Raw genomic sequence first — 144179 nt, 5'->3', positions numbered from 1 at the left:
CTTAACATTTTGTTAATAAATTCAGCAGGCTTACGCATCATGTATGTGAGACCAAACTTTGCGTTTCTTAAATTTAAGCAGATGGAGTGCTGTATCTGGGGCCATAATATTACATATTTTGTCCCACTGAAATGCTAATTTTACATTACAGCATTGATTTTGAGTTGGATGCAGATGTAAATTTACTGTCATCAACAACAGTAACATCTATAAAAATGTAATACCTAATTTATGTGACTAAATTATTCTAACAGTGTGATTGAGTTGGAACTCCTTTCATCAGCTTCTTATTGATTCAAATGTGTCATCTCTTGGAATTTCTGAAGGCAAACAAAATCAGTTATATTTTCTTAAACTCAAACAAAAATATTTTAGCCAATTTTTTTTTGTTTGTTTTTTTTTGTTTGTTTTTGGATTTACGCATTTCTATTTAATCTAAAAAAAATAGTGTATTTTGTATTTGCCCTTATGAAATTTTTTATGTATTTATTTATTAATTTTTATAGTTTTAACAATGGTATTTGTAACAAGACCATAGTAAGCAAGCACATGGAAGCATGGCTCATGGTAACATGATTTCTATAAAACAAATTATGGCATTTTTGCAGTTACAAACAGTAGGCCTACCCTAAACACATGTAAAAACAATAAATACAGTATCCACTTACTTCACCTGTCTATTTGACGCTGCTAAACCAGATACTTCAGATGCATCGCTAGACTTCAAAATCAGTTGAACCGTGGTAGGCTACAAATGCATACCAGCCCGTATAATGGAGTCTAGATAAACATTTTAATACAAACAGGAACTTGACAATAGATTTGATTAACATGACTGATAAACGCCCCCCTTTTGTAACCTAACGCCCACCCCACTAATTTGCTGTCAGCGCCCCCTGGCATCCTTTGAACACCCCCCGGGCCCCCGTTGAGAACCCCTGGCTTAAGCAAGCTAGGAGGTGAGTATTTTTCTAGTCTGTTTTTACTCTCTTCTGTTCCTCCCTAAATACTTGTCAATCACGGCACCATGGTCACTCCAGGGGCAGTATACATCAGTTTCTTTAAAGACCTCAGAAGAGTTTCCATGGCAAGGAGATTAGACTGTTAAGCGGAAGGCACATTTTGAAGTTTCCCTTATTTCCTTGTATTTTTAAATGGTCTCCACTGCTGGGGAATTTGTGAAGTAATTTTGTTGTGTATTGGCATAGGATTAAGGTTGTCAAGATCCAGAAAGTCACAATTAAGCCTAATTGTGTATTTTTTATTTTTAAAGAGCCTGGTCAGAATGGTCTGGTTGGCTGGTTTTTATGGAATATTCTGGATTCAATACAAGTAAAGCTCAATCAACAGCATTTGTGGCATAAAGCTGATAACCAAAAAATTTATTTTCTTTTCCTTTAAAAAATAAAAAATCTGGATTGCAGTGAGGCACTTACAATGAAAGTGAATGGGGCCGATATGTAAACGTTAAAATACTCACCGTTTCAAAAGTATAGCCAAAAAATGTTAACAATATGCATTTTAACATGATTGAAGTGTGATAAAAACTTGCTAACTACTAAAACCTTACTAAACTTTTCTGTGTAGTTTTTCTTTTATTTTTCAACTTCGTTGGCAATACGGATGCAGTAACAGTAACCCAAAAAAAGACAGTAAAACGACGATTCAAACAACTTTACAGCTCAAATAATACACAGTATTAGTAAAATAATACATTAATAATATACAAGTATAAACACAAGAATTAATGTAAGTGCTTTTATAAAATTATAAGCTTCACATTCCTGCCAGTAAACGCATTAAAAATTGGCCCTATTCACTTGCATTGTAAGTGCCTCAAGTGCCTCACTTGTAAACTCAAGTTTTGCTTTTTTGTTAAGGAGGGACGAGCGATATTATTTTTTGTAGTTATCAACATTATGCTAGAAATTTTGTTGATTGAGTTTAACTTCTATTGAACCCTACTATTGAACACAAAAACCCTTTCTTTAGAGGGTTTTTTGAACACTTATTGTTCAGGCCAGGAGACCAGCTAATCCAGCTAAAACCATTTTAGACCAGTTTAAGCCCTGGAGTGGTAGTGGCATAGTGGGCTAAAGTACAGAACTGGTAAACAGAAGGGTGCTAGTTCAATCCCAACAGCCACCACCATTGTGTCCTTGAGCAAGGCACTTAACTCCAGGGGGACTGTCATAATAAGTGCATTGTAATTTGCTTTGGATAAAAGCATCTGCCAAATGCATAAATGTAAGCTGTTTTTTTATCCATCAAAGATTTTTCAAAGACACTAAATTGATATGTCACCTTTCAGATTAGGCATCATCCCTTCTGCTAGTTTACTCCTGTGTCCTGTCTCTTTGGACACAGGTGTTTGTTTTTAGATTGTTTGTGTTTAAGAAACACCCCAAGCTACCCTTGGACACCTGCTCAGGTCAAAAAGGCAGCCAAGTGTGTTTAATAGACAAATAAAGGATCCTGAATAATCTGAGTCATAGCAGTTCGTGATCTCTGCTCTAGCAAACCTCAGTTATTCATAAAACATGGCAGGTTTCCCTATGGCTCCTATATGTGGCTCTTTTAATCACTGCGATTACTTGCTCACTTTATCTTAGAATTAAAATTCATGTGTCATACCATAGCAAGGAAAGGAATTAATCTGATTTCATTGTGAATTGCTTTATTGGCACATATCTGCTGAATCTAATCAGATTAACTAAACATTTACACCATCTCCTTTATACGAAATGTTGTCCTGATTTTCCTCTACACCATCGTTCAAAACCTCTCCTGGATGGTAATTTTATAGTTTGTTAATAAACTGCTAGTTCTCATTTTTCTTGAGATACATTTTAAATGAGTTCATTTCCATTTTCCTTTTCTAAAATTAAATAAGTATTTGGAGAGAGAAAGACAAAGCAAGATAATTGATAATTGTGGATTTTGTTCTTGAGATTAATTTATAACGGATTCAAAGTGACAACTTTACTATTTTAAAATTAAAGAATATGGAAAGAAAAGGACAAAGTAAGATTTTGATTATTTATAACATCTCACAATATTACAGCACTTTCTCACAATGTTCCAGTGCAGGAGTAAGAACCTTAAACCCCAACACAAAGAACTCAATGATTCTTGAGATAAGGGACAAAACATGTTAAAAAAGTCCTCTTTATGTTAGAAATCAAGAAATTCATAATAATAAAATACTGAAAAAGTTAAATATAAAAGGAAATGTGTACATTCATTACTTACAGTACTGTGCAAATGTCTTAGGCACATAAGATGCTTCACAAAAACATTTGTCTTAAGATGGTTATTTATATCTTCAGCTTTAGTGTGTCAAAGGAAATAGACTCCCAAACATTTCTTTTGCAAATAGAATAGAATAGAAGAACAGGGAGCCCTGCAACAGATGGCATGGTCCCCACAGAGCCCCCAACTGAATATTGAGTCAGTCTGGAAGTACAAGAAGAGACAGAAGCAATTGAGACTGTGAAGAACTGTGGCGAATTCTCCAAGAAGCTTGGAACATCCTATCTGCCAATAACCAAGAAAAACTGTGTCCTGGTGTACCTAGGAGAATTGGTGCTGTTTTAAAGGCCACAGGTGGTTACACCGAATATTGATTTAGCTTTTTTATGTTTACTGGACTTTGTATGACATTAAGTGATAAATGAAAACTATTTATGGCATTATTTTTGAAGACATCCTCACTATGCATCATTTTTCCCAAGTGCTTATAACTTTTGCACAGTACTGTATATTTTTTAATTATTTCATTAATAATTTCCTCAGCAAGAGGTCACAATTTTAAACTACCAAACAAAGTGTTTAAAAATTAAACAAATTAATAAATATAAATATCAAATGAAAGATAGGGATCTGTAAGATATCAAACAATGCATAAAGTAAACTTTTAATGATATTTTCCATAAAAAAAAAAAAACTGCCTATCAAAGTTCTGTCCACATATTAGGTCAACATAAATCAGACAATGTCATGGTCAGCTATAACTCTGAGTACCCCTTTCCCACTTCCTGCTCATGATGCAACAGTAGGACACGTGGTCTGGTAAGTTTGATATTTTCCATATTTTAAACAAATAATGTTTAAGTCTCTGCAGTCACAGCTTCAGCATGTCAACACATCCCATTGTGACAACACACTCTCATGGTGAAATTGTCAGGATTCGCATGACTTTTCTAAATTTGGCTAATTAGTATGATATCATGCGACTGCACTCGTTTGAATTCCTACGACTTTCACTACAGCCAATGACGTCACTGGACATCGTTTCCATCTAATACGCGACAATTGCTTGCTTCTGTCACACACAACAGCTTCCTATCATGTTTACACTATTGATTGATTAAGATTAGATAAGGGGTTTGGTTAAGGGCATGATATTAATAAGTATGTCGTTAACACCTCGTGCGTGGAAATCGCGCTTACTTCCGCATTAGATATCCGGGAATTTGCACTTGATGGAGTCGTACGAGTTTATGTGAACAACACCGTGCAGACCATATGAAATAGCCAACTCATAAATTATATACGAATTTTCATGAGATCGGGTTGTATTGTGATAATTTCTGTTAAGAACTGTGGAATAATTTTGGCATTTTTAGTTTAGTTTAATTTAGTTTAAAGAGGCAGCTTCAACTAAGAGAAAAAAAAAACAAAATGGCTCAATAGTACAACACATGGTTGAGATATTCAGTTTTATGGTAAAATATTAAATTTTGTCAACTCCGTCAGAATTTTCAGAATAGTGTGAAGAAAAAAAAATATAGAACATATTTTAACATTACAACTTAATTAAGTAAGATATAAGTTATGACGTGAATAAATGTAAATTTTCTGGAAAGTATAGTGTTTTTATAAAAATCTGTTCCCATACATGGTTCATTAAATGAGACCTTTGTCTTCAAATACATCCATTTCAAATTAATTTAGTATTAAAAATAAAAACTAAGATTTAAAATCTGTTTTGTCCTTATCTCAAGAATCAGTGAACTATTTAAGCATAAAAGGTATCCTTTGGTAGTTAGTTCCTTTGGTTGTTCTAAATCGAACTATTAATATCATTAAGAGCCTTGAAGGAACTTTTTTTTCAGCATGAATGTCACTATGCTTCGCTTTGACCAACTGCAATGAACACCTGCCAATAAATTAACTTAGAAACACTTCATAGCAAGAATTTTCTTGCTCCTGCATTCAGTCTTTAACTGACTCTTCTATGCAACTACAGATTTGGAGCTGAGGGATTTGGAGGAGGGGGACAAAAAAGAGAGACTGGATTAAAGACATGGAAAGCTGGAGAGAAGCGCAGAGTGTATAATATAGTATGATCTAAATGAGGCTTAATATAAATAGAGGACCAGGCAAAGAGTGGCGATACAAAAGAGATTTCTAAATAAACCAGAGAGGTATTTTCAGAGTGTTGGTGGCGCTGAAAAATCCACCAATGAGCCACGAGTATTATTTCAAGTGTAGTAATGAGAACAGTCTGTGTTTGGTCTCTTTTCTGTAGTCTACGTCACTTAAAGACAAGTCTCTCAGGTCACATACCCACATTTGCACATTTCATGAGATAGACAGATGTTCTTAAGAGCAATTGAGATGCATATCAGAACAGAGGAAGAGAGTATGAACATTTCAAAAGGAAGTCGTAACGAATCCAATCTAATGAAATCTTGAAGAGCTTAGCATGAGTCATAAAACACTCACAAATACAAACACAGAACACATTCAAATGTATTCTGGAGATACAACACACACACACACACACACACACACACACACACACACACACACACACACACACACACACACAGAAAGACAGAACTAGCCATGCCTAGTACATACAACAAACTATTCTAGTGGAACTGTGCCATGATTATGGGTGAAATTGTTCCTTCTTTCTTTCTTCTCCTTGAAACATAACTGAACGTGAGCCACAGAGCTCACCGAGTTCACAGAGCACACAACCCCTCTGTGTCTCATAGATAGAGTACAAACACTCTTTTAATTGCATACTTTAATTGCTACTGTTGTTCTGAACATTCCCTAATAGAGTAGAGCAATTTAAAGTGATTAATTGAATACAAAGCTAATCACACATGGTCAAGTCAATTCTTGTGTAAAGTGAAGCAGGCAAATGTGTCACTACTGACTTCTATTGGTTGAAAGTGAAAGTGAAAACTGTGGGAGTTATTTTAAAGGAATGGTTCACCCAAAAATGAAAATTCTCTCATCATTTACTCACCCTCATGCCATGCTAGGTGTGTATGACTTTCTTTCTTCTGCAGAACGCAAACAAAGATTTTTTGAAGGATATCTCATCTCTGTAGGTCTATACAATGCAAGTGAATGGTGACCAGAAATGTGAAGCTCCAAAAGCATATAAAGGCATCTTAAGTCTTCAGAAGCAATATAATAGGTGTGGGTGAGAAACAGGTCACAATTTCAGTCCTTTTTTCCGATAAATCTTTGCTTTCACTTACACATTCTTCTTTTGTTCTATGGAGATTCAATTTGTTTGTAAATATCGCCACCTACTGGTCGTGGCTGGTCAAAGGTGGACATTTATAATAAAAAGGACTTAAATTTATTGATCTGTTTCTCACCCACACCTATCATATTGCTTCTGAAGATACAGATTTAACCACTGGAGTCGTATGAATTACTTTTATGCTGCCTCTACTTTTTGGAGCTTTACTGTTCCCAGTTGGAACAGTGCAGGCTTCAAGACGGTGATTCTTAGACTCTGCATGTGGTTGCCAGGTCCTCAATCCCAGTCATTATGAATCAATGAGCAATTCTCTTTTTCTAGTTTTTACCATCAACCTTTTGGCCACCACAGTACATTTTAAAAGTATATATATATAAAAAACAACAACTCTCAAGCATTTTTTTGTAATTGCCCAACTGGGAGTGAAAAGTGCAAAACTGGCAACACTGTGTCTGGTTCATGTACAGAGCTCTGCACTTGCGTCAAGCGAGAGGAAGTGTGTAAAAGAGCTTCTCTCATGAACGTGGGACACTGCATATGTTACAATTTACGGTAAAGTGAATAAGTAATATTTTGGTCTGTTTCTCACCTGAACAATCGTATAGCTACAGAAGACATGGATTAAACCACTCAAGTCGTGTAGATTACTTTTATATTACATCTATGTCCTTTGTCACTTTCTGATTAATTTTTTTTTTATTATTGAAACAGTTAACATATAAAAGCAAAACATATATTCACAGAATTAACATATAACCCCCACTATTACCCCTCCTCCTCCCAATCCCCAACACACATCCCTGCTGTCACACATGAGTACACACACACAAAATATATATATAAACTCAGCAAAAAAATAAATGTCCTCACACTTTCAACTGCTTTTATTTTCAGCAAACTTCACATGTGTAAATATTTGTATGAACATAAAAAGATTCAACAACAAAGACATAAACAGAACAAGTTTCACAGACATGTGACTAACAGAAATGGAATAATGTGACCCTGAACAAAGGGGGGGTCAAAATCAAAAGTAACAGTCAGTATCTGGTGTGGCCACCACCTGCATTAAGTACTGCAGTGCATCTCCTCCTCATGGACTGCACCAGATTTGCCAGTTCTCGCTGTGAGATGTTACCCCACTCATCCACCAAGGTACTTGCAAGTTCCTGGACATTTCTGGGGGAATGGCCCTAGACCTCACCCTCTGATCCAACAGGTCCCAGACGTGCTCAATGGGATTGAGATCCGGGCTCTTTGCTGGCCAGGGCAGAACACTGACATTCCTGTCTTGCAGAAAATCACACACAGAACGAGCAGTATGGCTGGTGGCATTGTCATGCTGGAGGGTCATGTCAGGATGAGCCTGCAGGAAGGGTACCACATGAGGGAAGAGGATGTCTTCCCTGTAACGCACAGCGTTGAGATTGCCTGCAATGAAAACAAGCTCAGTCCGATGATGCTGTGACACACCCCAGACCATGATGGACCCCCCACCTCCAAATCGATCCCACTCCAGAGTACAGGCCTCGGTGTAACGCTCATTCCTTCAACGATAAACGCAAGTTCGACCATCTCCCCTGGTGAGGCAAAACCACGACTCATTAGTGAAGAGCACTTTTTGACAGTCCTGTCTGGTCCAGCGAAGGTGGGTTTGTGCCCATAGGCGACGTTGTTGCCGGTGATGTCTGGTAATGACTTGCTTTACAACAGGCCTACAAGCCCTCAGTCCAGCCTCTCTCAGCCTTTTGCGGACAGTCTGGGCACTGATGGAGGGATTGTGCATTCCTGGTGTAACTTGGGCAGTTGCTGTTGCCATCCTGTACCTGTCCCGCAGGTGTGATATTCGGATGTACCGATCCTGTGCAGGTGTTGTTACACGTGGTCTGCCACTGCGAGGACAATCAGTTGTCCTTCCTGTCTCCCTGTAGCGCTGTCTTAGGCATCTCACAGTACAGTACAAATTGCAATTTATTGCCCTGGCCACATCTGCAGTCCTCATGCCTCCATGAAGCATGCCTAAGGCACGTTCACACAGATGAGCCGGGACCCTGGGCATCTTTATTTTGGTGTTTTTCAGAGTCAGTAGAAAGGATCTTTAGTGTCCTAAGTTTTTATAACTGTGACCTTAATTGCCTACCGTCTGTAAGTTGTTAGTGTCTTAACGACCGTTCCTCAGGTGCATGTTCATTAATTGTTTATGGTTCATTGAACAAGCATGGAAAACATTGTTTAAACTCTTTACAATAAAGATCTGTAAAGTTATTTGGATTTTTACAAAATGATCTTTAAAATACAGTGTCCTGAAAAAGGGACGTATCTTTTTTTGATGAGTTGATATATATATATATATATATAAAATAAACACACACATTTAAAACTATCCTTCTCTCTCCACTGTCCCTCCCCGAGAGCCCTCCAAGAACGCCAAATAGCTGCCCCATTTCCCATCAAACGTATCCAAGTTCCCCAGCCTTTTAGATGACACTTCCTCCAAAGTTCCTAGAAATTCTTGGATCTTCTATCTTCTGATTGGCATCACCAGCATGTGGGTGTGCCTTTAAGACCAAGCCTATACAATTTAGAGGGGGTCCATTTAATAGATGTAAAATCTTGAATTGCATAAGGTGCACCCTTGCATCTCTAGATGCAGACTTGACATTTTTTAGAATCCTAGCCCACACTATCCAGTACCAAGTTTAAATCTTTTTCCCATAATCTCTTGATAGATGTTAAAGCTCCTTCCCCAGACTCTGAATTAGCAGGGAGTAATAAACTGATGCCTCATGACCTTTTCCAAAAACAGTAATCACTACTCCCAGAGTATCTGCCACTTTAGGGGTGTGTATGCCACTCCCAAAATAGTATAGAGCAGGTGGCGCAGCTGTAAATACCTAAATCTGGGAATCCCAAAATGTTGAACCAAATTTTCAAAGGATCTCAACACTCCACTCTCATATAGGTCACCGAGCGTATTAACCTCCCTCACAATCAACTCTGTCCAGCAGAGAGACTGACTTATTAATACATAATTTTGGGTTCAGCCATATACTCGTGGCAACATTTAAATAAATGTCCGAATTAAACACTCTGGACACTTTTGTCCATACTCAGTGCAAATGCGAGATAACGGGGTGTAATTTAACTTCTCTGATTAGTTTGATAGAAAAGCTTTGCATTGGTGAAATATGGGCAAGAACTTCCTGTTCAATTCAAAACCAGGGAGGGGCTCTCTCAGGTGGAAGCGACCAATGAGCCAAATGTCTGAGACTAAATGCATAATAATAAAACAAAATCTTGTGTAGGCCTAGCCCACCTTTGTCAATCGGCCTATGCAACTTACTGAAATATAATCTGGGACGTTTACCATTCCAAATGAAGGACTTCGCTATGCTATCAAATTACTTGAAATAAGAGAGGGGGACATCTATAGAGAAAGACTGTAGCAGGTAGTTGAATTTTGGAATACAATTCATTTTAATAACATTAACGTTCCCAATCATAGATAAATGTAATGAAGCCCACCTGCCCACCTCGCTCGAAAACCTTTTTATTAATGGGTCGAAATTAATTATAATCTAAATCACACAAATTTGCTGGGAATAAAATACCCAAATACTTAATGCCCTGTTTTGGCCTCTGGAAGGTGCCCGGCTGAAAAGCCGTTACCAGTCAGTACGCTGACAGAGACAAAGCTTCGGATTTAGACCAATTAACTCTGTATCCTGAGAACTTAGAAAAGGAATTAATAATTCTGTGGAGGCAAGGCATAGATCTAGTAGGGTCAGAGACAAATAATAAAATATCATCTGCGTAAAGCAAAAGCTTATGCGCCACACCTCCTGCCACCACCCCTGGAAAATCATCCTCCTTTTTTATCGCAGCTGCTAACGGTTCCAGAGCAATACAGAACAATAATGGGGAAAGAGGGCAACCCTGCCGGGTGCCCATATCCAGAGTAAAATAATCTGAAATTAACAGTCAGTAAAGTGTCTATAAACTTAATCCAACCAATAAAAGTATTCCCGAACTCATACATTTCCAAAACCTTAAAAAGCTAATCCAATTCTACCATATCAAAGGCCTTTTCGGCGTCAAGTGAGATGGCACTGACCGGAGTCTGATCATCCGCCACTGACCACAAGATATTGATGAAACGCCTAATGTTATCAGAAGAGCTACGGCCCGAATAAACCCCATCTGATCTATATGTCATTTTTTTAAATGATAAATTAGCCACAATTTTTGACAATATTTTAGCAGCTTGCAACATCCCTTCAAGATCTATAAAAAAGCCCTAATCATCAACGTTAGGTGCGTAAATATTAGCCAAAAAAAGACTTTGCCCCTGAATTTCTGCTAAAACAATAATGACTCTTCCTAATTTATCTTTAATCTGTTTGGGACATTTGAATTGTAGATTCTTACTTATCAGTGTAATGATTCCCTTGCTCTTACTTGAGCCAGCACTAAAGAAAACATGTCCACCCCATATCTTCCCAAATTTTTCAGCTTCCTTCGGGGAAAGATGCATTTCTTGAAGAAACACTATATCATATTTCTTATGCTTAAAAAGAGAAATAACCTTCCTTCTTTTTATGGGGTGCCCCAACCCATTCACATTCCACGTGGAGAGAGACAATCCACTAATATTAACATTTGACATATGATAAAAAAAAAAAAATAGATTGTGTGTCAAAAACAAAATTATAAAGACCAAATTCCAACATTAGTGCAACAATCAAACCCCGAACTTCCCCCAGAACTAAACAAACAGAAAAAAGAATAACGCAACTGGCGTCCATTCCTTTAAACACTTAACAGCCCATGTACGCCTACGAGAGCCCCTGCGACAACTTTGCCATCGGATTGCTCAAGTCTGGTGTTTCTATACAAATTTTGTCAGACAGAATTACAAAACAAAAGATAATCTATAACACAAACTCCAGCCAATAGGTGGAATAAACACAAAGAATGTGTAAATTTATCCCGAAAGTGTGTTACTCCACAAAACAAACTCCAGCTGCTAGGCGGAACCAGCATGAAAAAAGAAAGAAAAAGGTGCTCAGTGTCCTCGGACAGTCAAACAAATGTTCAGTGAGCCAGCCCATTCGGCTGCTACATAAGTGCAACAAATAACCTAATCACTCCAATATTTTGCAAGAAATACTCCATAAAACAATCTCCAGCCAATAGGATGCATAAGCAAAAAGCGCAAGCAGATTCATCCACAAAACTGTCCCGAAGGAGTATTACTCCACAAAACAAACTCCAGCCGCTAGGTGGAACCAGCACAAAAAGAAACAAAAAAGCCGCTCAGTTTCCTTGAATAGTCATGTGAATGTTCAGTGAGTCGGTCTACTTGGCTGCAATGTGAGTACTACAAAATAACTTACTCACTCCATTGACTTTATGAAGGACATCACTTGCTGTGGGCATGTGAATGTTTTACGGCAATCCTTAGCATCTATTCTCAATTTGGCCGGGAACATCAGTGCAAAAGTGACCTTCCGTTGATGTAAGAGTTTCTTGCATTCCTTGAATCGATCATGTTTCTCTCTTGTAGAATTTGCAAAGTCTTGGAACAAAAAAATGCTGTGGTTCTTCCAAAAAAGCCTTCCTTTACTCCTCGCCTCGCGTAACACAAAATCTTTATCGGATGATCTCAGAAATTTGGCCAGAATTGATCGGGGCCTGTCTCCCTCAGCGGATTGCCTAGCCAGAACCCTGTGAGCTCACTCGATTTCCAGCTTATGGCCTATTATGTCAAGCAGATTCGGAAAGAGCCCGTCCAGGAATTTCACCATATCCTGGCCCTCTTCAGCCTCAGGAATTCCGACGATTCGGATGTCGGAATGTCCTCCAACTTCTCCCAGACGCGCTCCTATCGCTAGCGGATTAGCAGATAATTCCCTCTCCGATGACTCCAGATAATCAATCCGTTTCTCGACATCCCCCACTCTTGTAACCACCTCAGAGAATTTCATCTCCATGACAGTGATCGATCGACGTATTATAGCAAGACCCTCCAAGTCAGCAACGACCTTCGTCAGCATTGCCGACATGTTTAACATCTCTCGCCGAATATCTCCAAATCAGCTCCCTGGCCTGGGGCCGTCAGCTTGAGCACGTAAGTGTCTTTTAATGTCTCCAGAGCCTGAGGATTTTGAATTCTTTGACTGCAACAGTTTCTTCTTTTACTAGAACAGTTATGGAACAGAGTGTATCGAATCTCACCGGTTTATGTCATCAATAGTGTTAAAACTAGCAAAGTGTGCAGAGCTTGCCGTTCACACGTCCGAACCTCGCATGGCGTCACGTGACTCTCCATGTCCTTTGTCACTTAAAAGTTTTTGACCCCATTTTACGGACAAAAACAACTCATGCAGTGCATCTTGCAAAATATCTTTGTTTGTGTTTCATAGAAGAATGAAAGTCATACAAGTTTGAGATGGCATAAGTAAATGATGAGAGAAATATTATTTTTGGAGAACTATCCTTTTAATTGAGAGACTACATAGAATATTTGCACTTGACCAAATGCACTGCTACCTTGCAGGGTCATTAAATTAAACTGCAAAAAGCTAAAAGGTGATTACAAATAGTGGAAAATTTTAACCACACATTTTATTCTAAATTCTTAAAATATATATATATATTTTAGGTTATTTGTCAGCTACTCAAATACATAATATCATTGTTTTAATTAATACATGTTTTAATGGATAGAAAACATATACAGGGAAACTAGAGCTACTATTTAAAGTGGGACATTTGATTTTTAAAAGACTGGCTATGAGAAGTTAGCATGTGAGCACTGCAGAATTAACATCTTAGATACAGGGCTCTTAGAACTACCAAGGGTAATATGCCACATTCATTCAAATTTAATCATCACTTTCTTGCTAGAAGAATAGATGCTTTGTTTCCATCTCCTTGGTTACATTTTCTGTTTTGTGGCTTTCCTCTTTATGTGCTGTGGGATTAGAGTTTTCATAGATTACATATTTGACCAAAATTAGGCCGGCAAAGTGTAAAAGAAAACCAATTCAGACTCAAGTTAGAACTCACTGGGATGAAGTATGACTTCATCAAAACAAAATGACAAACTTTCTCTATAGTGTCTTTGAGAAATGGTATTGGAACTTATTCTGTCTTTCCTTTGAATTACTCTTCCTTGTAAGCACAGTAAAAAGGGATAAAGATTTTTAAAATTATTTTTATAAAATATTGAAATTACTCATGAAGCTAAACATTTCAATGTCATTTAAAATAGTGGTCATTATTATACACCTGCAGGCTCGGTGAGTGGTGTATTTGCTCAAACATGTGAGTTGGGTCCTGGTCAGATTTCAGGGTATTAGATGACAGAGGACCTATGTAAGGGCAAAAAACAAACAAAAAAAAAAAAGATAGCATGAAATGCATGCATGCAACAGAGTCACCATATATCCAAAGATGTATTTTGACTGATAAATATTAGAAATCTAAAAGTACATTGCTTTACTGTAAAAGTTACGAACTTCACAGGGTTTAACCCAAAATTCTTTCCATCTTTATCTGAATAGTAAAAAACAGCAACATGCAAACTGTAATAATTACCATTCAGGCAAAACAAAATTAGATTAGTGTTTGGGAAACACAGTATAGGTAAAGATAATGTACAGCAAGAGACAGAACACTAACACAGCAATGTAGGAAATCTGAGTGCCCAGATGAGCGGTCAGTTAACGTGTTGCTATGGAACAAAATGCCTTTGGTTTGGGTATGGTGGTTGTTGGTGTAGAAAGACTAACTAAATTGTGCCCAAGACAAAAAATGACCAAAACGGCAATTGCAAGTGGGGTGGCCAATGGGGTGGTCAGGCTTTGGTCCATGGTGGCCACGGCCACCCCTGGCCTCCCCTTAGCTCCGCCCCTGTGTGCTTTACAAATGCCACTGGGATCCAAACTCAGGTAGTCTGCCAGTGAGCTGAACCCAGTCAGGCCTCCCATAGCTGCATAAGGAACAGCTCTGCCCACTGGATAACCCCGTGCCATGCGCTCTTCCCTGGTTTCAACCAGCGTCACATGGGCAAATCCAGGCTGACCACATCCACAGGTAAATGGACTTCGATAACCTTTGCAGTGAGTGCCTGCACATGGGAACAGACAATGTTAATGTATGCTTACTTGACTTGTGCTTTAATATATAAATATATTTGCTTTAACATATTTGCTTGACCAGGCTAATAGGGGATGCAAAACTCACATTTCTTGGATCGGTGGTTTGTAGCTTCACTGTGCTCACTGGTTGTGCACTTGCATTGGCAGCGCACAGGCTTAGAGCCATTGCTATGAAATATGAGAATGAAATATGAACATATAATAATCTATTTGTACATGTGTACGTGTGTGTACTTGTTCGTGTATATGTATGACTGGGTATGCACACCTGTGTGTACAAAAGCAAGGTGTCTCTGATCCAATGAGTTTGCAGTCTATCTGTCCCAGGATACCGTCAAAACTGACAGAGTCGGTTCTGTATTCTTCGTGGCACCATTTCCTTGTATTTCTTTTATTCATCCTCTGAAAACAGTCTACCTCAATCATCTTCCCCTACAATCCTTTTCAAAGAATTTAAAGGGATTGTTCAATCAAAAATTAAATCTCTCATTATTTACTCACCCTCATGCCATCCCAGATGTGCATGACTTAATTTATTTTTCAGAACATAATTTAAGATATTTAGAAGAATGCAAGTGAATGTTGGCCAGAACTTTGAAGCTCCAAAAAGCATATAAAGGCAGCATAAAAGTAATCCATAAGACACCAGTGGTTAAATTCATGTCTTCAGAAGCGATATGATAGGTGCATTGTATAGACCAACAGAGCTGAGATATTCTTCTAAAAATATTTGTTTTTGTTCTGCAGAAGAAAGAAAGTCATACACATTTGCGATGGCATGAGGGTGAGTAAATGATGAGAAAATTTACATTTTTGGGTGAACTATCACTTTAAAGAGAGTTACAACATCTCTGCAAAACTTACTTGGAAATTGAGTAGATGACCATCTTATACAATGGGATGTACAAACAATTGGGCTTTTGCCTCAAATGTACCAAACAAACAAAAAATGAACAGATTAAAAAAAAAGTAAATATCAACTCAAATCAACCCACCTTCTGTATTCTAAATAGGCCCCCACTGCATTGTTTGTGTGTTTGTCGAAGTGTATGCTTTCCATTCCTCTGTGACTGTAAGCCTATTTTTGTTGTTTTGCCTTTTGTTAAAAACTACTGTGCTACTTTGCTACTACACTGACGCTACACAAGCTTGTTTATGTGTTTAAGCAAGGGCTTCAGCTGCTTCCAGCAAAGATTAATCGTCAGTGAATGTGGCCTTTGTTTAAAGATTTTTTTTTTTTCCTGCAGTAGACTAATACAAGTTTAATACTGGTGGTCTCTCAAATGCTCTCATGCAACCATTTTATTGGAGTCCCGAACTTTCAAACGCGGTTAAAATGTATGGACTACATTTCCCATGCTGCCCGTGCCTTTCGAAAAGCACGTGAGTATGTACGTGACATGACGTCTTACGCAAACTAACAATATCTAGTTTGAAAAGACGCTGGATGATTATCCCTCTCCTATTTCAAGATGTTTTAGCTAAGAAAGATTTAGTGATGTACGTTTTACAGAGACGACTGTCTTGAAGTTACGAAATTGTTTGAATATAATTTCAAAATTATTGTTTTTATGAGGTAGTTCGCCAGGGCAGTCACGCAAAACGTGAAATGGAGATGTCAAGAGTGTGGAGTCCACGAATCTGGTCACCCTGATAAAAACTATTTAAGGTAATTTCTTTATCAGCCTCTAATATGTTGTTTTATTATAACAGATAAAGTGCGATCATTAGCTGTGTTACTGTATGCGGTTTCATCCTGCTGTTCCAGCTGTGCAGTGTGTTTGACATTCGGCCCATGCGAAATAGCCGCACAATCAGTGTTCATGGTTTCCTTTATACAATTCCTGTTGATGTAACTCAGTATCATGACAGAGTTGTGTTAACATTAGCATTTAAATGGAGTTAAAGAATAACTTTCTGACATTGCATAAATCATGATCATGATCTGCTTTCAAGATTTCCAAACAAAGCATATATCTGGCCTCCAGATGCTGCGATTCAGACTGCATGTTCAGTTTCGTGTCTCTATACTTTGATGGTGTTAAATGATTGTGCAACCCCGATAACACGTGGTGGAGCAGTTATTGTGAATCCACTGTACTTTGATCACTCTTTCTTAATACAGTCACAAGCTTGATCATCTCGTCAGTGAGCAGAAATGCAGAATTTTTGGTTTGCCAATATTGTGATTCTCTAGTTTTTGTGACGTAGACAGAGCACTGAGGTCAGGCTTGAAAGTGGACAAATATCTCTTCCCTGCATTTTTAATCCATTTCAGCCCTTTGTCATTGAGTGATTTATGATTGGGTGGAGAATAGTAATGTGACCATAGAGAAAGACAGTGATGACAGGGACACAAAGATAAAATTCCAGCATGCTTTGACCTAACAAAGGGTTTCACTTCCTTTTCACTATAGTGTGGTGTATTATTTACAAAAACCTAAATGTGAAACCATGTAAAGTTACACTGCAAGTGCATTAAAATCTACAGAATAAAAGCAGGGTGGTGGAAATCATTGTTGGTACAGCCAGCGCCACACTAGCAGACTCCTAACAACTCGATTTCGGCGAGGGTGTCGCACACGGTAAATGTTCTGCACTTATATAGCGCATTTTTTAACCTTAGCTCCAAAGCGCTATACACTGTGACTCATTCACCCATTCACGCACACACTCGCACACCAATGACGGCAGAGCTGCCATGCAAGGCGCTAGCCTGCCATTAGGAGCAACTTGGGGTTCAGTGTCGTGCCCAAGGACACTTCGGCATGTGGGCCAGGAATTGAACCGCCAACCCGCTCACCACCTGAGCCACAGCCGCCCCTTACATGCAGACTGTTTTGCCGAGTTCTCGCTCTCTTCAGTCGAAGGTATGACAAACTTGCCGATTAAGAATGGTGGAGTGGTGACAAACATACAACTCACTGCAACTCTCTCTCTCTGATTCCCTGTCACATTGAGCTTGCTGAAATAACATCAGGAGTACCACATGAGCATAAAACATTTCAGTTTAGTGATTTAGGGTGATTTCAGACCTGTTGTGTGCTTGATTTGTTCCGAAACAGGGGCTAAAATAGTTACAATGTTGCATTTTCTTCATGGTTCGGTATGCTTTCACAAGGTTATATTTTAAAACAGATCAAAACTGTAAACATTTCCATTTGTGGTTATTTTTATCTGTCATTAGTTGCTTATGCATGATTTCTGTATTGAAATAATCTCAATTGTCTCTTGTACCACTGCTCACCGGAAGAATGATTTAGAGTTTAAAAAAGTACTTAAATATTTATCTTTTTCACACCAGAAGACATTAATTTAACCGTTGGCGTTGTATGGATGAAGTTTATGCTGACTGGCTGTGATTTTTAAAGCTGCAAAAGAGAAATCTCCTTTCACTTGCATTTTAAGGACCTATTGAGCTAAGATATTTTTCTAATTTTCTTCAAAAATGTTCTGGTGAAAAAAGAAAATCATGCACACCTGGGATATCATGAGGGTGAGTAAATAATGAGAGAATTTTCATTTTTGGGTGAACTATCCCTTTAAGTCGCTCAATTACAAAGGTGTCTTCCTCAAGAGGGCACTTACCGCCTGTAAAAGCAGAATCTTCCATTGGGCCGCATACAAAAGTCAGGATGTTTTTTTGACTAAACCTTAGAAACATTTATACATGGGGGCCTGGGTAGCTCAGTAGACACTGACTACCATGCCTGGAGTCGCAAGTTTGAATCCAGGGTGTGCTGAGTGACTCCAGTCGGGCTTCATAAGCAACCAATTGGCCCAGTTGCTGGGGTGGGTAGAGTCACGTTGGGTTAACCACATCGTGGTCGCCATAATGTGGTTCTCACTTTCGGTGGGGCGTGTGGTGAGTTGTGCGGTGAGTTGTGCGTGGATGCTGCGGAGAATAGCGTGAAGCCTCCACACGTGCTAGGTCTCCACGGTAACTCAACAAGCCACGTGATAAAATGTGCGGATTGACAGTCTCAGACGCGAAGGCAACTGAGATTTATCCTCCGCCACCCGGATTGAGGCGAGTCACTACGCCACCACGAGGACTTAGAGCAAGCATCCACGCACAACTCACCACACGCCCCACCGAATGGCACTGGGGAATTAAGCATTCCAAATTGGGGAGAAAAGGGGAGAAAAAAAGAAGAAACATTTGTACATGAAAAGTATACTTGTTTAAATCTATTAGTTTAAAGGATTTGACCTAAGGTACAAATGGAAATTCGCCTGTGTAATCTTCAGAGAATGATTTAAAAAAAGCCCTTATACAGTAATCACAAATGACTGTGATTGGTGCATCCTGAAAAGCACTGAGAAAAGTAACAGGTGCCACGTGACAAGGCCTTTTATGTGCCACTTAAGAAGACGTCGGACAATAATTTACACATGAATAATGTTGCTGAGAATAATATTTAATAATCATTCAAATGAAAATAAAAACATTTAAGTATTTTATAAGTAGTCAAATTGGCCAAATGTTGGTCGGGATATTTTTGATTTCTGAAAGTTGATAGGGTCATGTCTCTATCATCCCTAACTAAATTTACGCATATACACTTTACGAGAACGCATACCTTGCCTCTGCGACAGATTTTTTCAAGCAAGCTTGATGTGCTTTTTCAGTTTTTAAAGCCTTTAACGCTTCGTCTACATTCGCCTGGCCAGCGATTATATTAATGAAGCTCTCACCTGAAAATCACTGGAAAAATTGGCTAGTGTGGCACCGGCTTTAGTGAAGACTGATAAATGTACCTAAAAGCAAGAGAACTTATTCACGTTAGCGCCATCTTTGTTTTTTAATGGGAATGACAACAAGGTTGTGAAGGATAGACGTACAGTCTCTTCAGTGGGCTGTACTGCAGTTTAAAGTGTTTTTGGGTTGTTCCGCGGACAAAACATTGATAAAATATCTGTCCAAGAACGTTCAGTTTACAATGAACTCCAGACAACATGAGTTGTGGAAAATCAGATGTGATCTAGGAGCGTTATACAGCTTTATATCGTTTGTGCCATTGAAGAGATGGTAAGTCTATCCCTCACAGCCTCATTGTCATTCCAATTAAGAATCAAAGATGGTGCTAGCGTGAATAAGGTCTATATGGTTACTGTTGGAGTGTTTGATGAACAACCTGGCAGCTGTTGGAAAGAAGCTTCCAAATGATGGCTAATCTCACATATATTTGCTTGTTCTTTGTGTATGGTATTTTACAGGAGGTCCTTGTAGCAGTAGACTGACTACAGACTCCCACCTTTGTGATTTCCCATGCAAAACGGCTAAACAAATGCCTGAAGTCAGGATCCCTAATGCCGCAACATCTCCCTAGTCCTAACTATAACTTTCTCTCCACTTTTCCATTTTTCAAGACATCAAATTCCCATTCTTGAACCTGCCGAACTCTTCTAATCCTGTCCCCATCCCTTCCCTGTAACCCGTCAGCATTGAAATGCTGGGTTGTTTGCCTCGTAGGAGTATGTCTCACAGACTGAGTATATTGCTGGTGCTCTTTGGCTTGGCCTGGTGTCTGCTGCTGCTTCACTACACCGTCACACAACCACGCCGCCAGAGCAGCGCAGAACTCCGCCAACAGATCCTTGAACTCAGCCATCGCTATGTGAAAGTACTCAGCGAGGAGAACCAGAACCCCTCAGGGCCCCATGGCACCTCCATGGCAGGATATGGTGAGGATTTATTGATTGAAATGAAGCTATGTAATATACACTTCTTTTTATGTTTGACAGAGGATGTTTGTTGAAGGGTCACTTAATCAACCAACTCTATATAATTCAAACTGAGCAATTTAAACAACTTGCGTAAGTTTCTGTTATTCGTGTTTAAGACCCCATGAAATGGCTTGACTAGCGAAAATTTCTTTCCTGTATTGATGTTTAAAAGGATATAAAAATTAGGTTTGTGTGGGACATACTGTATCTAAGGGCTCTTCATTTTTCCACTAGCCAATAAACTTTAGTTGTTGTCAATCTTATGAACCATGATTTGCTGCTTGATATTTCCTGAGACTTTATAGCCCGAGACGTACCACTTGTATTAAAAATAATGAGAGAAATTGGAATGCCCAATATAGAAGATGTAGAAAAGGAAGTCCCGCCTTTAAATTAAAAGAGCCAGTCACCTTTAAGATACAGACATCGCCTGCCAGTTCATTCGAGAACACTCATGTGCATTATTTTTCAGGCTGGACCAGCCCGAAAAAAATAAAAAAATAAAAATAAATACTTTTTTTTGCATAATCTGAGCTAAAAACAAAAAAACAAAACAAAATTTATGATACCATTGTTGTCAGAGTTTACTGCTGATTTGAAATATTTAATTTTATCGTAATCTTGACCAATCGTTTTGGAGATTTTAGTCTCACCCCATTCAAGTAGATAGGAGCTGTGCTTTATGCCTAATATTTCTTTACAATCTCTTCCTTTGCTGTAGCTGATTTGAAGAGGACAATTGCTGTATTGTTGGATGATATTCTCAATCGTTTGGTGAAGTTGGAGGGGAAAGTGGAGGCTGCTGTGAATGCATCGATGCACAATATCTCCCGTCCTCTCCTTGCTGCAGGAGTCACTGTTTCCAGGCCCACCAAACACAACATGCCAGCCCACCGGCCAGATGTACACCAGCGAATTAACCCTCTTCAGTTCCATCCACAATCACCTGATCTACCACATAGACCGCACTCTTTAAAATAGCAAATGGTGGCCATGGACATTTTATATGCCACCACATCAAAGACTGCAATATACACAGACAGATATATTTTTAGACTTAAACAGCATTTAGACATCGTTTTTGCTTTGTGCACATGAGCTCCAGCTTGATTGTTTTGTCTTTAATTCATGGATCACAAAATATTTTATCATTACAGTATGCGTGTTTTGGAAGATTAGAACTGAGAGAGTGGGACATGAGTGTTTTTTTTTATTTATATCAGAATGAGTGTTTCATAATGTATCTGCAAAAGGCTCTACAATCAAAGGTATAATCTCCACAGCTACTGTAGCTAGCAGTTTGTAGTGCCCTTAGATGGATTCCTGAGCAAAGGTTTACATGTGAGGTTAATTGTTCACATTGGTAATTCCACACATTGCTGTGCTTTAGCAATTGAACAGTGGAGGAAGTTAGCAAATCTACAGAATATTTATGTACTCAGTCAATAGTTGGTTGATGTCTGTATTACAGATTGATTGTTAATTTAAGAATGGGGGAATATACCTCAGTTGCTTTCAGTTCATAGAAATGAATCCCAACTAAGCTGAATGCAGCAATCAGATTTCCAGAAAGAATTGTGTCGCAGGCGTCATGACTGAAGTCAATAAATATAATAAAACATGTACCAGTGAGATCTTTAAGAGTTCTGTCATTTCATTGTAAGCAAGAAACGGGTTAAACCCCATAATACAGACTTTGTTTATCCTCACAAAAAAGTACTCTGGTGGTACCATGATGCAGTGATGTATGGTAATACTGTACCATGGTACACTGATAGACACAATGATAATGAATGCGTACCTTGTTCACTTACCATGGTAATTCTGTTGTCACTGTAAGTGAGGGTTCGCTTGGGGCCCCCATATGCACAGAAACGGCCTTGTCTCTCATCCTTTACTAACCCTCATGCCATCACAGATGTGTATGACTTTCTTCCGCAGAACACAAATTAAGATTTTTAGGTCCATACAAAGCAAGTGAATGGATATTAAATCTTTGAAGCTTGAAAAGCACATAAAGGCAGCATAAAAGTAATCCATATAATTTGAGCGGTTAAATCCATGTCTTCAGAAGAGATATAAGTGTGGGTGAGAAACAGATTCATATTTTAGTCCTTTTTTACAATCATTCTCCACCTTAATTTTCACATTCTTCTGTTTGGTGATTTGCATTCTTCATGCATATTGCCACCTACTGGGTATGGAGGAGATATAGAATAAAAATGACTTCAATATTTATCTGTTTCTCGCCCACACCTATCAAAAGGTGGATTACTGTCATAACACGCTAGTTGACCGTTACGCTCTCTCCTATGGTAAAAATGTGGAGATTGTTATCGGAGTATAAAAGATCTCTAGTAATGGTCAACTAGTATGCTAACTGACACCTACCTGTCACAAAATTGACTGTGACTTCTCTTATAAAACAGCAATAGACCTATTCACGCTTGCAACATCTTTGATTTTTAATGGGAATGACAATGAGGCTGTGAGGGATAGACTTACCATCTCTTCAAGTTTGTAGTAAACTCCACACATAGTTCTCTCCAAAAGGATTGTTTTGTTCTTATTTAGTTCTATCTATCTGTCTGTCTGTGTGTCTGTCTGTCTGTCTATTTATCATCTACTGTGTCTGTCTGTCTATCTATCTACTGTGTCTGTCTGTCCATCCATCCATCTATCTATCTACTGTATCTGTCTGTCTGTCCGTCTATCTATCTATCTATCTACTGTGTCTGTCCATCCAACCATCCATCTATCTATCTATCTATCGTATCTGTCTGTCCATCCATCTATCTGGCTGTCTGTCCATCTATCTCTCTATCTATCTACTGTATCTGTCTGTCCATCCATCCATCTATCTGTCTGTCCATCTATTTATCTATCTATCTACTGTGTCTGTCCATCCATCCATCTATCTATCTACTGTGTCTGTCTGTCCATCCATCCATCTACTGTGTCTGTCTGTCCGTCCATCCATCTATCTACTGTGTCTGTCTGTCCATCTGTTTGTCTGTCTGTCCATCTATCTATCTACTGTATCTGTCTGTCCATCCATCTATCTGTCCATCCATCCATCTACAGTGCATCCAGAAAGTATTCACAGTGCTTCACTTTTTCCACATTTTGTTATGTTACAGCCTTATTCCAAAATGCATTAAATTCATTATTTTCCTCAAAATTCTACAAACAACACCCCATAGTGACAATGTGAAAGAAGTTTGTTTGAAATCTTTGCAAATTTATTAAAAATAAAAAACGAATAAAATCACATGTACATAAGTATTCACAGCCTTTGCCATGACACTCAAAATTGAGCTCAGGTGCATCCTGTTTCCACTGATCATCCTTGAGATGTTTCTACAACTTGATTGGAGTCCACCTGTGGTAAATTCAGTTGATTGGACATGATTTGGAAAGGTACACACCTGTCTATATAAGGTCCCACAGTTAATGATGCATGTTAGAGCACAAACCAAGCCATGAAGTCCAAGGAATTGTCTGTAGACCGCCGAGACAGGATTGTATTGAGGCACAGATCTGGGGAAGGGTACAGAAAAATGTCTGCAGCATTGAAGGTCCCAATGAGCACAGTGGCCTCCATCATCTGTAAATGGAAGAAGTTTGGAACCACCAGGACTCTTCCTAGAGCTGGCCGCCTGGCCAAACTGAGCAATTGGGGGAGAAGGGTCTTAGTCAGGGAGGTGACCAAGAACCTGATGGTCACTCTGACAGAGCTCCAGCATTTCTCTGTGGAGAGAGGAGAACCTTCCAGAAGAACAACCATCTCTGCAGCACTCCACCAATCAGCCCTGTATGGTAGAGTGGCCAGACGGAAGCCACTCCTCAGTAAACGGCACATGACAGCCCACCTGGAGTTTGCCAAAAGGCACCTGAAGGACTCTCAGACCATGAGAAACAAAGATTGAACTCTTTGGCCTGAATGGCAAGCATCATGTCTGGAGGAAACCAGGCACCACTCATCATCTGGCCAATACCATCCCTACAATAAAGCATGGTGGTGGTGGCAGCATCATGCTATGGGGATGTTTTTCAGTGGCAGGAACTGGGAGACTAGTGCAGCAATGTACAGATACATCCTTGATGAAAACCTGCTCTGGACCTCAGACTGGGGCGAAGGGTCGTTGTCCTGTTGGAAGATGAACCTAAGCACACAGCTAGGATAACAAAGGAGTGGCTCCGGGACAACTCCGTGAATGTCCTTGAGTGGCCCAGCCAGAGCCCAGACTTGAACCCGATTGAACATCTCTGGAGAGATCTGAAAATGGCTGTGCACCGACGCTCCCCATCCAACCTGATGGAGCTTGAGAGGTCCTGCAAAGAAGAATGGGAGAAACTGCCCAAAAATAGGTGTGCCATGCTTGTAGCATCATACTCAAAGACTTGAGGCTGTAATTGGTGCCAAAGGTGCTTCAACAAAGTATTGAGCAAAGGCTGTGAATACCCCCGTTTTTTATTTTTAATAAATTTGCAAAGATTTCAAACAAACTTCTTTCACGTTGTCATTATGGGGTATTGTTTTTAGAATTGAGGAAAATAATGAATTAAATCCATTTTGGAATAAGGCTGTAACATAACAAAATGTGGAAAAAGTGAAGCGCTGTGAATACTTTCCGCATGCACTGTATCTACTGTGTCTGTCTGTCCGTCTGTCACGTTCAGGCGGAAGTGATGTATTTGCGTAAGTCGCCTCCCGTCCTTCACCACGCGCTTGTGCTGGTCAGCCATTTTCTGCACTTACATCAGAAGCGGAAGTCTTTGACGAAGACGATCTTCATTTTCACGCTTTTGCGAATTTCAAATATTTAAAAATGAGTGATGTCGAGGACACACGTTTCGAGGGGAGGGTATGTATTGTTTACGTGCATAAAATGAGCACTTCACATAAAATATTCTTCCTCTCTCTTTGCAGTAATGCTCGGTTTTAGTGAACAGCTAACAGATCTTTCCTTTTGTTTGTTTTCTACTTTACAAAATAAAAACTCCTCGGTTAATTATTCGCAGAACATGTAAGTTATAGTAAAGCTAGAGAGATCCTGTTTAACTGATTTAGTTTAAATAACGCTTTTTTATGTGTATCCAAACTGAAGCCCTTTTACGTGCTGAATATCAAACAGTTTTAACCTCAATTTTCTTTAACTAAGATGCAGAGCAGTATGTATTGATATAAATATGTCACATACAGCAAATCATTTCCTTTTGATAATTGCATTCCTACTCGCCCAAATACCGGTAGTAGTGCAACCAAATGCTTTTGTTGGAGCCAAATTTTGATTTGGGCATTCCTTTACACTAAGTTGTTAATGCATTGTTTATATCTCTAATAGGGTCAAATATAGACTCCAAAATCACACAATAGTAACTTGAGTACTTTTGGTTTCTCTTTCCTGCTTTCTACAGTATTCCTTAACTTTCCTTTATCCTGTGTCTAAATGTTATATAACCAGACAAACATATGTGTATCAAAAGGAGTAGTGAAATCTGAATAGTTCCAATTTTTTTTTTCTTTTCTAAATTTCCCTTGATCTTAATTGCTCTGAATGTTCTTTTTTCATTAAGGTTATTGGTCGTGAAGGATTTGAAGAGTTAAGGCCAAGAATGTGGAAGAATATTCAAGATAAAAGAAGGCTTTTGAAAATGTTTACAGAGCAGACGGTTAAGTGGGATGGGGAAAAAAAGAACGGAAGATCGGTCAGATAGAAGCACGCTCGTGTTATGTGTCTAAGCAGAAAAAAGAAAAGAGATTTCAGATTGGGGTGAAGAAATGAAAAGGAGAGGAAAAATGAAAACTGAACAAATGAAGACCGAAGAATAAAATGCCTGAGAGAAAGGAATAGCGTATACTGAAAACAGAAGAATGAATGAGTCCGTAGGCTAAGTAAATGCCAAATTTGTGTTCCAAGTGTCTTTACAATCTCTTCTTGATGATAATTTGCATGTTTGTAGTTGTACTATGGTGATTCGGTTAATAAAAAAAAAAGAAGAGCTTAGCAAAGACCTCTGATGTCTTTGTAACTTTTGTAACTGTATTAATAATGTTATTAACTGATCTTTTTCCATAATTTGAGTAATTCTAACACTTTCCTCCACAGCCTTAATAAAGTGAATGCTTGGATTTGTGTTATTGTGAGATATAGTGTGAGTGTGTAAGTTTGCCTGCTTTATAAACATTTGTCTTGTAAATGTTCTAATGCATTGCTGTGACATTAGGAATCCCGCTCGCCGTCCAAATCAGAGCGGGGCAGTCCTGCCCGTGCTAAGTCGAAGAGCAGGTCCGGCTCTCCCAGTCCTTCCCGAGCATCCAAGCATTCAGATTCAAGATCCCGTTCCAAGTCCAGGTCAGTTCATGCATAGATTAAACACCAAATGACAACGACTCAAAATTTGAATGTTGGGGCTTGTTCAGCTGTCTCTTATCTCTGTCTCTACTCTGTCTTTTCCAGGTCTCACTCTCGCCGGCATTCAAACCGGCGTTACAGTCGTTCGCGTTCTCACTCCCATCGGAAAAAGTCACGTTCTCGCTCCTACAGTCCTGAGTCCCGCCGCAGGAGGAGCCAGAGCACATCACCTGTGTCGAACCGCCGCAAACACAACGGCAGAAGGGTGAGTATCAAGGGTTTGAGGTCACAGATGCTGTTAAATCAGTGTAATTCAGAGTTATGTGGTCACAGCTGGACAGTTTTTGTAAATTTAGAGATTCTATAATGTTATGGTTTAAAACACACTAGCCAGTTTCTGAGTTCAACTCTAAACTTGGAATGCAAACAAATTATTTTTAGTTAAGTAAATTTAAATTTTGTCATTTACTCACCCCCATGTTGTTCCAAACGAGCATGACTGTCTTTAATAACCCCTTTCACTCCCTCTTATTACATCAACAGAGCTCATACAGCCATGACTCCAAAAAAGACTCTCACAGTCATGGTGATGTCAGGGTATGTGGACCTTTCTTAACCTTTTTTACAATTACCTTTGGACCAAGTAGGTCTACATGTTGCCCTTCTAAGTGTTAAGAGGTCCATGTGGTGTCTTTTTTTGCTTTTTAAAATTTGGTTTGTTCTCCTTAAGTGAATAAATAGGCCTTTCAGTCGGCTCATGTAATGACCGTATTTATATTGTGATGACTTAGGAAAGTTACAAATGTTTTATTGGACGGAAAGCATCAAGCTTATATAAAAAGTATTGTCACTCCTTTCTTTAAAACATCTTCAACCGGGGTTATTAAATACTGTCACACAGTTACCCAGAGAAATTCCAGGGATTTAAGCAGTCATGTTGATTTAGTGATGAAGTATTTCCTGAAAAGTCACTTGTGCATCCATCTCTGTTGGCGGGGTGTAACAACAAACATTGGACAACACAATCTGGTTATCACATACAAAAGGAATGTCGAGCTGCTTTCCATCATGTTCAGTAATTATTTAATATCATTGCATGTGAATATTTTGTGTGGTCTATATGGCTGCCCCCGACCGAAGTTTTTCCCAGTTGACTAATAGTCGTTAGTTTAAGCCATTAGTCGACTAGTTGTAGCACATTTATTATATATATATATTTATTGTTATTTATTTTTTTGGGGGGGGGGACGCCCAATTCCCAACACACTTTTAAGTCCTCATGGTTGCTTAGTAATTCGCCTCAATCCAGGTGGTGGAGGATGAATCCCAGCTGCCTTCGTGTCTGAGACCGTCAACCCGCGCTTATTACGTAGCTTGTTGAGCGCGTTGCCACGGAGACATAGCGAGAACGAACCACATTATTGCGAACACGAGAAGTTACCCCATGTGACTCTACCCTCCCTAGCAACTGGGCCAATTTGGTTTGAGTTCCAGGGCTGAGAAAGAATGTTATAAGTAACATTGCTAACACTGTTCTACATTAGAGAAATACTAAACCGTAATAATGAGCCTTTAAAATATAAATTTTACAAGCCCGCACGAAGCGAGCCACAGTGACACCAGCAAAAGCGGTAATGATTCTGAATGTGTCGGAAAAACCAGCAAGGAGACTGTCTGAACATGTTAATTTATAGAGAGAAATGCACATTAGGGTTGTGCCGACAGACGATGATCTCGAAGATCGACGATGGTCAGAGTTATGCCAATAGCTGATGTCAAGATGATATTTGGCTAATTTTCCCATTAATGTATTATATTATTATTAGGCTATTATTATTATCAAATTAATATTACAAATAATTTGCCCATAGAGACTCAGACACGTGCTTGAAGAAACACACTTTATTATATTATTAAGAAAAGATGACAGAAAAGCCATCTATGCGCATGTATGACATGCTGTTTGTACGGAGGCCTACAGTCTCGTGGAACACGTGCATGTAAAAGGTTTTCACTCTCTTTGTTTTTGTCTTCTGAATTTTTTTTTTATCTCAGCTCAGGAGGTGCTTTGAGTTCAGTTCACTTTATTTCCACAGAGCAGTTCATTGTGACCACAACTCTGCAGCCTATACATCTGTGATTAAAACATAAAATAATACAAAAACACATTCACCTCGAACCATGATTATTTCAGTTTTTTTTTTTTTACATTTATAATTGTTTTTGTCTTCATTTGTGTAAGTAATTTTCCGCCTGCATGTTTAGACGGATACTTGCCTGACGGTAAATAGAAAGGTGGTTACTTATATCTTTTTTTTTTTTTTTTTTAATCACTTCGTTATTTTAATTGCTTTTTTATTTTGTTTGGAGTGCAATTTGAATTTAGAAATGTATTTGATTGTGGGGCTGGGTAGCTCAGCAAGTAAAGACGCAGACTACCACACCTGGAGTCACAAGTTCGAATCCAGGGCGTGCTGAGTGACTCCAGTCAGGTTTCCTAAGCAACCAATTGGCACGGTTGCTAGGGTGGGTAGTGTCATGTTGGGTTAACCTCCTTGTGGTCACTGTAATGTGGTTCTTGCTCTCGGTGGGGTGCTAGGTCTCCGCAGTAACATACTCAACAAGCCACATGATAAGGTGCGTGGATTGAAGGTTTCAGACGCGGAGGCAACTGAGATTCGTCCTCCGCCACCCGGATTGAGGCGAGTTACCACACCACCACGAGGACTTAGAGCGCATTGGGAATTGGGCATTCCAAACTGAGGAGGAAAAAAAAATGTATTTGATTTCACTAAAGCAAGAATATTCACCCTCAGCCCGGGGGTTGCTGATGTAATTGGATATTGTATGAGATATATATATTGTGAAGGAGGGAACAAAACTAATTATTCACACACATGATGTATTTTCCTGGACAACCATTTTTCAAAACGTTGAACACACATTTTAATTGCACTTAATTTTTTTCCAGTTTCATTTGAATTTTAGTTAAAATAAATAAAAAATAAAGTTTAAAGTTTTAAATCAAGGTGTCTTGCTTTATTGTGTAGGCTTTTTTTTTTTTTTAATTTGGAATGCCCAATTCCCACTACTTAGTGGGTCCTTGTGGTAGAGCAGTTAAGCGCATCAATCCAGGTGGCGGAGGACAAGTCTCGGTTGCCTCCGCTTCTGAGACAGTCAGTCCGCGCATCTTATTAAGTGGCTCGTTGTGCATGACACCGCAGAGACTCCCAGTATGTGGAGGCTCATGCTTCTCTCCACGATCCACGCACAACTTACCACGTGCCCCATTGAGAGCGAGAACCACTAATCGCGACCACGAGGAGGTTACCCCATGTAACTCTACCCTCTCTAGCAACCGGGCCAAGTTGGTTGCTTAGAAAACCTGGATGGAGTCACTCAGCACACCCTGGATTTGAACTCGCGACTCCAGGGGTGGTAGTTAGCGTCAGTACTCGCTGAGCTACCTAGGACCCCCTGTTGTGTAGGCTTAATCCTAAACCTGCTTAACAAATATTACCCCATAGTACCACCTAGCATCCAGCCAGCGGTAATACGGTTTGAATGTGACCAACCGACCAATCAAAACTTGGTCGACCAAGACTCTTCTCATAGACTAACGTTTGGTGACTATTAGGGGGCAGCCCTAGCGGTCTAAGACTTGAATGTGCTTAGTGAGACACAACTTGCAGTGCAGGTCAGAACAGTGTGAAGAATTGCAGCACCCTTGGAGTTGAGATACTTGTTTTTTTGTTTTTTTTTTCCTGTGAATGATTGTTCTACCTCTGTTCTGGCTGCAAAAATTATGTAGTTTTGCTAAAGATTTGTTCACTTTCCATAAATTAGTTGTTTATGTAAATATATGTATTGATTAATATGTAAAATATTGATTTTAACAATATGTTGGTATGGAACAAAGAAAGAAGTAACAATGTTATAATCTTAAAATAAATCTTATAAGATATGTTAAGCCTTTATTGAAGAGTTTTTTTAGTCAGAGCTATGTAGACATCAACATCAGTGACTGGAGGGTCAATGTTGCATTTGGGTACTGTTCAATTATATGATGTTGCTGAATTGTGTCTCTATCACTGTACTCCCTCTTACAGGCCAATCCAGACCCTAACACATGTCTGGGCGTGTTTGGTCTGAGTCTGTACACAACAGAGCGAGACCTGAGAGAGGTCTTCTCACGTTACGGTCCTTTGGCTGGCGTCAATGTTGTCTACGACCAGCGTACGGGGCGCTCTCGCGGTTTTGCCTTTGTTTACTTTGAGCGCATCGATGATGCCAAAGAGGTAGGTCCCCAACAGGAAATCATTCTTAAATGACCTGCCAAGACAAGATCAGAGGCTAAGCAGAGGCAAGTGGTTCTCTTTATTGTAGCTTGAGGACTACTTGGGATTTTCTTTTTGTAACAAATTTGTTAACACTACAGCTATGTTTCAAAACCAAGTGAGCTCCCTTGCAATCTACTGCCTTCATGGGTAGCTGCCTTCTAAGGCCACATCCACTAATCCGGATTTTGGTTGGAAACTCAGTTTTTTCCATTTTATTATGCCATTGTTACCTGGAGTGCATTCTTTGGCTTCGTACTCATTTTGCAAAAATGAATGTATGAATGAAGTGATATATTTTTTGCTGTTTTCAACTAAAAGCCCAGGGATGTGATTCTTTTGGAATTCTGTTTTTTTTTCCTAACATAAAAATGTGACCCACGTGAATTGTGTAAATCCGTTAAAAAAATAAAAGGGAGGGAGAATTGTTTATATTTCAGGGGTTAATATCTTTTCGATGATACCCTGTCTTCTGCATGCTCAATAAGCACTTCTCTTTTTTGGATGATGCAACTGCTATTTCTGCTTCATGCACATACTTTGAGTGCGGGAGACGGAGGCTAGGGATTTTTGCTGTCAGAACTTCATTTAAGACAGGTTTATTTTAATTAATCAAGAGAAATAAAATGGTTGGATTAAAAAAGGGTTTGAACCCTTGTCACCGTTGCTGACAGATTAAAGATCGCTATTGTTATGGCCAGTTCCAGTGTTACTGAAATGTAACTTCACATATGAAGTACTCATTGCCAGTATATTGAGCAATTTATGAGTATTCATAAAACCATGCAGATAAACTCCAGACATTAGAAAATGTTCAGTCTAGACATGTTTTTCAAGAACTTCTAAAAACATGTGCTATGAAATTTTCACATTAATGTGTTATTTTCACAACCAGTGTCACACTTGTTTAACTGTTAGTACATGTTGAGGGAAAAGCATCCAAAAAGCTTTAAAACTTGCATATTTTAACTTCAGCTACTCTTGTTGGCAGGAGTAGCTCCAGCACGTGCAGTGCAAAATGTAACAGGACTTCCCGTTTACTGATGACACACTGCAACAGATGCTACCATTGTAGACAGCTTCATTGATTATAATAGGCTATATTTGCTTTTGACGTGACACTTGTGTCTGGTGTAGATAGTGTGTAATACAGTTTTGTTTGAAAATACATTTATTTCGCTACGTTTATGCCTCATCCACAAGAGAATGCCATTTATCTCCACCGAAAACCTTTCGAAAACTCTCTCCATTACTGCATAGTTTGGACAAAGATGACTTTAGAAAACTATGGATAAGTGTGGACGTGACCTTGGGCAGCAACACCGCAAGCCATGCAAAATAGCACTACTCATGTGAAACGCATGAGAAGGCTTATCTCACAATTGATTCCAATAGAGTTATGCATGCTGCTAAGTTAAAAAACAATACTCTCAAAGAATAAAAATGTGTAGCACAAATATTGGGTAAAACAGTACTTTTTTTTTTTTTTTAATTGGATAAAATTTTCATCAAGCTGGACGCAAAGTATTATATTATTGCCTTCTTCGTGAAAGATACATGTAATTTAGTCTTATAAAGCTGTTCAAGTAGGCAGCTCCTTAGTTTGACCAAGAACACTACTTGTATGGCACACATGACCGTTGAAGCATTATGACTTGTGAGTGCAGTTGTAGGTGTGTCCTGTTCAAAAAGACCATTTGCCCCTCACTACAGGCTATGGAGCGAGCTAATGGTATGGAGCTGGATGGCAGATGCATCAGAGTGGACTATTCCATCACTAAACGTCCACACACCCCCACGCCAGGCATCTACATGGGCCGGCCCACACAGTGAGTATTTAGCTGGCACCTCCATACAAACAGTTCATCGTCATTAAAGCAATATTCCGGGTTCAATACAAGTTAATCTCAATCGACAGCATTTGTGGTGTAATATTTATTACCACAAAAATTAATTTTGACTTGCCCCTCCTTTTCTTTAAAAAAGCAAAAATCTTGATTACAGTGAGGCACTTACAGTGGAAGTGGGGGCCAATTTTTAAACGTATATCCACAAGACAAACAATATGTGAAATCATTATTTTAGTGTGATAAAATCACTTACTAACCTTTTCTGTGTAAAGTTTTAGCCAATTTTACAACTTCGTTGCCATGATGATATAATGTCAGCAACTCCTAAAATGACTGTAAAAATTACAATTTAAACAACTTTACAGCTCAAATAATAATTCGTTTTAACATGTAAGTGCTTTTATAAAATTATAAGCTTAAAGTTTCTGCTTTTAAACCCTCCAAAAATTGGCCACATTCACTTCCATTGGACAGTAAGTGCCTCATTGTAACCCAGATATTTGCTGCTTTTTTTTTTTTTTCTTAAAAAAAGGAGAGATGAGTCAAAATTATTGTGGTAATCAACATTGCCAAAAATGCTGTTGATTGAGCTTAACTTGTATTGAACCCGGAACATTCCTTTAATAAACGTGACTGGCAATAAGTTTGTTAGTTTCGGTAGATGCTGTGTTTCATAACACTTTAATGTGATTGTGATGTAGTAACGGAGGTGGTAGCAGCAGTGGTGGGCGAAGACGAGACTCGTATGATCGTGGCTATGATAAATATGACCGCTATGATGAGTATGACTATAGATACAGGTAACATGGAATATATATTTTGACTGTCATGTTTTACATTTTTATTGTTTTAATGTGACTGTCCTTGTGATTTCTGACCAGTTCTTCTTTTTTCCAGCAGGAGGCGCTCTCCATCTCCCTATTACAGCCGATACAGGTCTCGCTCAAGATCTCGCTCATACAGCCCACGTGAGTGTGGATTTAAATGCCTTCAACCTAAGTTTTCCACATATGCCCAAATGCATGCATGCTTGATAAATGACAGCTTCTATATTACTCAAGAACTTGTGAAAAGAAGTTACTTGATTCACAGATTAGCTCAAAGAATCACGTGTAACATGTGATGGACATTTTTATTGCAAACTCATGCTAAGGAATGCCAACTTTTATTTTTTGCAGGACGATACTAAGAAGATCCTGACTGCGTCTTGACATGAAGTACATTCACTGTACAAGAGGAAAAATAAGCACCTGTGTATTGGTCAGAAGAAGAGCAGTTCTAACTTGACAAAGGATTTGTGTAATAGCTGTCTTAATTTTTAGACTTTCTAGTCATTTTAAAGTCTGTAGAGATCATAGATTGCGTCATCATGGAAATTTGTGTGCAGAACTTTTTTTTTTTAATATATATATATATATATATATATATATATATATATAGTGTGTTCTTACAGTCTGATATGAATGTGCATATGCCTGTTTTCTTCATAAATACTGAACATCCTTTGGTAGGTCTGTACGTTGTGTTAAGTGTGTGTGTGCGTCTATGTCTGTAAATTCAATGTACTTGAGAAAGCAGACTTAAAATTGCTTTTGTTTTCTGTATCAAGATATTTTATTTTCAGGAGTAATTGGTATTGCTTTATTTCTTTTTGAAGGAATAAAGAACACAAAATAGGCCTAAGTTGTGTTTTCCTTCTTGACAAGGCATGCTTTGATGTGCTGTTCAAGTCTCTGAATGTTCTACAAAGCAGTGAATAGCTTGCTGTTTTTTTTAGTTGTGATGAACTGTACAGAAATTAGCTCAAATTACTTTTATACCCTAAATATGTTGTGTGCTGAATTTAAGGACCGTAGAAAACAGATAAAATTAAGTCCAGACATAAACTTCTCTAAGAATGGATGTTGCAATGGCAAATTCTTGTGTAGGTAATTTATATATGCTGAATAACTGGGAAAATATAAGTGTATTAAAACAGCTTATAAGAATATGATTTTGAACCAAACAATAGAGCTTAATTTGATTGTTCAATATATGAAATAACATGCATGGCTCAAATTGACTTAGTATTACAGAAATCCAGTAAGATAAATCCACACAACTGTTTTCAAAAAATCTTTATCTTTTTTTTTTTTTGGCAAGATTGCATACACACCAGAAACACAATCCTTGTAATATAATGGTGTCAACAATTTGATCATAAAGTCATTTAAAAAGTATTTGCATTTTGTTTTTTTAAACTCCACATAACTACAATTTTCTTTTACCAAGTGACTAAGTTTAAAAGTTGTTTTCTGTTACACAATAATAATAAAAAACTGCATGTAAGCATGTTCTGCTGGGGTTTTTTTATTGCGCTCTATAAGATTAAAACAATTATCTCATAAGATTTAACATTCCACTCAAGTCAACAGCTTAAGTAGTTTTTGAAATAGCTTGCAATTGAGCTAAAGCGCCTACGAAATACAGCTGCCTTTGTCAACCATATACATACACCAACAGCTCTAACAAGAGCTGGCGTCAGTATTTAGTTGAATTTTATGGTTGACGTGAGATCAAATAGAAACTAACATAGCTGATTATTTGAATATGAGGAGATCCTGGTGTAACAGACGAGCTGTCTGCACATTTGGCAGTAACACTTTATAGCAACTTTTATTAGTAACATTAACATACATTGTTACATTAAATAGTAGTAGATCATTAGTTAATAGACATTTATTAGAAATGTCATGAAACTTTGACTTAAACGTTTAAATGAACTACTGCTCTCATAAACCTTAAATGTTTGTGAATTCAATGTGCCTATTTTTAATCAATCAGTGTTTTAAAACTGATCCAGATTCAACTACTAGAACAATAATGCCATTTAACAAATGAAGTACTCTGGAGCAGAGTAAAGAGCATGGAGCACTTGGCTATGATGGAGTGTCGGCCATATTGTTTTCACCTATCCAGGCATTTCAGATCAGTGAACTGGAAGAGCGAGGAAGTTCTGAGACGTGGCCATTGTTTAGATTCCACTCCCTGGTTTAGCCAGGAAGTAACATTGGGCCATCACTTAACTGCCTTAACTTTTAAATGTAGAATAGTCTTTTTTAACAAATGTGCTAATTTGACTTTTTATTTTGTATCAACAATTCTGTCGTAGGCTCTATATGGACTTGAAAGAGTATGTACTCAAATATAATTTAAAATGCTTAAACCTAAACAAACTATGTTACCATCTTCTATTTTTGTCATTTATGGGCAATACTCTCAACTTAGTCCAACTGACCACTACAGAACAGACTTTGTTAAGACTTAAAATGCTAAATGAGTCACAATCTGACTGCCTCTCTCATTTAAAACTGAATTAATTCATTTTGTTACTTCTCATTCAAAGATAAAGATTGCATTATTGGTTGTCTTTCATGCATACTCAACAAAAGGATTTATCAGTGTCACTATATTGCCTTGATGAATAAAGATGTCTGATTCCTTTTTGATGAAATCATAGTATCTTCCTAGCAGACATTTATTAAATAATGGTCCTGTATAATATAATATGTGATGTTTAGTGTTTTATTCTTTCCTTGTGACCTGGTGCATTGAGTTTAAAAATCAAGGATAATGATTATCAGGCAAGGCTTACCATATATATATATATATATATATATATATATATATATATATATGGACACTTTATCACACATCAGTGGACACCTCATACATCTATCTGCACACATAATAAGCTAAATGTTTTATAGCCGAAAACTGCCTCACATTCTGTACAATATCTTAAAATATCTCAAAACATTTTTATTCCTAAATTCCCAATCTATCACAATGCCATTTATATCATATAAATGACTGTAGGGGGCATTAAAACACATTATTTACACGATCACAATCTGTAGAAATGTACCACATCTTTATATTAAAGATTAAAATGGTACATGGTCCTGTCTTTCAGCACACATGTTCTCTGACCACCTATAACGACACATCCAAATCAGTTCACACTTGAACCAGCTAAATGCATTCCCATCAAGATATAGTCTCTAGTCAATAGCCAGCAAATTCCATTTTCAGGGAGCGAGTATAATCCCATGCAGTGCGAACCATGGATCATTTGAAAAATGTGGGAATAGATAAAAAAAAAAAAAAAAAAAAAGGAACCATCCATTTGTCCATTGGCAGCCCCACCCATCAAAACACAACAACAACAAACAAAAAAAGCATGTTTTTTAATTAAACTTGCATGCTATGAACCTATATTTTATATGGATTTAAATTAAACATTTTCAATACTCACAATGGCATATTGCACAAACTACTATTTTTACAATTTATAAGTAATGGTGGATGTTCATAACTTCTCACACCTAGGTTACTGTATTCGTGTAAGTACAAAAAAATAAAAAATAAACATTTGATTTAGATAAGAGTGTGACAAAGATCTCGCTACTTTCAGCAAATGTTTAAATGACTTTTTTTACGCAAGTTTGTCCATTAAGAACAGAAGGAACATGGTCTTTGGACGTAATAGGCTGCTCTCATAGAGGCCCTCCAAACCAAGCATTTATAAACCATTTATATTATCTTAAATCTGTTAATATTTACGGTCATCTTTTTGTTTAGTTTAAATATAGCCCATGATACAGTTTGCAATGCTTTGGTTTCTGAGGCCCTAAAAGTCAGGTTCTCCTGTCCACATAGTTACACAAGGAGGTCTGAGGGGGGTCCTGTATGTTACATAACCTGTTTTTGTTCTTAGATGATTGTGAGACCAATATTTAATCTCAGTAAAAGAGAATAGAGAATATTGTGAAAAGATTTATATATAGGCCTAGGTCTAAGAATAACTTTGTATGTACATTTATTTATGTATTTATTTTTATGGATTTTAGTCATTTTTATTAGACTGCTATGACCATTCTACTTATGTACACAAGTGAATCTCATCTAGCGTTTTCAGCTTTTCATAATTGCCTAATATTTTGCTAAACTTTGGGGAAAACTGCTCATAACTTTTAAACTTCCACCCTTACATGACATTTCTTAGAGTCTATTAATACTAGTAATTACAAATCATCTTAAATGTTCACAGTCAAGCTTTCAAAATCAAATTAGTGTACTTAAACACTAAAGTTAACAAGGATCAAGTGAATGAATAGCTGTATAATGTATGTGCATTCTAAACCATAATGACTGAATATACCATATATTCTTTAGGATGATGTAAGCCACTTAAAGAACACTTGTTGTTAAGCTTATTTGAACACTTTATAAAGCAACTAAATATATGGTCAGGTGTTTGGCATGAACACAGGAAGCTGTGTAGGGGGAAAAAACTGGAAGATGTGGATCACAACCGCCATTTTCTGTAGAAATGCACTGTGCTTCATACAGCCAAGAACATGAACAAACGAATAAACTGTCGAACAAATATATATCCTTTAAACAAAATTACGAGGGCGCGAATTTTGCGTTTTCTGTCGGTTTTATTACTCATTTGAGTGCAGTATTTACATAAAACAAAGCAGCTTGCTTTACACAAAACTTCCACAGAAGTGTCTGAAAGCAGTTTATTCGCCTAAACATGGCGATAACTGCACAGAATGTTCCGTGCATTCGCTCAGCAGGGAACATGGGGAGAAAACACGCAAAAATGTCCATCTGAAACGGTGTAAAATACTTTTCGACTTACACAATGCTTAAATCCAATGTTCTTCAATGGAAGCGCAGGCAATGAGTATTGCTCCCCGTAGCCGTTTATTGGCATATAATATATAGGCTGTTAAAATGCATTTATATTATTTTGGGGTGACTCTAATTCGACTTAAAAAAAATGCCACATTGTCCAAGTGCTTGCAAGGAAAGGTCGTAGATATCTCGACCTCAACCCTCGCATTACATAAACAACGTTCTCCTATAGAAAACGTCTCCCGTTTTTAATAACCCGCGTATATAAGCAACACCTCACAAACTGTGCAAACATATAGCACGTGTGTAAAGGTTTTAACGATACTATAAAGTGATTGTCTATTATCACAACGCATTTAAAAGTATAAGAAAAGCACGGTGCAAAAGCGTGCCCTGGGGGACAATGGTATTAAAATGAGCTTCTGATCTGACCAATGAATGAGAGGAGGCACGTCTGTGCAAGACAAAAGAACAGGGAACCTAAAGCCATTGCATTAAATAAGACTTTACGATCATCGAACCAGTCATGTTGAATAATGCCACATTTGTTAACAATTACGTTTTACATTTATGCGAACTTACTCGAAATACCTCATGAATACGTAGTCCTCCTCCTCCGCATTTTCCTTTCTTTGCAAAAAAGTTTACCTTACAAAAACGGAAACGAAAACAAAGTGTATGATGGAAGAGATACGTTCGTCCGATTTCTAATTTTAAAACGGCAGACCTTTCGCGCCTGGGTTTGCACCTAAGAACAGTAGATGAAAACCAATGAATGAACAGTAAATGCAGCAGACAGCGAGAGTAGTAAACAAGAAAGGAGCTGCGCTTTCATTGGACTCCTGTTCGACCAATAGGAGCGCATCATGTGCGTGCCATTCTACAGTAGTATTTCTGTTGTGCCAGTCTGCCTGACTTTCCCACAATAACGCATTTGGAGAAGTCAGCTGTTATACTTCTTTCATTTTTAGGTGCCACGTTATGTTCACCTGTCTGGCATAAAAATTATACATATTTTTAAGTATGAAAAGATTAATTAATATTTGAGAATCTTCACACAAAGCGATTCGGACTGCTTTTTTCACTGCTGTTACAGGAAAAAAAAATATTCTACTCTGATTCGGTGTTTGTGACTGGATGTGCAAATAATCTAAAATAAATATTGATACAAATAAATGTGGCTTGTTGAAATAAACCATATTTTTTCTGGTCTTGCTTGTGCTATTAAATGTTTTATTTTTTTTTTCTTTTTGCAACAATATAATTTCAAAATCATAAGAACCTATGATACATGGAGAAGATTAAAGGAATATGGTGGGTTCAATGCAAGCCTAATCTCAATCGACTGCATTTGTGGCATATTGCCAAACACACACACACACACACACACACACACACACACACACACACACACACACAAAATTATTTAGACTTGTTCTTCCTTTTCTTAAAAAAAAATAAAACAAAAATACAAATAATTACAGTAATCGAGGTTACAGTGAAGCACTTGCAGTTGAAGTGAATGGGGCCAATTTTTGGAGGGTTAAAAGGCAGAAATGTGAAGCTTACAATTTAATAAAAACACTTACATTAATTCTTCTGTTAAAACTGGTGTATTATTTCAGCTGTGAAATTGTATAAATCACCCTTTTTTATGGATTACAGGGTTTACAGCATTACGTCGTCATGGCAACGAAGTTGCAAAATTGGAAATAACTTCAGACAGAAAAGGTTAGTTAGAAATGTTATCACACTAAAATCATGTTAAAACGCATATTGTTTACGTCTTTTGGTCATACTTTTGAAACGGTATTTTAACGTTTACGAATTGGCCCCATTCATTTCCATTGTGATTGCCTTACTGTAACCACGTTTATTTTTAATTTTTTTAATTTTATTTTTTATTTTTTTAAGAAAAGGAGGTAAAAGGTTAAATAATCTTTGTGCCAATCAACGTTTGATGTCGACTGATCCTAACCCGGAATATTCCTTTAAAAAATTTTGATAAATTCGTTGTCAGTAATGCCTCAAAGTACGTATCCAACCCGAGACTTTAGTGTAATTTAACCACAACCCAAACATGGACTTTATCCTTTAGACAGATAGATGGATAGATAGATGAAATCTCGTAAAAGACATTCAACACGACCTGTGTGTGTGACAGAAAGAGCCAGGGGAGAAAAAGACGCAAAAGGGCGTGGGCCCAGTGTTAATGTCTTCGCTAAACGTGGACGGACGATCGATATAAAGGCCTCACATTCACACATTACGCAACTCTTGTAAAGCAGTGTGTTTTTATCAGCAAAAATGAAATAAATGTGGCAAGCTATTGATTATAGGAAGTCTACAGGGTATACTGAATGAACCCATGCACAGGCCTATGCTCTTCTCTCCGCTCTGCCAGAATGAGGCCCGCCCTAAACACCCGCCATTACGACTTTTCTATGTTCCACACACAGCCCTCCCCTTTCTTTAGGCACCGGAAGTGTACAATTCGCTTTGTTCAATCTGGCTAGGTCACGTCACACTAGGGGAGCCACAGTGGTCAAATACTGTAGGCATTCATTTATCTTCGCTAAATGATTATGAGGATCCTGTTTTAGCGTACACATATAGGCCTACTACACACGTAGGTCTGTTAATATCGACATGTGTGGGACTTTTCTTTATAAAAATGGAGGAGATTCAGGAGAACATTGGAGATATTGCCTTTTAATTTAAACCACGTTGGTTAGTTGCATATTGCATTAAAGATTTTCCATACAGATATTGCAGTTTTTCATGCAATGCATGGAAAAAAAATCAACTACAATAAGGTCCAATGTAGTGGATTATGTAGTTGCATGAATGGCAGATTCTCTTCCTCGTCCGCTGTATGGAAGCCCACCGTAAGTGTGGATCCGTAAAGCCCCCGCGCTCGCGCTAGCTTCGAGCGCTGTGAGCGGGCGTGCGTGCGTGCAACGCCTCTTTACACCTTCACCCACAACCAATAAGAGAGCAGAACGGCATTAGAAGAGAAAAGTCCACCAACCGTAATATCACTGAACGGAACAGCTAGTTTTGCACGGGATCTGTGCATGCACATAGAGGTTTTACCCCATCCATCTTTCTCTCTCTCCATCTGTGGCTGTCCCCACCCCAGTCATCCCTACCCTATGCCATCCCCCCCAGTCCGACACTTAATTGAGCAACCAGGACACCTCACGTGCAGGACTGATTTGCAGTTCGAACACGTGGCTCATTCAAAAAGACAGAAGAACTAAGTTTTTTTTTTTTCGTTTCCCGTTCTTTCGATGCTATTAAGAGGCGGTGCCTACATAAACGCGTGTGACAATTTAGTCGCACCGCCTAGGAATAATAATAATAAAAAAAAAAACTTTCTCTTTTCTATTCCCATCCCTCGCCTCACGGAGGTGACGGAATAAATAATTAAGATCGTTTGAAGCAAGAGGAAACGCGAGTGCGCGCGACCTCGTCCATCAAATATCTCAGTAGCTTGGAGTGATTGGGAGAACACTCCCAGACCTTCCGCTGAGCGACAGTGCGGTTCTCTCTCCAAACACTGCCCATCCGAGCGACGCAATAAAGGGCTGCCCCTCTGCAACACGGTCGCTCTTTTTCCGTATACATCAAAATGAATAAGCTCTACATCGGGAACGTGAGCGAGCAAGCGAGCGCGCTGGACTTGGAAAGTATCTTTGAGCAGTGGAAGATACCTTTCAGTGCACCCTTTCTCGTTAAAAGTGGCTACGCGTTTGTGGATTGCCCCGACGAAAAGGTAGCGATGAGGGCCATTGACACTCTTTCAGGTGAGAATGGAGACTTTTATGCGTATGTGGTTTTGTACAACCTCCAAATGAATTAAAATGCACGAGCGGTGAGCACGCGTTCAGATATTAAAAGCCTGTGCAAAGGAGTGTGTTATTCTGAGCAAGCTTAGCTTATGTGGACTCTTCACTTTCAGTTTTATAAACCACGGGCTTTCTTGCCGAATTACTGAACGGTAACTGTCTATCAAAGTTGCAGCGTTGCTTGTCTGTGCAGGGAAATAATGTGTTTAACAACTTGGATATGATGTCCATTGTGCGGGTTGTTGCACATTGTATTTATATGAATTTAGATTGTCTAGGGGTTTCGTTTAGCCTTTTTAACGTATCTCAAAATACTTGGACCACTTTCTGGGACTACAGTGCTACACGGAATTTCTTGCTTTGTAAACTTTGCCACTGTAAAATTGTTGCACTTTTTTATCGCTGCAATTACTAGGTCTGATGCACCTGGTGGTTGGGTTGCATTTGGTGGCTTGTAGGCCTTTCGACTACTCTCTCTCCTCTCCACCCCCCCGCAACATTTATCACAAAGAGACCATATAAGTCAGTGGGAATTTTCGAGATTTTCTTAAACAAGTATAAAAGTCTGGCTGCCCATGGATGAGGCATTTTTGCAAGCGTGGAGGCACTTTTGTTCTCCATGTGTAACCTCTGGGAATCTGTATGTATGATATTTTATTTTTTTATAAAATGAAATTTAAATTAAAAAAAAAGTGTGTTTTGCGTTTGAATGACGTACGTTTATGTTTAGTTTCTGTCTAGTATTTTTTTTTTTTATTTGCCCTTTCGGTCATTGTAAATCTTTTGTCAAATAATTGGGAATTTTTGCTTGATAACAGCATCTGACTTAGTGAAACAATTAATATATTTTTCAGGGAAAGTGGAACTCCACGGAAAAGTCTTAGAAGTGGAGCACTCTGTCCCTAAACGACAAAGGTAAGATTCATTGTGAATTTCGCTATTTAATCAAAAGATATTCACGAGTCCAGCTTATATATGTAGGCCTGTGTGTGTGTGTGTGTGTGTATAATAGGGGTGTGTGTGTGTGTATATAATATGTGTGTGTGTGTGTATCTGAAGATTTCGACCAGTAGGCCTTATTTTAAAATGTAGTTCTTGTTTTTATTTTCTAATGATTTTTTTATTTTTAGTTAATATAATTAAGCAAACTATATATTCAGTTACTGCAAGCGAAATGCTAGATCGGGATGATGACGGAGTGTTGATGTATGTGGTTTTAAATGTACATTTGCTGGCTTGTTTAGGTAGCAAAAAGATATGTACGCTGCTGATTGAACCTCCATCCTAGCGTGCGGAATCTAGGTTTTTGTCAAATCTCGGAGGACTTTGATTTGCACAGTTCACACACTACTGGGCTTCTGGGCCTTTTTCAAAACAAGAAACGCTGCAAAGTGAGAACGCAAATGTTGTAAATGTGCCCGCTCGTTAAACATGAATATGCATCTGTGGAGCCATGCTTGCAGTGGCGTCCATTTAAGAAGAAACTTCTATTCAGTCAGTGCTTCCGCCCACTCTTTCCCCTCCTCGCGCTGCTCATGCACGAGATGGACTCCTCAGCGCGCGTGGACTGCAAGGGTAGAGGTCTTGTTACGAAAACTGGTTTGCGGGTTCACAGAAACTCCAACGACTAGACGTGGTCAACACACAAAGAACTGTTTCACTAACCAACCGTGTGAATTGGCGTTTTGTAAAACAATTGTAACAATTAAGTTGAATTAACTACTTAAGACATAATTAATTTTCTCTCTTTTCAATTTATTTAGAGCACTACATTAATTCCTCGTCAATCCTTTTTTTTTTTTTTTTTTTTTTTTGGCTATCATTTTATAATAAGTCTCTCAATCGAAAATTATTTTTGTTTGCACGTAGTCACCCTACGCGTACTAACGAGATACCAGTTAAAAATCGTTTGTTACGATTACATTTACGCTTATCTTATTTGGTTACATTAGTGTTATTTTTTTTCGTCATGATTAAATCACAAAAAAACGTTGATGGGTCTTACAATTTAGTTATCTGGTCTTTTCAATTATTAACTGAAGGAACAGGTGATGATTGAAATGTTTTTAGTTTTTTACATGTAAAGTGTTTGTTGGCAACCGAATACAGTGTGTACAAAAATAGATTAAAATCAGAATAAATGAATTTATCTGCTTTTAGTGTGTAAATGGACAGTGTAATTTAAGTATAATTAGTGTGAAATGTAGATCTTCCTCCGCTAGTTCAGTGTGTGCACTGCACATGTGCTATCCATGTTGAAAGAAACAGGTCAAAGGTCATGCATGGTGGTTTGAACCGTGAGCCAATGAGAACCAAGTACAGTAAAATGCATGCTGGGAGGGATCTTTCATTCTGTCATATGAGGCTCGGCTAATGCCCTGCCCACTGCACACAAAAAAATAACACACAATTGGCTGAGGTTTGGCACTTTAGCTTTTATTTCATGAGGGTGTATGAATACAAGGTGTGGTGTGCATACTATGGAGACGTTTCCTTAGAGTTTTAGTGTGGTCAGGGTGGCAGGGTGTGTTTTGAGATCATACTGACACTAGATTTAATATTATATATAAATACCTGTCATATCTGTTTGTTACCTAATCATTGCTTTAAATGCTGAATTGTAATGTCTGTAGCATAGTCCTATTCTTTCATGCACAAATTAAAAAAAAAAAAAAAAAAAACCTCGATGGCTGTGGCACCGTTATTCAACCAGAGGTGTGTGTGTACACTGTGAGTGCAGTCTGCATGGATGGCCCATTGGCCTTTGGAAGTTTAGTTCCATAAGCCATTTTTTCTGCTTGTTTCGCATTGAGTACTAGCATTGCTGTTTTCTCTCAGAACCTGCACACTGTGGTGTGTGTGTGTGTGTGTGTGTGTGAGAGAGAGAGAGAGAGAGGGAGAGGGAGAGAGCGTGCATGCACACATGTGGCTTAAAGGGGGGCCCAACTGGAAAAGAGTGTGGGAAAAGGGTCTTCAGCAACAACCGATTCTGTGTGGATAAAGTTTGAACCCATGTGTGGTCAGCCTGTAATTTGACAAGTTTTAAATATCCTTTGGAGTTCTGTTAATTTCTTTGCTGTAATTAATAAACCTATGACTAATAAAAACATTGATAATTTTTTTTTTTTTTTTTTTTTTATCTAGAAAGTGAGTTATGAGGCACAGAAATGTATTAAGCTAGATTTCAAGCTGCAGGGAAAAGCTAGGTATTTAATAGTCTATTTTTTTTTTTTTTTTTTTTGCAAAATAACAAAAACAAAAAATTCTAAAATGAGTTGAATGTGTTCTTGTGTATTCCACTTAAATACACTAATTTGGTGTTAAAAAGAGCATGGATGTTTGTTATAAACCAATAAAACAAAATGCGAGTCCAGTTCTGCCCTTTCAAATTAGAGGAATTTTTTGCAGTGTATTCTTGCGTAATGTTTAGCTACCATTTTTCATCTGTGGTAATGCATTCTACGGTCATTAATTTTCTAGGTTGTTTCTGTTTGTGGATGGATGTAATATTGGGTTTGGCTGATGTAACTTGAGTTGTACGTTCATTTCCGTGTTGAAATGTGTTGCTTTTTTGTCCTTTTTGCCATTCATGTTAAATATGAAATGTGTGAACTGTTCAAGTGACAATAGGAATATCTTGATTCAGGGCAAGTTGTGAACTAAAAAACTATCACAGAGTCAGGGGCTTGTAAATTCTGTGATGTAATGTTTCCTCATTCTTCCAGAAGTGTTTGTGGTGGGAAGTCTTCTCCCACTCCCCAACTCGTGCAGAGAGAGACAGTTATGTTGTGTGTCCATTGGATTTTAAAGTAAATGAAGATGCCCTCTACTTCCTTTACATCACAACTGGACCCCCACTCCTTTTTACCCATTCTTGTCTGTAGGCTAGCCCGTAACCATAGGAACCAGGCTCCACCCCCTAGGGCAGAGAGAGTTTCTGTTACCCTGAAATGGGGCACCAGCACCCCACCCCCGTCCTAACCACACACACACACACTCCCCTCTTGTTCCTATAGGTTAATCTGCTGTAGGAGAACATTCCATATTGCATTCCCACTGGAATGCAGACCAAGACTGGAAAAGCACACCAATCCTACCAAATTCCTCAAAATAAATGGGAAGTTTTTAATTCGTTCATCAAATCTGGAATGTGGTACGCCTGTACTTTAGACTAACGTATATTTAAACAAATATAATTAATTTTGTATTAAATGACATTCATTTCTATATAAATCTGCTTCTATCCCTTGCCCCAGCACATGCAGGTTTATGTTCGGCCAAGGTTTTATTTATATATATATATATATATATATAAATAAAACCTTGGCCGAAAAAAAAAATTATATATATATATATATATATAATAATTTTTTTTTTAACTGGTCTCACGTATGTCTCTATTCGTGAAGCTGAGTGCTACTAGGTTTGTTAACACTTTGCCTTCTGTATAGTAGATTTTTGGTCTGTGTGTGTAGACTAAGGATTTTAGATTAAATGTAGAATGTGTGTATTGCTGTTTGGTTATTTATGTAATTCTGCAAGAGCTTGGTCACCACGGTGGATTGTTGCACAATGGACAGCTTATTCTGAGCTTGAAGTTGTAATATCTCTATCAATCCATAATTTGAACAAGGCTGAAAATTATTCATTTTCAAATAGACAGTTTTAGTGTTTCCCCACATGAAATGTTCCCTATTTAAAATTGGCATTAGCACTGAGCTACCTGTGGTATTTTGCCTGACTGGTCAGAGTTTACGGAATCAAATTTGGAATGCGGTGACAAACAGCAGACAAACGCTTACATGTGGCACAGCGTGCTGGGGAAAGCTTGTCCAGTGACTTCAAACATCTCCAGAAATCATACAGAGATGTTCAATGCAAGTTCTGATACGAGCTGATAATCCCTGAGATGACTACTACTCATTGTTCTCTAGAAGGGGGTGAGGGCTACACATTCTCTTCATGAGTGCAAATATCCCATCTGGCGCTTAAAGCATGCACCAACTTTTCTCAGAATTGTATCTCCAGGCTGTACCCTATATAGATTTATAAAGCTAAAATAAGAAATGTATTCTCATAAGTTGTGTCCTAAAGAAAAAGGAATAAATATAATATGAATAAAATATATAATCTTTGAGAAACAAATGTCTCAATCATATACTCAATGTCAAAGCAAAACAACAGACCTGGATTTATTCCTGGCTCGAACTACAAGTGAAAAAACTTGGTCAAAATAATGGTGGCGGTATAAATGGAACCAACACAGCTTCTTATTTTTGTTAATTTCCCAATATGAATGCATAGACCTATGTTCCATTGGTTAGTGAGACAATGTGTTGTGGCTGTTAAGTTTGACAGTTTTCAGTACTTAAGAAAACAGTTGCCACAAAGACTTGCTTAATCGGTGAGGAGATATTTACATGGCAGTGGAGTAGTGCTTTGATGATCTATTCATTTATATTTGTACACTCAGAAAAATAAGCTGATAGGAAATCAAGACTATGCACATAGTTTTTTTGGGGTTTTTTTCTTGATAATGACTGGATCAATTTTGCAGCATTCTGATTCATAAAAATTGTTTTAGAAATGTTCAGTTGTTTAGAACTTTTACCAGTGACTTGGTTGCAGACATTTTTTAAAAATCTGTTTGACAGTATAAAGTTGCATTAAAGCAAGATCATCCATCTGTGTTGTTTTTTATTTTATTCATTTTTCTTATTTTATTTTTTTCACTGTCATCAAATAACTTGTATACAACAAGCAGACTTTTTGGGGGTGTTTACTGCCTCTTTAGAGAGGTGAGTGCTGACATTTAGTGTAATTTGCTCTAGTTACAGGCTAACTAATCTGGATCAACCAGTGATGCTATAAAGCACTCAGAACTGTTGATGTGTGCTGACTGCTTGAAACACGTCTGCGTGTAGACTTGGCATCGATTATGCTATTATGTGGTGTATCTTTTTTTTTTTTTTTTTTTTTTTTTTTAACACCAGCCTGTTATGGGTACCATATTTAGGCCCAAATCTATGTGCATATGCATTAGATATGAAAGAGTCGTGTGTGTGTGTGTGTGTGTGTGTGTACCTGTTCAGGTAGAGGCATGTTTGTGTTCCCATGTCCTCTGTACATTCTGTTCTTGTCAATGCCAGAGTAAATACTCAAGTACACTGAGTGTGAACTTTGCAGTTGTGTAAAGTCAAGTGGGCAGTTATAGATCTTTCATAATCACTGTGCCGAAACGTACACATTCATGTAATGTTAACCTACATTACAGCAAGTAATTAGGCGGTCCAAAAGGGGAATGCACCAATAAAACTCATTGGGACTCGTTCATAAAACGCATACCTAGGGAATTTGTCTAAATCGTTTGTAAAGGCATTCTTGCATAAAATTGTTGCACTGAATACACATTTTCATGAAAAAGGCCCATTAATTTTTCAGTGCAAAATGGCTTATTTACAGGCTCCGTATTAATCTGAAAATGAATCTAGTAATGCTGTGTGTAATCTTAAGCAAAACTGCAAATTGTGCCTACTCAGACTTGTTGCACTTAGGTGTTCTTGTTGATGTAATGATGTAAACATTAAATGCTGTGCCATGAAGGTCTGTTCCTCCAACAGCATCTATACAGTAAATAAACAAATCTAACCATACATCAGAAAAAATCTGTTAAAGTTGGGTTTGTTGATATAGAAATTCAGAATGTTCGGTGAACAGCGGAGGTCTTTTAAGAAATATAATGCTTTGAGACGTGCTGAGAGGTAAAGTGGATTGTATTGGTGGAGTTTTAAAAGGAAAATACTAATGGAAAGCTTTTGGAATTGCCTGTATTTTTCTATCCATTTAAACAGGTTATTTATTTGTTTATTCTGTTTCTTTAACTTGCTTTGATATTTACTGCCTGATATGTACACTAATATGTATTTGGACTTTCACCCTGGGCTGCACTGTACCTGAATACCACCTCCACATCTATATTTATAAGCATGATGTACAGCCTTTCTTTATCAATTATCCTAATTACTTGATTTATTAACTCTAAATTGGACTAAAGAGCCTGGTCTTGCTTTGTCAAACATGGGTGGTATTGGAGGTCTGGTCTGTTTTATGTCCACAGCAAATTCCAAGTTTGTGTTTGCGCTAGTTTATGAACTCCCAGTATTTTTCATTGGGTCACAAAATCGTTAGCCGCCCCCTTTTTGTTGCTTGTGACCAAGGGATTGTTGATTGCTTGTGTGTTTGCAGATTAGCGAAACATTAAAGGGCAATATTAGCAAAGACAGTGCTGTGAAAGTATTCACCCCTTCCTGATTTCTTCTATTTTGGGTATTTTTCATACTAAATTGTTTTAATTCTTCAAACGAGAACATAAAACAAAGATGACACAAAACAGTTTTCAAATATGTACATTGGTGGCCAAAGTTTTGGAATAATGTACAGATTTTGGAAGGAAATTGGTAGGTTAATTCACCAAAGTGTCATTCAACTGATCTCAAAGGATAGTCAGGACATTACTGATGTAAAAAAAACAAACAAAAAAAACCACCATCACTATTTAAAGTCATTTTTGATCAAATCTAGACAGTCCCCATTTCCAGCAGCCAACACTTCAACAGCTTATCTTTGAGTAATCATGCTAAATTGCTAATTTGGTACTAGAAAATCACTTGCCATTATATCAAACACAGCTGAAAGCTATTTGGTTAATTTAATGAAGCTCAACATTGTCTTTGTGTTTGTTTTTGAGTTGCCACAGTATGCAATTGGATGGCATGTCTTAAGGTCAATATTAGGTAAAAAATGACAAACGAAACGGCTTTCTCTAAACTCGTCAGTCAATCATTGTTTTGAGGAATGAAGGCTACACAATGCTTGAAATTGCCAAAAAAAACCTGAAGATTTCATACAAAGGTGTACACTACAGTCTTCAAAGACAAAGAACAACTGGCTCTAACAAGGACAGAAAGAGTTGTGGAAGGCCCAGATGTACAACTAAACGAGGATAAGTATGTCAGAGGCTCTAGTTTGAGAAATGGACACCTCACGTGTCCTCCGCTGACAGCTTCATTGAATTCTACCCTCTCAACACCAGTTTCTTGAACAACAGTAAAGAGAAGACTCGGGGTGCAGGCCTTATGGGAAGAATTACAATGAAAAAGCCACTTTTGAAACAATAACAAAAAGAAAAGTTTAGAGTGGGCAAAGAAACGCAGACATTTGGACAACAGATAACTGGAAAAGCATGTTATGGATCTTAACCCCATTGAGCTTTTGTGGGATCAGGTAGACTGTAAGGTGTGTGAGAATTGCCCGACTAGACAGCCACATCCATGGCAAGTGCTACAGGAAGTGTGGGGAGAAATGCAACCAAAGGATCTGGACAGACTGACAGCTAGAATGCCAAGGATCTGTAAAGCTGTCATTGCTGCACGTGGAGGATTTTTTGATGAGAACTCTTTGTAGTTTAAGAAGTTCTGAACATTTTTTTTTTTTTCCAAATTGTAATTTTTCATGTTATTAATGTCCTGACTATACATTGTGATCAGTTGAATGCCACTTTGGTGAATAAAAGTACCAATTTCTTTCCATAAGAGCAAAATCTGTATATTATTCCAAATGTATGTAATGTACGTATGTATGTATGTACACTATATTGCCAAAAGTATTCACTCATCTGCCTTTAGACGCATATGAACTTAAGTGACATCCCATTCTTAATCTATAGGGTTTAATATGACGTCGGCCCAGCCTTTGCAGCTATAACAGCTTCAACTCTTCTGGGAAGGCTTTCCACAAGGTTTAGGAGTGTGTTTATGGGAATTTTTGACCATTCTTCCAGAAGCGCATTTGTGAGGTCAGACACTGATGTTGGACGAGAAGGCCTGGCTCGCAGTCTTCGCTCTAATTTATCCCAAAGGTGCTCTATCGGGTTGAGGTCAGGACTCTGTGCAGGCCAGTCAAGTTCTTCCACACCAAACTCGCTCATCCATGTCTTTATGAACCTTGCTTTGTGCACTGGTGCGCAGTCATGTTGGAATAGGAAGGGGCCATCCCCAAACTGTTCCCACAAAGTTGGGAGCATGGAATTGTCCAAAATCCCTTGGTATGCTGAAGCATTCAGAGTTCTTTTCACTGGAACTAAGGGGCCAAGCCCAGCTCCTGAAAAACAACCCCACATCATAATCCCCCCTCCACCAAACATCACAGTTGGCACAATGCAGTCAGACAAGTACCGTTCTCCTGGCAACCGCCAAACCCAGACTCGTCCATCAGATTGCCAGATGGAGAAGCGTGATTCGTCACTCCAGAGAACGCGTCTCCACTGCTCTAGAGTCCAGTGGCGGCGTGCTTTACACCACTGCATCCGACGCTTTGCATTGCACTTGGTGATGTATGGCTTGGATGCAACTGCTCGGCCATGGAAACCCATTCCATGAAGCTCTCTACGCACTGTTCTTGAGCTAATCTGAAGGCCACATGAACTTTGGAGGTCTGTAGCGATTGACTCTGCAGAAAGTTGGCGACCTCTGCGCACTATGCGCCTCAGCATCCGCTGACCCCGCTCTGTCATTTTACGTGGCCTACCACTTCATGGCTGAGTTGCTGTCGTTCCCAATCGCTTCCACTTTGTTATAATACCACTGACAGTTGACTGTGGAATCTTTAGTAGTGAGGAATTTTCACGACTGGACTTGTTGCACAGGTGGCATCCTATCACAGTACCACGCTGGAATTCACTGAGCTCCTGAGAGCGGCCCATTCTTTCACAAATGTTTGTAGAAGCAGTCTGCATGCCTAGGTGCTTCATTTTACACACCTGTGGCCATGGAAGTGATTGGAACACCTGAATTCAATTATTTGGATGGGTGAGCGAATACTTTTGGCAATATAGTGTGTGTATATATGTATATGTATGTGAACCAAAAAAGTTAACACCTGTCCCACCCATGTGAAAAACTAACTGACTCCTTAATAGCTGGTTGTGCCATCTTTAGCAGCAACAACTGCAACCAAATGCTTCTGTCAGTATTTCACAATATTGTGGTGGAATTTTAGCCCACTCTTCTTCGCAGAACTGCTTTAGTTCAGCCACATTGGAGGGTTTCTAGTATGAACGGCCGTTAAGGTCCTTCCACAGCATCTCAATCGGGTTCAAATCAGGACTATGAGTAGGCCACTCAAACTATAATTTTAGAGGTGAAATTACTCCTATGCTTTGGAACATTGTCTTGCTGCATAAGGTAGTTTCGCTTGAGCTTTCACTTGAGAACTGATGACTGAATGTTTTCCTTTAGGATTTTCTGGTAGAGAGCAGAATTTATATTTCCCTCAGTTACTACAAGTCATCCTGGCCCTGAAGTTGCAAAGCATCCCCACACCATTACACTACCACCAACATGCTTGACCGCAGGTATAATATTCTTTTTGTGGAATTCTGTGTTTGATTTATGCCAGATGTAACAGAACACATGTCTTCCAAACAGTTCCACTTTCAACTCATCAGTCCACAGATCATTCTCCCAAAAGGTTTGAGGATCATGCAGGTGTGTTTTGGCAAAATTCAGATGAGCCTTAATGTTCTTCTGGGTTAGCAGTGGTTTTTGCCTCGCCACTCTTCCATGGATGGCAGTTTTGGCCAGTGTCTTTCTGATAGTGGAGCCATGAACAGTGACCTTTATTGATGGGAGAGAGGCCTGCAGTTCCTTGGATTTTGTCCTTGGCTTTTTTGTGACTTCCTGGATGAGTCGTCACTGTGCTCATGGAGGAATTTTGGAAGGTTGGCCACTTTTGGGAAGGTTCGCTACTGTGCCAAGTTTTCTCCATTTGGAAATAATGCCTCTGTGATTCTTTGGAGTCCCAGAGCCTTTGAAATTGCTTTTGTAATCCTTCCCAGACTGATGTATTTCAATCATCCAACTATTTGTGTGCATTTTGAAATTGCACATAAGAAATCCTGAATGGAAACGCTTGATATGTGAATAAACTTCATATAAAATGTAATGCGCTAGGAGGAGGTGGATTTTCTAGAGTTTCACATTAGTTAAAATGTGCATTTAAGGTGATGGAAACAGTTTAGTCACAAAAGGATTACATGTTTTGACAATTCGTACATGAGCGTGCGATAGCTTGATGTGACTGGCCCAATGAAAGATAAGATCTTGGCACACAATTCTTTGTACATAGCCCTTGTCATTCGTAAGTGTTAAACCCACAGCTGGTTGATAAAATGGCTGGTTGATAAAATGACAATCTGCCAGAACAGTTTTGAGAGCAGGCGCTCCCTGAGATGCGGAGACTGGCAGCATGTGGGCATCAAAGCCATTTCAGCCCCATTATATCAAATATTACACACTTAAAATTAGATACTTGCTCCAGTCTTGCAAATAAGACTCTCCTCTAAGCAGGGAGGTCATTCAGCTTCTCCATGACGAGGCGGCTCCCTTATGATAATGTGCATTACATATGGATAGAAACGCACAACAATTTGTATTTTCTTAAGTCAAACTTTTAGAAACGCGCTTAAGAAAATGCAAAACATTTCGATGGAATCCCAGCTACTGTGTAGAAGGTATAAATAATGTACGCCTAATTTTAAAACACCAGTGTATCTTCACTGTGCACATCCTACAAGGATGGCAGTATGCAGTTAAGTCTTTCCAATTACTTGCAGTATTGTCAGTTCTATAGCTTTGTTCACAGTATATAAGCTCAAAAGCATTGGTTTTCTTTACCACTTACAAAAGCTATAAAAGAGTGGTTTGCTTTTAGATAACTAGCTTTCACTTATGCGTTTCCACCCATAGAAATGAGGCAAAATCAAACGGAGTAAACACAATTGTGTGCATTTGGTTCTTGCGTGTATTGTCACAATTTTGTTTAATACGTTAAACAAGTTTTCAGCTAACGACCCTGCATCAGTGTGGAGAGGCCTGAAAGACATTACTAACTTCAAGACACCATCCCCCAACACTGTAGGGAATCAACAGCTGACTGATGACCTGAATGTGTTTTACTGTAGATTTGAAAAGCCCAGTCCTCACCCCACACCCACTCTGACCTTCATTTCACACAAACACCAACATCTTCTGCAACCACCCTCCTCCTCATAGAGCAAACAGATCTGTGGATGATGCAGTCAACTTGGGATTGCATAGGGGTGGCCGATATACTGGTTAACATGATAAACCAGTAGAAATTTGCCAACTGGTATACATTTTGGATTATCGTCTATATCGCGGTAATGCAAAATTGCACAGCACATAACACGTACGCATTAAACACTGACGTATAAATGGAGGAAGGCGGAGGGACTGCTCGTACCTCAGATTCATTTGAATAAGAAGATGAGAGATTATGAAGCAAAAAGTGCGTCCTCTGTGGTGTGGAATTGGTTTGGATTTAGAAAACGCGATACCGAGCAGAAAACGGAGATTTGCAAGGTTTGTACATTGTGTATGTCAATATCCGTGTGCGTGTATATATCAGTGGTCAGGGCTTCACGTGAGACTGATGGAAATAATGAAACGCAATTTTTCACTGACAGCTGCACATGTCATTAGATGAAAAGCTGGTCTAGAACGCAAGAAAAAAATTACACTGAATCTGCTTCTGCGGCAAGAAATTTCACTTGAGCCACCATCAAAGCAAATTCAATGACATTCATCCCGCGCTCCAAACATGCCTCCCATCCAAACACACGCAGCTGTGTTTTGTGCGAGTGTTGCACACGCAGTCTGAAACGCGCAAGTGCGTACGAGTATTGAAGTCATTCAAGTCCTTTCATTTGTGCTCCTGTGACAAAAAGCACAGATCACACCCGTTACTCATTCTGGTTTCTCTCGATGTCAAGTGGGTTTTTAAAATACACATCAAAACTCTTCCTAAAATTGTTCAAATGATGTTTGATATCAGGAATCAAACCAGCCATATTTTCCTTCAGATATTTTATTTTATAGAGATTACTAAAAACACAAAGAGACAAAGTGTTTTATTTATGGATATTTTTTTCATTTATTACTTTTTGCATTGCTTTGAGAATATATTAAGTTTCTTGAGGAAAGTTATAACAATAAGAAGAAAAAGAAAATTGGTGCACATCATCAGACTGAAATGTGGCATTTATTTTGACTGTTTATCAAGTTCAAAATAAAGAGAAAATTATATAAAATGAAGTTTTCATTTATAAAGTATTTAATTCATTGACTGGGTTACTCAATTACACATTGCGACATGGCTTGATATATAATACAATTGTATTGATTTTTCAGAAAAATTTAACTAATATCGTTATCGTGATCTAAAATTATTCATATCGTTATATAGGATTTTGGTCATATCGCCCATCATATCCAGCAACATCTGGACAGACCAGGGACATATGCAAGGATCCTTTTTGTGGACTTCAGTTCGTCTTTCAACACCATCATCCCAGCTCTCCTATGGAATAAATTAACCCAGCTCTCTGTTCCCATGTCTATCTATCAGTGGATCACCAGCTTTCTGATGGATAGGCAGCAGCTAGTGAGACTGGGGAAATTCACTTCCAGCACATGTACGATCAGCACTGGTGCCCCCCAGGGATGTGTGCTGTTCCCACTACTCTTCTCCCTGTATACCAACAACTGCACCGCCAAGGACCCCTCTGTCAAGCTCCTGAAGTTTGCAGATGACACTACTGTCATCAGCCTCATCCAAGATGACGATGAGTCGGCATACAAAAGGGAGGTTGAACGGCTGGCTCACTGGTGGTCAAAACAACCTGGAGCTCAACACGCTCAAAACAGTGGAGATGATTGTGGACCTTAGGAGGAACACCCCAACACTGACCCCCCCTCACCATTCTAAACGGCACTGTGGCAGCAGTTGAGTCATTCAGGTTCCTGGGCACTACCATCTCACAGGACCTAAAGTGGGAGACCCACATTGACTCCATTGTGAAAAAGGCCCGGCAGAAGTTGTACTTCCTTCACCAGTTGAGGAAGTTGAACCTGCCACAGGTGCTGCTAATCCAGTTCTACACAGCAGTCATTGAGTCTGTCCTCTGCACTTCTATAACTGTCTGGTTTGGTTCAGCTATGAAATCGAACATCAGAAAACTAAAGGACAGTTCAGACTGCTGAGCAGATTATTGGTTGCCCCCTGCCCTCTCTTTAAGAACTATACACTTCCAGAGTGAGGAAAAGGTCTGGAAAAATCACTTTGGACCCCACTTACCCTGCCCACTACCTTTTTGAACTGTTGCCTTCTGGCCGGTGCTACAGAGCTCTGAGCACCAGAACCGTCAGGCACAGGAACAGTTTTTTCCCTCAGGCTATCCATATCATGAACAGTTAAAACAGCCCCATTGTGCAATTACATGCAATACGCAGTTTAGTCAATTATATTTAACATATCCTACCTCTTCTACATTACATTCCCTTGCACTGTATATAACAGATTTGTGTTTGTGTTTTTTTTTCTTTTTTTCATTATTTCTATATATATACTTATTTTCTATTGGCTTTTTCTATTTATTATTATTATCTCTGTCTTGCTGCTGTATTGTTTGCACTGGAAGCTTCTGTCACAAAGAAAAATTCCTTGTTTTAAGCATACTTTGCAGTAAAGCTCATTCTGATTAAAGTGAATGAGATTTGAGAACGTGGCAGGCTTCTGCACCCCACACTTTGAGAACCACTGCCTTACAGAATAGCTGCATTTAGAAGATATTGATTCAAATGTTTCCTCTACATTCAGTGGATTATCAATGGATTTTATGGATTTGACTAATTTGAATCTACATTTTGGTTAATTGGGAGGGATTGTTCTGTTAAAGAAGTCTCATGTGATGCTCCTTGTCGGATTCTAATCCAGAATGTTTCCTTCAGATGTGAATGTGGCTTGCAAGAATATGGACTGTAATAAATCTAGATATGGTCAATCGGTGTGATTGCCTTGTATAATTTGTGTAATCTCTCTTTTTATGCTTTTGCAGGAGCTGCAAGCTGCAGATTAGGAATATCCCACCTCACATGCAGTGGGAAGTAAGTGCATCTCTTTTTCAGTAACCTGGGGTAAAGGGACTGGCACAAGGTGCACAATGTTGGAGCAGTATTGTGACTTGCTGGCTCACTACAACATCTCCACAGCATTGGTATTTGAACCACCAGCTTCCTGAGTAATGTCCCAGAGTTTGATGTTTTGGACTGCATGAGCTCGTGCACTCTCCAAGGCCAACAAATACATATTTTGAGTGTTTTTAAGCAATTACCCTTCATATTGATTAAACTAAAAGAGAGATTTTTCAAGCACTCTAAAGCAGCCGTGTGTTTGTGATCTGAATTCTGTGGTTCGAGCTTCATGAAGCCACCTCATGTGATCTAGAGTTGCAAAAATTATAGTACTGATGGAAGGCTTGGAAAAAACATTTGGATTTTGATCTACAGCTGCGTTCACATAATTTCAGAATTACTGTAATTACGAGTTTCTGAATAGTAAAAATGGTTTGTCTTTGTTTAACTCAGAATTTAAAGTTGGAAACTCTGAATTTTATGAAAGTTAAAGAAACTGTAGCTTTCACAAAATTGTTACTCTACACACATTTGTTTAATATGCCATCAAACAAATGTCCACTAGATTTGTGCTTGCATATTTTTGCAAAAGCATATAGAGGTGAATTAATGCAATGATTAAGTATTTTGCTGTCATTAACAACAAAGCATTATAAGCATTGCAATCATTTTCTTGAAGGATAAGACAGCATAAAATAGCTACTGACCATTTATCACTTTCCGATCTCTGTTATCTGCGCACTATTAACTTTTCACAAACTGCATGCCTAATATCTGACTTGTTTTCAGATTTCTTCGTTTTGGATGCTTGACTAGTATAATGTGGATCTCGCTCTGACTGCAAAATGTTCCAATAAAAATCCCATTTACACCTTACTAGCCTACTGGAGCTCATGTTAATAACATTGTTGTGCTTCACTTACAAAATCAATGTATCGTCAAAAGTGCTCGCAAGTGTGCCCCAGTACACTGCTCTTTGTCCTCCCACTCCACATTTGAGCTCACAACGAGATCCCACTGACCCCTCTGATAACTCGCAAGAGATGCTCGCTTTGCTAGTCACTCTTTCTCTTTTCTGCGCATTTAGGTGAATATGAATAGACCCTTGCAGTAGTCCACAAAACTGCTCTAATCATAGGAATTGGTTGTAATTCATGACTAAGACCCGCCTAGACCTATATTCTCAGTTCAGGCTATGCTAACAGAATAAATTAGGCTTGCCTAAATGGGCTAATTCCCTGAATGAGTCATTAAACCATAAAAAGGCTTTTGTATCCTGGAGGAAACAAACATTTAAAAGGGTTGGGGAGTCAGTCAAATCTTTGTGAAAAATCAAAAAAAAAGTGTTTTCCTGGAAATACTGAGGGCATGTGATTTTGTATATAAAGTATGGCATCAACTCGCATAATATTCCTATCTGTTCATTGGTATCTTGATTTTCTACAAGCTGTTAAATTTGAAAATAAAAGCAATATTTAAAAAAAAAAAATATGGAGATGTATTATGTGGGACTAATGTGTTGGAAATGGCAATTAAATAACACTTGAGGTGCCTTTTTATATTTTTGCTATTTTTTAGGGTTAAATATAACCTAATTGTTCTCTCATAACAATTAATAATATTTGCACAGTTATTACCTTTAACGATGTACATATAAAATAGAAATAAATGATACATTGACAGAAATGGACATATGCGTCATACATGCACACTACATATTCAATTGTGCGTGTTAGCTGTCAATTCTGTTTTTGTATTTATGATCCGTCTGATGAATCATGTCTAATCAGTTGTTGCCCAGTGGTGGTGAATTTTAGTTTTATGCTTGCACTGCTGTTATTATTTGCCCATAGAATTCTGTGTAAATTGTTGTGACGAGCAAGTAAGCAAATTATTTATCAACTTCATAAAGGCCCGCTTTATTTCTTTTTTGTTACATGAAGTGCAGATATTACAATGCAAATCAATAGTCTAGTAAATGAATAACCAGTGCTTGGCCAATGCCCTCATTTTGAAATGACAAGGATAGAAATGTGCCTGTAATATTTCAGCATACCTTTCGATATGTAATTTTATTAGCAAATTTGGTTAAAATTAGTTTGGTCTGCTATTTAGAATTCTAAAACCTGCACTAAAGAATGTTCGCAAGGTTTTTGGTTTGGATACGCTATGTTAGTGTGCGGACGGAATGTCAACTTTTCTGCTACAAGCCAGATGTACAAAAAAATATATATTTTTTAAACTCAATGTAATTAATTTGTTGTGGACTCAAAGTAAACTATATTGTTTATATCTAAGCATAATTTAATTTTTTCCTCTTTTTGCTTATTATAAATCCAGTCACTGGTGTCATCCTGCGAAAATGTCAAGTACCTACTTAAGCGAGATTGTTAATCTCCTTTTTTTTTTTTTTTTTTTGTGACCTGAAATTTGTGTGTTCAGTTATGTAATTGTGGGAGGTTTGTGTGTTGTGGGCACATGTTGAGGCATTCATATAAGGTTGAGATCTTGGAATGTGTGTTATCCATGTCATGGCGTAGCTTGGGGATGTGCGTTTTGCTGTGTGACCAGGCTCGGGCAAGCTTCGCTGGGCCTGGATGTTAACCGGCTGCCCTGTCTGGCTGCAGGCCTACTCCGTGTGTGGACGCCCAGAATGTGTAGATCAACCCCACTCCCCCTTCCCCTCACTGCATGGTGCCTGCAAGCCAAGCACACCCCCTTCCTCTTTCACCCTTGAAGGAACTCATCTTATTGGTCAGGATTCCAAAGACTGACTGGATGTGTGGCCAATGGCAGTAGAAGTCCAATGGCTGCTGGGATTTCCATAGTAATGCAGGCGCCAACCAATAGCAACACTTGGAGAAGGGAAGTGGTGGTGGGTGCGGGGTTGAAGGCATTAGAATGTGTGACCAATAGAGGGCTTGTGTGTTTGAAAGCCCCCCGTCTTTTCACCCATGTTCAATGTTCTATGCCTGCATGGCTCCTTCAGAGAAGGCGTGGTGAAAGCAAAGTACTGTAGAACAGTTGAATGAGGTGTATATCGGACTGTAATGATAAAAAATGTACAGTAAACTTTTTTTTTTTTTTTTTTTTTTATTACTATTACCCTAACACTTCCAAAATTACTTCAGTTGCTTTGAGAGCCTCAATTAAGATCCAAATTACCAAGAGGCAAGCAGTTATTTTCACTGGACTTGAATCAAGTGTTCAATATGTTCTACAGAGGGTCCAACATGCAATTCTTGCCACACCTGCCAATGGTAGGAGAAAACTGTATTTTGTATTATGGGGCTCAACATTACAGATTTATTTTCTGCTGGCCCAGTCAGTCCAGTAGTTAAGATTTTTACTCACCCTGCCAACATATTAACTGGCCCCACCACCAAAAAATATTTTTTGCATTTTTAACAATGCATTTTTGTATGTATTTGTGCCAGGAATAATATTTGTAAATTTCATTAAATGTTATGTTTTCTTAACAAAAACTAGCTTTGCTGGAAAATAATGGTGTACAGTGAAGAACAGTGTGTGTGTTTTTTTTTTTTTTTTTTTGGCCAATTCTTACTGATACCATTTTGGCTAAAACTCATATGATAGCCAGCTATATACCTTAGTTACCTTGGTGAAAGTGTGAATTGGTAGAAATTGCAACGAGGTTTAATACATCGGCGAATTCCAAATATTTGAGTTTGCATGGCATAAAAGCACATTAAGATAAACTAATGTAATATTTAGTGACAACGCAGTACTTGCCTGATTGGGTGACTGTTCCATCTACTGGCCTTCTCACAATGGCCCTGGGCCAGTGGACCATCCTTATATTGATCCCTGTATTATTATTTTTTTATTTTTTTCATCCCTATGGCAACTTAATTATTCTTTTGTAAGTTAGTGTAGGTAGCACAGGTCATTGTCACTCACAGTATCGTAAATGAGTCTCCATCTCTCACTTTACCCAAAAATGGAAGGACATATTGTGATTACATTTTCCTCTGAGGTTAAAGAAGCACAGGTGGCAACATCTTTAGTAGATGGTTTTGTATGCCTTGACTTTTGAATATTTAAATATCTGAATCAGCAAGGGTGAAACTATAGTTCTTACAATTTGATTTAACCCATTATTATTTTGTAGATCATAATAGTTGCCAGCCTACTGGTGAGTATTGAGTTTTATATACTCACCGTAGCCAATTTTTACTTTCAGTTACCACTTGGCGAGTGTTAATTTTGTACCCTGGTTGTACACCAAAGGATGAGTAAAACAGTCCTAGTAATGAAGTTGTGGCACCCCTACCACAATGTCTAGTCTCTTATGCTGTTGCTCTTCGGCACAATCCCAACGTTTCTCTTGCTTGTCACCAACAGGTTCTGGATGGGTTGTTAGCACAGTACGGCACAGTGGAGAGCTGTGAACAAGGTAGGGCACACTTTTGCAGATTGTCACTTCAGTTGTTATCTGTAACATTAAAAGATTAGTTAACTCTATTCCCATCTTTCCTTTCTGTTTTGTCATGGTATCTCCAGTCAACACGGACACAGAGACTGCTGTTGTCAACGTGCGATATGCCACCAAGGACCAAGCCAGAGAGTAAGTACCTTCTGCATTGGATTCGTCCAACTCTATCACCCCCTCTATCCCATGTCTTGCAGTGAAATGCAAAACTTGTCAGTTCTTCATGCACTGCAGTTTAGTTTTATTCAGCAATTATAATAACTCATTCAGTGCCACCTACTGTTTGATTACAAGAACTGCAGAGCAGTCACAGAGATTAGTGAAGTAGCCCCTGGTAAATGAGTGGAAAGTCTTGGACAAAGGAATCTACAGCGATTTTGTTTGCACATAATAGTCGTTCCTGTTAGCGTCCGCGAGTTGATGTCAGTGGAATAGATTTGGTGGGTTTAAAGGGATCCTACACTCCATCACATTAAAGCCCCATGCCCTTAAACCCCCATCAGTTTCAGTTAAGTTTTACAAGTGTCCTGTTTGGGAGGCAAGTGCAGAAGTAGAGATGGTATTCATTCCCCAGTCTCAGTCATCTGGGGTATAATGCAAAAAACCTTGTTTATATGTAATGAAATACTATATTTTTAGATTTGAAATTCAGCTTATTCTGTTTTCTGGGAATCTTTACTAGCTTTTATTCTTTATAATACTATATTCTTCAAACGAATACAAAATATTGTGTTTTGTATCTACTTTCAGTTTGCTCAGTTTTGTGTCTCTTCATTCAGTGAATGTATCTTTACAAGCATCAGTTTGTAAACATAAGAAAATTGGGTTCATAAAGGAATAATTCACCCAAAAATGAAAATTCTGTCTTCTACTCACCCTCGTGCCATTCCAGTTGTGTATGACTTTCTTCTGCAGAACACACAAATAAAAATTCAGAGGTATATCTCAGCTCTGTTGGTCCATACAATGCAAGTGAATAGTGACCAAAACTTTGAAGCTCTAAAAAGCACAAAGCCAGCATAAAAGTCTCCATGACTACTGCTTCACCCAAGCAATCAGACTTTTGAACTCTTGATCTCCCACGATCAAAATACATCAGCACTGCACTTTATTATTATTATTACTACTCTTATATCTCACTCCGGACTGTCATAAATTATATTATTATTATATTATATTCTCTTAACAACTGACTATCAACCGACAGCCTGAATGTCAATACAGTACAATACAACCTACTGTACATTATATACTATATATACTTGTTTATATATTTTTTTATTTTTATTGAATAATGTGTATCTATATTGTGCGTATTGTATACTGTACAGTGTATGTTATGTAATTATGTGTATATCAGACATTTAAATTGTGCTGTGTTAATTTGATGTTATTGTAAATTGGTATATGTCTCATCACTGTCACGTCTGCTATGTTGATCGGAACTGCACCCAAGAATTTCACACACCATTGCACTTGTGTATATGGCTGTGTGACAAAGTGATTTGATTTTGAAAAGTAATCCATACGACTCCAGTGGTTCAATCCAAGCCTTCTGAAGCAATCCAATCAGTTTGGGTGAGAACAGACCAAAATGTAATTTCAGCAGTCTCCTTGGTGATGATAATATCAAGCTTGATTACACTTTTTAGCACCATCTAGTAGTCCGCACATGCGTCATACACTTGGAAGTGTAATCAAGCTTGAAACCATGATCATGCCTAGAGACTGCAATGGCAAGATGTGCAGTGAAAAAAGTTATATTTTTGTCTGTTTTCACCCAAAACCGATTAGATTACTTCAGAAGACGTGGATTTAAACACTGCAGTGGTATGGACTACTTTGAAGCTCCAAAAAGCACAAAGACCACATATAAAGTTTTGGTCACCATTCACTTGCATTGTATGGACCTACAGAGCTGAGATTTTCTTTTAAAAAATCTTTGTGTTCCACAAAAAAAAAAAAAAAAAAAATATCTGGGATGGCATGAGGGTGAGTAAATGATGAGAGAATTTCCATTTTTGGGTGAACTACTCCTTTAAAGATAAAGTATAATTTTTTTATCGATGTCAAATGCTGTCGGGCTGGTTGCTGTGTTCAACCAATGCCATGAGTTGGAGTGTTTGGAAGAGTGTTCGGGAAACCTTTTTGTTATTATTTTTTGCAGAAATTACATACCTTTTAAATTGAAAGGATTGTGTTTGTTAATGTGTCTCGGTTTATGTTTCCCATCCCTCTGTTACTCACTTTTCCAGAGCACTGGACAAATTAAATGGCTTCCTAATGGAGAACTACGCACTAAAGGTTTCCTATATCCCTGATGAGACTGCAGCAGCCGACCCCACTCCGATGGGTGGCAGAAGAAGTTTCAACCCACGTGGACCACCCCGCCAAGGCTCTCCCAATCTGGGTGCTAGACCTAAACTACAGTCAGACGTGCCCCTGCGCATTTTGGTGCCCACACAGTTTGTGGGAGCTATCATCGGCAAGGAGGGCGCAACCATTCGCAATATAACCAAGCAAACGCACTCAAAGTGAGAATACAGTTTTAGTGTGTGTGTGTGTGTGTGTGTGTGTGTGTGTGGTGTTTGTAGTTATAAGCTGACTAAAGATTATTGTTTACAGTCATGTAAAATAGGGATCGTGCAACTAGTAGATTTTTCTTCTCGTTTTTAAGTAGCCATCCTTTGTGTGCTGACAGTGTACTGTTTGAAAGTTTGCATGGTAATGTACAAATTGGGATCCATCGGTTAATCTAATTGGTTGCTTATGTGTTGTGTATGTGCTCACAGGATTGATATCCACCGTAAGGAGAATGCAGGAGCAGCAGAAAAGCCCATCACTGTTCACTCCACACCAGAGGGCTGCAGTTCTGCCTGTCGAAACATCATGGAGATCATGCAGAAAGAGGCAATCGACACCAAGATGTGCGATTAATGCACTCACTACACATTTCATGCCCACATTTAACTGATAATACAGTTTTTTGATTCTGTTTGTCATATTACCTCATTACAGACTTATCAAACAATTTTTACACTCAACTTTGCATGTTCAGTCATACACATCAGATCATACTGTACCCTGCTGTCTCAAACACAGCACTGAGGAAATTCCTCTGAAGATCTTGTCTCATAATAATTTTGTGGGCCGCCTGATTGGAAAAGAGGGACGCAACTTAAAGAAAATTGAGCAAGATACTGACACAAAGATCACAATCTCACCGTAAGTAGATTTTTTTTCAGTCTCTGCTTGAAAATTTCCTCATTAAATTATAAATACCACTTGCTACTAACTAGCAAGTAGCAAATCATGGTTTATATGATGTAAACTAAAAGCCTTATAAGGGGGGAGGCAAGGGAGCCCTTAAATATGTCCCACCCCAACTTTCAACAGGATATGCATCAACATAAACATAATACAGAACTTAATGTTCTGGGTTCAATACAAGTAAAACTCAATCAACAGCATTTGTAGCATAATGTTGGTTACCACAAACGGTAATTGATTCGTCCCTCCTTTATAAAAAGTACAAATCTGGGTTACAGTGAGGCACTTACAATGGAAGTGAATGTGGCCAATTTTTAGTTTAAAGGCGGAAATGTGAAGCTTATTTGATAAAAGCACCTACATTAATTCTGTTAACTCATGTATTATGTCCTAATTAAATCCTAATTTTTGCAGTCATTTCAGGGGTTGTTGACATTACATCGTCATGGCAACGAAGTTGTTATTGGCTATAACTTTACACAGGAAAGGTTAGTCAGTGATTTTATCGTACTAAAATCATGTTCATATTGTTTGTCTTGTGGCTATACTTTTGAAATGGTGAGTATTTTAACGTTCAAAAATTTGGCCCCATTCACTTCCGTTGTCAGTGCCTCACTTTCACCCAGATTTTTGCTTTTCTTTTTAGGAGGGACGAGTCAAAAATTTAATTTTGTGGCAATCAGTATGGTCACAAATGCTGTTGATTGAGCTTGACTTGTATTGAACCCGGAATATTCCTTTAAGCTATTTCATGGAACCTTTCATTTGTAATGTTGGATATCGCATCATAAATATGTAACATTGAAGCTGTATCTGTTTCCACTTCCCTATTCACCTCTTCATTCACCTTTTTTCATTTTGTCCCCTCATGCTCTCTCTTAGTCTGCAGGATCTGACCCTGTATAACCCAGAGCGTACCATTACTGTTAAGGGTTCATTAGAGGCTTGTGCAAAAGCAGAAGAAGAAATCATGAAGAAAATCCGCGAGTCCTACGAAAACGACGTTGCTGCCATGCATGTAAGCCCACAACACAATTATTAGGGTTCAATTTCCATCCGCAATCATGCACAACAATAGCTTATTTTTTTCTAAATCTAAATTATGTTATAATAGCTTATAAAAAATGTTTTCCCCTCTAGTTACAATCTAACCTGATTCCTGGGCTCAGTCTGAATGCGTTGGGTATTTTCCCTGGCTCTGGAAGTGGAGGGATGTCGCCCTCTGTGGTTTCAGGACCTCCAGCTGGGGCTCAAGCTGCTTATCAATCATTTGGGGTAACACAATTACATTAGATTGTGTGAATGTGTGTACAAGGGTCAGAAATTAACCAGGGGTGTGGGCAAAAATGCCACAGATATATAAAGTAAGATTGTAGTGAATCTTATATAACATTTGATATTTCATATTAGGGATGTCTGATACCTTTTTTTTTTCCTAAGCTCCATACCAACAGTTTATTTCAATTGTATAATCAAAATTGTGTTTAAATAAGTTAATTAACATTTTAATCAAATGAAAATATTAACAATTAATTTTCAACATAAAATTGTATTTTTTTTATCAAATGAAGTGCTTATATACAGAACCTCACAGCACAATCCAAAATACATCATTGGAGTTATATTTTGTCAAATAAAGTACAGCATAACAGAGCGTCACAGATATTAGATACTGCTTAAGTAAAATACAATTACTACTTATTATTATTAGTAGTAGTAGTAGTAGTAGTATTACAGTGAATATTACATAACCTAACTTTATATTTCTGTCATACTTTTTTCCTATAAATTTACCTTTAATTCTGAAGGAGCTTTTATTTTGAAGTGTTTGTGTTGTTTTGACCAAAGAGCTCTGACGTCATGACGGCAGCTTCCTACTCTGGAAAAACTGGTCACTATGTGACTCAAAGTGATTATTAAACTGCAAAAGGCTGCTGTTTAATTAAATAAGTATGTACTCTGTATGTGACTCACGCTACAACGTGAATTTGCACTCTGTTTACTGTCATCTGCTACAAACAGAGCGTGCGTTGCTCATGATGGTGTTTTCCCTGTATGAGCCAGGACGAGCTTTAACAGGTATGTGCAGCCGGCGTCAGCACAACACTGTCTCCACACATTCACAAGCGCTCTCATTTAAATTACATGCAAACTATATATTTATCTCATTAAATCGCAGCTTTTGCGGTTAAACAATCTCACTAGGACATAACGTGATTTTTATTTGTGGGCTGAATGTTTACGTTATGAAATTAGTACATCAGATGGTATCGGTTTTTGGTATTGGAGCATTTTGACGAGTACCAGTGCTTGAGCGTGGTATATTCTTGGCCTGTCTTGTTATGGGTTTAAATACCTTGTTGACCATTTCAGTTCATTGAATCAATGTAAGTATTTGACATAAATGGACAACACACTTTGTGGTATACTGTGTGTTGGAAAATAAATGCCCTCATAAAGGGAAGAAACTTCCCAGAAAATCAATTCCGCATGGAAAAGATTGCCCCTCAAAAGTTAATTTCTGACACTGGTGTGTACATGTACTGTATGTTCTTGTGGTGCGAATGAGTATCACATAGTAAGAGAACAAGGAGTGCACGGTGCACAGGTTTGTGTGTGTGGGAGTGTGTGTTAATGTGTATGTTTCTCTCGTAGTGCAGCGTGTTTGGGGGTGAGGTGCCATTATGGGCCTCTGCACTCTCCTCCAGCAGCAGCCCAGTCTTGTCTGTAAGTTTCTATATACACCATGCCCTGCATGGCTTGGCTGCTCGTTACTGGATTGGCTAAAGGGGACAAATAAATAGTCGCTGGCCAGGGGGCGTGCCTGAATCCTCCTGCTAACCGAGTTGCTGAAATGCTGGGTGTCTGTTTAACACACAAAGTCCGTAAATGTAGACCTAAAGTGCTTTGCGTGTGATGAAGGATGGGAATAAATGTTGTCTGGTTTGGTTTGAGAGGCGAAGGGTATAAATAACATGGAGTAGAGTTAGACTAACCTCATAAACTGGGATGAAGTGCGTGCGTGCGTGTGTGTGTGGGTTCCACTATATTTGTGAGTGCCAAAACATTTAAAATGTCCTCACTAATATAGTGAAACTTGTTAAAAACCCACTAGTGAGGACATTTGAGGTGGTCCATAAATCAGCCAAATCACGTTTAGCCTGAAATCTACTGATGTGCACAGGTTTCTACGAGGATAAGGTTTAGGGGTAGGGTTAGGGTATAGAAATTATCATTAGCCTTTTATGAAATCAACAGAAGTCTGATGTCCTCGAAACAAAGCTGTGTGTGTGTGGTGTGTTTTGGCTTCGATATTATTTTTATTCTTAGCCCAAGTGTTTTCAGAGAGACAGTTGTCGGAAGTAGAATCTATACTCCATCTACATTTGTATGTTCTTTGTGCCCAAGATTTTGTATCATCCAATTCAAGTTCTCTTTTCAGTTCATATCAAGTATTTTATAGACGTGATTGTTAAAGGAGCACGATAATATTTTTAAGGTAACAGAAGGTGGTGGTTTTTTTTTTTTTGCAACCAAAACAGACCATTTTCCGCCTTTTCTATGACCCTTTGAACTAAACAGGCGTTTTTTTTTGTGTGTGTGTGGCTGCTGTGCTTTAATAAATATCCCCTTTGCATGTGAAATGAGCAACAGCAATTTGCTACTCTTCAGGATGTGGGTTTTCTTTTGTCATATAGTTTTAACTGCTCTTCTTAAATAACAGCCTCTTTGTAAAGTCTGCATTAGATTTTGAGAGGATTATAAAATAATCAGTGACCATGTTAAAATTAAACTTGAGCTGTTCATTTCTAATGCTGAGATCCTTTTTAAGGATATGAGTGGCAGGTGCTACACACAGTCAAAAACAACCCAACATTTGGCTAACCTTTACACATTTTACTCTTATTACTGCTGCTGGAGTTTAGAAGTAATGGTATCTATCCTACTTGTATTACCTCACCGTAACTGGAAGGGCCAATTTTCTGACATCAGAAATCTAAGAATATCTGAGCCGTTTTTGCATCTTTGTTTCAAAATATCTTTATATCTTGAGTTTATTGTACAATGAAAATGACTTTTGAAACTCATATCTCAAAAGATCAAGAAAATATGATTTCTCAAATGACCCCTTTAACATAAAATGACCATTTAGAGTGAACGGTTTGAAATTGGAGGAACAGGCTAGTTATTTGATTGTGTGAGTGAATGTTTCCAAAGGTATTTTTCCCCAGGACTTAATCACATAGCGAGACATTTTTTGTCTGTCGTCCTGTCATATGTTCTCTGGACGCGTGTCCAATAAAATCATATTTTTTGTTGAATGTGTTGTAATAACTCTTTGGTATATTTGTGTCCACAGCCGCAGATGGAATCAGAGACCGTGCATCTCTTTATTCCTGCTCTGGCAGTTGGTGCTATTATCGGCAAGCAGGGCCAGCACATCAAACAGCTTAGTCGCTTTGCTGGTGCGTCAATCAAAGTAAGTGATGGGCAAGAGAATGGTTTGAATGGTTACTGAGATCCTTCAGCTCATAAATCCTGTTCTTTAACCTTTTTTCACTGTTGTACCCGTATTAAGGTCAATCAAATGCTGACACACCTGCAAACCATTATGTTTAAACTGATCTTGTCAACTGAAAATGAAGTTAAAGAGCTGACGTTTTCTCTTGATAGATTGCCCCCGCTGATGGAATTGACACCAAGCAAAGGATGGTCATTATTTCTGGACCACCAGAGGCACAGTTCAAGGTAAAACACTGTCGAACCTTTTAGGATCAAGTCATTGTTTAAATATGTGTGTGTGTGTGTGTGTGTGTGTGTATGTATATATATATATATATATATATATATATATATATATATATATATATATAATATATATATATATATATATATGGTTGTTTGAGTTACTGATACTCTGGTTTCCTGGGCTGTCTTTGTCAGGCTCAGGGACGTATCTTTGGGAAGTTAAAAGAAGATAACTTTTTTGGACCGAAGGAGGAGGTTAAATTAGAGGCTCACATAAAAGTGCCATCGTTCGCTGCCGGCAGAGTCATTGGCAAGGGTGGCAAAACGGTAAACATGCACTGCACTACTCAACTTTGGAAAGCTTTGGAAATGTACATCACAAAATTGCTGATAGACAGTAAAGGCCCTGGTATACTCAAGGTGACGTTCTTTGCTTGGAGCCAAAAAAGAAGACAAAAACAGCTGAGCAATGGTTATACTGTTTGCGCCACACTGCTGGGGGAGGTGCTTAGAGGAGTATTTTAATATGAGGACATGTTAAACCATAACTAATGTGACATTTAAAATGTGTTATGACTTCTTGCCTCATTTTATGAATAGAATTTACATAAAATCTGTAGAATAAGCTGTTATAACCACTCTATGATGATTTAAAGTAATATATTTGCTGTCGATAATGTGTAATTTGTCATGTTTACATTCTGCATTCGTGGCGCTAATGCGCTATCATGCTATACGTGGCCATAATATGCACTGGTTGCACTCTGTTATTTAATATGATGACACTGATACTACTGCCAAGATGGGCATATAAAAGTGTCAATGGGCAAAATACAGACCACAGAATGATGATAGAGGCATATCTGACTTTGGCCAGATGTGTGTGGCTTTCGGCTGCAGACGCCACATGAGTGAAGCAGCATATCAAAAAACAGTTAATGGGTGCTTAAGAGTGTTTTGGGTAGATTTGATTACTTTTGTAGACTAATTAAACAGAAATTGCATTACATGTTCTTGGAAAGTGTCTTGAAAGATCGTACAGATGTAGGTCAATTTACAACAGCTCGTTAATTACTCATCTTGAGTGATCTTAGCTGACTGAGCAACGCAACCGGAGTAAGCTGTGAGCCACAAAGTAGGTGGAGCTCCAGGTCACATCTACCGATGATGTGTACCAATTGTATTAAGAAGGTGTTTGGCAGCCGGTATGAAGTTTTTTTAAATGTTCGCTCTACCGAGCTGTTATGAACCACCAAAACTTTCTCCATAACACCTTTGTTTTTGTTCGAAATGACCGCACCCATTCGTTCTTCGATTCCATATGAAGTATACGGGGCCTTTAATGCTGACTCTGTGACCACAAGTTGCAACTAATGCCGTCCTCATTGGAGGAGAGATCTGGCATAAACCTCCTGCAAGCAGGCCTATAGGAACGCCTGGGAACACTGAGGAGAGCAGAAAATATCAGAACTCAACGCAAGAAGGAGAGGGCAAGAACATCCTTCTACAAAGATCCCTTCAGATTTGCGAAAGGTCTCTTCTCAAAGGAAAAGAGTGGGTCACTTAAGGTGCCAAAGAAGGAGCTGGAGGACCACCTGAAAGAAACGCACACAGACAACCAGAGATATGAGCAGGGGGTGATACCTCCAGACATGCCACCCATTCCTCAGCCAGAGCATCAGTTGGATGATAGCCCGCCAAGGTGGAGCGACGTCGAGAAAACTCTGAGAGGCAAGGGCAGCTTCAGCTCCCGGGCCAAACGGAGTTCCATACCGGCTGTACAAGAACGCTCCAGATGTCCTATGGTTCCTGTGGAGGCAAATGAAGGTGGCATGGAAAAAGCAAATCATCCCAAAAGCATGGCGAAGAGCAGGGGGAGTGTTAATCCCCAAGGAAAAGGATGTCTCGAACATCAACCAATTTCGGCAAATCAGCCTTTTGGGGGCCTGGGTAGCTCAGTGGTAAAATACGCTGGCTACCGCCCCTGGAGTTCGATTAGTTTGAATCCCAGGGCATGCTGAGTGACTCCAGCCAGGTCTCCTAAGCAACCAAATTGGCCCGGTTGCTAGGGAGGGTAGAGTCACATGGGGTAAATTCCTCGTGGTCGCTATAATGTGGTTCGTTCTCGGTGGGGCGCGTGGTGAGATGAGTGTGGATGGCATGAAGCCTCCATACGCGCTATGTCTCCGTGGCAATGCGCTCAAGCCACATGATGAGATGCATGGGTTGACTGTTTCAGACGCGGAGGCAACTGGGATTCGTCCTCCGCCACCCGAACTGAGGCAAATCACTACGCGACCACGAGGACTTAAAAAGCACATTGGGAATTGGGCATTCCAAATTGGGAGAAAAAGGGGAAAAATCCACAAAAAAATCAGCCTTTTGAATGTTGAAGGGAAGATCTTCTTTAGCATTGTTGCTCAAAGGATGACAACATACCTGAAAAATAACAATTTTGTTGACACGTCGATACAGAAAGCTGGTATTCCAGGCTTTTCGGGATGCTTAAAACCATCAGAAACTACTTCAAGAAGACCCATATGGCACAAGGCGACAGCCGCCCAGAGAAGAAAGCTGGTAGTAGCCGAGGTCTGGCAGCAGGAGGCGGCAGAGAGATGCATAAAGGCAAATTCGCAGTCCAAACAGGCCAATGGACTAACTGGGAAAATCTGGAGCATTCTAAGCTCACCTGGAAGGATCTTTGGGAGATGGAAGGAAGTGGACTTAGTTTCATCATTAGAGCCACCTAAGATGTCCTTCCCACACCCAAGAATCTAAACCAGTGTGTTGGAGAAGATCCATCATGTCCTCTCTGTCAAATCCCAGCAATGCTAAGGCACATCCTCGTTGGCTAAGGCCATTACACCTGGAGGCACAACCAGGTCCTGAGACAACTGGCGATTTACCATGGAGGGAATGAGAACTACTACCAATGCCCTCTCACCCACAATACCTAGATTCTCAAAAACCACCACCTTCATAAGAGCAGGACAACTTCCAGTGAAGCCAACTGCAAGAAGGGAATCAACCCTGCTGGAGGCTGCCCGGGACTGGAAAATGCTGGTTGATCTAGACCAGAAGCTCATCTTTCCGCCTGAGATAATTGCAACTAATCTCAGGCCAGACCTGATTTTGTGGTCAACCTCGCAAAAGTCTGTTCATCGTGGAACTAACTGTGCCATGGGAGGCTGCAGTTGAAGCGTATGAACGTAAAAGGCTGAAGTACTCAGACCTAGCAGCCAAGGCAGTACAACAGGGCTGGCGAACCCAGTTGTTCCCCGTAGTGGTTGGTTGCAGAGGTTTTGTAGCTACATCAACAACTAGGCTGCTGAAGGGGTTGGGAGTCAGAGAGCAGGCTTTACGACAAGCTGTCAGGTCGCTGTCAGAGGCTACTGAGCGAAGCAGCAACTGGCTATGGTTAAAACAAAAGGATCCCAACTGGGCTGCAAAATGACCAAGAGGGGTAAAAGCGGAGGGGGGCGCACCTGGGATGCCAGGTGTCGCTGTTGAGCCCTTTGGAGGTGTCGTGGGCTTTATCAACGAAACATCAAGGAAGGAGGGTGCCCACCTGATGACCCCAATGAAGTTAGTTCCCCTACCCCAAAGATATCAAGAAAGTGTTGATTATTCTAAGGGATTGTACTATCAAGTCCTATAAGCTCAACTGTGCTGATACAATCACATATTGCTATACATTTTACATGACTATTCCTGTACTCCTTTATACTGTATATTCATCTGTGTATTCATATCATGCCCAACATTTTAATAATGGAAGTGCATAAACTCTAAGGTTGGTGTTTCGCAGTGCGGTTAGAGTTGATTTTATGTTTGTTTGTTTTTTAACGCCTTGCAACCCTTGATGGCGAAAAACATGTAAAACAACTAGATCTGCTCCTATGAGGTGTTGAAGATTTAAACTGAACCCACATGATTCACTCTTTCTCTAACAGACATGCTGGGTGGGATTCTCTCACACATTTGGTGCAGTTTCAATCACGATCCAATTTTGGTATAGTGATGTTATGTATTGTGATACAATGCATATCACAATTTAATATATCACGCAGGATAAAAGGGAAAACAGAGCCGGCATTCTCATCAGAGTAAGATGGCGTGCAAATCGACCCCCGCTACCCAGTATTCTACTGGCAAATATTCAGTCTCTGGATAACTAGCTCTGCGAGCTGAAAGCGCAGATCTCTTTCCAATGAGAGACGAGGGACTGCTGCATTATCTGTCTTACAGAAACTTGGATGTCTGCGGAGATTCCAGACTCAGCTATTGAACCCGCGGGGTTCTCCGTGCACCGAGCGGACAGAGCGAAAGACCTCTCAGGTAAAAGCAGAGGTTGTGATGTATGTTTTATGATCAACAAATCCTGGTGTGATCAGAGGAACGTACATTCTATCAAGTCTTTCTGTTCTCCTGATCTGGAATTTCTCATGCTTCTGTGTCGACCATTCTGGCTATTGAGGGAATTCACAGCGGTCATTATCACTGCTGTGTACATCCCGCCACAAGCCGACACAGACCGGGCACTCAAGGAACTGTACGGGACTATAAGCAAGCAGGAAACCGCGCACCCCGAGGCCGCGTTCATTGTGATCGGGGACTTTAATAAAGCCAGTTTCAAATCAGTCGCACCAAAATACCACCAACACATTAGTTTCAACACACGAGGGGACCGGGTTTTGGACCATTGATACTCTCCCTTCCTGGATGGCTACAAATCCCTCCCCCGCCCACCATTTGGCAAATCGGTCCACTCTTCTATTCTGCTTCTGCCCGCTTGCTTGCAGAAACTGAAACAGGAAGCACCCACCCTCAGAAGGATCCAGTGCTGGTCGGACCAGTCAGACTCTACGCTACAAGACTGTTTTGATCACACGGACTGGGAGATGTTCCGGTCCGCCTCTGATGACGACATCGAGCTTTACGCTGATAGCGTAACGTGTTTCATCAGAAAGTGCGTAGAGGACGTCGTTCCGACCAGAACAATACGGATCTATCCCAACCAGAAGCCATGGATTAATAGCGACGTTCGCGCGGCACTTAATGTGCGGACCTCTGCTTTTAATTCCGGGAATGCGGAGGAGCATAAACAAGTCAGTTATCAGAACAGCAAAACGCCAGTACAGGAACAAGATTGAAGGACAGTTTAACACCACCAACTCTAGAAGAATGTGGCAGGGAATTAACATCACGGACTTTAAAGGGAATAAAAACTCCCATGAACACCGCTGCCTCTCTCCCGGATGAGCAAATACTTTTTATGCTCGTTTTGAGGGAAATAACACTGCCCTCGCGGAGAGGGCTCTCGCGGCCAAGCTACAGAGGTTAGTTCTCTCTCCGTCTCTGTAGCGGATGTAACCCAATCCTACCGGCGGGTGAATATCCGCAAAGCCGCGGGTCCAGACGGCATTCATCAGGGTCAGTGTCAGAGCGTGCGTGAACCAGCTGGCTGGTGTTTTTACGGACATTTTCAACCTTTTCCCTCTCTTTGTCTGTAGTCCCCACATGCTTTAAAACGTCCACCATTGTGCCTGTTCCAAAGCAATCAAAAATCACTTGCTTAAATGACTTGCGACCTGTTGCTCTGACCCCCATCATCAGCAAATGCTTTGAGAGACTAATCAGAGATTACATCTGCTCTGTGCTGCCTCTCTCTCTAGACCCATTGCAGTTTGCTTACCGCAACAACCACTCCACTGATGATGCCATTGCATCTACAATACACACTGCTCTCTCCCACCTGGAAAAAAGAACACTTATGTGAGAATGTTGTTTGTTGACTACAGCTCAGCATTCAACATCATAGTGCCCTCCAAGCTTGATGAGAGGCTCTAGGCTTAAACAGCTCGCTTCCTGTCAAGCAGACGCCAGGTGGTTAGAATAGTCAGCAACATCTCATCACTGACCCTCAACACTGGAGCCCCACAGGGCTGTGTTCTCAGCCCACTCCTGTATTCCCTGTACACAGATGACTGTGTGGCAACACATAGCTCCAATGCCATCATTAAGTTTGCTGATGACACGATGGTGGTAAGTCTGATCACTGACAATGATGAAACAGCCTACAGAGAGGAGGTGCACACTCTGACACACTGGTGTCAGGAGCACAACCTCTCCCTCAACGTCAGTAAGACAAAGGAGCTTGTGGTGGACTTCAGAAGAAAAGACAGAGAACACAGTCCCATCACCATCAATGGAGCACCAGTGGAGAGAGTCAGCAGCTTCAAGTTCCTGGGTGTCCACATCACTGAGGAACTCACATGGTCCATCCACACTGAAGTCGTTGTGAAGAAGGCTCATCAGCACCTCTTCTTCCTGAGACGGCTGAGGAAGTTTGGCATGAACCACCACATCCTCACACGGTTCTACACCCGCACTGTAGAGAGCATCCTGACTGGCTGCGTCTCCGCCTGGTACGGCAATAGCACAGCCCCCAACCGCAAAGCACTGCAAAGGGTGGCGCAAACTGCCAGACACATCATCGGAGTTGAGCTTCCTTCCCTCCAGGACACATATACCAGGCGGTGTGTGAAAAAAGCTCGGAGGATCATCAGAGACTCCAGCCACCCGAGCCATGGGCTGTTCTCACTGCTACCAACAGGCAGGCGGTATCGCAGCATCAGGACCCGCACCAGCCGACTTCATGATAGCTTCTTCCCCCAAGCAATCAGACTTTTGAACTCTTGATTTCCCACGATCAAATACATCAGCACTGCAATTTATTACTCTTATATCGCACACCAGACTGTCATAAATTATATTATTATATTATTTTCTCAGCATGAATGTCAATACAGTACAATACAACCTACTGTACATTCTATATATACTATGTATACTTTATTGAATAATGTGTATCTATATTGTGTATTGTATACTGTACAGTGTGTTATTATTTGTATATTGTGTTGTGTGTAATTATGTGTATATTAGACTTTTGTGTCGTGTAAATTTGATGTTTATTGTAAATTGGTATATGTCTCATCACTGTCAAGACTGCTATGTTGATCGGAACTGCACCCAAGAATTTCTCACACCATTGCACTTGTGTATATGGCTGTGTGACAATAAAAGTGATTTGATTTTGATTTTAATCGTGGTTTCCGATACCCAGCTCTAATTGCAACATTGCTTGGCAACTATAAACATACAGTCTTATAGCATCAATTTTCGATACATGTGTGTTTACGGATGATGCCATGTTCACAGGTGATCTTTTGTTTCTTTTTAGGTGAATGAACTTCAGAACTTGACCAGTGCTGAGGTGGTTGTCCCACGGGACCAGTCGCCTGATGAAAATGACCAAGTAGTAGTAAAAATCACAGGCCACTTCTATGCAAGCCAGGTGATTTGAGCATTTTACACTCTATACTGTAACTGCATCATCTGTGTCTCAGGTTTTATGGTATTTTGCTATTTGGTACTGGAGTATACATTTTTGCCATTTTTGTTTTTCATCTCTCAGTTGGCCCAGCGAAAGATCCAGGAGATTATTTCTCAGGTGAGGCGGCAACAGCAGCCCAAACCCTCAGCCACAGGTCCACCAGTCGCCCGGCGGAAATAGAGCCACAATGACTTCTAGGGAGACTAACAGGACACTGGACACGCCCATCTCAGGGGTCAGGGAATGTCCTTACAACCCTGCCCACATTTGCACCCATTTCTCTTGAATTTTCAATTTGAGCACATTAATTTTTCCCCCCTTTCAAACAAAATATGCCAGTAAACAAAGTTAGGAAAACTAGCCCTTAAGTCCAATGCCTTATGGTAACTGCACAGGCCTACATTGAAAGATGTTAACTTTTCGTTATTTGAGTTCACTGAGAAATGCAGCATTGAGTTTTTGGTGTAAAAGGCGTTTCAAGCCTGTTCTTATGGACAAGGAATGGGTGATATGGGGGTGGGGTTTAAGAGTTGAGGTGGGGGACCATTATTGTTGGAAGTATGGTGTCCTGGTATCCATACTGGCATTTTATAAATTCTGATGCATTTTATAGATGAATAGAGATATATATACATATTTGAAATTATGAAAGAAGGTGGAGCAACACTGCCACTTGTGACTGAGGGAAGTGTTGATTGGTGTTGGTCAGGAAACCAAGTTAATATGCATTTTTACCGATCTACCTCAGGCTAGAGTACCTCAGAAAAAAGAAAGAAAATGATATTTGAAAAAATGTTCTGTTCTTTTTTTTTTTATTATTTTGCTTTGTGGTATTTTGTATACTTTATAAAGCTAATAGTTCTTGAACATTTTTATTTTTTTAAGAAAATTGTAAAATTTATTCTGTAGTCAACAAAGGAAGCCTGAACTCCGCCTACCGTTTGCCACGCATACAATGAATAACTGTATATAAGTATATGCGCCATCGAGAAGAGTGGAGTTTGGGCTTCTACGTCAGCTACAGATAAGTAGAAAGAAAAGAAAAGCGCCTCAGTGTCGCTGAGGAGCCACCACCCTTTGAAACACCATCAAAGTAATGATAACTACAATGCCAACCTTACATACTGCAGCAATGCCGCTTACAGACAAGCTAATATACTAATAACTGTTTTGGCGGTAGCAAAAGTTTCACATGCATTTCATTACACTTCAGCTAGGGTTGGATGCAAGCAATAGAGGTCAGGGATGATCATAATCCTGCTGTAAACCTCTTTGACACCCCCCTCCCCCTCATCTTCTGCGCGACTTGTTGTCTATCATAGTAAAAATAACGGTCAGCCTGGTTGAGGTTGTTTTTTCTTTTCCCGCGGTCATCTATATATATTTTTTTTTTTTTCCTTTTTCTTTTTTAAATAATGCGCTCTATTACGTTTTGGGACGGGCTTTTTGCGTTCCAAGGCGGGGTTGCATCAAACCGGGCCTCATACAGATATTCAGTGTTTAGCATCAGTCAATGCATGTCAGGGGTCGGGGAGTTGCACTGTTTTGATGCTTTCGCGTAGATCACAATAGTCAAAGGTGCGTCTGTAGGCTAACAAGCCGTAACAGATGGACGCGCATATGGTTTCATTTATATATATTTTGTTTATCATTCAAAGTAAAAAATATTTAAAAAAAAAAGCAAAAAAATATATATTATGAACATTAGCCAGAAAAAAATTAGTATACAGAAACGGAGAAAACCAATATTCCTTTGTTTTCATGCGGAATGTAAATATGATTTGATTGTGGTAAAAAGAGTACATCCATGCTTCCACACTAGTAAGAACATTGTCTACCTCAGCTGAGGAAAGGGTGGAAGGGAGGAATTCTTTCCGTCTCACCTTTACGCCTCCAGCGCGCGCAGCGATACCTCAAGTCCCTCGCGAACACTTCCACACTGGGTATGCGCGTCGCGCCTGGCGCTGACCGGAGGGGCACAAGTGATCGTGTAATTTTTTCTCACACTTCTCCTACACCGTTTTTGATCTACCTCTTATTAGAAAAGTATTTAAATTAAAGGCATTTTGCTATGTGTTACAATCTATAGGGTCATGGCCCACCTGCCCCTTTCCTCACAGAAAAATATATCATTTAAAAAAAAAAAAAAAAAAATGTATGGCTAGACTTTAAAGAAGAGTGAGAAATTGTTTTATTTTGCCTGCAATTTATTCTCTGCTAACTGATTTGAAACCTCACCTTATTGCTTTTTTCTTTCTGCTTCTTGGTTTGGTGGTGTGGCTTCCTTGGGCTTTATTTCTTGCATAGGTATTGTATCAAAGGTCAAACTGTTTAATTTAGGATCTGATTAATGATGGCTAGAAAAAGTTGTTTTCAAGGACCTGCTTTCTTGCTTATATGAACAATGAAGTCTTTGTTTTACCCTTTTCATGTCTTATGGATGCTACAGTTTTTCTGATTTTTTTTTGACTGGGATCTGATCCAATTTCATTTCATGCCTGTGTTGTGTGGTGAGACATGTTTCAGTGGGAATGTGATGTGGAATTCCAGGATTCTGAATAGTTCCAGAAAAGTGGTCCGATTTCAGCATAAGCAACATCCCCTCCAACCATGCTTGTATGCCCTCACACACCTCCACTTGTCAAATGCCTCTGATACAAAGAAAATAATTAAAAGTCAAGTTGGCTCCTAGCAGCCATTGTTTGTGGCCTGTTCTTTCTTAAAGGCATGTTATTTATTGTCCGTTTATAACCAAATATCTGCACACTTGTTTATTTTTTAGCTTTTACATTTTTCAGTTGATTTTGTGGATCACATATTTGTATTAAAATCAGTCACTAATCTGTTTAAGGTTCTACCATGACCCTTATAAATGGGGTAATTAAGATTATACAAGCCTTTTTATATATATATATATATGTTTGGGAGTCTTGCATTCCTAATTTAGAAGGTTATCACTTATCATTGATCAAAGTGCAGGGTTCCCACACATCCTGGAAAACCTGGAGTTTTGCAATGCAGTTTTCCAGTCATGGAAAATTTTAAAAATACCTAAATGTCTTGGAAAATAATTATTTGTCCTGGAAAATATGTTTGTGCATGAATCCCTGTCACATACATTCTCTGCTCATCTGCTGTTTTCGCTGCTTTGCTCGGACATATATTGATAGTGTTAAATATATATATATAAATATATATTTGGCCTTAATACATTGGGATGTGAATTAATTTTCAATAATTCAACGATCGGAGTCATCTTATGCCGCGATTAGCCTACCACATGAGTGTGGGGAAAAAAACTTATGGAATCTAGTTATAAAAATGGCATTAGCTGTAAAATGCAGAAAGTCATGCAATATTAAATATTTGGATGAAAATTAATGTTTGAATGCACAAATTACAATTGCAACATGTTCTGCTGTGAAAATGAAACTGTAGAAGGCCTATGTGATATTAATAAATATATAATCCGCAAGTGAGGTGCGCTTTAATGTGTGAAGCTGGGCACTCATACACTGAAAACATCATGATCATCATGTGCGCTCTTGAGTGCATGAGTGACAGTTAGCAGAGCACTCTGAAGTGTGCAGCACATACAGACTATGCAGTTTATTGAATTAAATCACAGTTTTACAGGGATTAATAATTACACTAGTCCATTTAGCAAACTGCTTTTCTGGAGGTGAGAAGCTACCATCAAAAACAAATGCCAAAAAAGTTCAAATTAAATGGATGCATGTGTTTTTACTTAATTATTTCACTTGTTGGGCAAATAAAATGCCCTGGAAATTTCATGAAAATGAAATTAGCTAAATATTTTTAGTAAATTGTGCCTCGAAAAGAGTAGGAACCCTGAAATGACAGATACTGCTAGAAATAAGCCAAATAACAGATATCAGAAGTTTATTAGATGTTTGTGTATGTCACAGAAGTTACAATTTATAATAAGAAAAGATTAGCTAAATATATATATATATTAAGTGCTGTCAACACTGTTAATAATTTTCAATATCCATGCATGGCTATGCGTAACCTATCAATAATACAAATTGCCCAGCCTAATTAATTCTTGAAAATCTGCTAGTAAAGTGATTTCTTATAAAACAATCCCTTAATAACAATCAGCTGTAAGAAACATATCCACAAAAAGTGCATCTATTCAGTCCTCAAATGTAGTATCTTTTTTAAGAATATATCATTCAAACCAATCTTATTTTCTTAGAGCATTAACTAATGTGATAATTCCCATAATTACAATATTTGCTTTTTCCTGTTTCCCACATGATGTATCACTTACATCAAATCAAATAACATTTTATTCAAAAAGGGCCAAAACTGTCTATAGTTATTAGAATTTTCAATGTTCAACATTTCAGAACTTACATAATTTGTAGTGTTTATTAAAATTTAAAGACGGAGCTATTGACAATGAGATGTGCAAAGCTGCTTTTCTTCTGTTGCCTTGCATAATGTATGACAACAGTGTTAATATGTTAATTCTTACAGTATATAGCAAGTGCTTGTTGTGCAGTTGACATATACACTTCTGTAAAGGGTTATGGGTCAGTTAGTTTGTGAAGGTTTAGTCATTTTAGATAATTATTCAACTTTTCCAAAAATGTATATAAAAGATTTTAACCCAAAAGATCTGCTATTTTAACTCATCCCAAATCTGCCATTAAAAAATGTCTAACGTTTGCCTCTACTGTAACTAAAATACTTTGATAACATTAAAATTGTTATTCTAGCTAAATTTAGAGAAGATGCCAGTGTAATCTTGCTGAAAACAGTTTTATCTTATGAGATCACAGTTTTCTCAAGTTTTTCTCATAGACTGCAGCTTAACTGATATGTTAAGTAAAGAGTAACTGCATGGACTGCTACAACAGCTCAGATCAGTCTATAATGGCTTCTCTGTCAATAAATGGCTTCTCTCCTCATTGGCTGGGAACAGTGTTGCTCTAAGCTTGTTTAAACGCCAACTTCCAACCCAAGCATTTCTCTCAGCATCATCAAGCATAGATCGCCTCACCGGACGATACACCTTACATTGCCTGGAAGACAAAGGAAAAGAGAAATGAAAGATACAAAGGTAAAATAAAACGTGTTCCAAACACATTTGATTTTTTGCAATGCAAACTGTTTTTAAAATACCATTTTGGTTCGTGATACTCACTTGTACACCATGAAGGCAATGAAAGCAAAGATTGCTATAAGCACAGCGCTGGAAGATAGAACTACCTTGGCAACATGTGATGATTTAGAGGGGTCTAACAGAGAGAAAGTGGTAAAGATTTAAATATGAGTATATAATCAGTAACAAACCAAGGGCTTGGTTTGATACTTTTTGGCACTTTTTACTGATAAAACAGAAGAAAGGACAAAATTAGGGCTGCTTCCAACCTGCGTCTCCCAAATCTTGTATTATGACAGCGTGCCTCACTTGTATTATTCTTCTTAAACCATAATTTTATCAAATTATTTCCAAAATCATCCCTATTATTCTGGGCTTTGACAAAAGCATATTATTTAACTTAGAAAGTCCTACTTCCAGGTCAATGGAAACTGCACATGATTGACCAAAAATTCTCTGGACTTACTCTTGTTTGGGCTGTTGCCAATTATTATAGATGTGGTTGTGGCGAGAGCCAAGCCACCGGGCACTCCCAGTGTGATGTTGATACAGTAGGTGCCAGGCGTTTGGAAGATGCGTTTCAACTCGATCTTGCAACCTTCGCCTAAAGGGGCCACATCCTCACAGATGATGTTCTGGACCTCCCGACAGGTAGAGTCAGACACTATAGTACAGGCCACTGAGGGAACACTGAGGAAGGGAGGGATGCTGCTCCGTTTTACATGTAATATGCATGAGAGGTCATCTTTGCAGTAAATGTGATTGAATGCTTTTGAAATGCAGTATGACAGTGACATTCGGTGAAATTATGTCTTAGCTGCAGGGAATCAAAACGTTCACTCCAAATCAGAATCATCTTTTAGTGATGCATTTAGTAGTTTTATCACATTTGCTTAAAACTCCTCAAATGAGTATTTTACCAAATTCCCTTGCTCTAATTAAGTAAAACTACTCTGTGAACAGTATCCTGTTATTGTAAACTTCCCAACAAACTCACTCACTGAGCACTTTATTAGGAACACTACGCTAATACTGGGTAGGGCCTCCCTTTGCTCTCAAAACAGCCTAAATTGTTCGTGGCATGGATTCCACAAGATGTTGGAAACATTCCTTTGAGATTGTGGTCCATGTTGGCATGATTGTATCATACAATTTCTGCAGATTTGTCAGTTGCACATTCATGCTGCGAATCTCCCGTTCTACCACATCCCAAAGATGTTCTATTGGATTCAGATCCAGTGACTGGGAAGGTCAATGAAGAACAGTGAACTCATTGTCATGTTCATGAAACCAGTTTGAGATGACTTTTGCTTTGTGTCATGCTAGAAGTAGCCATTAGAATATGGGTAAATTGAGGCCATGAAGGGATGCACATAGTCAGCAACAATACTCAAATAGGCTGTGGTATTCAAACGATGATTGTTTGGTATGTAAAGGGCCAAGAAAACATTCCCCACCATTGCACCACCGCCACCAGCCTGGACTGTTGACAGAAGACAGGTTGGGTCCATGGATTCATGCTGTTGGCATCCTACCCTCTGTGTGCTTCAGCAGAAATCTAGATTCATCAAACCAGGCTATGTTTCAGTCTTTAACTTTAACTGCAGGCTCAAATTTATGTTCTTGGCTGACAGAGGTGGAGCCCGACGTGGTCTTCTGCTGTTGTAGCCCATCCCAATCCGCCTCAAGGTTCAATGTGTTGTGCATTCTGAGATGTTATTCTGCACACTGCAATTGTACAGAGTGGTTATCTGAGTTAACACAGCCTTTCTGTCAGCTTGAACCAGTCTTGCCATTCTCCACTGACCTCTCTCATCAACAAGGCATTTCCATCCGCAGAACTGCTGCTCACTGGATGTTTTTTGTTTTTGGCACCATTCTGAGCAAACTTTAGAGAATGTTGTACGTGAAAATCACAGGAGATCAGCAGTTACAGAAATACTCAAACCAGCCCATCATTCCATGGTCAAAATCACTGAGATCATATTTTTCCCCATTCTGGTGGTTGATGTGAACATTAACTGAAGCTCCTGACCCATATCTGCATGATTTTAAGCATTGCTGCCACACGATTGGCTTATTAGATAATTGCATGAATAAGTGGGTGTACAGGTGTTCCTAATAAAGTGCTCAGTGAGTGTATGGGTGCTTCTCAAATGAAAGGCTGCAGCCTACTTAGGCTGTATCCTTCCTAGACCAGTACTTCTGAGGCTGTAGGCTAGGTTCCTCCTCAGCAGTCAGCGCTATGAATGAGACAGTCTAGTAAGTCTGCATGGCTATGTCATTAAGGTTTTTGCCACTTCATCACGGCATGAAAATTTCAAAAATTAATTATTTTTGAACCACTACAACTACTTTGTAGATATGGAGGAAGCCACCAGGAGGGTGCACATCTGTTCTGAATTGTGCAAAGAATTTTAGGTGATTGAAGGCCGTGAAGGATGCATCAGGTCCAAAATGTGACGAAAGAAGGCTGCGAAAGAGGCTGCCTTCCAAGTGTCCTCACAATTGAGACGGTCTTTGACGGTGCTTGATGACGTGGCAGCCGAGATATCCAGCCAAACTAGGCTGCAGCCTTCTGATTGAGAAGCACCGGAGATCTATATCTCAATAATTGTCTAATGTCCACTTTCTACATTTATAATTCACTCTACCCATTCTGTCTTTGCATTTTGTGAAATGTGTTTGTGTGTGAACAGCCTGTTTACCTGCCCAGGCATGTCACAACAAAGTTCACAGATGTGTTGGTCACTTTAGCGGCTGACACCTTTAAAATCTGATTGGGTGGTGGGCTGTACAGAGTTGGAGGAGGTTCTGTAGAAATACACACATAATATATATTTTTTAATATATATATATATATATATATATATATATATATATATATATATATATATATGTATAATAACTTATTTGATAAAATGACTAAAAAACTAAAGACTGAAAAAAGGAAAAAACTTTTGTCAGTTGTATTGGAAAACTATGTACCAGTAGTTCCTTTAATTGACTCCTTTAACTGAGTCTTAAAATATTCCCTTACCAATGATGATGATCTCATCTTCAAAGGAGCCATACATATAGCGGAAACAGTCAGACTCCTTGAAGTGTCTGTGTTTGATCATGGGTGGTGAGGTGGGCTGTTTATAGGCTGAGCTGGTTTCAGGTACAGGAGTTGATGTAATATTAGAGGTCACCTCTGCATCTGTTTGGAATGGTTCTGTTGTTGGAACGGCACTTGTGGGAACATGTTGGATGGTTGTTGGCGAAGGACTGGTGACAATCATAACTGGAGTAGGGGTTAAAAAGTTTGTTTCAGAAAAAACATTGGCTTTTATACAAATTTCTTTTATGTGTTCTGTTTGTAACCATTGAAACCACTGATTTATTTTTTCAGACATACTGAAACTAAACAAAACACCAATTCATAATTTGGTCATTTGATCTAATAGCTTTTTACAATTTGTTATGGTAATAGTACTGTTGTTCTGAAAGTTTGGTCCTGAAATGATGGTACTGTACTGTCTCACCTTTGGTGGTCTCCATTTTGCTAGTGATCACCTGGGTGACAGGTAGTAGCGTAGGCATTGCTGTTGATGAACGGCATGAAAGTGATTCAATCATATGTTCTAGGTAAAATTACTGTACTGTATATTGCATTGCCTTTAACATGGCAGCAGTCGTGATCTTAAGTTTGCTTTGCAATTGAAAGATATTGGAGCTAGATTACTAGACTGACTAGACCAAATTTTCCAGATGTAGCATTTTAATGGGTCATTTAGTTTAATATTATATGTCTGTTAAATGTAAATATCTGTGTTTATTTGAGTTTACCTGTGGTAGGAGCCTGTGTAAAGTGCATTGGTGTGGGAGCTGGTGGTGGGCAGGGAATGAGGAACGCTGCTTCTACCAGGAGCTTGACAGAAACATTTCCAAGCGTGCTGTAAGCATGGGTAGCCACATTGCTGTGGGTGACCAAGTGGTTGCCATCCCGAAAGTCCCAAATAAAGTCTACTGCATCAGCTGTCTTTAGGTAGTTACTGGGGTCGTGGATCTGTACTTTGAATGTCACATCAGACCCTCTGACAAAGACATTTTTGTCAGTTATGTCGGCGGCTTCCTTCTGGGAAATGTTCACAGAGAGTGGAATCTTATCTGTAATAAAACAAAAAGAAGAAGAAAAAACAAAAGAAACATAGTGACTCTTTATGGTTCAGTTATAATCCTGTAAATAAAAAGGGTTCTCATTTTTTTGTGTCTATATGAGAGAGAAAATAATGATCAGACCTGTTATGAAGAACACGGTACTGTCTGTAGAGAGTGGGCTGTACTTTCTGCGCTCACGTTTACGATACACCATCACCTCCATTACGCCTGCTCCGAACGTCATGTTAGTGGTGTTCAGAGTCAGATGGGACGAGGAGCCATCACATGTCTCGAAATACTGGCCTATGAATGATAGCACAGGATGATTAGTGTGGTTATATTATGTAGAGTGAACTTAAAATATTGAAATCATTTGGTGGTCAAATCAATGGATGAACAGAAGGAAAGTGAAAGTAATAAGCTCTCACCCATAGTGTGCCACACATAGACATAACCTCTACGTCTCCAGTCACTGGTCTGGGGAAAAGGTTTTCCATCAGGAAAAACATTGCACCTTTTCAGATCTGTACACTTGCCAAAGCCATAGTCATCCAACCAGGATGTCCAGTTAGACACGTACCCTGAACGCACCTGTCCATTGGCTGACAAAAGGAAAGAGTTTACACATAGGGAAAAAAAAAAAAAGAACAAGCTTTAATTCCCACTTCTTAGGGAGTTCTCAAAAATTCTAATTATAACAGTGCCACATTTTTATTATATAAAAATACAGGCTGTTTTTAATTCAACTAACTGATGTAGCTGAACTTAATGAAATTACAAATGAAATGTATCTACTTCATTTATGCACCTAAAATTATGGTGTGCATTACTAGAAATTAGTGAGAAAGGCAGAATATTTTGAATTACAGATGTTACATTTGCCCCAAAATGTACTTAGCCACTTAAAGGGTTTCAATACAAGTTAAGCTCAATCGACAGCATTTGTGGCATAATGTTAATAACCACAAAAGAATGTTTTGAAAAAAAAAATAAATAAATAAAAAAAAAAGCCAAAATCGAGGTTACAGTGAGGCAATTGCAATGGAAGTAAATGAGGCCAGTTTTTGCAGTGTTTAAGGGCTGAAATGTGCATCTTATAATTTTATAAAAGCACTTACATTCTGTTAAAACTAAAAATTATTTGAGCTGTAAAGTTATTTAAATTGTAATTTTTTAAGTCATTTTAGGGTATTATAGTGTACAGCATTATGTTGTCATGGCAACGGAATTGTAAAATTGGATATAACTTTATACATAAATGATTAGTAAGTGATTTTATCACACTAAAATCATGTTAACACGCATATTGTTTACCTCTTATGGCTATACGTTTGAAACAGTGAGTATTTTACCATTTATGTATTGGCCCCATTCACTTCCATTGTTAGTGAAGAGTGTTAAATTAGAGAACAATAGATGTAGCCTACTGTTCAAAAGTAAAACAAACTATTTGGACACAAAGTTAATGCAATAAATAAGGCACCGTACAGTAGGTGTCCAAAATAATACTTTTTGGGGCCAATACAAATTGTTGACACTGACAGAAACAAATCATAGGCTATTTCATTCACTTTCGACTTTTTTATTTCATTACATCCAAACGTTCTTTTCCCTGTCATTTTACATTGTTAAAAGATATAGGCGTATGCGAGAAGCACTTGAGGCCTCCACCATACCGTCGTCACAGTGCTCGTCATTCACCAGGTTGCCGTTGGCGTCCTCTTTCTGGCATGGCTGGAACTCCAGCGCTGCGGTGAATGAGATGCACGAGCCGTTCATTGCAGGACTGTCGCTCGTGAGGCGCACCCTCGGAGGTTTATCTGTGAGAAGAGTTCAAGAGGAACATCCCACAATAAGTGTGTGGCTAAAATTAGAGTGATGTTAAATATCGTTATTTTAGAAGACTCTTACCATGTCTGCGCGTCAGCTCTTGTTTGAAGGGAGGGTATAGATTTTCGTTCCAAGGGTTAGTGTCCGGTTGCCATCCAGGGATTGGGAATGGAAAAGGGAACTTGTGTTTGTGTGGGAACATGTCACCATAAGCTGCATGCATGAAAGCACAAATAGAAACGAATCGTTAAGGGCAGTGTATCGGTTTTCTCTTTATTCCTTTGTAATTTTTAAATCAAGATGCATCAAATCTCATTATATGCATCCAATCGATAGTCTAGTCTCGGACTTTTGTAAATTCGCTTAAAGGGTCATGAAACAGTAAACTACATTTTCTGAGATGTTACCAGATATGTATGTGTTACACATGATAGAAGACAACGTAAGTATACATTATTTTTCATTTTAAGACGAAAGTGGTTAATTTAGGGATTTTTTGGTAACGTAGGCTACCTGTGTGCCATGCGCGCAGAAGCCTATGTTACATTTTAAGTTAAGTAGCCTATATAAAGTCGATATAAAAACAGTTTTGTAGCAGTCTAAGTGGACGTTCACGCACGCAAAAAAAAAAAAAAAAGAAAAAAAAAAAAGCTTGACGAAGGTGTCTCGAGACCAGTTATTAAAAGTCGGTGCAAGTACGCGTTCGGTGTGACCGGCCCGTAAAACAGACACCTGTCATTTCGATTACACGGAGATTTCGTCATAAAGTACACTGTGTAGCCTGTAAAATCTGGACGAAAAAGAATTTCCATGGATTCATAATTTGAAATCTATTTAATCAGGTAGGCTATGTCCAGAAAAAAGACGTCCACAAATTATGCGTTTACTTTCATCACAAAATTTTGGCTGGTTTGTAATGATGAACACTTTTTATCAGCTCAAATATATGGAAAAAAAATAAAATAAAATAATAAGAGAGAGAGAGAGAGAGAGAGAGAGAGAGAGAGAGAGAGAGAGAGAGAGAGAGATTAAAAAGAGTAAATAAATAGCATAAACATAGCCTGCTGGACTGATGGTGTATTTAAACGCAGTATTGCTCGGTGAAAGCATTTTCACATGACTATATTTTACTGGCACACATAGCGCATTTAATTAGTTTCATGAGACCGGTGGCTCGCGGACGAAACAGCCCAAGTTTCCCAACACAGTTTGAAACATGTTGTTTTTTTTTATTTATTAAGTTATTTTCAAACTTTATTTACGTTTTTAAACATTATTTTTTTTAAACTATTCTATAACATTAGGCTGTTTAAAACATTCTTATTTATTGTTTTATGACTGTCGACGTGATGGGAATTTATAAATGCACCAGAGAGTCTGAATATTACATTAATATTTAAAACAATTCATATTATAACATTGTTTCTAATGATATCGAGTTCAAGAAGGTACTGTTGTCATCTTGATTTATGAATCACCCGTGCAATAACTTAAAAACTTTATATAGGTCTATAAAAGCAGTATATAATATAGATCTTAAAACCGTTAGACGTTTTATAAAGGTCTTAAAATTATTATAAACATTAAAAAAAAAAAAAAAAAAAAGGAAAAAAAAAAAAAGGCTATTTTCTTTATTATTTCGTTCCCATCAGGTCCCTATACTTACTTTTTTTGCTGCTCGTTACAGGAACGAACAATGCCCAAGCCAGCACAAATATCATTTCCAAATGCACCATGTTGGCTCTTTGGGAGAAAATACAAAATAAAGTTTTGTCCGGTTTACAAGAACGTTCTTCCTTGTATTTCCCCGACGCCGCTCCAGCTGCTCGCAGACCCCTTGAACTCACCTTTTCCCCTCACTCGCTCGAGCTCTAATGCAATAGAACAATCATGTGACGTTTCTGTAACGAGAAGCATCTGATTCTTAATGACATATGGACGCGAGGAGGGCTCGAGCGTCTCATGTGGGCTCACTCCCTTGTTGCTTTGCCTCACAAAACATATTTCAAAACATTTCGTTACTTCCCTCTCGAGTCGTAGGATTTATACGAAGTCTTCTCCAAGACCTCAGGTCCTTTGTTGCCCATTATCCCTATGATATATCCTTGTTCCAGTCATTTTTTGAGAAAAGTTAATTCCTGTTTTAGATAGCCTATATAGAGCTGTGGTACGAAATTGATAGAAGTTATCAAAATTGTATGATTATTATTTCAGATGTTTCAGATATTTTTATAGTTTTATTTGACAGAATACCATTATGAAATTCGCATAACTTCGTGCATGCAACAATAGCCTACTTCATGTAAAAAAAAAAAAAAAAAAGACTAAAAATTTATAACAAAAAAACACTGCTCCTTTAAACGAATTTTCATTTGCGTAAAAGGAATCACAACTCTGCCAATAGCTTGATGCAAACGCAACAAAGATTTGTGTTTTCTTGAACATTTGCCCAAAGTTTACATTAGAAAAACAGTTAGCAAATCCGTGTCACAAGGTGTTCGACCCATAAGCAGTGATTTGTACAGATCCGCGCGATTTTAGGAGGCAAGTCATTCGGAAACAGAATGGAGGTCAAATGGACGAACGATTTCGAACCAAAAAACGAACGAAAAAAAGCGCAAACTTTCCTTAATTTATTCTAAATTCAGGAAATAGGCTACCCTAGCATTAGAAAGAGTCGGCATGAAGGATGAACGACACCCAAAGCAATTAATATGCATAATTGTAATATCGATGTCATTATAGCTATTTATGAATGTATCTCTACATTATCATGTTGTCCAAAGTTTTGTTTCAGATGAAGGAAACTGGCATGTCATCACATGCTTTGACGCATCTCTCACGAGCTAGTTTAATTACGTCGGTTCGTTCCTTTTTTTAATGTAATCATAATGGCATGAATATTCTCTGACATTCTAATGACAGGACTCCTGTCCTATTTAGTGACTAGGATAAGAGAGAGAGAGAGTAAAAAAGAAAAATTGTAATAACGAAAACAACGGTTAAAAATGATGTGGTGATTTCTTTACATATGCTGTAGTAGAGTTTGGAGGCTATTTTTTATTTTTGTAATGAATGGTGTTTGTTTAACTTGAATGAATGGTGTTTGTTTAACTTGAATGAATGGTGTTCATTTAACTTGAATGAATGGTGTTCGTTTAATATGAATGAATGATGTTCGTTTAACTTGAATGAATGGTGTTCATTTGACATGAATGAATGGTGTTCGTTTGACATGAATGAATGGTGTTCGTTTAACTTGAATAAATGGTTTTCATTTAACATGAATGAATGGTGTTCGTTTAACTTGAATGAATGGTGTTAGTTCAACTTGAATAAATGGTTTTCATTTAACATGAATGAATGGTGTTAGTTCAACTTGAATGAATGGTGTTAGTTCAACTTGAATGAATGGTGTTCGTTTAATATGAATGAATGGTTTTCATTTAACTTGATGTTATGTTCTCCTACATTTAAGCCTTCTTGTCTTGTTTAGCCTTGTCTTGTTACTAGAACTAGGTATAATGCCAGTTATAAATGTCAATTTTATTTTCTCATTCTTCAGTGACTGTCGAACGAGACTACAGAGACAGCACATGTTATTAAACTAATCCATTTACTTGAAAAAGTTCTGAAGTCTGTTGTACATACAACATTCAAAGCTAAAGGGAAGACAGGTTCAATACAAGTTAAGCTCAATTGAAAGCATTTGTGTCAGTGTTGATTACCATAAAATTATTTTGACATGTCCTACCTTTTCTTTAAGCGAGGCATTTACAATGGAACTAAATGGGGCCAATTTTTGGAGGGTTTAAAAACACTGTAAACCCATACCCAAGTTCTACTAACTTAAAAAATTTGAGGCAACTGATTGCCTTTACTTTTACAAGTTTCAAAACTGAAGTCTAAAGTATGCATAACTTGTTTTTCTCAGCAACTATAAATTAAAAGAAATGATTTTGGTCCAATCAAAATATGCAATTAATGTTTATTTTAATTAACCACCACTCAAAATTTAAAGTTCTGCAAATTTTATTAATATATTTATACAAACTAAAAAAATATGTTTTTGAAATCATAAATATGCTTTGTATCAACTTATTTTTTAAAGGCATGTTAACTTAATAATTAAACTATATAATTTTAGGTGACTTGAAATGTGCTAATGGTATTACTTAAAATGTTTTGCAACTGCCTTGTTTTTTTTTATTTTTATTATTATTATTTTTTTTTAGATTCCTTAAATGTGAAAAGTTTGCAACTTAAAAAAATATTTTAAAAAATAAGCAAACTGCATGTAGTAAACATATTTAATATAAAAAGACAATTGTACAATTATTGACAAAACATGAGGCACAACACTGAAAAAAAAAACACACACACACATTTGACAGGACAGGATAAATTGTCTACAGCTGCATTAATGTTGCACAACCTTCAATGTTAAAACCTTATAAAGCCACCTGTCTTTAAAACTCTTTTGGGCAAGTCAGATCCAATGCATAAATCAGTCCAAATGTAAAAAGAAATCTGAAAAGCCTGGGCAGGTGGGTGATGACTTCACTTTCAAGAACAATGAAATTTCTGACCAGATTGTAGTGAATTGCAGCATCTGTGAGTTCTCTGACCACTGTTAACAGAGCAACTGGTGAATATTCAACATTTGGCTCTTCTGAATCTTGAGCCCTGAAATGCAGAAATAGAAAAAAGTGGCAAAATTAAAGAGCAATTTATTAAAATCTGTTTCAAAATACACACCTACATAAAATAATAGTTCACACAAAAATTATGTCATTATTTACTCACTTGTTCCAGACCTGTATGACTTTCTTTTTTCTTCCATGGAAGACAAAAGCTTTGTTTTTGTTTTTTTGTTTGTTTTTATAAATCATCATCTTTAAAAGGATAGTTCCCCCCAAAATTAAAATTCTCTCATCATTTACTCACCCTCATGCCATCCCAGATGTTTATGACTTACTTTCTTCTGCAGAACACAAATGAAGATTTTAGAAAAATATCTCAGCTCTGTAGGTCCATACAATGCAAGTGAATGGTGACCAGAAGTTTGAAGCTCCAAAAAGCACAAAAGGCAGAATAAAAGTAATCCATAAGACTCTAGTGGTTAAATCCATATCTTCAGATACAATAAACAGATTAATATTTAAGTCATTTTTTATTACAAATCTCCACTTTCACTTTCAGATGTGAAAGTGAAACTAAACAGGCATTCAGATGTAAACGTGAAAGTGGAGATTTATTGTAATAAAGGACTTAAATATTGATCGGTTTCTCACCCACACTAATTATTTCACCTCAGAAGACATTGATTAAACTGCCTAGTCAAATGGATTACTTTTATCAACTATCATTCACTTGAATTGAATGGACCTACAGAGCTGAGATATTTTTCTAAAATCTTCATTTGTGTTCAGCAGAAGAAAGAAAGTCATACACATCTGGGATGGCATGAGGGTGAGTAAATGATGAGAGAATTTTAATTTTTGAGTGGATAATATTTACGACTCCAGTGATTAAATATATATCTTCTGAAATGACAGTTAAACAGAAATATTGATCTGTTTCTCACCCACACCTATCATATCGCTTCTGAAGACATGGATTAAACCACTGGAGTCTTATGGATTACTTTTATGCTGCCTTTATGTGCCTCATGCCTCGTGCCGCCACCCCACAAGATGCCGCCCTGGGAAACTGCCCATGTCGCCCATGCCTAAATCCGCCACTGGTTACATTCACAATGGATTAATTCCGATGTTACCCATTTAGATCAAATAAATATGGCAATTTTACAGTAAACGCACGTGCACACACACAAACATGCAAACACACACATTTGTTACTTAGGAAACTTGTACTATGCAAACAACAAAATACGGGCGGGAAACTAGTCCGAACAAGTCTTTTGAGCCCTCAATATTCTTTAGAATGGGGAGAAAAATGAATAGTATTTAAGTCTATCAGTTAAATTACACAACAGTAACATAAAAAAAAAACGTAATTTAATCTAAAGAATCACAGGCTAACTTCACTAAACAAAAATAAATGTTAAAATGCTTGTAAAATGTAGAAATTGTACCTTTGTTGATACATCGAGGACCTGTTTAAGTTCAGCACGCGTTGCATCATTTAAAATTATATCCTGTAGATGGACAAAACGTTCTTTAGATAACTGTTGCTGTTCGTTTTGTATTCTACATATCCTAAAATATCATAATTAAACAGAAGTTAAACTAAGAGGTTACTTCAGTTACCTAAACCAGCAACTTGCTGTATGTCTACTTCCAACATTAAGTTCTGTTTGGGATATTTATGTAAATACATCTCAATTTAATATTTGCGTAGTTCCCGTATTGCAAAAATAATAACAGAAGTTATGATTGAACTTGAAATGACTTATTTTTAAATCCACTCGGACAGCAGCGAACATCCTTCTTCAAAAGAAAACTCCGCCAATTAGAAGCTACATGCATGTAAACCTTAAATACATGCAAACCGATTTTGTTGCATATGGTACAATAAATAAGTAGATATTATTTCCAAATTAATATGCACGACAATAAAGGTGTCTGTTCCAGCCCAATATTTTAAAATTTTTAATGTACTTGCTTTGCACATCACATAAAAATGTTAATTGATTCTTTCAATACACAGTTAGTTCATTTTTTTCATTCAGGCCAAATCCTTTTTAATTGGCATTATATGTTGTATTATGAACAGAATAATAATAATAATAATAATAATAAAAACAATAACCGTTGTTTGTACTTATTAAAGAAGGCAATCTGGTCAAGTTATAAGGAGTCAGCCACAACTGCCGGAAGAATTATTCGGGATACAAAGAAAAACCCACAGGTAACCTCAGGAGAAATACAGGCTGCTCTGGAATAAGACGGTGTGGTTGTTTCAAGGAGCACAATACAACGATACTTGAACAAAAATGAGCTGCATGGTCGAGTTGCCAGAAAGAAGCCTTTACTGCGCCAATGCCACAAAAAAGCCCGGTTACAAAATGCCCGACAACACCTTGACATGCTTCGCAGCTTCTGTAATTTGGAGTGACGAGACCAAAATAGAGCTTTATGGTCACAACCATAAGCGCTATGTTTGGAGAGGGGTCAACAAGGCCTATAGTGAAAAGAATACCATCCCCACTGTGAAGCATGGTGGTGGCTCACTGATGTTTTGGGGGTGTGTGAGCTCTAAAGGCATGGGGAATCTTGTGAAAATTGATGGCAAGATGAATGCAGCATGTTATCAGAAAATACTGGCAGACAATTTGCATTCTTCTGCATGAAAGCTGCGCATGAGACACTCTTGGACTTTCCAGAACGACAATGACCCTAAGCACAAGGCCAAGTTGACCCTCCAGTGGTTACAGCAGAAAAAGGTGAAGGTTCTGGAGTGGCCATCACAGTCTCCTGACCTTAATATCATCGAGCCACTCTGGGGAGATCTCAAACGTGCGGTTCATGCAAGACGACCAAAGACTTTACATGACCTGGAGGCATTTGCCAAGATGAATGGGCAGCTATACCACCTGCAAGAATTCTGAGCCTCATAGAAAACTATTACAAAAGACTGCACGCTGTCATTGATGCTAAAGGGGGCAATACACAGTATTAAGAACTAAGGGTATGCAGACTTTTGAACAGGGGTCATTTCATTTTTTTCTTTGTTGCCATGTTTTGTTTTATGATTGTGCCATTCTGTTATAACCTACAGTTGAATATGAATCCCATAAGAAAAAAGAAATGTGTTTTGCCTGCTCACTCATGTTTTCTTTAAAAATGGTACATATATTACCAATTCTCCAAGGGTATGCAAACTTTTGAGCACAACTGTATATATCAGAATCAGAATCAGCTTTATTGCCAAGTATGCTTACGCATACAAGGAATTTGTCTTGGTGACAGGAGCTTCCAGTTTACAACAGTACAAAAACAATACAAAAACAGCAGCAAGACATAGATAATAATAAAAAATAAAAAATAGTTATACACATACGTACATACACACACACACAGACACGCATATACATACATACACACATACACATACTTAGTGCAATCTAATACAAATCTGTTATCTGTTATGTACAGTGCAATTTTTTATTTTTTTCCCCCCCCAGAGGAATGAAATGGTAGAAGATGTTGGATGTGTTGGATAAATATAAAAAGGACTAAACTGTGTATTGCACATAGTTATTGCTCAATGCCTGAGGGAAAAAACTGTGGTGAGTGTGGTCCAGAGTGATTTTTCCAGCCTTTTTTCTCACTTTGGAAGTGTATAGTTCTTGAAGGGGGTCAGTGGGCAACCAATAATCCTCTCAGCAGTCCAAACTGTCCTTTGTAGTCTTCTGATGTCTGGTTTTGTAGCTGAACCAAACCAGACAGTTACTGAAGTGCAGAGGACAGACTCAGTGACTGCTGAGTAGAACTGTATCAGCAGCACCTGTGGCAGGTTGAACTTCCTCAACTGGCGAAGGAAGTACAACCTCTGCTGGGCCTTTTTCACAATGGAGTCAAGGTGTGTCTCCCACTTCAGGTCCTGTGAGATGGTAGTGCCCAGGAACCTGAATGACTCCACTGCTGCCACAGTGCTGTTTAGAATGGTGAGGGGGGACAGTGTTGGGGGGTTCCTCCTAAAGTCCACAATCATCTCCACCGTTTTGAGCGTATTCAGCTCAAGGTTGTTTTGACTGCACCAGACAGCCAGCTGTTCAACCTCCCTTCTGTATGCAGACTCATCGTCATCTCGGATGAGGCCGATGACAGTGGTGTCGTCTGCAAACTTCAGGAGCTTGACAGAGGGGTTCTTGGTGATGCAGTCATTGGTGTAGAGGGAGAAGAGTAGTAGGGAGAGCACACATCCCTGAGGGGCACCTGTGCTGATTGTACAAGTGCTGGAAGTGAGTTTCCCCTGTCTCACAAGCTGCTGCCTGTCCGTCAGAAAGCTGGTAATCCACTGACAGATAGACATGGGAACATGTCTAATATATATATATATATATATAGACATACAGTACATACACATACACGATCAGCCACAACATTAATACCACCTGCCTAATATTACGTAGGTCTCCCTCGTGCCGGCACTCAGAATATCATTCTCACCACAGTTGTACAGAATGGTTTTCTGAGTTACCGTAGACTTTGTCAGTTTGAACCAGTCTGGCCATTCTCTGTTGACCTCTCTCATCAGCAAAGCATTTCCATCCACAGAACTGCCACTCACTGGATGTTTTTGGCACCATTCTGAGTAAACTCTAGAGACTGTTGTGCATGAAAATCCCAGGAGATCAGCAGTTACAGAAATACTCAAACCAACCCGTCTGGCACCAACAATCATGCCACGGTCCAAATCACTGATTTTTTCCCCATTCTGATGGTTGATGTGAACATTAACCGAAGCTCCTGACCCGTATCTGCATGATTTTATGCACTGCACTGGGGCCACATGATTGGCTGATTAGATAATCGCATGGATGATTGTTGGTGCATGACGGGCTGGTTTGAGTATTTCTGTAACTGCTGATCTCCTGGGATTTTCATGCACAACAGTCTCTAGAATTGACTCAGAATGGTGCCAAAAACAAAAAACATCCAGAGAGCGGCAATTCTGTGGATGGAAATGCATTGTTGATGAGAGGTCAACAGAGAATGACCAGACTGGTGCAGCAATGACAGCTTTGCAGATCCATGGCATTATAGCTGTCAGTTTGTCCAGATATTTCCTGTAGCACTTGCCATAGATGTGGCTGTCTTGTCGGGTACTTCTCACGCACCTTACAGTCTAGCTGATCCCACAAAAGCTCAGTGGGGTTAAGAACACACTTTTTCAATTATCTGTTGTCCAATATCTGTGTTTCTTTGCCCACTCTAACCTTTTCTTTTTGTTTTTCTGTTTCAAAAGTGGCTTTTTCTTTGCAATTCTTCACATAAGTCCTGCAGCCCTGAGTCTTCTCTTTACTGTTGTACATGAAGCTGGTGTTGAGCGGGTAGAATTCAATGAAGCTGTCAGCTGAGGACATGTGAGGCGTCTATTTCTCAAACTAGAGACTCTGATGTACTTATCCTCTTGTTTAGTTGTATCTGGCCCTCCACATCTCTTTCTGTCCTTGTTAGAGCCAGTTGTCCTTTGTCTTTGAAGACCTTTGTATGAAATCTTCATTTTTAATATTTTTTTTTTTTGGCAATTTCAAGCATTGTATAGCATTCATTCCTCAAAACCATGATGGATTGATTGACAGTTTCTAGAGAAAGCAGTTTTTTTTTTTTTTTTTTGCCATTTTTTACCTAATATTGACCTTAAGACATGCCAGTCTATTGCATATTGTGGCAACTCAAAAACAAACACAAAGACAATGTTAAGCTTCATTTAATGGACCAAATAGCTTTCAGCTGTGTTTGATGTAATAGTAAGTGATTTTCTAGTACCAAATTAGCAATTTAGCATGAGTACTCAAGGATAAGGTGTTGGAGTGATGGCTGCTGGAAATGGGGCCTGTCTAGATTTGATAAAAATGACTTTTTTCAAATAGTAATGGTGCTGTTTTTTACATCAGTAATGTCCCGACTATACTTTGTGATCAGTTGAATGCCACTTTTGTGAATTAATCTACCAAATTTCCTTCCGAAACAGCAAAATCTGTACATTATTCCAAACTTTGGCCGCCAGTGTGTGTGTGTATGTGTGTGTTTATGTGTATATATATATATATATATATATATATATATATATATATATATATATATATATATATATATATATACACATCTACAGAGGTAACACTTTAGATAAATAAATCAAAAAGTTTTTTTTTTTAAATGATTGTCCAAAGTTTATTATTCAAACAAAATTACGTATAATTTATTTGTATTATGAATATAAGCATCTATGTAAAGCCTTAAATAATTCTCAAATTGTTCTAGTAATGATCCTTATAGCAGGAAGCTCCTCGTGTGCTGCTGTTCGTCTTCGCTAGGTGGCGATAAAGACTGTTCACCAATCATAAAACTCAGACACGTCACTGGCGTAGAGGCAGTGGTAAATTATTGTATTTACACAATGACAATCAGCTGATGATGTTATGTTGTCATGCTTAGTCTGTTTTCTTTTTACTTTTTCTTATAACAAATTTAAAGGTATTTAGCTAAAGGCATTAACACTGAGTATTAAGTAAGTAAAATTAGTTAAATAGATTACTGCCTGATCTGCTATGTATGTGGATGTCAGTTTATAGTCAACTTAAACTTTAATATTTTTTAATTATTGTAATGCCGTGCTTTTCTGGACTTTATAAGCTACTGTTGTAAGAAACATCCTAACCTCTCTGTCTGATGATATAAGCAGGTGTTTGACAGAGTAATCAGACCGTCATATGCGATCATGAGTGTGCCGTGTTTTGTTAAAACGCTGGCCAGAAGTTTCTCCGCTGGACTGGGACTGTTCAGACCGGCTGTATTGTGTTCAAGTAAAGACACACTCACACGGTTAGTCTGTCTGGAATATACAGTTGTTTCAGAAGACTTTGGACATACCGGCTGTGTCTCGAAACCTAGTGTAATACCTACATAGACTAGAAATGCTGCTGTTGAAATGCTAAAAATGCTGTTTAGTTAGTTAGCTCACTGGGATTTGAGACCCAGCCGGTATTAAATAACTCTTTGGCTGTGCTGTTTGTCTGTGAGCTCTTTCTAATTTCCATAAATTTGTTTCAGGAAAATTTCATCCAGGAGACAGACTGACCACCTGGAGAGAACCGCTAGTGTTTACAGACAAATGGTTAGTCTTCATATTGAATTTTGTTCATGCATTTTTGATGACAACCTTGAATTCTTGACCAAACATAAATTCAGTGGGTGAGTAGGGTCCTTATGAATTGTTAACAAATGTCGAAGCCAAGTGGGTGAAAGTTCAGACACTTGCTCTGTGTTGTATGTCAGGTAATGCGTCATTTGATTTAGACAAGAGACTAAATTAAAGCTTAAAGGAATAGTTCACCCAAAAATTTAAATTCTCTCATCATTTACTCACCCTCATGCATTCCCGGATCTGTATGACTTCTGTCCTCTGCAGAATACAAACTACGATTTTTAGAAGAATATCTCAGCTCTATAGGTCCTCACAATCCATATCTTCAGGAGCGATACGTTAGGTGTGGTGAGAAACATCAATATTTATGTCCTTTTTTACTAGAAATTCTCCTCTCTGCCCAGTAGGTGGCGACATGCATGAAAAATGTGAATTGCCAAAAACAAAAAAGAACTCTTTGGAGAGAAGAGCGCCTAAGAGGGTTGTTTGAACCCTCTTTATAGTAAAAAACTACTTAAATATAGATCTGTTTCTCACCCACACCTATTATATCACTTGAAGACATGGATTTAATTACTGGAGTCATATGGATTACTTTTATGCTACCTTTATGTGCTTTCTTGAGCTTCAAAGTTTTGGACCCTGTTGACTTGCATTGTATGGCCCTACAGAGCTGAGATAAAAATCGTAGTTTGTTTCCTGCAGAGGATAGAAGTCATACAGATCCAGTATTGCATGAGGGTGAGTAAATGATGAGAGAATTTTTATTTTTGGGTGAACTATCCCTTTAAATAATTAATTTCTTTACTTATTTAGTGTTGTCTTTTAATAATATTGTTGTATTTTATGTTTAAATTGTGTATTCTTATTTTATCTCAGTTGAAAACTCTTTCATAAATATCCCTGACTATAGCCCATTATTTAAAAATATGCTCAGGATAATTGTTCACATTTCATTTACAAAGTTTGCACATTTATCAGTCAATGAATCAATGAAACAAACATATTAATAAACAGTGAATGTGTGTACAGTTTGCAGTTGTACAAACTGTGTGATGGCAACCCATTTGTACACCTTCAAGGTATACATGTGTAAATATACATAAATAACACATCATCAGCAAGACAGAATGTTGGCATTGTACTGTTTAAGCTCTAACACTTGATGCTGTGTGTTATTGTGTGTTCAGAAACTTTTCTCTGCACGTGTTTGTGGCATTATAAATGAATCTGATGCAGTAAAGAGACTGAGATTGGAGGTGCCACATCCTGACTTCAGCTTCCATGCAGGACAGTGGTAAGAACTGTACTTAGTGAAACATGCATTGTAAAAGAGAGAAATTGTCCAAAAATAAAGATTCAGTCATCATTCACTCACTTTCATTGCATTTTTTAACATACAATGAAAGTAAATAGTGACTGAGGCTCCGTTTTGTGTTCCAAAGAAGAAAGAAAGTCATATGGGTTTGTAACATGAAGGTGAGTAAATGATGGCTTAATTTAAATTTTGGGTGAACTATCCCTTTAATATGCAGGTTTGATTGACTGGGTGTCACTTGTATTGCTTTGTCAGTAGATTTAATAGTTAATAATCCAATCTGGCCATTTATCCATCTGAAGATCATCTTAAATGTGATTACTAGCTTTAAGAATACTTAGACAACACAGGCTGGAGCTGACTCTATTCTTACAGGTGTGTAGAATTATCTTGTTTTCAATTAGAAGTGACTGATGGACGAAAAGACATGCAATTTGCAAAAATGGCCAGAAGATGGAGCTTTCCTTTCAGCTAAAATTTTGACAGAACCAAATGTTAATATTCAGTGTGGGAGCCGGTTTGTCAGCAAACAGTCAGAATAATGAAAATCAAATCTTATGTCAACCTCTCCTCACACTTTCTGCTCTTGATCGTGTTTTTGCCTTCAGGCGATGATTTATGCAAATGTATGTACAGAAACACCTCCAGACCATATGATGATGTGTTCTTGCTAAAGAACATGAGGAACATGAGTCAGAGAGAGCAGAAAGAGTGGGTGTGTGTGTGTGTGTGTTTGTTTGTTTGTATGAGGTCAGAATATGTGTTTATTACTTATTCATGCAATGCATACACTTGTGGTATCTCTAGAAGTGTGTTTCAAATGGTTTACTTCTCTATTAAATATTGTAAACTTGAGTAATGTTGCACTGTTGGACATATGGACTTTGTTGTGCTGGGTTATTACTGCGTGGGAAAATCACATCCTTGTATCAACTTTTTTTGTGTTGAATTTTAAGTATTGAATTTCAAATGTTATCTAAAGCCACTACACGTGTATCATAACATATGTGGGAAAAGTGGGAATGGAGTGTACTTGAATTGTGCCCTTTGTCACAGGGTGGATTTCTTCATCCCAGGTGTGGATACAGTGGGTGGCTTCTCCATTTGCTCCAGTCCTGGCCTGCTGCAGAGGGAGGGAGTGATTGAGCTGGCAGTCAAATACACGCGTCATCCTCCTGCACACTGGATTCACACCAGAGTAAGTAAGTAAGTTTGAAAGGCATAATGGAATTAGTGTCACAGAGGTCTTCTTGTGGCATTGGACTGGCAAATAAGGCAAGTTTGACCAATATAAAATAAATAGAAGGAACCACACATTTAGAAAACACCCATGAACATTATTTAAATGGTATTGTGTATGTACATCATTGTAGCATTTGTTGTAATGCATTTATTTTATGAATTTTTGCTGGTTTAAATAAACATTGTATTACAGTAATAAAATAAAATTAACATGTTTAATGTTTGTCTTCTTGTGGTTATAATTTTGAAACAGTGTATTTTAATGTTAATCAACTGGCCCCATTCACTTCCATTGTAAGTACCTTATTTTTGTTTTTTTTATAAATGAGGGACGAAGCAAAATTATTTATTGTGGTCATCTAAATTATGACACAAATGCTGTTGATTGAGCTTAACTTGTATTAAACCTAGGATATTCCTTTGATGGTCCTAAAGATAGGCTTAATAAAAAAAAATATATATATATTTGATATATGTTACCTGGACATGTTTTTCTGAGTTTTTTTTGTGGCAAAAATTACAGATCATTTTTGCCAATTTCCCTTTTTCTCCTTGTTTTAAATCCACAATCTCTCTTGGTTTAGTGCTCTGTGGACTCTGAAGTAGCTGTGAGGGTGGGGGGCAATTTCTATTTTGACCCTCAACATTCTGACCCAGTGGTTGACCTGTTACTGGTAGCTGGTGGTGTTGGCATCAACCCTCTGTACTCCATCCTGCTGCACGCAGCTGACCTGCACAGACAATCACATGATCATGGATACACGCCAGGGCACACACATCTCTGCTACAGTGCCAAGAACACTAAGGAGCTGCTCTTCAAGGTAGGTTTATGTGCCTTTGATACTATGCTCAGGTAAGATTAAAGTTGCAAATTTTTGTACACTTCATGTCTGCTTTTTTTTTTTTTTTAGAACACCATTATTGACATCTGCCGTGAGCTTCCAGATAAATTGTCCTGCGAATTCCATGTTACTCAGCAGAGCTCTGACATAGAGCAGGAGCTTGAGCCTTACACTATCAGTAAGTCAAAAAATCTATAGCAAATCATTTTACTAAAAAAAAATCTTAATATGCAGTTTTCACATGTGATGTCACAGAGATTTTTGTTCTTGTTTCTGCCCTATCCAGGTGGAAGGATATCAGAAGAGGTGCTACAGCGTTGTGTTGACCTTGAGCGTTCGTTGTGTTATCTTTGTGGGCCGCCTCCTATGATAGAGAAATTGAGTGTAGGCCTGCAAAAGCTCGGCCTATCGGGGGACAGAATCCTTTTTGAGAAATGGTGGTAGCCCCACCCCTGTATCACCACAAGCTCCGCCCATATCAGAGAACCCAGAGATGGACATCTGCATCTGTGGCATAAAACAACGCACTGTAATGGGCCAGTAATACCTTTTGTGTTAATTATTTGCAACGCACAACAGACAATATGTCTGCATTCTTCTGGACTTGGAAATACTCTCTACTGAAAACACTTCTGTGGATTCTGTGTGCCCCTGAATGAAAATATGCTGTACAGTATATTTAAACTTTTTGATGTGAGGTTACAGAGTCCTTTTAAACTTAAACTATTTCTGTTATACCTCATTTTAAAAAGGGCCACAACAAATCGGTCATAACCTGTGTCGAAACATTCTAAATTATAGTTAATTTGCTGGTTAACTCTACGTCGCAGTCCTACTTTGAGGGCGAGTTGAAAGATTGCACACACAGATTGCACAGGGGTATTTTTTTCTAGAGATCTATGTACAATTACATGTGTTGTTTGCAGTTAAATGATAGAATACTTTTTTTATTAATATTTAAATATTGTTCAAAACTGGATTGATGAATGAGGATGCTTTAACAAAGTCTTTAAAGGAATATTTCGTGTTTAGTACAAGTGAAGCTCAGTCGACAGCATTTGCGGCATAATGTTGATTATCACAAAAATGTATTGACTTTTCCCTCCTTTTCTTTATGAAAAATTGGGGTTACAGTGAAGCACTTACAATGGCAGTGAATGGGGCCAATTTTTGGAGGCTTTAGAGCCAGAAATGTGAAGCTTCTAATGTAACAAGCACTTATATTAATTCTTCTGTTAAAACTTGTGTATTATTTGAGGTAACATTTTTTAAATTGTAATTTTTGCGGGATCACAGTATTACGTGTTCATGGCAATAAAGTCAAAAAATTGAAAATAACTGTATACAGAAAAGTTTAGTAAGCAATTTTATCATACTAGCGTTCTTTTATTTTTTAATCTTGTGGCCATAATGAGTATTTTAACATTTATGGATTGGCCCCATTTACTTCCCTTGTAAGTGACTCACTGTAACCCAGATTTTGTATTTTAAAACAAAGGAGGGACAAGTCAAAGTTAATTTGTGTAGTAATCAAAATAATGTCACAAATGCTGTCAATTCAGTTCAACTTGTATTGAACCCGGTATATTCCTTTAAGGTGTCATGAAATGGAAAATCAAATTTTCCTTGATATTTAGATGTGTAAGAGGTAACTGTACGATTAAAACATACTGTAAATTTCAGAACTCAAAACTTCCCAGTCTAAAAAGAGCATTTAAAGTTCCCACCAGTTTGAAACATCAGGTTTTGAAAACTGTGTTCGTGACGTCACGAGACATTGCTCAGTTGTATTTACACGCCCCATAACATGCGTCATGCACCCTTGGCCCTGCCCACTGCCGGTCAGTTGGTATTATAAACGGAGAGGGAGAGAGACAGGCCTAGTGTGACCAACTATTTCTTAACATCAAACGAGACCCATTTGGACTATTTTGAAGTTTTTTGTGCATGTTACATGCATTACACAGATGTCTTTGACCATTGTCAGGTTTATCGCGCCACTTTTAAAAGACACGTGTTAGTTACAACTCAGTAATGGAGACTCCGTTTGGCTTCATTCAGCTGCTCTACTTCTAGCTGTTCTTGCAGCCATCTGCACTATTTTTAATTGTTGGTGTATGTAAACAAGCACTGGCTGAAAGTCTTTGACCGTTTGAATGTGTTTCTGGCGATCTGCGCCTCAGTGCACCTATGTGTGCACGTCATTTTTCATCGTGCTATGGACCGTGTGCGCGAATATCAGTGTGGACTGCTTGTGAACCAGTCATAATACAATTCAGGTGCTGCAAAGGAACTGTTGAAGAAGGGGGCAGTTAAAAACACTTGGACTTGACTGCAAAATGAGTAAACAGTTTCATTCATGACTGTTTGATAGTTATGGTGCTGATGTGCTTGAGTGAAGTTTAATATTCAGATGCAATGTGTTGGATGTGTGTTTTGTGTAAACCCTGAAATTTAGTTTTATAATGTTGTGGAGAGCTTGTATATTCGCTTCCAATTGCATTTCAAATGTGGCTGAATTTGAGAGGCTGCACAATGTTAGCCAATCAGAACAGTGGGCGTTTACATTGAAGTTTAAAGGAGACACTGAGGCCAAAAAAGACTGTTTGAGAAAGAGGGCCAGAAACAGTGGGGAATTATTATTAAACTATGACTGTTTTGGTGCAAAAAACTTTACTGACATTATCAGTGGACCTCAGGGAACATAAAATTATAAAACAAATAGCATTTCATGACCCGTTTAACTATAGAGTGCAACAGTGTGGTTCTGGAAGTAAAAGTTTGTCTCCCTACACTCTCGAACTACTAATATGTTTGTAAAGTTAGTCTTGTATCTTTTTTTCTTCTTCTGAATTTTCAAATACTTTTTTTTTTTTTTTGCTTCAAATCAAAGTTTGAAATGTTTTTTGGCTTGGTTCACAGCTTACAATAGTTTATGAAGAATTCTATAAAATCCCTATAGAAAAAAAGAATGGAAAAAATACTTCCAGAACCAAGATAACTGAAAAAAAGGTGGCACTGTTTACAAAATATCTTTGTAAAGTCACAGTGAAAATACTACACAGAAAAAAAAGCACAAGCTGTAAATGATGTGCCTTTAATTGTACTCAAATGGCCATTAGTGTGAACTTTTATTTACACCATAAACTGTTTCACAGACTTCCACTATAACTGCAAATTTACAAAGTTATTTCCTGCTGTTATTACTGTGCATACTTTCAATAAATGAAAAATCTTGTAGATATTGTTTATGGATTTGATTAGCTAGAGAATTACATTACAATTGGTAATATTTCATGTAACAAAATGGGTTAACATCACAGGTACGTTGTCTCGTAAGAGAGACTGGTTAGCATTCAGCATAGTCGGCGCTCCTTGACAACCTTTTACAGATTCTCCCAAATCACACATCTCTGGCCACTTGCCACAGCAATTCACAGTTCACTGTGTATGCACATCACCTTTGAAGAACCCTTTAAAAACCCCAATAACGCCGAGACTTGAATACGTCCTCAAAATCTAAACAGGACAATTACTCTGTCAGCACATGCATATACCAAAGCATGGGCCTGAATAGTGTGTATTCTGCCTGAATAAACATGAACCTATTGTAATGATAAAATACACAAATTAAAGCTGTCAGCACACTCCAGAGAACAGTGCTCTCTCGGTAACCACAGGTCTCACATCCTCCTCTAGTTTTCCACACGTAATCCCAGTCTTTAATTCTTGATTGTTGGAATTTGAACTTTTTATTCCATCTCTTTTTGCATTTTTGATGGTAATCTTCTGCGTATGGAAGTCCTGTGTCTTTCCTGGTTGATTTCTCCTCTCTCTTGGTGAATTCTGCCCATTTTCCGTTTTGATTTTCACACGTTGCCTCGCCAGACTTGTTCTTTCTCTCTCCATCCTTTCCATTTCTCTCTCGATTGTCGCTAGTGAAGATATTTCCCTCTCTGGTGTTCTCTTACTATTTAAGTTCCTTTTGTTTTGACCTCTGAGGTACATTTTCTGAAAAGCACACAAACTGTCAAAATTCATGACAATTTCACACTTATAGACAGCTCTAAGCTAATTTTAGCAGAATCCTTTGGTGGGCAGAAATAAACTTTGTGTTCATCTCTGTCATGTATACACACCGTCAAGTCTCTTTTCTTGCGAGGCAGAATGGGTCTCTGGAGGAAGAGGATCTGTTTTGTGGCCAGGCTTCCATCACTAAGACAAACAAAATAGAACACATTAATAGTGTATGAACTGTTTTCTAAGAAAACATATTGTTTAAACAAAGACCAAAATGTATTTTTCTTTTCATATCATTGAGAAGGCTAATTCAGATAATGTTTATCCAATAATTGGCTCCCATTGGCATTGGAAACACTGTACATATTTGACTATGAGTCTTTAGTATGGAATTAGCACCTATTAGTTTTGACAACAGGAGTGGGCAGCACACACATTAGTCTCCAGCCATATGGAGCCAGAGACTGAAGCAGAGGAATGTAGTCTGTCCTCACGGCAACACCCTGTAAAACAAAAGCATCCTTTAAAAAACGTAATATGTTAATTCATTTCACTAATGTCCTATTAAGACCAATTGTGTGAATATGCACATATGCGTGCCCTCAACTTTTTTTTTTTATCTCTTCACAGTATATTTAAAAGATAGAATTGCCTTCATAAGGCAATTCATTTAAAAAAAAAAAAGCGTAAAATGTAACAAAAAATAAAAAAAATAGAATAATTCATTTAAATTAATTCAAGAGATACAAATGCAGACTTGCATCAATCACAGTCCATTGCTCAACCACAATGGCATCATACGCTGCTGTTGCCGAGACATCTCCAGGGGCACTTTGGAAGATAAAAACACTCTCCACAATGGAAGATGATGCTGACAATAAAGAGAAAAGGATTTGAAACAATGCTGACAAATTAACATATCAAGTTTAAGTTGTTGAGCAAGTTATCTTGAAACTTCCCCAAAAAACACAAGGACTTTTATCATTTGCTGAACATGTTTTCTTGGTTTAGGGAAAAGTTAGTGCAATACATATTGCAGCCATTTGTTAAAGGTCAACACAGCTATAATACCTGCATCATCTCCCAAGTTAAAGTAGCCATCGATGAGTTGTGCACCACTTCTGAAGTGCTGGGTCATGTGATCCAGCCAATGGGAATCAACTGAGCTAACAAGCCCCGCCTCCCTGTGCACCTGCAGTGGAACCCTCAGAGAAAAGAATTTTGGTGATCCTGACAGAACCATCGTGTGGTTGTACAGAGCGAAGACCTGCACGCCTACAAACACACACAGGCAAATATTTATTGGATATATATATATGTATTATTTCAGTTGGTGCTTATCAGTTGTAAGGCTCAAAGAGCTGGGAGAAAAAAAAAAAAAAAGAGGCGGCGGCAAATTGTATTCATTATTAGGGGTGTAGGAATGCATTGATTTGACAAGGAAATTTCAATGCATTTATTATGTAATTTAACAATTTAATACGTCGAATAATTAATACTCATTAATATTTAAAGCATTGGGTATTATTATAGTAATTAATGCTAAAGTGAGACATTTTTTCGGTGATAAAATATTTTCTCCTTTCCTAGGTTAATATGCAGAGACAACAATAAGCAAGCCACTCAAAGGTTAATTTTCACTTAAATTGTAAACACATTGGCCCTGTGGTGCTATGAAAATTTTGAGTGACCTGTCCAGCCCGACACAGCAACAGATTCAACCAATGGCATGAGTTGGGGGCGGAACTATCTGTTGTTCAATCAACGGCAGATCGGGACATATTTGGAAAGCTGTTCTGAAAACTATTTTTATTCTTGCAATTCCGTTCAGTGGTGTTAGTGGCGCAGAAATTACACGCTTCACGTTTTTGTGAAGTTTGTATCTTTTTCAAAATACAAAAACAATATTTTTGAGCCTGTGGATGTAAAACCTTGTTTATTGTTTTTGTCAATATTCCACTACGGTGTAAATGGTCCCTACAGTTACATTTGTGTCTTCAGCAAAATAACTATATATTGTATAAAAATAATAAAATCAAATGATGAACATAACAAATTGAGACAAAATTTAGGGCTAGATGTCATGATGTATCACATCACTATTATAATTAATTATACAAATAAAATTAAATACATTTATCAATCATTAAGTAAATCTTTGGCAAACAAATATTTACACCCCATGAATATTAAATTGCATATCTCAAACCTGATTCACAATATTTGATACAATTATCTATACATACTGTAACTTGATATGAACTGTCATAACCAAAATCTAAATACACCTTTTGTATTTGTTTAAAATTACTAACCCTAATTCTCTGTATTTAACTTACGATTCAACATCTGTGTGTTTCCAACACGCTTGCTGGGTTTGTCTTGACTTCTGACCTGCTCTCTGTGGTCTGGTTTCTGTTTTTCTGCCAAATCACAGCTGGGAAGAACAGACAGGATTCTGGCACTCTGGGTCTTATATGGCTCTGATGTGCAAGAGGTTAATGTAGACTCATAGGATTGCCCTTTGGTACATTCATGTTCTTCATTTAGGTATTGATAACCTGGACACTGATGGTTAACCGTGAAGGGATTTTGATGATTCCAACACTGGCTGCTCTCTTTGCTTTGGTTCATTAAGTCTTCGTAAGGCTGGCTCTGGTTTTGTAAATCTGGATCAAGGTTTGAAACATTCTGGTTTTGATGATCTCCATTTGCACTGTCTTTAACATGTTGGCTCTTCTCACTAGCTGGGCTGAGAGTTGGAGGCCTGCTGTTATGATGCACAGAACAAGGGCTGGAATGAATGGAGGAAAGCTCCTCTGGTTCATAGTGTCCAAGGAAATATGGACCACCACCAGGCTGGTGCAAAAACCCCACAAACAGATCACCCTGATCAGCCAAGTCCTGCACCTGCACAAGTCCCCCAAGAACAGGCAGGACCAATGGAAAGAGTGGAAAATACATAGATAACATCACGATACCCAGTTATAACAACCTTTAAAGGGACAGTATAACCAAAAATAAAAATTCAGTCATTTACTTGCCCTCATGGTGTTCCAAACCTATGATTTTCTTTCTTCCATGGAACACAAAAAGAGGCGTTAAGCAGAATGACAGCCTCAGTCATCTTTCACTTTCACATATAGAGACTAACATGCAGCCTAACATCTCCTTTTATGTTTCACTGGGTTTGGAACAACATGAAGGTGAGTAAACAATGACAGAATTTTCATTTTGGGTGTACAATCAAAGTTCATAATCAAAGTTAAGGGATTTGAATGTAGTATAAATCCTAAAAGATGCTTTAAAAATTAGCTTTGTGAAGCTGACAAAAATGCTAATGAAACCATATTTTCCAATCATTATACTGTCATGACACACACACATACAGTATACATCTAAATCATCAGCAAATGTCACACACCTCAACATATCCACACACATTCATGCTCAGTCAAAGACTGCTCATCTTCAGATAAACACAAATTCGGAAAAGGAGAGGGGGTGACGACTAAGAGCTCACCCGATGAATGCAGGGTGTCAATGTCTATAGAGCGGCCTGTCAGCTTATGTTTTCTGTTTGCAGCTGTATTGTTAGATCAAGATAGAGCCTGGTTTGAGTGGGTTTTCCAGAGCAGTGTTTAATAAAGTGATGACATTTAGTGTGCCACTTAGTTTCACACTATTTTTCCCTCCCCTTTTCTCCCCAATTTGGAATGCCCAATTCCCAATATGCTCCAAGTCCTCGTGGTGGCCTAGTGACTTGCCTCAATCTGGGTGGTGGAGGACGAATCTCAGTTGCCTCTGCGTCTGAGACCGTCAGTCCGCGCATCTCATCACGTGGCTTGTTGAGCGTGTTACCACGGAGACATAGCGTGTGTGGAGGCTTCATGCTATTCTCCACGGCATCCACGCACAACTCGCCACGTGCCCCACCGAGAGCGAGAACCACATTATAGCGACCACGAGGAGGTTACCCCATGTGGCACTATCCTCCCTAGCAACTGGGCCAATTTGGTTGCTTAGGAGACCAGGCTGAGTCACTCAGCATGCCCTGGATTCGAACTCGCGACTCCAGGTGTGGTAGTCAGCGTCTTTACTCGCTGAGCTACCCAGGCCCCACTTAGTTTCACACTTAAGTTTAATGTGTCTAGAAGACAACACAAGATGAAAATTTATTAGTGCTCTTTGATGAATGTTGTAGCATTTTCAAAAAAGGTCTGACCTTTTTCACATAGCCCTGAATAACATCTGGATCAGGTTCCTGGGGACCTAGGTAGCACACGTCAGTAGCAAGATGAGGTCCCACCCATTTCAGCAGATCACTGTCGGAACCACTTAAAAAAAAAAGAAAAAAAAAGGACATCATTCAAGCTATACTCCTTTGGTATATTAAGTTTTAAAATATGTTGTATGTCATTAAAAAGTATTAATCAGTCATTGACCGGTGGAGCTAACCCTGATGTTGTTAGTGATATGTCCTTGACCTGTTAAAATTCACTGCAAACCTATTTTTGTGTCAAGAGTCAGGACACCACAACTCCAGACAAAAATATATGACTGTTTATAATGTAGCTATCAGGCTAATGACTTTTTAATTAAATCGGATTCCATGCAATCTAATAAAAAAACTGTAGAGATCAGCGCAGATGCACACAGAGAGGGAAAAGAAATACTGTATATTAAGTGTGAGTATGGCTATGTTCAGAATAGCATACTACTCTTACTACTGCATTATACTGTATAGTATATGCATGCTGAGCATAGTTTGCAAACTATCTGTTATAAAAATCAGTTTTACTTGACCTTTCATTTCCAATGATTTATCCCACAATTTTAAATGTCTCTTTCTTGACTTATTTAATCGGATTGCTTGACTTTTTAAAAACATTTATCCAATTGTAATCGGCAGACAATAAACTTTTTTTTCAAAAGTTTTGATTAAAAAACAAATAAACAAGGAAAAAAACAACAACTATATACTGTTTATATATATATATATATATATATATATATATATATATATATATATATACACACACACACGCACGCACGCACGCACGCACGCACGCACACACGCACGCGCACGCACACGCACACGCGCGGCTCTTATGGAAAGAAATTGGTACTTTTATTCACCAAAGTGGCATTCAACTGATCACAATGTATAGTCAACACATGAATAACTATTACTATTTGGAATTTTTTTTCAGAACTTTTCATCAAAAAATCCTCCACGTGCAGCAATGACAGCTTTGCAGATCCTTGGCATTCTAGCTATCACTTTGTCCAGATACTCAGGTGACATTTCACCCCACACTTCCTGTAGGACTTGCCATAGATGTGGCTGTCTTGTCGGGCACGTCTCACACACCTTACAGTCTAGCTGATCCCACAAAAGCTCAATGTGGTTAAGATCCATAACACTCTTTTCCAATTATCTGTTGTCCAATGTCTGTGTTTCTTTGCCCACTCTAACCTTTTCTTTTTGTTTTTCTGTTTCAAAAGTGGCTTTTTCTTTGCAGTTCTTCCCATAAGGCCTGCACCCCTGAGTCTTCTCTTTACTGTTGTACATGAAACTGGTGTTGAGCGGGTAGAATTCAATGAAGCTGTCAGCTGAGGACATGAGGCATCTATTTCTCAAACTAGAGACTCTGATGTACTTATCCTCTTGTTTAGTTGTACATCTGGCCTTCCACATCTCTTTCTGTCCTTGTTAGAGCCAGTTGTCCTTTGTCTTTGAAGACTGTAGCGTATACCTTTGTATGAAATCTTCAGTTTTTTGGCAATTTCAAGCATTGTGTAGCCTTCATTCCTCAAAACAATGATTGACTGACGAGTTTCTAGAGAAAGCTGTTTCTTTGACCTAATATTGACCTTAAGACATGCCAGTCTATTGCATACTGTGGCAACTCAAAAACAAACACAAAGACAAAGTTAAGCTTCATTTAATGAACCAAATAGCTTTCAGCTGTGTTTGATGTAATAGCAAGTGATTTTCTAGTACCAAATTAGCAATTTAGCATGAGTACTCAAGGATAAGGTGTTGGAGTGATGGCTGCTGGAAATGGGGCCTGTCTAGATTTGATAAAAATGGCTTTTTTCAAATAGTGACGGTGCTGGTTTTTACATCAGTAATGTCCTGACTATACTTTGTGATCAGTTGAATGCCACTTTGGTGAATTAAAGTACCAATTTCCTTCTGAAACATTATTCCAAACTTTTGGCTGCCAGTGTATGTGCATATATATATATATATATATATATATATATATATATAAATATAGATAGATAGATACTGTATATATACACACACCGAGTATTTTATTAGAACACCTGCACACCTGCTTATTCATGAGATTATCTGATGACTCAAAGACATTGTAGATATTACAGTTTTATCTTCTGTTAATGTCTGATCTTCTGTAAAGCTGCTTTGAAACGATGTGTGTTGTGAAAGATGTTATACAAATAAAAATGACTAATCAGCCAATCGTGTGGCAGCAGTGCAATGCAAAATCATGCAGATATGGTTCAGGAGCTTCTGTTAACGTTCACATCAACCATCAGAATGAGGAAAAAATGTGATCTCAGTGATTTGGACCGTGGCATGATTGTTGGTGACAGGTGGACTGGTTTGAGTATTTCTGTAACTGCTGATCTCCTGAGATTTTCAGGCACAACAGTCTCTAGAATTTACTCAGAATGGTGCCAAAAGCAAAAAACATCCAGTGAGCGGCAGTTCTGCTGACAGAAATGCCTTGTTGATAAGAGAGGACAATGGAGAATGGCCAGACTGGTTGGAGCTGACAGAAAGGCTACACTAAGTCAGATAACCCCTCCGTGCAATTGTAGTGAGCAGAACAGCATCTCAGAATGCACAACATGGCGAACGTTGAGGCAGATGGGCTAAAATGGTAGACGTCGGGTTCCACTTCTGTAAGCCAAGAACAGAAAGCGGAGGCTGCAGTGAGCCTACCATCTGTGTGCCTCAGCAGAAATAGAGATTCATCAGACCAGGCTATGTTTTTCCAGTCTTCAACGGTCCAGTTTTGGTGAGCCTGTGCCCACTGCAACCTCAGTTTTCTGTTCTTGGCTGACAGAAGTGGAACGCAACGTGGTCTTCTGCTGTTGTAGCCCATCCGCCTCAAGGTTCGATGTGTTGTTCATTGAGATGCTATTCTGCTCACTACAATTTTACAGAGGGGTTATCTGAGTCACTGTAGCCTTTGTCAGTTTGAACCAGTCTGGCCATTCCCTGTTGACCTCTCTCATCAACAAGGCATTTCTGTCCGCAGAACTGCCACTCACTGGATGTTTCTGGCACCATTCTGAGTAAACTCTAGAGACTTTTGTGTGAAAATCCCAGGAGATCAGCAGTTACAGAAATACTCAAACCAGCCAATCATGCCATGGTCGAAATCATTATCACATTTTTTCCCCATTGTGATGGTTGATGTGAATATTTACTGAAGCTCCTAATCGGTATCTACATGATTTTATGAATTGCAATGCTGCCACGATTGGCTGATTAGATAATTGCATGAATAAGTAGGTGTACAGGTGTACCTATATATAGTATATCCTGTACAGTGTGAAGTATGCAAATCCTTCATTTTGTGTGTATACCTGCGTGTTTCTCTAATGAGGACAGCTCGATGTAACTGCTTCTGTAGGTTAGCACTAGCAGGTCCACTAGAGTGAAGAAAAGGATGGACAGCAGCCAGAACGAATCCCTTCTGATACAACTCACACACCTGCATAGAAAGCTCTCTCACTGATGACAGACACAGTAATGAAGACACTGCCACCTCTGAACAGAGAGAGAAAGAGAGGACAGAAATAATGTAACAACATGAGTGACTATATTTTCTATTCTTTGATCCATTGTTCAATAGGTCATCATAATTTGAAATATTAACAATAATAATCCTCAGATTTGCATTTGTATGGCTGTAATAATCAGATCCTTATGTCTGTGCTTTTATGCCCCCATTTGTGCTTAAGCTTCTACAGTATATTCAACCTCCAACATGAGGAAATAGGGAGATGAGAAGATAGGTGTGAATCATTTCATTCACAGTCAACTCTGCCAAATAATGTGTTAACTTGGTGACTTTGACACTTTTGTGCATGGTCACTGACACAAACACACTTTTTTCTTTACAAGCAAAGTTCTACTGGATTCTGCAATTCAAGTTAATTTTCAGGGATCATTACTCATAGCTACTTTTATGTCCCCTAGGGGTAGGATGCAACAAAATTAAAGAGAGGTGTGCTTCCCACACAAGCGTCAGACCAAAACCCCAAAACGACAAGATCATAGATCCAATATTAATTTTTATTGGAAGAAGATATTTTTCAAAGATGTAAATTAAGCAGCAGGCATTTGGCTTCAGGGCAACCCCTGGCCCCAAATAATAAACAAAATAATCTAGAAAGAAAGAGAAAATAACTAACCTGAAAGAAGGAAATGAAAATGCAATTAAACTAACCTGATTTAACTACTGTAACAAAACAGGACGAACAAGGTCAAATAAACAGGGCAGTCACCCCTACAGACCTAACTTCTTAAAACACAGAGTCAACACTATTGTTGAAGAGCACAAATGCAAAGAACCAATCTCAAACTGAAGGTGTTGGTCTGGCGGCTTGTGGGGAGTGTGGAGGAGTGCGACTGGCCCAAAGTCACTGCAGCTTGCATGTAAACGCCAGCACAGAGATGTTATTAGCAGTGCAATTAGGAACAGCTAATCACCATCACATAGTTGGAACAAAGAAATGGCAAATCAGCCGCACCTGAGAGACACACAGAGCACAATTGAAACACTCACACAAACAGAGAAAGAGCATAAGCACAACAGCAATAATGCACAAAACAAACACTGGACATAACAACTACTAATAAAGGGCAGGAGTGAGTTATAATCTGCATATTACTCGTTCAGTGATTTGATATTTTGTCATCCAATGCAATAACAAGTGTGGCTTAAGTGTCCAAATATTTTTTGTAGTCACTATATAAAAGCACCACAGATACTTTTCCATCTAATCCAAATATCTGCAAATCTTCACACATCTTAAATCATGGGCAATCACAAACTGGAACATATTGTTTGGGTTTGTATTCAAGTTGTTGTTGTCATTAAGTGTGATCAGTTAATAACCAAATAACCCACTTCATGATTTTGAAAAAGTGCAGAATTTTATTTTTTTATTTTTTTTATTTTTAACAAAGTAATCTGGTGATATGGCTTAGAATTAGCTTAACTTATTTGTCAGGGATCATTACTCAGATCAATATTAAGGGCAGGAATTGACATACTGCTTGACTGCAATTATCTTTCAGTGGTGTGAGAAGCTTGTTTAAACAAAACTGTGATAATCTGTACACGCTTTGACTCTGAGGGGGGGCTTATTTGTGTTTCCACAGTCCTATTAACAGAGTGAATAACTGCAAAGGATGATTAACTTGATGCTCTAGAAAACTGTCAAGAAAATGTAGTCCTGATCATATATAACCCCAAATCAATAATAAATAAATTATATGTACAATGTTAGGGCTGTCATTTTAAAAATTTAAATATTTTTACAATAATTTAATCTATATATATATATATATATATATATATATATATATATATTATAAATTATTTTTATTTGGGGGCCTTTCTCTGCAAATATTGATGTGATTAATTAAACTGCATCTCATGTTTCATTAGATTATAACAATTCAATTGACAGCTATATATATATATATATATATATATATATATATATATATATATATATATATATATATATATATATATATACACAGGTGCATCTCAATAAATTAGAATGTCGTGGAAGTTCATTTATTTCAGTAATTCAACTCAAATTGTGAAACTCGTGTATTAAATAAATTCAGTGCACACAGACTGAAGTAGTTTTAGTCTTTGGTTCTTTTAATTGTGATGATTTTGTCTCACATTTAACAAAAACCCACCAATTCACTATCTCAAAAAATTAGAATATAGTGACATGCCAATCAGCTAATCAACTCAAAACACCTGCAAAGGTTTCCTGAGCCTTCAAAATGGTCTCTCAGTTTGGTTCACTAGGCTACACAATCATGGGGAAGACTGCTGATCTGACAGTTGTCCAGAAGACAATCATTAACACCCTTCACAAGGAGGGTAAGCCACAAACATTCATTGCCAAAGAAGCTGGCTGTTCACAGAGTGCTGTATCCAAGCATGTTAACAGAAAGTTGAGTGGAAGGAAAAAGTGTGGAAGAAAAAGATGCACAACCAACCGAGAGAACCGCAGCCTTATGATTGTCAAGCAAAATCGATTCAAGAATTTGGGTGAACTTCACAAGGAATGGACTGAGGCTGGGGTCAAGGCATCAAGAGCCACCACACACAGACGTGTCAAGGAATTTGGCTACAGTTGTCGTATTCCTCTTGTTAAGCCACTCCTGAACCACAGACAATGTCAGAGGCATCTTACCTGGGCTAAGGAGAAGAACAACTGGACTGTTGCCCAGTGGTCCAAAGTCCTCTTTTCAGATGAGAGCAAGTTTTGTATTTCATTTGGAAACCAAGGTCCTAGAGTCTGGAGGAAGGGTGGAGAAGCTCATAGCCCAAGTTGCTTGAAGTCCAGTGTTAAGTTTCCACAGTCTGTGATGATTTGGGGTGCAATGTCATCTGCTGGTGTTGGTCCATTGTGTTTTTTGAAAACCAAAGTCACTGCACCCGTTTACCAAGAAATTATGGAGCACTTCATGCTTCCTTCTGCTGACCAGCTTTTTAAAGATGCTGATTTCATTTTCCAGCAGGATTTGGCACCTGCCCACACTGCCAAAAGTTGGTTAAATGACCATGGTGTTGGTGTGTTTGACTGGCCAGCAAACTCACCAGACCTGAACTTCAATATTGGTATTGTCAAGAGGAAAATGAGAAACAAGAGACCAAAAAATGCAGATGAGCTGAAAGCCACTGTCAAAGAAACCTGGGCTTCCATACCACCTCAGCAGGGCCACAAACTGATCACCTCCATGCCACGCCGAATTGAGGCAGTAATTAAAGCAAAAAGGAGCCCCTACCAAGTATTGAGTACATATACAGTAAATGAACATACTTTCCAGAAGGCCAACAATTCACTAAAAATGTTTTTTTTATTGGTCTTATGATGTATTCTAATTTTTTGAGATAGTGAATTGGTGGGTTTTTGTTAAATGTGAGCTAAAATCATCACAGTTAAAAGAACCAAAGACTTAAACTACTTCAGTCTGTGTGCATTGAATTTATTTAATACACAAGTTTCACAAATTGAGTTGAATTACTGAAATAAATGAACTTTTCCACGACATTCTAATTTATTGAGATGCACCTGTATATATATATATATATATATATATATATATATATATATATATATATATATACACACACACACACACACACACGGTTTGGAATAATGTACAGATTTAGCCTTTTTGGAAGGAAATTGGTACATTAATTCACCAAAGTGGCATTCAACTGATCACAAAGTATAGTCAGGACATTACTGATGTAAGAAACAGCACCATCACTATTTGAAAAAAGCCATTTTTGATCAAATCTAGACAGGCCCCATTTCCAGCAGCCATCACTCCAACACCTTATCCTTGAGTACTCATGCTAAATTGCTAATTTTGTACTAGAAAATCACTTGCCATTATATCAAACACAGCTGAAAGCTATTTGGTTCGTTAAATGAAGCTTAACATTGTCTTTGTGTTTGTTTTTGAGTTGTCAAGTATGCAATAGACTGACATGTCTTAAGCTCAATATTAGGTCAAAAATGGCAAAAAAGAAACAGCTTTCTCTAGAAACTCAGTCAATCATTGTTTTGAGGAATGAAGGCTATACAATGCTTGAAATTGCCAAAAAACTGAAGATTTCATACAAAGGTGTACACTACAGTCTTCAAAGACAAAGGACAACTGACTCTAACAAGGACAGAAAGAGATGTGGAAGGACAGATGTACAACTAAACAAGAGGATAAGTACATCAGAGTCTCTAGTTTGAGAAATAGATGCCTCACATGTCCTCAGCTGACAGCGTCATTGAATTCTACCCTCTCAACACCAGTTTCATGTACAAGAGTAAAGAGAAGACTCAGGGGTGCAGGCCTTATGGGAAGAATTGCAAAGAAAAAGCCACTTTTGAAACAGAAAAACAAAAAGAAAAGGTTAGAGTGGGCAAAGAAACACATACATTGGACAACAAATAATTGGAAAAGAGTGTTATGGATCTTAACCCCATTGAGCTTTTGTGGGATCAGCTAGACTGTAAGGTGTGTGAGAAGTGCCCGACAAGACAGCCACATCTATGGCAAGTCCTACAGGAAGTGTGGGGTGAAATGTCACCTGAATATCTGGACAAACTGACAGCTAGAATGCCAAGGATCTGCAAAGCTGTCATTGCTGCACGTGGAGGATTTTTTGATGAGAACACTTTGAAGTAGTTTAAGAATTTTTTTTTTTAATTGTAATAGTAATTTTTCACATTATTAATGTCCTGACTATACATTGTGATCAGTTGAATGCCACTTCGGTGAATAAAAGTACCAATTTCTTTCCATAAGAGCAAAATCTGTACATTATTCCAAACTTTTGGCTTCCAGTGTGTATAATATATATATCTATATATACACACACACTATATTGCCAAAAGTATTCGCTCACCCATCCAAATAATTGAATTCAGGTGTTCCAATCACTTCCATGGCAGGTGTATAAAGTGAAGCACCTAGGCATGCAGACTGCTTCTACAAACATTTGTGAAAGAATGGGCCGCTCTCAGGAGCTCAGTGAATTCCAGCGTGGTACTGTGATAGGATGCCACCTGTGCAACAAGTCCAGTCGTGAAATTTCCTCGCTACTAAATATTCCACAGTCAACTGTCAGTGGTATTATAACAAAGTGGAAGCGATTGGGAATGACAGCAACTCAGCCAAGAAGTGGTAGGCCACGTAAAATGACAGAGCGGGGTCAGCGGATGCTGAGGCGCATAGTACGCAGAGGTCGCCAACTTTCTGCAGAGTCAATCGCTACAGACCTCCAAAGTTCATGTGGCCTTCAGATTAGCTCAAGAACAGTGCGTAGAGAGCTTCATGGAATGGGTTTCCATGGCCGAGCGGCTGCATCCAAGCCATACATCACCAAGTGCAATGCAAAGCGTCGGATGCAGTGGTGTAAAGCACGCCGCCACTGGACTCTAGAGCAGTGGAGACGCGTTCTCTGGAGTGAGGAATCACGCTTCTCCATCTGGCAATCTGATGGACAAGTCTGGGTTTGGCGGTTGCCAGGAGAACGGTACTTGTCTGACTGCATTTTGCCAACTGTGAAGTTTGGTGGAGGGGGGATTATGGTGTTGGGTTGTTTTTCAGGAGCTGCGCTTGGCCCCTTAGTTCCAGTGAAAGGAACTCTGAATGCTTCAGCATACCAAGAGATTTTGGACAATTCCATGCTCCCAACTTTGTGGGAACAGTTTGGGGATGGCTCCTTCCTGTTCCAACATGACTGCGCACCAGTGCACAAAGCAAGGTCCATAAAGACATGGATGAACGAGTTTGGTGTGGAAGAACTTGACTGGCCTCCTGACCTCAACCCGATAGAGCACCTTTGGGAGGAATTAGAGCGAAGACTGCAAGCCAGGCCTTCTCGTCCAACATCAGTGTCTGACCTCACAAATGCGCTTCTGGAAGAATGGTCAAAAATTCCCATAAACACACTCCTAAACCTTGTGGAAAGCCTTCCCAGAAGATTTGAAGCTGTTATAGCTGCAAAGGGTGGGCCGACGTCATATTAAACCCTATAGATTAAGAATGGGATGTCACTTAAGTTCATATGCGTCTAAAGGCAGATGAGCGAATACTTTTGGCAATATAGTGTATATATATATATACACACATTGTATACAGTGTATATATATATATATATATATGCAAATATATATATTCAGAACACACAGTATGTTTTACAACACAATTCCCATTATCGTAACACATCTGGACATTTCACGTTTACCATTCCCATTGTTTTCAAAGATGATTCTTATTACTGTAACAGTAAATTTTTTTATTGTATAATGATTTAAATTAAAATCAGTGAAAATGAAAGGCAGTTCCAAGAGAAAACTAGGAAGAGAATACTACTTCATTTCAATCTAAATAATTAATTTTTCACATTGTAGTAATGAGAATATCATGATGACCATCTTTTTTGAAAATTGGGTAAAATGTGCATGACTGACATGAAAATAATGTCACAATGTAAAAAATCTTAATGCCCTAAAAAGGCTTCTATATGCAAAATATAATTTCTTATTAGTTTAATTTTGGAATTACAGAAGACCAGGACATTTTCATATGGGAAACATCTATTAGGTAAAGTGTGCATATGTTGGATTTCTGTGACATGTGAATTTAACTTTGTGGATGCATCTCTTATGACAAACCAAGTTATTATAGTTTTGAATTTAGTTTTAATCTCTAGTTTATTTTCATTTTGTCCATTTAATTCAGTTTAGTTTTCATTGATTTGACCTCTATAACGATTAAAGTTTTCTCAGCATTTTTCAGTGAAGTTTTAGTCTATGTACTTTTTATAGTTTTAGTATTATACAGTTGCAATCAAAATTATTCAACCCCCCTGACCAGCAATACATTCTGGTGATGAACACATCAACTAAAATCTCAGTAAACAGTCAAAGTAAGTTTTTAAAACACATTTGAGTGATTGAGAACAAAGAGTTTTTAAAATTTTAAAATAAAAAATAACTAATTCTCTCCACAAATGTCATTTAAAAAATATTCAACCCCCAAAGTCAATCATTTGTGGAGTATCCTTTATCCTTAATAACATCAAATAAATGTTTCAGGTATGTGTCCTCAGGCTTCGGACACCTCTCTATTGGAATTTTTACACATTTCTCATGAGCAAAAGCTTCCAGCTCATTGACATTCTTTGGTTTCTGTGCTGCCACTGCTTCCTTGATATCCCAACAAAGGTTTGCAATGGGATTTTAATGATGGACTGAAAGGGCCATTTAAGGACATTCCACGACCTATCCCTGAACCAAATTTTGGACAACTTGGATGCATCTTCGATGTTGTCTAGCTGGAAAGTCCAGTGATCACCGAGCTTCAATTTACACACTGAAGGCATCACATTTTTGCCAAAATGGCTTGATACATGAAAGAATCCATGGCATCAGTCACATAGTCAGGATAGCCATTTCCTGCTGCTGCAAAGCACCCCCATAACAGGACTGACCCACCTCCATGCTTGACTGTGGGGATGGTGTCGTTCTTGTCATCACCTTGCCTTTCTTACTCCTGACGTACTGCTGACCCATGGGTCTAAAACTCATTTTCAGTTTAGTGTCATACGTCTATAAAACCTTACTTTCTTGGGTGGGTGGGGGGGGGGGGGGGGGTTGAATAATTTCGATTGCAACTGTAGGGCTGCCAAAGTATTTGTTAATTGATGTAGTTTAAATATGTGTATGCCTGTAAATTTCTCTCTAATGGAACTTTTGTTTAATAATGATGGCTTGTAATAGTTTAATTTATAAAAACATGTTTTAAAAACTCAAATTAATTTGTGGCCATTTTTTCAGTTAGATTTGAATGCAAATAAATTTTAGTTTAGTTTCAGTTTTTCCCAATTATTATTTTTTGTTTTAGTTTCTGTTAGTGAGAGTAACACTGACACACACATACACACAAAAAAAACTAACAAATAACAAAGTCTGTTTGCAATAATTAGGTAGTGGCGAAACTGCGGAAGTGTCTTTGACTTTACAATGTCTATTAACCACGAGAACGGCCTAAGGCAAAAGACACACTACTTTAGCTATGCATGAAAGACGAGGATTTCTCTCCTGCCAAAAGGCCAAATATATGGTAAACTGTCCCTATATTTACCACAGGGAAATGCCACCATTATAAAGCAGAATTTAACCAGTCGGATGTTTAGCATTTGGGTAAACAGTCATTTTCAGGCAACAAGCCCCACCTAAAGAATGCAGGCCTCTAAACTAATAATCCCCAGTCTAAGGTTTAAAATGAGAAGCAGAAACTTAGTTCAGTTAAATGTCACCAGTTCAGAAATGTGTTTATAACACATTTCCCTCTAGATTATGAATCTATCCATTCATCCATCTACCAGACTATGCAGCATCTAAAGTGGCAACAAAAAGTCCTTGGTCACTGAAGCCACAAAAAAAACAACAAAAAAAAAAAAAGTATGTAATTGCAGTGGATTATAAATAATAAATAGAAATAGACATACTGTAGATAGATCTAGATAGACAGACAGACAGATAGATAGAAAGGTAAATCTAAAAAAGAAAAGTGATAAGTTCTAGTTACTTTAAAAGGACATGTATCAATTACAGACAATTTGATATTTTGTATCAAATAGATTTCTAAGTCTGGATTAGTATCCAAATACTTTTGGGGGCCAATGTATCTAGTCGCTATGCCCTCAAACACTTTTCCATTTAATCCAAAAATCCTTACACATCTAAAACAATGAGACAGTCACAACATATTGTGTGGATTTGTACCCAAGCTGTTAATCACCAAGTGTGATCAGTATAGTGCTAAAAATCCAAACAACCCACTTTTTCTCGTTTTATGCCTCAAACCAACAAGCAAAATGACAGTTATGATTATAAAAACTTAAATTCACCATTTCAAATACACATGCTTTAAGAAGTGCATGATATTTTTAAAGTTGTTACATTTTTAATGGCATTGCATCTCAGTTTGATTGAATAAAACCTCTAAATGATTCTTTGAACTTAGATAGTAGCAAATCTATAACACTCCAATAGAGATAGACATCACAGCTTCTGCTGTGCTGACCTATTGAAACAGCGGTTCTCTAAATATTGATATGCCATAAATATTAAAGTGAGTGTTTATGATTCCTAAGTATGAGGGATTCTTGTTGCTTATGACTGTGATGTGGGGTCCTTGGGGGTCTTTGCTTATTTTATTTAGTAATAACCCGACATGGTGTGGAATTGTATTATTTATGGAGATCAAATTTAATTTAAAACAAGATTTTAGCCATAAATCCGGTTCAATCTTTTTCACAAGCACACACTCAAACACACATACGCACATGCATAAATCCCAGATCTTAGGAATGAGCCCTCCCACCTCCAAGATCAGATAATCCTTAAAGGATACCTGCCATTCTCTCTCTCTCTGTCTGGTCCGTTTTTGTATTCCTCCCCATTTTTTTATTTTTTATTTTGTCCGTCAAACATTCACACTCTTTAAGTCACTTAGGCCTATAATTTTTTTTCAGTATTGATGCCCCAAAACAAACACAAACAAACATATTCAAAAATCTGTGCCTCACCCACATGCTGTCACTGCAGTTTTCAGGGAACCTCTTTTTTGTCTCAGTGTCTGGGTGTCTCTGTAGGCATCAGTGAATTTTACATATAAATGACCTGCCTGCCTGTCTACTGATAAGCACCTAAAACAGAGAGAATGGAGATCTCTGTGTTTGTGTCAGGTTTTGCCAACATTGTGGGGACCAAATTTACCCACAAGGATAGTAAAACCTAAAATTCTCTGCATTGTGAGCCACTGGTCACAAAGTGGTAAATGGCTTAATAAACATCCTTAATAATAATGGCTTAATTAGAATCTCAAAATGCTAAAAGCTTTATGTGAGGATTAGGTTTAGGGGATAGAAAATACCATTAGCCCAGTATAAACAACAGATGTCAATAGTAAGTCCCCACTGGGGTCCTGGGTAGCTCAGTGAGTAAAGACGCTGACTACCACCCCTGGAGTCGCGAGTTTAAATCCAGGGTGTTGAGTGACTCCAGCCAGGCCTCCTAAGCAACCAAATTGGCCCGGTTGCTAGGGAGGGTAGAGTCACATGGGGTAACCTCCTCGTGGTCGCAATATTGTGGTTCGCTCTTGGTGGGGAGCGTCACGGAGAATCTCTACACGCACGCTATGTCTCCGCGGTAACATGCTCAACAAGCCATGTGATAAGATTCGTGGATTGACAGTCTCAGACGTGGAGGCAACTGAGATTCGTCATCCACCACCCGGATTGAGGCGACCCACTATGCCACCACAACGACTTAGAGTGCATTGGGAATTGGGCATTCCAAATTGGGGAGAAAAAGGGGAGAAAATCCAAAAAAAATAAAAATAAATAAAAAGTCCCAACTATGACCCAAAAAAACCCACAAAAAAAAAAAACATGTGAGCAGAGCCTGAATAATTGCTGCTGTCCCAGTTCCAACATATTCGATTTTAATAAATAAATATTTGATTCAGGTCACACTCGCAGGCACACACCTGTACACAAACACACAAATATACACAACTAGGTATGTGGTCACATCTTTGTAATTATGTCCAATAATGGCATATATACCCATATGCTTTCAAGTCATTAAAATAAGCAGGCCTCCCCTCCCCCCTTTCAATCTGTGTCTTACATTCTCTCATCCTGTCTCATATTCTCATCCACTTTCTCTGAATTCAGCAGGATCCATTATTGCGTCTCTCAAAGCACACCAACAAAAGCAGCATTAGTATATTTAGAAACATAAGCCCTCAAAGAATATACACTGTTTGGTTGCTCTCTTGCTCTATTACTCTCTCTCTCTCTCTCTCATCTAATCTCACACTTTTTTCTCTTCACAGTTTGAAGCTTTACACTTTTGTATTTGAAGGTGGGCTTTGTAAATGTTTGTGCATACATATCAATATGTTGCTTTGAATTTTGAAAGCAGCAATAATTTATCATGACATATGCCGTTTTGTATATTTTAAAGACGTTGGAATGAATTTGCAAGATTTCATCTCAACCAAAAACAGACTAAAGGCTTGTGAAAATGTTTGTGTGTGAACATTGGCACCTGCAATGGTACTTCACAATCATAGATACAGTAAAAGCTCTATGCCAAAATCTAGCTGCCTACTGAGGCAGCATTTTAAGACATCATAGGCGCTGTCCTGACACAAAGGCTGCTCCAAAAGGAAAGCATCTTTGGACACAACCACACTTGTTTAAAAGCTCTGTTTTCAGTTTACAGATGTCATATGTTTCAGAAGTATGCCGTAATGAAAAGCATTTTCGGAACGCTCCATTTTCACACATAGTGTGATGAGGCGTTAACAGCGAAATGAAAAGGAATATTCCGGGTTAAATACAAGAGAAGCTCAATCAACAGCATTTGTAGCATAATACTGATTACCCCTTTCCACAAACTGAACAAAAATAAAAACAGTATAAATAACACAAATAAAAAACACTAAGTTTTTCTTAGTCTTATTTAAGTGCAAACAATAAGTGCAACCATAATCAAAGTAGTACTCTCTCAATACTAAAAGTGCAAACAGAGACTGATCAAAAATATTTTCTTCAAGCATGATACAGAGCTAAGAGATGGTTTCAACTACACAGCCCAGCCTCAGATATGGTCATGTTCTCTTTCAAGAATATAAGCATGTCTACATTTTCTGGCAGCAGTTGAGACCTTTGGGCAGTAACTATGTCTCCTGCAGTTGAAAAGACATGCTCACTCTAGCACTTGACTGTGGAAGTTGAGATGCAAAGGCATTTGTCAGCGTTGTCTGGCCTTTCAATGTTTTCTTCACAGGCGCGTTTGATTTTAGTTGAGAGCTGTGGTGGTTCTGTAGGTGTCTTTGCATAGTGCTCGTGTTAGCCGCGGTGTACGGCACTATTTTCTAACAGTGCTTACATATTGTTCGTGTCTTGTCCGTCACTCTGTCGCCGTTTATCGTTTCCACCTGGTACCCAAAATGCTGCCACACAAACGATTTAAAAGTGGAAGCAGCAGGGACATCTTCTATGCTAATTTCACCCTCACACTCCGTCATGCTGATATCGTGAGACAGCTTTTCACCTCGACAAGAAATATCATCATGTTTTAATATCGCGAGATCTCGTGGCACAAGATCTCGTCACACCCCTAAGTTTTCAATAGAAAACATTTTAGTTGTACTGAAATGCGAGTCGTGAATTATGCTGCCTCCTAAGATAGATATTCTTTGGCAAAATTCTAAGAGGCCGTTCACCTCTAATGGGTTTTTACATCCATCTGCACTGTTTTTTATTTGCTTTTCTATGTAAACATGCGTTAGATGGATTTCTTTGATCGATGCCCCGCGTATCGCTGTTTTTCAGCACGTGGATGAATGGCATGTTTTTAAGACGCTGCGCCAAGTTAAAAGAACTTAAAATTTTTAGTCAGCGCCATAGCCTTGTGAGCAAGTGCTCTAACATATGGTGCAGCAGCATCACGGGGACCCAAGTTGGAGTCCTGGCTCTAGGTCCTTTCCTGATTCCCTCTTCTCCCAGTCAATTCCTTTCTCTGGCCCAGTACCAAATGGCACCCTACTCCCATGAAGTCCTCCTCCAAGTCAAGACTTTGGTGACGTAAGCAAGCGCAGACTGAGGCCACGAGGGTGCATTCGTTATAACATGCATTTTGGACAGACTTCAAGACTTCAGCCAGATGATGCATTTTAGAAATTGTTTTTTATATAAATGCAGTTTTCCAAATTATAATTTGATAAGTCATGACATTGATGAATAGGGCAAAGGAAGACACTTAAAACTAACTCTTGAATATTTGTATTTATTAAGGCAGAGGCTATTTGCACTAAGTGTAAATAGCAACAAAAAGCATTTTCTTTGTACTAAGAGCAAATAGCGTTAAATGCTATTTGCACTCTGGTGCAAATAGTAGCAGATATTATTGCATAGCTGTTTAAAAACTAACATGCAGTATAGGGACATCACTGCAGTGTGTTTATTGTGTTTATTTAGAGCAGTGGCATAGCCATGGGTGTGCCAAGGTGTGCAACTGCCACCAAAAGCTTGCACACCTAAATGAAATGGTAGTTTTTTTATGCTTTATAGTATGTAGGGGTGTAAAATGCATCAATATTATGCCAATGATAATAATACCCAATGTGTTACAGAGGCTGTCTAAGATTACATACACACTCTGACAACAGATGCTGGGCATGTGACTGAGGAAACAAGCGCACACTTTAAGAAAGTTTATGCTATTGAGTTCGGATTTATGCCTCATTATTCATGATGGCATGTGTCCATACAAGCAAAATAAGTTCATTGTTGTTCTTTTATTCCCCAATTATGATATATTATGCATATTGTGGAATATTTGGAGGATACGCTTGAAAAGGTAGGCTATACTGTACTGCGTTTTTACTGTTTTATTGGTTCTGTCAATGTTCTTCTGATGATATGTAAATCTATTATGCATAATCAGCGGTCTACCTACCATCTGTTTGCATCATGTCAGACATGGTATTATCCTATCCTTTTGCACACCCAGTTTTCTCTTGGCACACGCAAGGTCTTGTTTCTGGCTACGCCTCTGATTTAGAGTGCCACAGACACAATTTACCAACCCCTAGCCCTAAACCTAACTCAAACGCTAACCTTCCTTTACAAAATTCTTTCAAATCCCCGACCTTCACTGTGACCAAATCACTGCTAGGCATCACTTTTATTTATCATTATAAGTACTACAGGAAATATTAAGAGTGGAGACATGGGAAAAAGTGGAACAAATGCGGGATTCAAACCCTGGTCGTTAGCTTGTAAAAGCACATTCACACCATCGTAAAACTCTGAGCCACTACAGCAGCACCAGAGGTCACTGTCTGTCGTTAACTCATGTGTTTCCAGCAAACTATTGGAGTGCAAATAGTCACGCTGTTCTCCGTTCTCTTAACCCACTAAACGTCTAACTCGTTAAACAGTTATCTCTGCCCCATCGTAAAAAATTCAAAATGCCCGCCTTCATATGACCAGCAGTTGACCCTAAAGAAATCTGTTGTGGCTGTAATGAGCTTGGTCTGAGCAATGGTGGGCGGAGTTAGTGTAAATGGCCTTTGCCAATAAGATGGGCTATTTGCACAGTGTAAACTGACACTCCATTTTATTAAATAATTTCATATTTCATTCTCACTTGATATCGACTCGTCCACCATGATTTTTCCTCCAGCTGGAAACTACAGTCCACTGTAATTGGTCAAGTGGACCAGCAGCAGGGACGGTTGGGCAGTAGTCTGCTGTGGAACTCACACTGATGTGCACTCAACTGAAGGGCACATTGCGGGAGCATTGAAAGGGGGCACTGGTGAGCACCCTTCTGAGCGCTAAAATGTCAAATGTGACACCCTATGGCAGGGATCCCAAACTATGGCCCACAGGCCAAATACGGCTCTCCGAAATCTTTGTCACACGTTTTGACCAGCCCACACTGGAAGCGCGAGACTGCTTTGGTGGCTTTTCATGCCTGTAAGACTGACTATACTGTGAGCCAAAAGCATTCAAGGGTAGGCTGTTAACGAGCATATCATTGGTTTCACTCGCTGAACGAATATGCCCCTTCACTAAAGTTCCAGTCAGTCATTTGAGTCTGAACAAGATAAAGGGACTAAACGTACTGGTCCACTTGTACGTGAACAAAACGCATGAATCAGTCATCATTAACAAGGATCTGCTGAACAACTAAACGAGAGGCGGCGGCAAGTTGTTTGTTCAATTCATCAATCTCGTTCAATGAGAAAATTGTCTGGATGAATTATGAATAAAATTAAGTGATAAACAACTTATTACAATGGCATATGGATTTTATTGAAACGCATAATTATTTTTTAGGCTAGTATTGTCTTTTTTGTATAGCTTGATAAAAAGTCATGCTCAGCAGTTCACATTATGATAGATATTTGAGGTCATTTGTGGGGAAATGCTCATGATGCTTAAACACTCTGCAGTGCTGATGTCTCTTAGTAGAATTGTAGACACGCAAATTTTAATAAATGATCATTAGACTTGTTCCGATCATGAATAACTCTTTTTCCTCGTTCAAAGTGTAAAAGATGGTCATTTGGCAGCTTATACTGGCACAAAAGTGTAATTTGCAAAAATGGACAATGAATGAATCAACTAATCTGAACAAATCTTTTTGGTGAACAGATTAAGAAGACTTGTCACTGAGATGAATCAAAATCATCACCACTACTGGATAGAGTACTTATTATAAGTTCTTTGAGCCAATGGATGGATCCACAGATGTAAGATGAAGTAGGCTAAAATGTAACAATTCACAAAGATTTTACGTTTTTTCTTGTTAGCCTACAATAGAAAAACGTGATGAAATTTCTGTTAAAATGACTGGACATTTCCCCCCACTTCATGTCTTGACAAGCACACGTCAGTGAACAGAGATAACATGTATACAATGACAAAGTAGACCTACCTTAAAGCAATTTGCTAAGAAATGTATACGATAAAGTGACCAATTTTAAAATTATGCTTTGAGAATGGATTTTAATTGTAAAATTAATCCATGTAATAAAAAAAGAAGAATAACTTCTGTGACAAAAATAACGTAGGTTCACTCCGGCCCCCCTTGAAAACCTAGCAAAGTGACCTGACCCTGACAGCAAAAAGTTTGGGGACCCCTGCCCTTCGGTCTTGTGGTCTTCATGTGGGATGTGCAAATGGAGGCCACGAGACCGTAAGTAAAGATCAAGTATGCCATTTGGGACAAGGCCCAGCTCTCCACTAACCTATATCAAGGTGAAAAATGGCAATTAATATAACTAAAAAAAAGGAACTTCTACTTTTAAAAATGTGTCTAAACACCTGCATCATGTTCTCTAGTTTTTAACTCAACATTCAGTTTAAACATGCAAAATTAGGTGTGTTCGACTTCAACTGCGCCTCGCCTTTCTGATTGGCGGAATTTGCCAGTTGCAGTCGGGGAACGAGCCGGACACTTTGTTCTTTGTTTTGTTGTGTGCTGAACCTACCTAGTCATTATTGCTAAGTCTAAGTCACAGCAGACAGCACAATGTTTGCTTTCTTTATTGCAGAATAGACAGATGCTTGAATTACCAGATAATAACCAGAAACTCTATTCATTTCAATAGGTCATATGATGCTTAATACAGTGCCTGTGTGTAAAAGAAGAAAGCCTATATTGTTTGTTTCTTCACACCAATAAAGGAGTCAATATTTTTAATCATTTTGAATTGCCTTTATGAATAAACATGATTTAAAAATTAAAATCACATGAAAAGAGAATCGTACTGGCATAAAAACACAAATTTGTGAGAGTTTAACAGATCTAAATGTGTCAAAATAAACACCGTGTTAATGGCATACAACTCTTACTATTGCTGTCATAGACTGATATGCAGTGTTGGGGAGTAACGGAATACATGTAATGGGATTACTTATTTAAAATACAAAATATAAGTAACTGTATTCCACTACAGTTACAATTTAAATCATTGGTAATTAGAATACAGTTACATTCAAAAAGTATTTTGATTACTGAAGAGATTACTTCGCATTTTATTGTCATTTGTTTCATTTAATATTTAATCCTTTCAGATGCAAAACATTTATACATATAAATGATGCGATCCAAAGTGCATTTGAACAGCAGTGAAACACTTTCTTATGATGTGTTACATTCATACGAGCAGACAGAGAAGTAAGTTTGAAGTAAGTTTGGAGCAGAAGAAATAGAAATAATCCTTGTGTAAATTGTCAGCTTTATGCTAAACTAAAATGCTATTTCTAGCCATTTTACATACACGATCATATTATTTTATCAAGAAAATTCACACTGAATCATAATTTTTTTTCTATTAAGACCTTTGATATTAGGGCAAAAATCATATTCTTAATAATTATTTTTGTATTGTTTTCCTGTAAAAATATCTAAAAATCATTAAAACAAGATCAATTTGATTTATCTTGTTTTAGAAACAACACTGCATAAAATATTTAGGTTTTTCAGAGAATGTATTTTTAACGTGTATTTTGTCTTACCGTACTGGCAGAGTTTTTATAGTCAAAACAAGTGAAAAATATCTACCAGTACTGAAGAAGTAATCCAAAGTATTTAGAATACGTTACTGACCTTGAGTAATCTAATGGAATACGTTACAAATTACATTTTACAGCATGTATTCTGTAATCTGTAGTGGAATACATTTCAAAGGTAACCCTCCCAACCCTGCTGATATGGTAGAAGTATATAAGGGTTGTATGGAAGAATGCCATTCCGAACTCAGACAATATAAAACCTACATCATCGTTGGCACTGGAGAGTCATTATGAATAAGCTGTGTCATCATCAAGTCGTTTCCCATTGTGCTCGTGTTTCCGGTCTCACATGTTCGGGTGCGTTTCAATGGGAGTGAATGGAGCACATTATAGTGTGACCACTAGGTAGCATTGCATGTGTCCTTCAAGGAAAAGGCAATCTCAGAATGTTTAGATGAATTCAGTAGTTAAAAAAAAATAAAATAAAATCGAAGATGGTGGACCAGGCAAAAGAAATGTCGATTCTAAATAAACAAATTTACTACATTTATATATACAATATATATATATGTGTGTGTGTGTGTGTGTGTGTGTGTGTGTGTTTGTGTAATATATATATATATATATATATACACACACACACACACACTCATATATACACATACACACACACACATATATATATATATATATGTGTGTGTGTGTGTATATATATATATATATGTGTGTGTGTGTGTGTGTGTGTGTGTGTGTGTGTGTGTGTATATATATTACACACACACACACACACACACACACACACACACACACACATATATATATATATATATATATATAACCCCATCCTCCACCTGGTAGTCTAATGGTTGGACGGAGACCTGGAGAGGCCTACAAGCCACAGTGTCTCGCACCCACTGTGAAATTTGGATAGGTAATGATGTGGGGGTGTTTCAGCAAGGCTGGAATCGGGCAGATTCGTCTTTGTGAAGGACACATGAATCAAGCCGCGTACATGGTTATTCTGGAAGAAAACTTGCTTCCTTCTACTCTGACAATGTTCCCCAACTTGAGGAATGCTTTTTTCAATAGGATAATGCTCCATGCCATACAGCCAGGTCAATCAAGGTGTGGATGGAGGACCACCGGATCAAGACACTATCATGGCCAGCCTAATCTCCAGACCTGAACCCCACTGAAAACCTATGGAATGTAATCAAGAGGAAGATGGATGTCCGCAAGCCATCAAACAAATCCAAGCTGCTTGAATTTTTGTGCCAGGAGTGGCATAAAGTCACCCAACAGCAATGTGAAAGACTGGTAGAGAGCATGCCAAGATGCATGAAAGCTGTGATTGAAAATCAGGGTTATTCCACCAAATACTGATTTCTGAACTCTTCCTAAGTTAAAACATTAGTATTGTGTTGTTTAAAAATGAATATGAACTTGTTTTCTTTTCATTATTTGAGGTCTGAAAACACTGCATCTTTTTTGTTATTTTGACCAGTTGCCATTTTCTGCAAATAAATGCTCTAAATGACAATATTTTTATTTGGAATTTGGGAGAAATGCTGTCAGTACTTTATAGAATAAAATAAAAATGTTCATTTTACTCACACACATACCTATAAATAGTAAATCCAGAGAAACTGATAATTTTGCAGTGGTCTCTTAATATTTTCCAGAGCTGTAGTTTTGGCATAATGAGTGTTGCTATAGAAACAAATAACTTCCGAGATCCGAGGACATGTACAGCTCCAAGTAGAATCTCTGAGTTGCCATCTCTTAATTACAGTAATTTTGATTAACACGATGTGAACACACCATTAGAAGGCAGTTGCCTATGCAGGCAGTAGGCAGCAATGCAACACACTAAGTTTTGAAACATCCAAAAGTGTTAGGAAAGGAACAAGTTTACCTTCCTTTCCTAACAGGAAGTCCAGGTAGTGGTATGTGTAGGCCACTTCTGACTGAGTCTCCACCTGCGCTCTTCTAAGTGTGGAGTAGATCTTTCCTGGAGCTTCATCTGAACCTCTGGGCTTCAGCAACTTACAGCCCATCTCTTCACACATGGAAAGAGAGAGAGAAAATGAGATAGATGAATATAGATAATTTGCCTGAAATATTCATTTATTCAAAGCTGCATTATTGATTTAACTGATTGCCTTGGCAGCAGTCCCTAATTGTCATGCTAATTAAGTTTGATTGACATTGAAATAGAATATGAACATGTGCAAAACCAAAGGGAGGGCATGACGGCACCTCTTTTCACAACCACAAACATTCAGATCCACACACGAATTCACACAGACACGTCACACATGGGAACATAACATAAAGGCTAATTGGAAAGATAATCAACCTTCAAGCATCAACCTTTAACAGCAACACACATTCACAAAACATCTTGTGGCATCTACAATGCCCCCTTGAAATCATACACACCATCTCCATGGTAACCAGAAGCAGCAATCAGATAAGACAGAGGACTTCATATTTGATCTGTGACTATACAACCAATCAAACAGTGAAATGTGTGGCTAATGCTAATGAGAGTCACATATAGATCGAGCTAACGTGATCTGACAGCGGAGCCATGTACCCTGGGCCCTGGCTGCCAGCACTAACACACACCATTAGTGATGGGTGGATAGCTGCCAGCATTTCCGTGTCAACGTTTGATGAGCCAGAACAGGTGAAACCGAGAGGAACCGGACAAGCTCAGTCACCGTGACAAGCATTAACCACGCAATAATGACATGATAGGGAATGAAGATGGGACGGGAAAGGATGGATGGCTGGTGTTGTGGATCAGGGATGGGGTGATATTTTAGGACACCTGAATATGAGTAAATCAGGACAGACACTTACAAAAAAGTACTGTGTGGTGCCATGGTAGGGCTAATAGATGGTTCCCAGGGATCATACAAACTGATAAAATGGTAAAACTTTACAACAACTTTGTCTACATTAACATTAGTTAACACAGTAGTTAACATGAATTAACATTGAAGAATACATTTACAGCATTTAATAATTTGGTTAAAGGAATATTCTGGGTTCAATACAAGTTGAGCTCAATCGACAGCATTTGTAGCATAATATTGATTACCTCAAATTATTTTGACTCATCCCTCCTCTTCTGTAAAAAAAAAACAAAAAAAAAAAACAAAAAAAAAAAGCACAAAACTGGGCTTCAGTGGGGCACTTACAATGGAAGTGAATGGGGCCAATTGGCAAACATTATACTACTCACTGTTTCAAAAGTATAGCCACAAGATGTTAACAATAAGAGTTTTAACAATTTAAGAATGATGTAATGGTTTCCCAACTATTATCCAATTTTGCAACTTTGTTGCCATGACGACATAATGCAGTAAACTGTAAACTGAAATTAAACAATGTTACAGCTCAAATAATATAAGAGATTTAACAAAATAAGAAGGTAAGTGCTTCTGTAAAATTATAAGCTTCACATTTCTGTCTTTAAACCCTCCAAAAATCGGCTCCATTCACTTCCATATTAAGTGCCTCACCGTAACCTCGATTTTTGCTTCTTTTTACCATTTTTTTTATTTTTTATTTTTTTAAGGAAGGATGAGTTAGTTATTTTTTTTTGTGGTAATCAACATTATGCAGCTGATTGAGGTTAAAATGTATTGAACCCAGAATATTTCTTCAATGTTAAATTCTACATATACAATATACAGTATACTGTGTGTGTACATATTTTATACATAAATACTCAGTAATCACGTTATTAGGTACACATGAACACCTACTTATTCATGTGATTAATCAGCCAATCATTTTGCAGCAGTGCAATGCATAAAACATGCAGATACGGGTCAGGAGCTTCAGTTAATGATCACATCAGCCATCAGAATGGGGAAACAATGTGTTCTCAGTGATTTCTACCGTGGCATGATTTTTGGTTGGAGCCCATTAGCCTCAAGGTTTGACTTTTTTCTTTTTTTTTAATTAAAGGTTTTATGTATATTAACATTAATTTTAAGTTTATGCTTCCTCATGAATTAACTGATGTTAACCTCTAAAACATTAAGTATTTGCAAAGTATTACTGATAACATATATAAAAATCCATAAATGCACTGTTTGAAGTTACATCAGTACATCTGCAAGATAAATAAACGGAATGGTAATACCATGGTAATGCATATTCATATACCTAGTGTATTTACCATCATGTTTCCCCCCCCCCAAAAAAACATGGTATTACTATGAAACCATATGCTAAAAAAAATTGATAAATATGCAAACCAGACTTCTGTCTTTTTAACTTCAAGCAAACTATGCACACCATTTATAACTCTCAAAGATGAATGGAGAACATGAGATGGAAAACCTAACCTAGAATGTCTGTTCTGATGTAGCACTTTATACCCAAGAAAGGACGTCCCTAGATGAACACAGAAGCATTTCTTCATCCTTTTAGAATTTCCTATGAAACATTGGAATTAGTTCAAGTACAACTCCACCACACATACAAAAACAGTTATCCCTCCTTTGTCCTTTTAGAATAGATTGTTCTAGATTACAAAATACTGCCTCAAGTGTGACAGTGTCGTTTATCTGCTCAAGCCACATAGCTGTGAAATCTCCAACACTCTGGGTAATCTCTGTTATCTCCTTTATTGCACAAAACAGTGGAAAACAGTAAAAAGATGGAAATCACTGGTAACAATCCTCGATTTTTTAGATTAGTTATTCAACAGGAATCAAAGAGTGATCTAAATTACCAAATTACTAGGACAACATGCCTTTATTATGAACCCTACAGCTGGAATATACAGTAAATGTCTAATTCACTGGAGATACTCAGCCTGTGTGTTTTCACACCTGTGTTATGTGAAGTTAATGTTGGGAGTCAAGCATCCGGTTCCACTCAGTCCATTTCACAAGCCTAACAATCACATCATTACTGACGCCAATCTCCCAGCAACAGATCGACAGCTTGGAACGTTGATTTGCTAAAAGTTACTGAGACAACATTTGGAGAGTTATAAGAGCAGAAAAACAAACAACAGAGTCCTCATCTCAACTGAATTTGCAATATAACCTAAAGACCAGTTTACACAAGCTTTGAGACATTAACACAAATGTTATTACACAGGTCTTAGTAAGAAGATAAAGGTTCCTTTGTTGTAGACTGACACTGAGACAAAAAATTAAAGCAAATCAATGTTTATAGCTTTATTCCATAGGAAAGAAAGAAATCATAAAATCTCTTTAATCTCTCAACCGTTTTGTCCAATGAGATTAAATTGAGAGCAAATAGAGGCTTTGCCTAAGACTCTTCTCTCAGATTTTTCTTCTGAAAAAGATAAAAAGTAATCTCACATCTGCCACCTCAAGAGTTGCAGGTGAGATCTCAACAATGTCTCAAACTGTGCTCAGATTTTTTACAAGACCATAAAGTGTGCAGTCAAGATAGAAATTTCTACTGTATATGAATTTAATAATTTTTCATCAAATTCTTCCAACACCAAATGATCTAAGCTATGCCATCCACATTGATTTCATAGTTCAATACACTCTTCCCTGTATATCCAAAGTTATAAATGAGACCTAATGCCACATTTACACTAATAATATTTTTCTTTTTTCTCATCCACACTGGAACAACACTGAGAACGGAGACTTTTGATACTTTGGAAAGCATACTTTGGAACACAATGTCATTACTGAATGTCAAACTGAAAACAAAAAATTTTGGCTAACCGATTAAGTTATAACATCTCTTATACATACAGATCAGGTGGGGTTTATTTGGGGCCACAGCTCTTCTGATATCATTAGGCGTTTCATCAATATCATGTGGTCAGTGGCAAATGATCAGACTCCGGTTGCTGCCATCTCACTTGATGCCGAAAAGGTGTTTGATATGGTAGAATGGGATTATCTTTTTAAGATTTTGGAAACGTACGAGTTTGGGAGTACGTTTATTGGATGGATTAAGTTACTTTATAGACACACGGTAGTGGCGGTACAAACAAATGGATTAATTTCAGATTATTTTACTCTGGATAGGGGCACCTGGCAGGGTTGCCCTCTTTCCCCATTATTGTTCTGTCTTGCCCTGGAACCATTAGCAGCCACGATAAGAAAGGAGGATGATTTTCCATGGGTGGTGGCGGGAGGTGTGGCACTAAGCTTCTGCTTTACGCAGATGATATTTTATTATTCGTCTCTGACCCTACTAGATCTATGCCTTGCCTCCACAGGATTATTAATTCCTTTTCTAAATTCTCGGGATACAGAGTTAATTGGTCTAAATCCAAAGCTTTGGCTCTGACAGCGTACTGCCCAGTAACGGATTTTCAGCTGGGCACCTTCCAGTGGCCCAAACAGGGCATTAAGTATTTGGGTATTTTATTTCCAGCAAATGTGTGTGATTTTGTTAGAGTGAATTTTGACCCTTTAATAAAAAGGCTTGAGCGATGTGGGCAGGTGGCCTTCATTACATTTATCTATGATTGGGAAGGTTAATGTTATTAAAATGTATTTAAATTGTATTCCAAAATTCAACTACCTGCTACAATCTCTCCCTGTAGATGTCCCCCTCTCTTATTTCAAGCAATTGTATAGCATAGTGAAGTCCTTCATTTGGAATGGGAAACGTCCCAGATTATATTTCAGTAAGCTGCATAGGCTGATTGACAAAGGTGGGCTAGGCCTAACCAAGATTTTGTTTTATTATTATGCATTTGGTCTCAGACATTTGGCTCATTGGTCGCTTCCACCTAAGAGAGCCCCTCCCTGGGTTTGTATTGAACAGGGGCAAGAACTTCCTATTTCACCATTAGAAAGCCTATCAAACAAATCGGAGAAGTTAAGTTACACCCCGTTATCTCGCATTTGTACTGGGTATGGACAAAAGTGTCCAGAGTGTTTAATTCGGACATTTATTTAAATGTTGCCTCGAGCATATGGCTGAACCCAAAATTATGTATTAATAAGTACCCTTTCTGCTGGTCAGAGTGGATTGTGAGGGAGGGGGTTTTAAGTTCCAGGAGTTTTGGTTGAAGGTTCAGAGTTTTGTATGTGATGTATTGGGCACTTGGGTTTCATTTTGCCCAAGACTCTATTTTGGGCGATGGGGCGGTCATTGATGTAGAGAATAGACACCTAATGAGTTGGGTCCTAACCAGTGTCATGATCACCAGACAGATATTTTTAAGGGGATGGAGGTTGGCTGGAGTGCCCTCATTTCAGGAGTGGTGCTCAGAGGTGGGGAGGGTTGCAGCCTTTGAAGAAGGGTCATTTAGAAGACTGGGGAAATTGAATTTGTTTGTGGGGAAATGGGGCAGATATCTGGCATTTCTGGATGTGTGATTATTATTATTTTTTTTTGGTGTGTGCGCGTCTATAATCATGTATGACCACTGGGATGTTGTTGGGGGCCAGGGTGGGCTTGGGAGGGGTAATAGTAAAAAATAAAATAAAATTTCCTTCTGGACAGTTTTATATGCTAAGTATGTAAGTATGTGCTAAGTAGTATCTACAACTTCGAGTTTATCTTGACGCAAAGGCACATACTCCTGTATTCCCACACCTTAACCACGTACACATACACACCATACACTTCCTGCACAGCTCTCAGCAGAACACGTGAGGGTAACGGAAGAAAACAGCGGAAAATAAAGATGCAGAGCTAAATTTAGGCAAGATGATAGGGAAGGATAATAAGTTGAGAGCACATCGACTGCAAGGTGGTGGTAGTGTTGGGGCTTGGGTAACCAACAGAGACGAGAGATTGTTGAAATGATGCAATAAAGAAAAGCCTGATTTACTCTCCTAATGTCTCACTCTCACAAAGGAAAACCCTTATTCCATGGTATTACTCTTTTAGTTTGTAGTATAGTGAAATTGTGCAGATGTAATATGCACAAATAACTACAATTTTATTACCTCTTTTAATATATTATCATTACATGTAACAACTCACAAAAAGCACAATGGTAATTAAGATTTTTGCTCTATAGTAATGTAAATACCATAATACATTATTAACATAATATAAAAATACCATATCTATATTTCAATATTATATGGAATATAATATTTCATAATACCATACTCTGTGTAAATACAATAAAACATGAATATGGTAATCATGCAGTGTCATGGTATATATCAAAGTACCATGATATTGCCAACTGACACCATACTATAATTTTAATACCTCTTTTTATTGAACTGTACCCAGTGTTAACATAGTTTAGAAATACATCACTTGCAAAGAATTACCCTTACATTACCAAAAATACAGATACATGGCACATGCGCAAAAGCATTTTACATCCATGGTATGTGAATGTTGTGAATGTGAATGAATGTTGAAGGAATTGTTCACCCAAAAATAAAAATTCTCTCATTTACTCACCACAGATGTGTGACTTCTCCTGAACACAAAGATTTTTAGAAGAATATCTCGGCTCTGTAGGTCAATACAATGCAAGTGAATGATGGCCAGCAATTTGAAGCTCCAAAAAGCATATAAAGGCAGCTTAAAAATAATCTATACAACTCCAGATGTTAAATCCATGTCTTCAGAAGCAATATGATAAGTGTGGGTGAGAAACAGATCAATATTTAAGTCCTTTTTACTGTCAATCTCCACCTTTGACCAGTCCCGATCTGTAGGTGGCGAAATGGTCAAAGGATGTGAATTGCCAAAAGGAGAAGAATGTGGAAGTGAAAGTAGATATTTATAGTAAAAAATAATTTAAATATTGATCTGTTTTCACCCACACCTATTATATCACTTCAGAAGACAAGGATTTAACCACTGGAGTCGTATGGATTACTTTTATGCTGCCTTTGTGTGCTTTTTGGAGCTTCAAAATCTGGCCACCATTCACTTGCATTGTATGGACCTACAGAGCTGAGATATTTGTGATCAGCAGAAGAAAGAAAGTCATATACATCTGGGATGGCATGAGGGTGAGTAAATGTTGAGAGAATTTTTATTTTTGGGTGAACTATACCATCAACCTAGATCTGATCTGGACATTACTTACAAAAATGTACCCTCACAGAATTAATAAATACCATGGTACTACCATGGTACATATCCAAAAAACAAACAAACAAACAAAACAACCAACAAAAAAGTAAGATATTTTTGTACTCTGAGGGTCTTTTTTTTAAGGGGTGTAACAACAACAAAAATTACCATGAAGTATTGTGACATTACCATGGTACCTGAACATGTACCATAGTAATACCATGTTTTTGGATATGTACCACTGTATTAACGTGGTGTTCCTTAAAGGAATGTACCTTGGAGTATATGTAAATCCCATAGTATATGAATATGGTATTCATCAGTGCATGCATACATTACTGTACCCTGGTACCACCACATTACTTTTTTTAAAGGAATGAGATCAACTCAATTTATGACTTAAATGTGACAGTAAATTGAGTTCTATGAAGACAGGGTGAGAGTCTGGGTGTGAGTGTGTAAGTGTTTGTGTGTAGTGTTCTGCAGGTTGGTATCGGGGAGAGGAGCAGGTTGGCCTGGCAGAATAAGAAAGTTGATGAAAACACATTCCCCTCACATTTCACAGATTCAAAATCATCTCTTACCCCATTCCTCTCACTTCCAATCTCTCAGCTCTGCTATCTCTCTCTCTCTGAGTTTGACTTCTTAGCATGTCACTCATATCAGCCCTAGAGCTGCACTGTGAGTGAAATACTAACCGTAGGTCATCTTCTTGTGACATTCATCTCACTAGATACAATCACGTGTGAATGAGCAATATGTGGATGTTCTGCTGAGATTGTTTTGCTTATGGTTGAGGGTGAAGCTGAATTCCAGCATATCCTTGGCGTTGGACAGAAATCTTGCAATAAACTGGGAGGGCCAGTTAGATAAATGAAAAAGATGAAGCTTAAAGGGATAGTTCATCCAAAAATGAAAATTGTCATGATTTACTTATCCATATGTTGCTTCAAACTGGTAAAAAAAAAAAAAATAAATTCTTCCGTGGAACACAGAAGTTGGGCAGAACGTAAAGCAATGTCACATCAGCAATTAAAGAACAGGGCTCTAATTTTCCACACTTTGAATATATTATTTGTGGTACTGAATTACTGGTTTTGCTGTAGTCTTGTAAAATTCACTGAGAGCTACATGTATTAAAGCTGTTTTTAATAATGTCTCTGGGTTTTTATGTCAGAATTGCAAACACTTTGCCTGGATGGAGTCATTAAAGTTGAAATACACATCCTATTTATCTTCTTTGTAGAATTAGACAGAACCGTTCCCTCCCCTTTTATATATAGTTTGACTTGCATGATGATGAAGTGTTAAAGTCTTTGTTCTTTACACAGTTATCTACTTACACATACAAGTACAGTACATGCACATGCTCAGATGTGCAGTCTTTGAATTAAAAGTGAGCTTGAATTTTAAATTGACAATCTCCTATCACGTATGACCCTAAAAAAGCATTACTGCATACATTTATAACATGTATGGTGAGAACAGAAGCAGGTGAGAGGAAATGAGTGATGGATCAGGACATGAGAAAAACAAAAACAAAAAAACAAAAATATCAGTTAAAGGGATAGTTCACCCAAAAATGAAAATTATGTCATTGTTGACAACCATCATGTTGTTCCAAACCTGTAAGATTTTCTCTTCAGTAAAAAACAAAACAAAAAAAAACAAAAAACACAAAATGCATAATGTTAGGGACTGACAGCCTGAGACACCTTTCGCTGCATATTTCTTTCCGTAAAATTCAAGTGAATGATGACTGACACTAAACATTCTGCCTAATGTGAATCTCCTGAATCTACTTTTGTATTCCATGGAAAAAAAAAAAAAAAAAAAAAAAGAGAGAAATACGGTTTTGGAACAATATGAGGGTGAGTAAATGATGACGGCTTTTCAATTTTTTGGGTAACTTGTACCTTAAAAAGAAGAGTAACTTATGGGTAGAATCAGAAAGTTACAATACTGTTAGATCAGTGACACAGAAACTACAGACATTTACTAAAAGAGTAAACATACCTGCTCTATGTCTTTGGGGGATCTGAGTACCGGAGATATCTCTCTAGATTTGTCTCTCCTCTGCCACGTTCCTCCTTGCTTTATTACTTAAGCCTCTTTTCTTTATCCTGTCACTGTTCTCTCGTTACCTCGCTGTGTGAGAGAGAGAACCGGAGGCAGGTGCGCAGTTGATGAGCTCAGTTCTGCTCAGACTGCTGTGTCGACTCTCAGTCAATACAGTGGGAGTGTGTGTGTGAACGTCCCCTCCTTTCTCTCTCCCCCTGTCTGAAACAACCCTCCGCAGTTTCCAAGTGGATTTCCTTTCATCGTTTGTTTAATCTTCCCCAGCATGCATATGGAACTCAAAAGGCATGTATGGATACAAAAAAAGGGAAAGTAAGCATTAGAGACAGTATGCTATTGAAAAACTTACACTGAGTATCAAT

The 144179-nt window shown here is 38.3% G+C and overlaps 7 protein-coding genes across 15 annotated transcripts; 4 read left to right on the top strand and 3 right to left on the bottom strand.

Moving 5' to 3' along the window:
• Positions 1-13267: 13267 nt before the first annotated feature.
• Positions 13268-23304, bottom strand: LOC127421553 (protein FAM221A-like). Its single transcript, XM_051664676.1, has 5 exons — positions 22915-23304; positions 14948-15119; positions 14765-14847; positions 13808-14648; positions 13268-13490 (listed from the first exon to the last, which is right to left on the bottom strand). The coding sequence occupies exons 2-4, from the start codon at positions 15103-15105 to the stop codon at positions 14242-14244; spliced, it is 648 nt and encodes a 215-aa protein (XP_051520636.1). The 5' UTR covers positions 15106-15119; positions 22915-23304; the 3' UTR covers positions 13268-13490; positions 13808-14241.
• Positions 16078-22050, top strand: LOC127421555 (coiled-coil domain-containing protein 126-like). Of its 2 annotated transcripts, none has more exons than XM_051664677.1 (3): positions 16078-16348; positions 19900-20367; positions 21131-22050. In XM_051664677.1, exons 2-3 carry the CDS (start codon positions 20133-20135, stop codon positions 21388-21390), a joined length of 495 nt encoding a protein of 164 aa, XP_051520637.1. In that variant the 5' UTR covers positions 16078-16348; positions 19900-20132; the 3' UTR covers positions 21391-22050. The 2 variants fall into 2 exon arrangements, with proteins under 2 accessions (XP_051520637.1, XP_051520638.1); XM_051664678.1 differs by lacking the exon at positions 16078-16348 and adding an exon at positions 18123-18175.
• Positions 23305-25129: 1825 nt separating the features above from the next.
• LOC127421175 (transformer-2 protein homolog alpha-like) lies at positions 25130-35283 on the top strand. 2 transcript variants are annotated; one of them, XM_051663996.1, is made up of 9 exons: positions 25130-25277; positions 26641-26768; positions 26874-27033; positions 27312-27365; positions 30878-31066; positions 32819-32934; positions 33657-33755; positions 33856-33923; positions 34134-35283. In XM_051663996.1, exons 1-9 carry the CDS (start codon positions 25242-25244, stop codon positions 34142-34144), a joined length of 861 nt encoding a protein of 286 aa, XP_051519956.1. In that variant the 5' UTR covers positions 25130-25241; the 3' UTR covers positions 34145-35283. The 2 variants fall into 2 exon arrangements, with proteins under 2 accessions (XP_051519956.1, XP_051519955.1); XM_051663995.1 differs by having other exon boundaries at positions 33853-33923.
• A 6625-nt stretch (positions 35284-41908) lies between these two features.
• Positions 41909-80883, top strand: LOC127421294 (insulin-like growth factor 2 mRNA-binding protein 3). Of its 3 annotated transcripts, none has more exons than XM_051664203.1 (16): positions 41909-42452; positions 43349-43409; positions 57469-57517; positions 61910-61961; positions 62069-62132; positions 64253-64531; positions 64790-64924; positions 65100-65222; positions 66150-66285; positions 66408-66542; positions 67923-67994; positions 69628-69747; positions 69942-70016; positions 70212-70343; positions 77263-77376; positions 77497-80883. In XM_051664203.1, exons 1-16 carry the CDS (start codon positions 42278-42280, stop codon positions 77593-77595), a joined length of 1821 nt encoding a protein of 606 aa, XP_051520163.1. In that variant the 5' UTR covers positions 41909-42277; the 3' UTR covers positions 77596-80883. The 3 variants fall into 3 exon arrangements, with proteins under 3 accessions (XP_051520163.1, XP_051520164.1, XP_051520165.1); XM_051664205.1 differs by lacking the exon at positions 41909-42452 and adding an exon at positions 43001-43134; XM_051664204.1 differs by lacking the exon at positions 67923-67994 and having other exon boundaries at positions 41919-42452.
• A 418-nt stretch (positions 80884-81301) lies between these two features.
• Positions 81302-90399, bottom strand: LOC127421581 (protein QNR-71-like). 2 transcript variants are annotated; one of them, XM_051664713.1, is made up of 12 exons: positions 90189-90399; positions 88604-88735; positions 88369-88512; positions 87121-87294; positions 86834-86995; positions 86381-86701; positions 86077-86136; positions 85590-85835; positions 85258-85363; positions 83016-83257; positions 82592-82685; positions 81302-82469 (listed from the first exon to the last, which is right to left on the bottom strand). In XM_051664713.1, exons 1-12 carry the CDS (start codon positions 90256-90258, stop codon positions 82316-82318), a joined length of 1905 nt encoding a protein of 634 aa, XP_051520673.1. In that variant the 5' UTR covers positions 90259-90399; the 3' UTR covers positions 81302-82315. The 2 variants fall into 2 exon arrangements, with proteins under 2 accessions (XP_051520673.1, XP_051520674.1); XM_051664714.1 differs by having other exon boundaries at positions 83016-83239.
• Positions 90400-99570: 9171 nt separating this feature from the next.
• On the top strand, positions 99571-107004 carry LOC127421293 (oxidoreductase NAD-binding domain-containing protein 1-like). Of its 4 annotated transcripts, none has more exons than XM_051664198.1 (8): positions 99571-99724; positions 99899-100038; positions 100267-100330; positions 101551-101657; positions 102735-102876; positions 103505-103741; positions 103832-103940; positions 104049-107004. In XM_051664198.1, exons 2-8 carry the CDS (start codon positions 99935-99937, stop codon positions 104204-104206), a joined length of 921 nt encoding a protein of 306 aa, XP_051520158.1. In that variant the 5' UTR covers positions 99571-99724; positions 99899-99934; the 3' UTR covers positions 104207-107004. The 4 variants fall into 4 exon arrangements, with proteins under 4 accessions (XP_051520158.1, XP_051520161.1, XP_051520159.1 ...); XM_051664201.1 differs by having other exon boundaries at positions 99577-99592; XM_051664199.1 differs by having other exon boundaries at positions 99582-99724; positions 99896-100038.
• LOC127421292 (raftlin-like) lies at positions 106615-143886 on the bottom strand. The gene is made up of 10 exons (XM_051664197.1): positions 143755-143886; positions 134627-134770; positions 115412-115595; positions 112008-112119; positions 110122-110692; positions 108854-109057; positions 108544-108653; positions 108182-108285; positions 107902-107977; positions 106615-107773 (listed from the first exon to the last, which is right to left on the bottom strand). The coding sequence occupies exons 2-10, from the start codon at positions 134766-134768 to the stop codon at positions 107402-107404; spliced, it is 1875 nt and encodes a 624-aa protein (XP_051520157.1). The 5' UTR covers positions 134769-134770; positions 143755-143886; the 3' UTR covers positions 106615-107401.
• Between the last annotated feature and the right edge of the window lie 293 nt (positions 143887-144179).

This window comes from Myxocyprinus asiaticus, chromosome 30 (genome assembly GCF_019703515.2).
Source record: "Myxocyprinus asiaticus isolate MX2 ecotype Aquarium Trade chromosome 30, UBuf_Myxa_2, whole genome shotgun sequence".
In the NCBI taxonomy this organism is placed as follows: Eukaryota; Metazoa; Chordata; class Actinopteri; order Cypriniformes; family Catostomidae; genus Myxocyprinus; species Myxocyprinus asiaticus.
Note: the sequence above shows the minus strand (reverse complement) of the source record. Positions and strands in the feature narration are given on the sequence as shown.

Bases quoted from the DNA above. Each gene is read 5' to 3' on its own strand.
- LOC127421553 (XM_051664676.1), bottom strand. From the start codon at position 15,105: ATGATTGAGGTAGACTGTTTTCAGAGGATGAATAAAAGAAATACAAGG. The intron at 14,848-14,947 runs GTGTGCATACCC...CATATTTCATAG, and splicing joins CCTTGCTTTTGTACACACAG to CAATGGCTCTAAGCCTGTGC. The intron at 14,649-14,764 runs GTGAGTTTTGCA...TCCCATGTGCAG, and splicing joins AAACCACCGATCCAAGAAAT to GCACTCACTGCAAAGGTTAT.
- LOC127421555 (XM_051664677.1), top strand. From the start codon at position 20,133: ATGCTGGGTTGTTTGCCTCGTAGGAGTATGTCTCACAGACTGAGTATA. The intron at 20,368-21,130 runs GTGAGGATTTAT...CCTTTGCTGTAG, and splicing joins CACCTCCATGGCAGGATATG to CTGATTTGAAGAGGACAATT.
- LOC127421175 (XM_051663995.1), top strand. From the start codon at position 25,242: ATGAGTGATGTCGAGGACACACGTTTCGAGGGGAGG. The intron at 26,769-26,873 runs GTCAGTTCATGC...TGTCTTTTCCAG, and splicing joins AGATCCCGTTCCAAGTCCAG to GTCTCACTCTCGCCGGCATT. The intron at 27,366-30,877 runs GTATGTGGACCT...TCCCTCTTACAG, and splicing joins ACAGTCATGGTGATGTCAGG to GCCAATCCAGACCCTAACAC.
- LOC127421294 (XM_051664203.1), top strand. From the start codon at position 42,278: ATGAATAAGCTCTACATCGGGAACGTGAGCGAGCAAGCGAGCGCGCTG. The intron at 65,223-66,149 runs GTAAGTAGATTT...GCTCTCTCTTAG, and splicing joins ACAAAGATCACAATCTCACC to TCTGCAGGATCTGACCCTGT. The intron at 69,748-69,941 runs GTAAGTGATGGG...TTCTCTTGATAG, and splicing joins TTGCTGGTGCGTCAATCAAA to ATTGCCCCCGCTGATGGAAT.
- LOC127421581 (XM_051664713.1), bottom strand. From the start codon at position 90,258: ATGGTGCATTTGGAAATGATATTTGTGCTGGCTTGGGCATTGTTCGTT. The intron at 86,702-86,833 runs GTCTGATCATTA...GTTTTATTACAG, and splicing joins TACCGTGTTCTTCATAACAG to ATAAGATTCCACTCTCTGTG. The intron at 82,470-82,591 runs GTGAGTATCACG...TTTGTCTTCCAG, and splicing joins ATTGCCTTCATGGTGTACAA to GCAATGTAAGGTGTATCGTC.
- LOC127421293 (XM_051664198.1), top strand. From the start codon at position 99,935: ATGAGTGTGCCGTGTTTTGTTAAAACGCTGGCCAGAAGTTTCTCCGCT. The intron at 100,039-100,266 runs GTTAGTCTGTCT...AATTTGTTTCAG, and splicing joins AGTAAAGACACACTCACACG to GAAAATTTCATCCAGGAGAC. The intron at 100,331-101,550 runs GTTAGTCTTCAT...TTGTGTGTTCAG, and splicing joins CTAGTGTTTACAGACAAATG to AAACTTTTCTCTGCACGTGT.
- LOC127421292 (XM_051664197.1), bottom strand. From the start codon at position 134,768: ATGGGCTGTAAGTTGCTGAAGCCCAGAGGTTCAGATGAAGCTCCAGGA. The intron at 109,058-110,121 runs GTAAGTTAAATA...GTGTGTTTGTAG, and splicing joins AAACACACAGATGTTGAATC to GCGTGCAGGTCTTCGCTCTG. The intron at 108,654-108,853 runs GTATTATAGCTG...CTTTATTGTCAG, and splicing joins TAACTTGGGAGATGATGCAG to CATCATCTTCCATTGTGGAG.